Consider the following 133,104-nt stretch of genomic DNA (forward strand, 5'->3'; position numbering starts at 1 on the left):
CTGTACGTGGTGGGCTCATAGCCAAAAGATAAGTGACATAGGAAAACCCATATCAGTCTGTGGGGCTACAAATTTCAATAAATGCTTTACATTCATTGTGTATTTCTATAGGAACATCAAGCAAGAATAAATAGGAAGCAGATTGTACACTTTTGTTCTTTTTGAAGATGTATGCAACACAATTTCTACATTTGCTCACGAAAGGATGAACTACAGATGCTCTTATGCACCTAGAGAATATAAGGAATTTACAAAGCCAGATGTTAACATGTTGATAAAATGTAGCACAAACAGGAAGTCTTCCCAAAGGAAGGATGATCTGGAAACTAGAAGAGCTATGATCAGGGTAAAATAATGTATGCACATATACCATACCCAAGTTGAACCAAGTTCTAACTCAGCTGTACAAAAGCTGCCTGTGGTATATTAGGATATTAAGAAAGTTACACTGAAGTAGTATTTAACATTTGAGAAGATGGTCACACAGTTTGACATGGATCTGAGCCACAAAAGAAGCACCTCTAACTGAAATACCTAGAAGCACTCCAGTAAATTTGAATAACAAGTATTTTTTTATACTGCATCTGCTATCACTGATCAGATGCCAGAGAAGAAAAAGACAACAAGTATGTCACAGAGGAGTAGTTGGGGGAAATAAGCATTACAAAGACCTGGGAAGTTAAATCAAACCCCTTACCTCCAAGTCTTTGTGTCATTCCCAGCCTGTACATAGAAGCCTCCCTGGCCAGTGATTCTAGTTGTCTTCTGATAAAAGAAATACACAGATACCAAAGGCTGATAATACCACTTTTCTTTGAAATGCATAGATGCTGCATAAAACTCTCTACATCAGCAGAGCAGATACCATTGATGAAACCTTGACACAATGTCCTTGAAACCAGAGCAAGCACTGGCACTTGCTGGCAAGAGACAGAAAAGCTTAACTTCTTTATTTTCCTTTCACAGTGAGCAAAATTATTGAACTGTTACCATAAAGCACAAACATGCACCTGCAAATGAGAGCATTAATAATGACTGCGGAGAAACTTTCATTCTTCTGTGTAAAAAAATGCAAAGCAGAATCTCAAATAAGGATGGCTAGCCATCTCTAAACCCTTGTGACTAAAAATGTTTCTGATACTCACTAGCAGAAATAGAAGCAAAGAACACTCAGAGCTTCAAAAGATAGTCTTTAAACACTGAATCCAATCCTTTAGCACTTGTTGGGGCAGCTATCAAAAGATGCCCTCAGGTCATAGTACAGCCCTTCCATTTTATCTCCAGGACTCTATAAAAAAGGCCCCTGAAGTGTTTTTTTTGTTTTGTTTTGTTTTGTGAAGGGACTTCAGAAATGGAGGGGAAGGTCTCCCTTCATAAAAAGATCAGGACATTCAGACAAAAAAAACCAAAAAGTACTTTCACAATCATGAACCATTTATGCTCTTAAGAGCAAAATGTCCCAGCTTCACTTCTCAGGATCTGACAAGTTCAAAGTTCTGTGCTTAGGGAGATCTTTGATTTATCTTTCTCCTTCTAAGACAGTAGCACAGAATGGAGAGGGCTGCCAGTAGCTTTCAAAACCAATTAGTATTATAGTTCTGTACCTTAAATGCATGGAAGTAAGTACCTAAAAAAAAAAAGCATCAAAGAATACATGTTATGCTTGTATTAGTGAGGAAATAAAATTGCCTAAAAAATAAAGAAAGTAAATTGCCTAAAAGGTCTGCAAGGTTAGCTGCCTCTCTGGTGATGTACATCAGTTTGGGGGAAATCTCACCACAGCAGACAGCATCCAGGTAAGTAGGGAACAGTAGGGCTGCTGCTCCCTTCAGTGCTCAGAAATCACAGCTCTGTGGTCACCCCACCTTTCCATATCCCTCAAAAGGTTTAATTATTTTCCCTTTTATTTTTGAGACACAAGTTTAATGGCTTAAACAGGAAAATAAAAAGACAAACCAAAATAAAGAAACAAACCCAAGCTTTCCAAGTTTTCTTCCCTATGACAAAAGGTTCTTAAAAATCAAAGTGTAGATTCTCACTTCACTCTATGAACTGTGACTTCAGTACCACAGTACTTGTGCTAAAATGAAGTTGAAAAAGCAGAGAGATCCATACCACTGTCATCTAGACACAGAGTCCTTTGAGCTCCCAGTGCTGCAGAGGTGCTTTGCCTTAAATTTAGCCTCATCATTTGGGCAGAACTTATAATAACACATTGTTTTCAGCCTTTGCAGTTTGGGAACATCAGACAAACACTCATTGAAACACTGTTCAAGAGCCTTTTAACATCACTGTAATTTCCTAGCTATGAACTTTACCTGTTGTTTGAAGGGAAAACTTCCTACATCTTTTTTAGCAAAGGGATACAAGTAAAATCCACACATATTTGAAAGATCTCGTGGGCCCTTGCAGCACTGGCAATTTTAAAGCCTTGAGCAATTGGAAAGAGGATGACTTGTACTTGATAGATGCTGGCCACATTGCTTAATATACATTCTGGGAAAATACTCAAATACTCTGGCCATTAAACTGTCATAGCTGGGGATTATCACTAAATGCATAAAAAAAAAAAAAAAAAAAAAAAAAAGAACGAGCAGTTGTACATTTTTCTTTATGTACTCAGAAAACTTCAGAGCTTTTTTAAAAGCTTCTCTCACTTCCCCCTCGTTTTCTCCTCTCTTACTCAGAAGCAGTGATGACTACATGTGCCTCAGGAAGGCTCTGACCACAAACATCACCAGCAACAGTCTTATGGCAGCTGGGCCCTCTGAAGAGATGAAAGCACTAAAAAGCATTTTTCTATCAAACTGGACACCAAGATATCAACGTCTGGACTGTTAACACTCCGTGACTCCCAGGCATTCAGTTAATCCTCCTGCACATCTTGTTTCTAGCAGGTCTGATGTTTGCAAGGCTTTGCCATATGCAGATGGTTGTGTTGGGAGACAGAGCTCAGAATAGACAGCTTTAAGAAAAACCTCCAGGATGGCAATACAGCAAATTATTACTTTTCAGAACTTGTTGTCCTCAGCAAATTACTATAGCTCAGGCTGCAAACTCTGCAGTCCGTGGCCAAGGAACAGGGTGGACTCCCAGAACTAGCTGCCTTCCAACATATACTGCAGCAAAATGCAGCACTACAGCTTCAGGAAGTGCTACAGCCAGTTGCACCATCCCACTCAAACCCATGGATGCTAGAGACAATACTTGCAACTGGCACTTACTCACAGCTTCTGAAACTGTTGGAGTAGAATTTACATGGTTTAGATCAGATTTAAACATGCCTTGGAAGAGCTGTTTCTGCAGACCTCCTAAGACCTACATCACGCTTGTGGACTCAGGAGGCTTACTCATTCATTCCAAAAATAAATGGCACAAAGGTCCCAATGAGTCAACAAGGAACTTGATAGAAAAAGACCTAGAGTTTAGGAACTAATCAGGCAGACAACTGGGCTACTCCTAGGTGTTAAAAGATTTATTTCACTATGTCCTGCATTGAATTTTTATGAACAGCCTTTGAAGTCAACATCTTTTAGAAGATACTATTGTCAATGCTGATTTAAATTTGTGCAGAACACTGAATTCTGTATTAATAAAACCTAAATACTTAAAAACCAGCATTTAAATAAGAAAATATTCAGCTACGTGAGTTTTACTCATGCTTAAGTTAATAAAACTTTTTTCCCCCTTATTAGTCAGAATGACTTAAGCAAGTATTTTGCAATAAAAGGTTATGGCTGTTTTATGGAATTGAAAAAAAAAACTGTCCAAGTTATATAAGTGCAGCCTGGTATGTGGATTAAAGTCATGCAAAAGAAGGCATGTATAGTAGATATGACAAAAGAAATTGGGTGATCTTCTAGCAACTAGGGCACAGATACTTCTTCATGTTCATATTTGAAGATGCAATTGTTAAAAATGGTGAAAATACTTAAGGGCAGCTTTGGTATGACTCAGATACATAAAAGAAAAGATTATTAGGCAACTTGCCTCCAACTGGGGTAACAAGATGGTTTCCAAACTGTAAATTTGTACAATAATAGCTAAAGGTAAACCAAAAGCTTTGATACTTTAAAGCTTCACAATTTTACTCAATATATTCAAAAGACAATTGTATTGATACAGTACTTCATGTTCTTTCCAAACACTTATACCTAGTGGGAGTTACCCTGGACCATCTCTTCTTGGAAGAGTCACATTTCTGATGAGTTTAAAGCCACATTTGGAAATGTATTAAATGCTTGCCTATTTTCAGGAGGACTTTACTGGTTGTCAGATATTAAATGGACCTGCTTTCTAAATTTACAATTTTACTACTATAAACACCACAATCTCTGACTGAGGAAAAATCCCTGCTGTCAAAAAATCACATTTTTCAGAAGCTGAATGCCTAGAGAGTTAAAGCTTATTTTCAATTAACTATGAGTATCTATTTCAAGATATATTCCAGTTTAATATCCCAGTTTTTATACCTAATATTATGTAATTATGTTTTTCAATCTACCATAATTTTAAGAAGTCTTCAGAATCCAGAGTTCAAATATTTAAAATGTTTATTATGAATCACATTCACAGTGCAATACAAATTACATTAAAAGCTACACAAGAAATGTACAAAGAATACATTAAACACGTACCATTCTGTAATGCAAAGAATTCCTGACTCTTAAGCTAGAAGTGTTCTTAACACCTGTTAGCAAGAAATGGAAATCAAAAGATAGATAAATAATTGGATTGAGAAACTCCTTCATTATTTAGGGATATTTTATTAAAAATTCTTGATGTCGGTAAACAGACCATCATTGTTAAAAATAAAAAAGCAACACTGCTCTTTCCCAGCATGTAGAAAAGTTATTCTACTGTTTCAAGCCTAGAAGAATTTTCAATTAATCTTCCCGTCCTCCAGCAAAAGGAGTCACAAAAGTCCATTTAGCACTTTGTTTCCAGGACAGGTTAATGATACAAAAAATAAGCTATAAACATACACATAATCATGTGTCAGCATGTAACTTTGGAAATATTATATGTTAACGTTTAGAGACCAAAATAGTCTGGTATATGTACTGCTAATACAAATCACACAACACCAGCTCTGAAGTACATTATACAATTTCAATGTACTGTCCATACCAAAATAATCTTTACTGTACATATCTAGATTAATTCCTGTAAATGTTGGCTGATTAGTTGTGCTAGTACTTTGGAGAGCAAGATAAAATTTTTAGCTCTTTTTACAGACCTCACCTCACACTTACCAAAACAAAAAAGAAAACAATAAATTTCTGGCAACCTAAATGCAAGTAAGTGGTAATTTCTGCTACCAGTTTAATTGTGGCGGTGACTTGACTTTGTCAAATAAAAACATTTCAAAGAAGTGGCAATTTTCTTACCTCCAGTACACCAATGGTTTAGTTTATTCAGGACATATTCTTCCTTATTTAATCTATGGATAACTATAACAAGAAGTCCTAAGGACATATTCTTGAATTTAAACTAATGGCAAGCATTTGCCTGGTAGCAACAAAATAACAGTTCAGAACCTCTCTTGGGCATTACAAAATTATGAATTCCAGGAGAAGAGATTCTTTCATGTGCTAATTCAAAAAAATATTAGAGATGTTTTTAGCCACCCACTTTGGAGCTCCAGAGCTGTGAAACTGATGAGTCAAGACTCATCTTCAGTTAAAATTTGCAAGACCTTCCCTTTTGATGGATGACCATAATGAGGAAATGGCTTTAGCACCTCAACACAGCCCCAATCCTTTCAATGAATTGTAAAGGCTAAGCAAACTGGCAAGCCACGTTTTAATTATGAAATTTGGTTTTGTGTGCCTGCATGCACAATTGGTTCAAGTATTACAGAGAGCTTGTAAACCTGGACTGAAGCTTTAAGTTCATGTAGAAAAATCAGTAAGGATGTAATACGCAAAAACAGATCAATCATGTATTTAATACCCATATAGATTTGCATTCTAATATGCATTATTTAGCAATAAGCATTATTTCTGCACACTATTCAAATGCATCTCACAAAATGCTTGTGGTACCTCTTCAGTCTGTCTTTAGAATTAATACAAAATAAATCCTATGGCAGTGTATAGCATTTTACAGCACTTTCTATATTACTTCTGCAAGCAAAAGCCTTCTTCTGGGGTCTAGCAAGGAAGAAGGGGTTTTTAATGCCATCAGAATCCTTCTCTGACTACTGGCTATGTCCCTTCTAGCAAACAACAATATTCCAGAGGTTTATTGCTCAAGTGCAAAGAAACCTCAAATATACCCCACGTGTGAGCTGGCAATGCCAGAGGCAGGTGTATCACCAAAGAACCTGAGCAGACCTTAGAGCAGCTTCTGCAGGGCACTCATGCTCAGGATTCACCCTAAAGCAGAAAAGCCTGGCAAGTGCTCACTCACCAGAATGCTGTAGTGACAACTCTCACCACAAATGCTGCTGGCAAACAACTTTATTCAAAAAGTATGCTTGAAGGAGAGTTAGCCAAACTGCTTTCGAAAGCATGCTACAAGGACAATTAATTTCAGACTAAGTTTTCAGAAAAAGTAAATGACTACAGCTTCCTTCCTGGACCCCCAGTAAAGACAAATTTGCATGTGGGAAAATTTTGAAGGGCAAATTTCACATAAATACACTTTCTAAACAATGTGTCTGAGTGAGAGATAACAATTACTACTGCATCAAACTTGGATCCGCATTGCACTTTTAAAATATGTAAAATCATTAGATGTTGTCAAGAAACATTCAAGTGTCAATAAATGTTTAGAAATCACGGTAAAAAAGTTAGTAGAAAAGCTCAATTGTTTTTGAAGTTAAACTTAAGTTTCAAACACAATGCACATGGCTAGCTATGCAGTTTACTCCAGTTCAGATAATATTGTATTAAAAACCACCAGTGGCTTTATAAAAGGGATATACAAGAAATACAAAACTAAATGACAAAACTACTGCGATATTCAAGCCAAGTGACGTCCAAGTCTAAGACAAACCGTACATGAGCACCTTCATGCTAAACTTCACATTCCCATCTGCATGTCAGCAAAATTGTAGAAATTGTCTACATCTTGAGATGCTGATGCTTTGCTTTCTGATACAAAAACCTGTTTTGTTAAACAAGAAAATAGTTATACATCAGTAAAAGCAGTCATGCTCATTTGGAACCAGCAAGGCCTATTTTTAGTTTTGCATTTCATGAGAGACACAACTCTGCTGGTTCCCACTGTGTGATAGAACAAATCCTAGTATTCTCTCAGCCCTGATGCCTCCACCATTTGTTATTGTCACCCTTTCCTAGCACACATGCTGGCTGCATTAACTCTTGCCTTCAGGATCAGGAGCTTGGGGCTTCATTATTCAGGGGTCACAGCTTCAGTTAGTGTCTATTTAGATGTATTTTGATTGGTAAAGTCAGCTCTCTCCAGGAGAGAGGGGGAAAAATAAATACACAAAATCCTTAGACTACTACTTTCCTTTAACAGAAAGGGAGAGTTTGTAAGAAAGACTTCCTTGTGCTACATTACTCTCAAAAAATCTTCATTGCTTCTCCAGAAGATGACTATTTTTTAAAAAGTAACTTCAATTACTTTTTCATTTTTCAAAATTTATGAATGTATGTGAAAGTCCAAGCTCCAGCTACAAGATGACTGTTTTTCAGAAATTGGGCAGCCTAGTTCCAAGTAAGTCTTTTAAAAGGAACTGAAAGACAGCAAGGAGCTGCCTGGATGCTAGATGTCTAAAAGATATTCAAGTCTTCTTTGAACAACTGCCTGAAAGCAAAGGGTTTGTCACTCTCCTGTTATCAGGAGTGTTCTAAATGTTTCCATAAATTTTCTCAAAACCATCACCATTTAGAGAAAGGGAACAGCAAGGAAAGATGAGGCATGGTGTAAGGAAGCTAAAGTGAAAGAAGCTGACAGAAGAAAAAAGAACACTGTCTTTGAAGGAAGGCATTCTGTGGTATCCTACATAGCAAAAGTAAACATGGAAAAAAGTTGAAATCCCATCATATTATCTTTGTCAGGGTTTAATAGACAGGCCACCACAGTTAAGTGACTAAATCCAGGACTTAAGTGGAACTTTTTTGTACTACAATTATAGAACTTGATTTTGTGTTATGTTAAATAACAGTTCTAAGTGGAAATCTTGTATTCTTCAGTGGAAATGGGGATTCAGAACTTTCTTTCCTAGGACAATTTTCTTGTCAGCAAAAAGTAACTCATGTTTTGAGTACAAAAAACCAAAACAAAAACAAAAGGATATTCCAATTTTACTACCCATGAACTGAAAAAGATTGTGTAGTATGTAAACAGTCTCTCTTGACCATGAAATAGCTCAAACATTCTGTAATATTTTCTGTGAATAAAGCAATACACCAGCCTACCTTGGTGCCACTAAAAACTTCATTTACTGTGCTTCGACATTGTTCCACAGCACCATCTCCATTGAATTCCAAAGCAACCACTGGACCTAGAAAATAGGTTCATCTGAAATCAATAATACTTTTAAGCTTGGCATTAAACAGTAGATTTCTCAGCCCATAGTCTCAACCCATAGGGAATTGTGAAGCTTGCAAGAAGAATTTTATTTTTTTGCTTGAGCGGCCCCATAACAGAAGATAAAGAATTGAAAAGACTTAAACATGTTACAAAAAAAAGTACAGTGTTATCTGCAATTTCATGCCTTTTTCTTTTTTTCAGAGATTTGGACAGGATTCCAGTTTTACTTCTTGAAAGGCAGCAATAGCACAAAAATGCTAAGGAGTCAAGGCATCATGGAAGTGAGTCAGACTACACTGCTCAAATAGTGAGCCATTTCACAGACATCTGGAGTGGGACTGAGTCATTCAAGCATTTTTGCTTCAGTCCCAAGATATGAATTGCCTGATTTTTAGACTGGTTCTCACCCACAATTTGCAGATCTGCTTTCTCTGGTTTCATTCTGAACATGGTGTTTCTTCCCACATGACTGCAATATTGCCCATAAGCTGGACTACCATCTTACAAATGCAATGACTTTTGTCCTATTCTTACAATGAGCATCACAGAGCTCTCATGTCGCCATGAAAAAATCCGCAGATTGCTACCCAGTTTTGGAATGTGCAGTGAGCTTTTGCATGTAACACATAACAAGATGTCAGTACCTCTGAGAGAAGAGACTGCATTCTATTGAAATGCAGTCATATCAATAGAAAGGCTTTTGAAATACTCAGACAGCATGCCAGTTACAAACAAGAATTTTAAACACTTATCTGCTTTATGTACACCTATATTGATTTGCTTAAATAATTTATACAGAAACACTGAACAGCTCAGTGGTTGAGCAGCACTTGTCACAAGTCAGAAATAGTCTAAAAGCATGAGCTTTTTTTGACCACTCCAGGCAGATCTGCATGTGCCACTGCTCCTGAACTATGCAGTTGGACCACTAGAGGGGGAGCAGAAACACAAAATAAATGTGAAATAACTAATTTCTGATGCCTTCAGGAGTTTTGGCTGGTTTAGGGCCTCGCTGAGGCTTCCAAAACTCATCTCAACAGGTTTTTACAGTATGCCCTTGAAATACAAATTTGTCCTTCATTCCTCTTTCTTCTCCAGAACTGTCAAGTGACAAATTTCTATATCAAGAAGAGAAAGAAAACACAAACTCACCTTTTTCCAGCAGTGGAATGAATTCTGATGCACTCTGCTGGAAAACTCGGTGAGCATCCTCTGCCTTCATTAAAACTTCTTTAGTCTGTACCAGCTGAAAGCCTTTGCTAGTCATCTGTTAACAGAGGAAGAATTCATGTTAAAAATGCTTCTAAGACAGAGTTCAACTTGAGTATCCAGATTACACTGTAATAGACTCATTTTTCCCGTACACATTAGGTCTCAGAGCAAAGGGACCCTTTTTTCTCTTTTCAGAGATCATTTGCTTTTTCTACACTTCTGTTTATTTTCATTCCGTTCATCCAGATTTTCTCCTCTGCCCTAGTGCACCTAGAGGAATAAATGTGAATGTTTTTGTTTTATATATTAGGTCCCAGGGTTATGTGTTTTTCCCCACAATCCCCCACAAGCAGAAACTAATGGGATTTAAAGGCATTCAGCATCTGGAAACAAGCAGTCAGTTCTCTTCAGTCTGCAATAGTTCAGTCAAGCATTAGCTGAAACTCTCATCTATCCACTGCTAATTTTCAGTTTTGGAACAAGAGTTAACAACATTTGAAAACACATATACACGTCCCACCCCCTCATTTTTACTCCAAATCTAATATGAAACTAAAAGCACGTGAGAAAGGAGCAAATACATTTTTACTTCCAAAACATCCATTAATCTGCAGAGCAGTTAGATTTCCACAGAAACTCACTAACTAGTCCTTTAACATCTTCTTAACTCTAACTTCTAAATAACTACTAACAGAGGAGAACACATGTATTACCCTCCTCCTGTAGCTATTCCTTCGTCAGAAAAGAAACCACCCATAAGTATCATTTTCTCCCTTCACTCAAGTAACTCAGTAGCTCAGACCCACAAAAGTCCAGCTGAGCAGTGGGGAGGCAAGGAGACACCCTACAGCTTTCTTTCCTTGCAGACAAAAACCCAAGGGAAAGAGCTCCACCAGATGTTTAGTTGATCATACAACACTGTGATCAGCAGCTTTTGCAGATACCACTCTCAGATGTTGTAGCCCATGGTTACTGGCTCTGCTCTGTGACATCCTTGGCACTTGAGGCTGGTGAAAGCAGCCAGCCACTCCCAGGTTTTAGCCCCAGGAAAGTACAAACTCAGCCAAGATTGGAAGCTGCTGTCTCACAGGGGAAAAAAAAAACAAACAAAAAAAGAAAGAAAAATTTTAAAAAGCTATTTAAGTCATTGAAGACAGCTGACCAGCCTTGACAAACACCCACTGCCCCTTTCAGAAAAAAAGTTCCAGCACTTGACGACATGGGGGATACATTTTAACACTTTTTTTTTTTTTTTTCTTTTAAGACTCCCTGTTAGTACTGGAAAAACTTTCAGGACAGACTTTAGTTAGCTGAGACTTTCAGGACAATAAGCTAACAAGCTGATCAGTTACATCCCTTTCACAAGCATTGTCAATCACTTACTCTATATTTGACCAAATTCATCAAATCAACTACATATTTTCTTCAGAGCATTGCTTTGCTGTGCCATGATGGAAAAGTACACCAGAACTGTTAGAAGATAGATGTGCCACCCACAGGATGCCAACTGTAAAGCAACTGACTGATGAAATGAGATTCAGTCTCTTACCTTGCTTTGAAGTTTTAAACAATGCAATTGATCAGTATGGTCAGTAGACAAACAGAGCCTCTATAGTCCCCCTTCAGGGAGAATCAGAGGCTGGCCACAGGAATGCTGAATTAGGAATTGAAAAGCCTGAATGAAGACAAATGTTGCTCACCTCATCAATTAACTTCCTGGCATTTGCAGTTGTGTAGTCACCAGCAAAAAACACGGCCAAACACGATTCATCGCTGTTTTTCTGCCTCCGCCCTCGAGTTATGGGTATTATGCTCTTTGTGGCATCAGTAGAAACCCTGACAGCTTTCAGCTCCTCAGAGCTGGGCAGAGGAACGTAATCTTGGACTGCAGCAGTTTCAGGCAAAAGGCCCCAGTTATTTTCTCCAGACACAGGGGTAAAGTCATGGATGTTGCTCCACGTGTTATTGAAGATACTCAGACCAGCATCTTTAAATTGTAAAGCAAGCTCAGGATAATAGTACTGGAAACATCCAAATTTCATTCCTGTGGAGGACTCGATAATGGGCTGGGTGGCACAGCACAAGAACACCTCCAGCTTCCTGCAGTCCCGCGTGCGGAACTGCTGGCAGGCAACCACACACTTACAGTCTTTGCAGTCACGGAAAAACACGCTGCCTTTTATTGGTCCTAAAAAGATTTGGCAATTTACACAGTCGTCAATTGTGATTGTAGCAGAATGGTCAAATATGTAGATTTGACAGTTCTCACAGTCCTGAATGACAAACTGTTGCCCTGCTACTTTTCCAGGCAGTCTACCCACAGTTTCGTTCTTAAGTCCGGAAAAGGTGTACTCTTTGGGGTCAATCTGAAAGAGGAATAAAAAAAAAAAAAAAAAAGGGTTAAACTCTTCAAATGCAGAGAATATTAAAATGCTAAATGCCCATTGATCTGCACTGATTGAAGTACCCCTGAATAGTACAGGATATACTGCCACAAGGGTCTTCAATGAGTGATCAGAATGAAGGATCAGAAGCAACTCTTCCAGCTAAACTACTGGAATACACAGTATTGAGATACAATTAAGAACTGAAACTACACCTCTGAAGATCTCCAAAGGAATAAAAAAAAGCAACTCAGTTAGTCCTTTAATAAAGGAAGGGGTAAGGGGAGCTATTTTTAACTGTAGACTCTGAAATGTTTCAACAAGGATGATGGTTCTGTGTAGAGTAGTAACTGTAATAAATAAATTGTCCAACATAGTTACAGCTGGAGATACACAGTATTTTTTTTTTTAGTAATTTTCTTGGTCATATTTTACCTCAACACATTGCAAGGAAATCTTGTTGCTGCCAAACAGTATCTTCTCTATTATGTTTGCAAACTACAGAGAGCTCATTAATGCGTGCCACAGCATTATCTCGTGCTAACAATGACAAGACTTTTGTGCTAACAAAACACACAAGATTGTTTTAGCTGTGTCCAAGAAGCAAAAGCTGGCAGTGGTGGTACAGGGGGCATGTTTGCAGATCACCTCCACACTCCAGCACCCCTCTAGCTGGGGCAGAGCACTTGGGGGAGGCTGTGGCTTTCCCTGGCACTCTCCTTTAGAGAGCAGCAACTCACAAGCCACACAGCACCTAGGATGGATGCGCTACAGTTGGAAAGCATAAAAAATACAGCCCATGCTGTGCCAAAACCAAAGGAATCTGAGCTGGCTCATTTCTACTTATAAGTCTCAAGCCATCCACAGTTCCTGGAGCAAATTCTACTCTGCCCTCTTGTGAAAGCTCATTAAAATAGCACTTAGAAGTGTATAAGTGAACAACTAACACAAGACCTCTTCACCAACCTGCTCTCTGATTATCAGCCTTGAGGCTCCTAAAATTTGCTGCACCATAATCAGTTATCATATATTGCCACAGTTTTGGTGCAGATCAATTCCTAAAAATACCTCTTCTTAGCATGTCAAACATTGACACAATATTTGAGGCCAGCAAAAGGCATAAACCAGAATGGGCTAGCACCAGACATTCATTAAACCAGCCTTGGTAGCTTTTGACTGGAACAGCCAAAGAAAGCTAAAAATCTCTACCAGCTGATAAAATGTATTTTGTTCTGTGCAACATATATGACCTTCAGACAGGAAAGGAGTTTTGCAGCTGATGAATCTTCCAAATAAAATGCAAGCTGAGACAATGAAGATGGCTTCCTAGAATTCTCTCCTCAATCATACTTAATACCACTAGTACACATCCAGGAAAGCTAGCTGGAAGTGTTACAAATAAAACTGGGAGACTCCAAAGATAAGGGACACCTCATGGAGACACAGTCACACAGCATGCTTTGGATTCTAACTCTCCAAGATCCTTAGTCTCAAGTAGTGTTACATATTTGAATATACAAGTTACTTACCCTCATATTCCCCCTTACTTGAGAAAACAAACATTAAAATTGCTTTTGGACATATTCTTCCCAGGCATCTCCTAGAACATGTACGTATATTTGTGTATATCTGTATGTTGGTTTTTTTTTTTTTTTAATGGCCATGGGACACAGACTTACTGCTTTCAAAAGAGGCACAGAGGAACAGTTACTTATCTTAGGAATGAGAAGCTCAGTGTTTCCAGAACTCACAGCACTTTTGAAACTTGGAACACAAGCACATCTTTCTGATTTGCTCTGCTCTGCAAAGCCTGTGAAGCAGCACCAGCTCATCCTACCCAGTGGCCTTTGCAAGGACGTGTGAAACTTCACTTTGCAATTTTGTTTAGGCTTATGTGAAAAACACTGGTTAGTCAGCAAACTCACAGCTTATAGACAGTTTCAAATTAGAGTTTTTGAGTACCAACAGTAGTCAAGTTAAAGACAAAAGTTCAGCTTATTACCAGATTCAGGAGCTCCTCTTTATTTGCCTATTTTCCAGAACTAAGAGTTCCACCTTGACACAGCTTTTACCTCTCAGTTTGTTGACCATGCCAAGGAATTTGTACATTTCCTCTGATTTTGTTTGCAGTTATCCTTTTAAAGACTAAGAGTATTTCTTGATTAACACTGCAGTACAGACTGGAGGGACTGCATGGAATAGATTTGATATTCTCTCCCCCCACTGGGTTATTGCCCCTGAGAGGACAGGATATAAGACTATAGCAGATATAAATATTTCACTTCTCCTGGGTAAAAGAAACATGCTAGAGAAACAGGTCTGAAGGCAGAACCATGACTGTGAGGATGCATCCAACAGCACCTTATATGCCCATAGGATTATAGAATAGTTTTAATTGGAAAAGAGCTCTAAGTCCATCAAGCGCAACCATCAACCTGACACTGCCAAGTCCACCACTAAACCATGTCCCCAGCTGCCACATCTACACATATTTTACATACCTCCATGGATGGTGACTCACACACTTCTCTGGGATGCCTGTTCTAACTCTTGCTATGAAGAAATTTTTCCTAGTACCCCATCTAAGCCTCCACTGGAGCAACTTGGGGCCTTTTATCTTATCCTATCACTTGGTACTTGGGAGAAGAGAGCAACCCTGACCTCCTACAGCCTCCTTTCAGGTGGTTGTAGACAGCAATAAGGTCTTCCCTGAGCCTCCTTTTCTTCCAACCTCCACAGCTCCCTCATCTGCTTCTCATCAGATTTGTGCTCCAGAACCTTCACCAGCTCCATTGCCCTCCTCTGGACATGCTCCAGCACTTCTGTGTCTTTCTTGAAGTGAGGAATCCAGAATTGAACACAGGATTTGAGGTACAACCTCAACAGTGCAGAGCACAGGTCATGGTCCTAGTCCTGCAGGCCACACTCCTTTGGATACAAGCCAGGATGCCATCAGCCTTCTTGGTGCACATTCACCATCCCTGAACTCTTCAGGTACCACCAACAGATTAATATTAAATCACTGCAATCACCTTCCTTCCCCTGACAGTGAACACCAACTGCTTCTTAAGCTCTGTCTTGGCAACATAGAAAAAAAATAAAGCAGGCTAGGAAAGCCAAAAGAAACAGAAGTAAAATCTTCAGTCTCATACAACCATAACCAGGGCTATATACATTTCTCTGCCCATTCATTTGGTGCTCCACTGGCTATAAAATCTTAAGCATGTGTCAGGTCAGGAAAATTCAACTATTTGATAACTTATCTACTTGTCCTTTGTGTTTAGATTAAGTTTCAAAAATCTTTGTCCAAGTCCACCCATTTTACCCAGAGAGATGCTTTACTCTCCAGCCATTAACAGGTTTTTTAAACATCCTTTTCCCCCAGGCTGATATAAAATTCAAAAGGTGCCAGTATTCACAGCAGTAGCTTTTAATATTTTCAGCTCAATTGAAACAGTTCTTAGAGTAGATAGGAGTTGCACATTAATATATATTGGCACAGCTCAGGAGTTGAAGCCTTCTAACTGAAGTGTCTATGCACAGGTTTAGGAATTACTCCATGGAATGACCTAAAATAACCAGATGTGATGAAAAAGCCAGCCCTTTTTACAGGGCTAATATTTTTCCTTCTCATAACAGGCACAGAAGCCTAATTTTGGTTTCTTAGCAATTACACAATGGCGAGAAGTCTGTTACAAAGGGCTAGAGGATGAACTGTAAGGAGGAAGGATTTTAAAGAGCAAACAAAAGCAGAGAAGTGAAGGCAAACGAGTTTGTCACGGCTCCTTACAGCTCCAGGGCATCCTGTTACAAGCGCAAGGTGCATTAAGCAGCTTTGCTTCCTGCAGACACTTGTCTTACAAGAAGGTCAGAGGCTGTGTGAAAGCTGCACATGACATACATCTCTTCAGCCACCACCATCCAGTTTGCTGGCACCAAACTGGGCAGCTCCCATTTAGAAAAAGGCTTGCAAGCACTAGACCTTCACAGCTGTTAGTGGTGACTGTACCTAGAATCACAAAGGATCCCAACATCTTGAAGTGTTTCTGGTATGAGTTCATGTCTTAGCAAGACTTTTTCACAGGATCCATTTGGGAAGGAGTTTCAGTCAATAGTGATAGACCCCCACAAATATGAAAAAGTACAGCTGTTCTTAGCAGGTTACAGTTCTCCTCTAGTTACCCTTGTTCAGGCTGCTGAGCAAACAGTTTGTAAAGTATTTCTAAACCACTTCCACCAAGGTCTTCTCTTTTTAATATAATTCTCAAAAAATCATACCCTATCTCTCTAAGTCACTACAGATGGCAGTTCAAGAAAAGAACTTACAGCTGATGATATACAGAAGTTGGCTGCTGACCCAGTGACATTAAAAGCTGCACCTATAGGGTAGGCACATCAACTTAAGAAGCTTTAAGCACTATTTTTGTCAGCAGGGGAATTAACATTAGGGAAATAAGAAAAAAAATGTGCATTCCCAGGCCTAGACACTTCTGCATATTCATACTTGCATGGGTTTGGTGCCCTCAAGTAAGGAGTTGCAAAATCCTCTGGAGATTGTTTGTTAAAGTTACTCACCCACTGGCAGATTTCAAGATTCTTGCACAACAAGAAAAGGTGGAAAGTGTAATGAAGATTCCTGTCTCCAGCAAACAGTTTTTCATTTTGGAGCATCTCCTGCACACCCTGACTTTAGAAGTGGCCAATACAACAGTCTGAGTGCTCATTTCATTCTATTCCTGGGAATCTTCATGCTTTTCCCTAATGCCCATAAGAGCATAAAACAGTCATTCACATTCAGCAAACCACTGCTAACCACTGCATACTGAAAAAGTGAAAGAAGAAAAGAAGCTACCACGGGCCTGTATTTGATCTAACTGGAAATACTGCTTAATATGAACCTTCTGACTGTTTCTCAGTTGATCTGACCACATTTTGAGAAAAACAGCAATAGTTCTTCTGGTGCAGCAGGAAGAATTAGGGAGATACAATGACTTAGTTTGTCCTTTAATCCAATGTTTTGAGAAAAAAAGATATTTTATTAATATTCAAAACTAAAGTACAAAATGGCTACCTAAACAAGATCTAGACAATTCGAGATATTCAAGTCAGACCATTCATGAAGAATCCTCAAACTAACAAAAGACTATGATTTGGCAAAAAGTGAAAGGTCTTGAGGTTTTTTAACTGTTTAAATGCAGCTACATAGCACAGTAACAATGATAGCTGCATGTTTCCTATCAACTAAACCAGTCAAGTTGCAAGTCAGTTGACATAAAACAAAACTTTACTTGTTCCTCCTAAAATTTAAAAAGTCATCTGGAAAGGAAAGTTCCCCTAAGCTCTAAATGCTACTATGATCATAATTAATCTAATCCTACTTCTCTGAACATGAGACAACAGCAAAAAAGATGATGCAGCTGTTTGTGTCTCTCCTGTGGAGGTCATGAGTGTATCTTGTACCATCACAAGACACAAAAGCCCCAATTCCTGTCTGTGCATACCCACATTCAGCTGCTGCTGTTAGTCATGCAGTGGGAAACAAAACCAACCCAGGTGGAAAGCTAGCTGAAGGAAGGGCTGAGCACCACCAAGTTCCTCTCCCACCCTTGGTCAGAAAGAGACTCTCATGACAGCCCAAAGACATCAAGAGACATAATAAGTCCTCAGGATGCAATGCAGTACTAACAGACTCTGGAATAAACTGTGCTCTGCTTCCACTCAAGGACTGAGAATCCCAGAGCAGCAAGAAACTGAGTGGTCATAATTCTCCTTTCTGTTTCCAAAATAATCTGATCCTCTGGTTCTTCTACTGCACCATAAGTAATCTTCACCCATTTCTCTGAACCCAAGGCTCAGAAAGCATTACAGAGACCTCAGCAGATTTACAATGGAATCTGGATTTTATTAAATTTTGAATACCTTAAAACTTCTGCCCTCACTTAATACATAGAAATCTGAAAAGGCTCCTCAAACTCATATACTTTCCTTAATTTCAATTCAACTACCAGCATCTTATAATATTTTCTATTTAGAATTTCCTACCTCACGGTCCACTTTTGGGACTATTACACAAGAGTTATATAGTCACTGGGATCTCATCATGCTTCTCTTTGTCTAGGGCTACACTAGCAGCCAGACAGTGTCAATTCAATCAACCTTTGCCATTGAAACATCATTAAAATAGGCTCAACTAGCAATGATGCCCTTCAGAAGCAGAAGAAATAGTTTTGTTGGAGGAACCCCTCAGGTTCAGTCACCCCTCTACACATCCTAATCACACAAATATGCACAAGTGTGCCTACATTATTCTGCCATGTCAGGGTGGCATTAGTTTACAAGGAGACAGCTGGAGTGTCTGAGCAGCAAGACATGCTCACCTGTAAGAACATACAGAGCACAGTTTACAAAAACTACAGACAACTTCCAAACCTGCTTGTGAACTGGAACTATATAACCACAGCTGCACCGCTGAGTAGGAGAGCCTAAAATTAGAAACACATCCCCAACCCAAATGGAAATAAACATCAAAAGACAATTTAGCACATCTCTTGACAGAGTTGAGATTTTCAGGGTTTAGAATACTCAATGCACTGGATGGATAAAAAGGAGTTTTGGTGCCACAAGTTTTCCAACTCTCTTCAAGTTAACTTTGTGTACAAATTTGTGAAATAAATAAGTATATGTGAAGCATCACAAATGAGAAAGCAATAGACAACAAGACAAACTATCACAGACAACATTTAAAGCTACTACATTAACAATGACAGGTTTCACTTAATACAAACTGGGATCAACAAGTTTAGTGCAGCAAGTGCTCAGCACTCCTTCACCTAAGATAAGGTGACTCCAGATGCTTTCCTAGTTTAATGTATTAATCTTACACCCAAAAAGCCCAATGAAAAGTAAGGCTGCAAAGAGCAAGAGAAATGAACTTAGACATTAAATAGCCATTCTTAGGCTATACAGTATGAAATTAAGCACCTAACTTGAAGGCTTCCACAGTTCACTAGCATGGCCCAAACTCCCTGATTCTTCTGGTTTGTAAGAGTCTTTTACAGAAAAAGAGGAAGTTTTACACGCAATACATGATCACGTTTTTTTTTACTGCACAGAGAGAGATTGTTGGTGCTGTAACAGTTTCATGTTAGCCTGAGCCTACTTCCAGCAAGTTAACAACAATCATCTCCTTAGCAACAAGGCCAGCTATTCTCTGAATCAAGTCTTTCTGTATCCTGACTTTCTTTCTTGTAGTTTTCAAAGTTAGCTATATAAAAGTAGATGGGGTAAAAAATTTCATACCTATTGAGCTTTAGCTGGTGAATTTGCTTTAAAATTAAACAATATTATTCCAAAGGCTGATTTAGTAATTTACTTTTAGACCAAGTTTTGTTCTGTCACTAAAATACGGCTTCAGTGCAGCCCCTCTGGCTGTGAGAATAGTCTCCGTAAAAGTGACAGGCTGTTCTCCTCTCTTTCTCTGTCTGCTCCCTAAATATCTGCTGGCCAGTCAAAGCAATAAGCCCAACACAGACTGCTCATCTTTATCCGCAGGGAACCAATTCCTCCAGGCCACACGCACACACTCTCTAGCTCATCTCCATCTAAGCTTGCCTTAATCTACTTGGAAGACTTAAGGGACACCCTAGAGCACCTGGCCAAGTTTAAAAAACAAGCAAGCTAAACATTCAAATAAGTTCACACATTTTCTTTTCCATACTTGTAAAATATGGCCAGAAGGTTTGAGGATTTTTTTTGTTGAAACCACATTAATTAGGTTTTTCGCCTGCCCAGTTTCTGCTTCCCCCACCCGAAGGCAGCTGGAGAGGAGAGGAAGAGAGGCCTAGTAGGGCGAAATGTCATTACATGTTTAGGAAGTGATACTTGAAATGACGCTAGGAAGAAATACATTTTATCCAGCATTTAAATGCTTTCCCGCTTGAGTCTTCATGACTGCCTCCGGGAGCTCTGGAAACAGCACGGGAAAGGATTTGACTTCGTGTGTCTTTTTAGGGGCTAATAAGATAGTTCTACTTCCTCAAAAAAAAAAAAAAAAAAAAAAAAAAAAAAAAAAAAAAAAAACCCCAACCTCAAAACCTTAAAAAAAAAAAAAAAAAACAAAAACAAAAAAAAAAACAAAAAAAAACCAAACCCAAACACCCAACCAAATCAACAGTGCAAACACCCAAGCAGGAAGAATCAATACCGACAGTGGTGAGGACACACGGCACGAGTGTTGTGCCTCCGCTCCAATGCCAGTGCGGGGCTCGCCCGGGCACGAGCAGCTCCCCAGCCATTAATCCCGGTTTTCTGGATGGAAGCACCCACCCGGGGGACTCCGCGCTGTCTCAGGAATCCCGAGGGCAGGCAGACACCTTGGGGACTGTCACAGCCAAGCCGCCTGTCCCCAGGGCGCCGTCCCACCGGGAGGCAGCGCCAGCCCCTCGGGAGCAGCCCCGCACCGGGACCGATGCTGGCCCCGCCGGCAGCCGCGCATCCAGCGCGCCGCCCTCCCCGCTTGCACAATTTGAGACTGCCTGGCAAAATCCTTCGGCTAAACACTTTTTAATTGTTCAAATAAACGCATTGAACTGCGCGGACCGAGCCGCAACAGCGGGACCGGGGAAGGCGTGCTCCCTGCCGGAGCACACATCCGGACGGCAGGAGAGAGCGGGACGCTGCCCGCTGAGAGAGGGGATAGCCCTAGCACTAGCCCCAGTCCCAGCCCAAGCCCCAGCCCCATCCCGCAGCCGCCGGGGCGGTACCTTGGCTCGCAGGTCCCAGCTGTACTGCGGTGCCTTCTGCTCGCCGGCGGCCGCGTCCTGCCCGGCTCCCGCTGGCGGCTGCGGCGGCAGCTGGCCGCCCTGGGCCGGCTTCCTGCGGCGGGAGAAGAAGCAGCCCATGGCGCTGCTGCCGCCGCCGCCCGGCGGGGAGAGGCTGGCGGCGGGGAAGGGCTCGCCAGCGCCGCGCCGCCCCGCCCCGCCGGCTTCCGGTTTTCTCCCGTCTCCCGTAGCGACCGCGACATTTCCCCCCGCCTTTCCCTTCCCCTTGCCCGCCCCGGCCCGCTCCAGCCATCGCCTCGGGCCGGCGGGCGCGCCCGGCGGGGCGGTGCCTGACACGGGCCAGGGCCGCCGGAGGCAGCGCGCCCGCGGGGCCGGGGCGAGCGGGACAGCGCGGTTTGTCCGAGATCAGCATCGCTCCCCCGCCCCGGGGAGGGCTCCCTCCCGCCCGTCCCGCGGGAGCGGCTCGGAAGGGGCGGCGGTGGCTGCCCGTGAACGCAGCGCTCCACCGAGGCGAAACCGGTGTCCCGCCCGGAGCCGTGTGTGGGTTCAGCTGTGCATGTCGGAGGCAAACAGCCCGGTTCGGGGTGTAAATACAAACCGACTAATCCTGCATCACATCATTTTGTCATTTCCCTATGGATACACCGGCGCGGTCCCCTCGGGACAGCGCCACCGCCGCGCTCCCTCCCTGGAAGCGCTGCCCCAGACCCGGCTTCTTGCAACTGTTTCAGAGCAGCAGAAGCGGCCGGCGGCGGCATAAGAACCCCCAGCGTTCTGCTTTGTGCCTCCCTTTGCAAATAGTCGGGCTTCCTATGTTGGGTTGTGGTTTGCGAGTTTGTTGTTTGGCTTGCTTTTCTTTGGCTGTTTTTTTCCCCCAGAGTGAAAACTCACATTTTTTAAATCAGACTGACCAGTCAAAAACATTTTTCCCGAGATTTTAAAGAGGATTTTTTCTGTGGTTGAGGTGAAATACTTCAAAGTTGTCTCTGACGCTTTGTTCAATTCCTTCAGAAAGTGTCCACCTGCTCTATCGTGGGGTCCCTCATGGGCTGCACTGCGGATATTTGCACCCACTGTGGTCCTTTACATGGGCTACAGGGAACTCCTTGCTCCAGCACTGCAGCACCTCCACCCCCTCTTTCTTTTTTGACCTTTCTGTTCACAGTGGAATTCCCCACTTTTTTCTCCTCACTCCTCTTTCTCTTTCACTGGTATGTAGTGGTTTTGCCCTTCCTTAAATACGTTTTCCCAGGGGTGCCACTGGTGTTACTGGAGGGGCTCAGCCATTCCCCATGGTGGGTCTGTTGGAGCTGTCTGGAAGTGGCTGTGTCCAGCATGGGACAGCCCTGTTTCCTCACAGAGACCACCCGTGCTGCCAGCACCTGGCCACCTACACCCGGCCCATGCCCACCAACAAAACCTCTGAGACATTCTGAGTAAAACAAAGGATGGCATTCCTGCTGCCGGAGCAGAGATGAGAAGCCAGGAGATGTGGCAGAGCAGCTCTGCCAGCTGAGCAGGCTGAAAGGCTTGTCCAGCTCAGGGCCCCGAGGACAACAGAAAGGAGGAAGTGAAACCAATTGCTCATAAATGGTTGCTAAGGAGGAGGTGTGACTGACACTCCTTTTGGCGTCATCTTTACCTCAGAACCGTGTGCCTGGGCAGTAGTGAGGCCTGCTCTGAGCTTTTGAAGCTACAGTTCAGGTCAACAGCTACCCTCAACACCACCGAGCACAGCTTTACATCTCAGCAGAAAAGTGGATTTGCTCTGTGCCATTTTCTTGGGCACTAGTTTGCTGATCTTCATCTAATCCTCTGCGCACCAGCTTTTTCCTCCCAAATTTTGTCTCAACCCAGGACACAGAGTGTGTCCAGCTAGAACAGTTTGAGAGTGTTTGCTAATGCAGGAGTCTGATACACCTTCACCTCTTCTAGCTCACTCTCTGGAAGTCTAACAGCCCTCCCAGACATCCATATTTCATACAGATTAACAAAGTTCTGCAGCCTTTACGCAACCAGGCTCCTCTTTCTGCTCATCCATAAAAAAAAAATAGAGGGAATAAAAAGCAACATTTGATACCTTTTTGTTAAAAACTAAAATACCATTTAATTAGGCTAAAACCAACAAAACCTGAAACTATGTTACCAGAACATTGTCATCTCACATCAATTATTGGATTTCCTGTTGTAACAGAAAACTTCATAGTCTGTGTGTGTAGAGAGACTTCTTTCCCTGTTGAGATGCACTGAGCTCTCTAATGGAAATATCCCACCACTGCTGTAGTAATGTTTCTAAAAGGTATTCAAATGCAAGAAAAATAAAGTTACTTTACATCACTAAGGAGAAGATGCAAGGCAAATGCAAGTTTTGGAGTTGAGATTTTCCCATGTTGCTATGATCAATATACTTGTCCTGCAAAATTATCAGTCCCATAAAAATACAGGATTTTTTTTATGACAGCAGCTGATCAGGAAAGGCTGTAGGTTTTATTTCTCTGGCATAGCACAACCTATCAAGCTCTAGGGTGTTTCCTGACACCAAACTCCAGAGTACTTATTCCTGATCAAATTAATATGACTTGTGATTTATAAGCTTGTAACTTAAGAAATCCCAAGTGCGTAGCTCAGTTCTTCATTCTCTATTTATCTGCCAGCCAGACCCAGCCCTCTCAGCTTCTGAGATCTGATACAATCATAGCCTGAAGTGTAGTAATACAAGATTGCAATGGTATCATAGCCACTACCAACCATGACTACACTCACCTTAATTTCAACAAAGTGCTGTAATTAGTGATTTCCCTTATGGGGGTGTTGTGAAATATATCTAATTACTGTCTAATACAGAGTTTTGTGATCTCCACAAGCAGTATCTAGGTAAATGAAAAGTAAAACATTTTCTTTGTAAAGGTTATATTCTAAGGTGTTTGGTGAAAGAGACTTGCTGGATTGGTAACTTCTGGGCACATGCAGCTTGCAAGGAGCCTTTCAGATCTCTGCTGTCCTTCCCAGGGGGGCAGTGATGCCATTCTCAGGCAGATGGGCAAAGCACCTGCATGGGCTGTGTCTCTGTTTGGAGTGGCTCTCATGCCCACACTGCTTGGAAGTGCTTGCATGCCCACAGACAAGATTCTAACTCCCTTTCATTTGACAGTCTTCTGCATTGCCCCAAAAGCACAGAAAAGGAGTTCTCAGTAAACATCAGGACCTGGAAACCTGCCCAGGTCCTGAACAGGTATCTTAGGGAAGCAAGAGCTCACTGTGTGCTCATCTGCACTTCTCCTATCATGGGTTAGAATCTGTTTGTCTTGGTGGTGTTGGAAGCCTGACAAAATGCACAAAAGCCAACTCTCACAGCCTTCCCCTTCATGAGATTCATTGTATTCTCTGTGTGTCTCTTAAAGCTCTTGTAATCATACCTTTATGACAAAACTGAAGTGTGTTTTGTTTAAAGTGGGTTTTTAATCCTGTTGGTTATAGATAAGACCTTGAAAATATAATTTCTAAGACATGAAAATAAAGAAAACAAAAGAGCTTAAATACTTTCTAAAAGTTCCTTTCATGTTTTCTATCAGGAAAGATTATAAATCCTGTGTTTGTGATCCTAGCAACTTATCTAAAATTGATATAAATCTTTGGAAAGAATTCCTAGTTAACATTAGATTAACCTATACTCATACAAAATTGTGAATTACAGATGAATCCTTCCACAGTATTGAATTCATTACACAGTATTCGACAGAAAGGAAGGGAAGAATACTTTACTGCTGGGTTCACTCTCTGAGGTTATGTTTTCATGCATACTTAAGACACAACTGTCACAGTAAACATCCCTTGCCCAGCACAAATATTTGCACAGACTTGGTAAGTTGTGTTGGGAAACAGATGAATGTGTAAAACAACCATTTCAACAAGACATCTGTGCATTTCAGTCTCATATACTTTTTTCCCTTTTTTTTTTTTCTTTCTTTTTCTTTTCTTTTTCAGAAGCAGATGATGAATATACAGACTAGGATTTTCACACAGTCTTTACATACTTTAAGATCATATTAGCCTTTATTTTTCTCTTTAGCAGATTCTCTACTGATGGAGATTCTTGCCAGACTGAACACCAAGAGAAGCTACTCTGCAACTTGAGAACAAGTAGGGTAGAACAAATAAAATGGCTAATTTTGTGATAAGATGTACTAGAATCTTCTTTTTAGCATTACTAATGGTTATTTTGGACTAATGTCCTCATTTTCAAGCAATATATGGCTTTTCAGCATCTCCTTGCATACAGAAATTAGCCCTGGTCACCAGTAACTGTGCTAAATCACATTACTTCTGCTCAACAAGGAAATGCACTCTTTTTTTGGTAATTTTTTGGGTAGCTGTCCCTAGCATAGAATCTGTCATATGCAGCTTTAATGCTGGGGTTCTTTAAGTGGGAACAATGGATAGGTGTGCCTGTGCCCCAGGTTACTGTGAACTTACCTGATAGGACAAGGAACAAACAGCCAAACTGAATAGTTAATGTTTGCTAAGCTGCTTGTTCAAAAATTACCTTCCCTGTAAGAAATTACAGCTTGTCTACAGACCTTCTCCTGTCACTGGTGTTCAGAACCAAAGTGAGCAGTGTTCTACATGAGATGCAGAGAGACAGCACAGTATTTGAAATCATTATTAAAAGGCACCACAGAGTACTACAAATAATTTTAGAAGTGTTTTTTACTGGAGATCCAAATAGTCAATAATTTTTAAGAGGCATAAATTAAATATTGTTGTCTGAAGAAATGAAATACTATATCCTAATATTAGCACAAAGGACAGCATAATGCACAATACAAACCCCACGCTCATTCTGAATTTTGTTTCAAGCCATCTCTGAGACAGAAATTCTGCAGTTGGAAAGGTCACAATTGGCTTAAGGGCAGCTAACATACTGGGTGCAGTTACCCAACAGAGCACAATTAAGTTTTCAGCTATAAAGCATATTCTTATGTAACACTTTCAGGGTGATACATCTCACACAAGAGTCTATATCCGAGATCCAGTTTTGTGATACAAAGAGAGCTGCCTAAATGAGGGTATTACCCAAAATTCAGGTTGCCAGAAAGCCTTATGTTCCATCTGAGACTTTAGCTAAAGCAGACAGATTTTCAGTTTACTGTTAAATGAAAATACAATGTAGTTACATCAAAGTTTATGAATTATATGTCTTTAATTCATGCTTAATAGAGCAACAATTCAGAAAACAAGCTGCAGTGCTGATTCAGCAAGGCATGTGTTCACGTTCTAAAACCTACAGATTTCAATGGGATTTGAGGGAGCGCAAAGAGTTGGGCTCAGAGTTTAAATTAAGATATGTTTTAACAGCTTGCTGCATTATAGCCCAGTAGTCCTTAAATTTTTCCCAAGCTTAGAGTTATCTTTTTTTGTTGTTGCTGTTATAAAAGTGAGAGGTGCTCTGCTTCCCTATGTATCTGAGTTAAAATTGGCAAAATCTTCTGCCAGCATCTGTCTGCAGTTACTCTGTCCAGGTCTCTAGCATCTGACATTGGGGTTCTCAGTGGAGCATTGTTGCAAAGGTAGGCTCATAGAAAGTTTCCCTCTGTCATAGTCCTAATGTAGAAAAGTCCATAAAACACTTGGGTAAAAGTGGCTTGCTCTTATCACTTGGCATTTTAGAGCCTTTTTGACTGTACATTCCATTTCTTTGGGGGGTGTTTCTTGCTTAGTGTCTAACACAATACCAATCCTCTTTCACTGTTGGTTTCAGCTGCTGCTGTGGACAAAGGACTGCTGAGACCTGGGGTAGAAGCTGTCCTCCTAGTTCTGGTGCAGCAGACCATGAAAAATGGGTAATTGGAAGTGGCAATGTGTTAATTAGCTGTTGCACAATTCATCATAATTTGTCTATCTGAAGTTTCATTTACATTGTTGCACAGTTTATTGATGCTCTTCCAATCTGAAGCTCCTAACATTAGCTTTGTGGGGTGTCTTTATTTATGGCACAACCTGCCATGTGTATTGTTCTTGTGGGTGTGAACAGTGGCTGCCTGATGCTCCAGTGAGACTGGAAAAAAGTGGGATCCTCAACAAAAATGTAGACAAAAATCACTGATCTGAACCTTGTAATCCTGCCAAAATATACTGAAGGGCTGCAGTAAGGCAGTAGTCTGCCCACATTAACTTCAGGGAATTACACAGGAATCTATAAGCCTGAGCAGCTTGCACACAGGTTGAGGTTTTATAAAATTTCATCAGCATAGTAATGAGCCAGTGAATCAGATCTAAACTGCATATTTAAATATTCAGTGTTAACTGTGGAAAAAATCCTACTGTTAAAGTAAACAAACACACGATTCTATTTGTTTTCTATTCTATTTGCCTTTTCTTCCCTTTCTATCTTTCAGCAGAATGGGCAATTAACATTCTAGACACCCTTTTTGGAAATAGTGCAATATCACTGTAAGACTCTGAGGAATAAATTAGTTAAACTGTCAATAATACAAAATAGCAAGGGATACTGCAGAGACAGCAGATGGAAAGAAAATACTGAAGTAATTATTATTGGGAAGAGATTAAACTCTAGAGCTTGCTTGGCTATTAGGAAGACTCACACTAGGACTGGTTTTCAAATAATGTGGTTTACACTGAAGGAGTGAAAATGTTCAGTACAGAAATCAGTAAATAAAATGTACAGACACAGAGGAACAGGAGTGGAATGAAAGATATCTTCTCTTGTAAAAAAGACTTACTCACCAGAGAGAAGTATAAATTCTAATATTGTAATGTGAAATCCCAAAGGAGTCCTGTGATCACAAACAGGGTTAAGTACACTACACATGACCTGCATGTAGTTAGGCAAATTTGTCCAGAGTTAAAAGAATAAAGAGGGGAAGCACAGCCAAGTAATGAGAAACTGATGCAGAGCTGACCACTGAGCAATGTGAAAATGGTGAATATCTTTGATTTAAAGCAAATTAAGTAATTTCTCATTCAACTTTCTTCTGTTTTGATGATTTTCAATCCTTTTCTTTTTAGGAGCTCAGGGGTTATTCAAACTGCAGTAACCTCTCTAAAAACTTTCATCCAGAGAGGCATCAGGACAAAGCCAAATTTTAAAAAAAGAACCAAAATCCAATAATGACAGCTGAGTTCAGGACTCACACTTTACTCTGTTTCAGACCTATTAAGCAGGACCTGTGTACCCAGAAAAATAATCTAATAGTTGTCTCTGGTTTTAATTATACAAAGAAAAAATCTGTCTCTCCTGTACTTCTGTTAGTGGCTGAACATCTGCAGTACAGACAAGTGACCAAAAAGTTGGGGTTTTTTTCTTTTTCAGTTCACAGCTCACTGGAATCCATTGGTGCCAAACAAACTAGAGTCCTGGGTAGACTTCATCAGCCATAGTTTGGTAGGTCTACTAGTCAGATATGGAGCCCTAAGTTCATCATCCAAAGCAATCTTTTTTTGTAGGCTGTGGGAAAAAAATGTGGGGGAGGCAATTAATCTCTAATAAGCACTTTTGGATGGTAGCTAATCAGACCTATCTCAACCTCCTATTTTTTTTTTCTTAGTAAAGCAAACAAAGAATGATGAACACAGACATAGACACCCAAACTTTAGGCAAGGCTGGTTGAAGTTAATCACACTTCTTATGTTCAATTGTTTGTCATTGATTATTTCCAGGAGTTAATTTCATAAGTGAAACCACAGTCCATGCCAGAAATGGCTTACACCTGGAAAGCAGCTAAGTCAAATCAGCTCATACACACAATAAAAGGTCAAATCAATTCACACATTAAAGAGGTGCCTGCTATAACAACTCAGCTTCAAACAACTGGTTAGAGTCTACTCACTTATTTGTAAAGGTGACATATCTATTGAGATAAATATAGTAAGTAAATAACGCCGGATCATACCCTGAAACAAATCCATTTAAGATCTTTTTCAGGCATACAAAAAGATGTTAAAATTTAAATAACTTGTGGTAAACACAATATTAATTTTCTGGATTAAACTGGCTTGAGTTCAATAATTTAAAATTATTTCTTTAAAAAAAAAATTTACTTTGAAGTCCCTCTATTTACACACCAAAGTACTCAAGAGTAAATAATAGAAAGCAACAGAAATATAATTAGAAAACTGTCAGCAATGGAGAGAGACAGGGAGACTGACCTGGTGATCAGAATCTGATTTTATTGTGGATACAAACACTTATATACGATTTCAGGGAGACTAGTAATGTGTACTACAATGATTGGGTTAAAATCATATACACAAACTCATGCATATAACACCACCTCTTGCTTACAGAGTTTAATGGGATTTTCTTTTTCTGGTAAACCCATTTGATTTAACCTTCTTGTAATTTAGGTCTAATTTCCAATGTTCTCTTTGCTTTTGCCAAAGCATCCTGTTATCAAATCTCTTAAGTTAACCAGGTCCAAAGTCCATCATCTGTCTTGTGTCCTCCAACATTCCAACAGAAAACACCAAAATAGACTGGTGCCATGAATGTAAAAGAAGTGAACTAGACAAAACCCCAAATACCAGAATGGGAGCGAAACCAAATTTAAGAGCAAATGAAACAAAATATGCCTTCCATAATGAGCACTTTAGCAAAATGTGAGTGCATCTCTCTCAGTTGTAGCAGACCACTGAAATAATTTTGTTGGAGACTGTCTCATTGCACACTCTGCATGTCTCAGGGGCTGCAGGATATGATCTTTGAGAAGGGAAACCATGGGAACAGGCTCTATAGCTTTAAAGAACCTAACTTGCCTGTCTCAAGGTGCCCAGCAACCTCCTGTTTGCTGCACCCAGAGGCTGCATCAGCAACTCATGAGAGAAGGCTTCCCCAGTCAGTCCTGTGGGAAAGCCTGGCTTCCCAACCACACAGCTGATTAGGTGTTCAATGTCTTCTGCTGCCACACTTGTTGCCATTTCCACCTCATCTTTCTGTCAATAGCTTCTTTCTGGCACGCCTGGTCCTGCCTTTCCCTGCTGCCAAAGTTGATATCCCAGGCACAACAGCAGATCATTTCTAGCTTCTTTTCCAAGCTGTGGGGATTCCAGACCCTCCAAGAGGATGGCAGCAATGACAGCTGCACCTCTTCAATGAAATAGAACCCACAGAAACAGGGAACCAGAACATTATTCTTCTGCTGATGTTAACAGAAATCCTTACTCCTCTTTGACTTTCTGGGTCACTACAGACAAAGCACTGCCAGTTTTACCTTCAGATTCTCATTTTTGTTGTCATTATAGGGCAAGAGTTCTATTATCATTACATTGCAAGGGTTTCATATTGCTAGAACTTCATACCTACTTGATGTTTCTTGCAGACAGCTCCTCTAGGCACTGACTCTTCCTTGTTCTCACAGCATCCACTGACTCCAATTCCCCTCAACCAACCAACCCACTCTTTTATAGCACTCTTCTGATTGGCTACATCTGTGGCCTGTTAACATCAGGCCTGTTCCCAATCTCCAATAATTAACCCAGCTGCAACTCTTTAAGGAGTGAGATTACTTTCTATACTACCTATATTTTCTTATATCATATCCCCTTGCACATTGTCATTCCTTCTTGAACTGGTGCTTCCATGTTCCTTATTTCTCTACATGAAGATAATAGCAGGGGGCTGGTTTTGGCCAGGAAAGAGTTAATTTTCTTTATGGTAGCTCGTGTGGGGCTGTGTTTTGCATTTGTGCTGGAAACAGTGTTGATAGCTCAGGGATATTTTCCTTACTGCTCTGCAGTGCTTGCACAGTCAGGGCCTTTTCTGCTCCTTGCCCCAGCAGGGAGGAGGCTGGGGGTGCACAGGGAGTTGGGAGGGGTCACAGCTGGGACAGCTGACCCCAGCTGGCCACAGGGATGTGCTACACCATATGGTTGCATGCTTGGGATGTAAAGCTGGGCAGAACTAAAAAAAAGGGGGGGACACTCAGAGTGGGGGCATTTGTTGTCCAAAGACACTGTTATGTGTGATGAAGCCCAGCTTCCCTGGAAATGACTTAACACCTGTCTCTCCATGGGAAGCAGTGAATTAACTCCTTGTTTTGTTTTGCATAGCCTTTGCTTTCCCTATTAAACTGTACTTGTTTCAACCCAAGAGGTTTTTGACTTTTGCCCTTTTGATTTTCTTCTCCATCCCACTGTGGAAGGAGTGAGCAAGTGGCTGGGTCAGGCTGAGCTGCTGCCTGGGGTTAAGCCATGACACCAGGAAAGATTGATGACAACGTGTTATTAGCTGACAGTGAAAACATTGCTGCAAAACATTCGCTCTGCTGAGTGTTTGGAATTTTTCTGAATTAAAAACTTCTCTCATCCTTACCCTGGCAATGGGCCAAAACTGTGGCTGGCATAAGCCTGGCAGTAGGGTGGGGACAGCAGCACAGAGCTGTCTCACATGTGGTAGTGCCTCTGCAACCTTGGCTTTTCCCCAGCAGCATGAAACTGCTACGTGTGACTCTGACAGTGCCTCGGGCTTAATACCACTAGAGGTCATGAGATGTACTTATTATTAAGCTGCTTTTGGAAAATGCTCTAATACCCACATGTAGTAGATGTATTTGTACTCACAGTATCTGCAGACACTGCTGTGGCCTCTAGATATCCCAGTTTTGTATGCAGATAGCAACTACAGCACAATAGATCACCCCACCTACTCTACTGCCCAAACCTGGAATTTATCTTGACTAGCGCACAACAGGGGAAGCATGAGGAACTGGGAATATATACATAATATTAACATGAAAAACCTTCATTATAGAATGTACTACTCTATTTACTAAAATAAGGAATAAACAGGTAAAGACAGTGCAGTATAGCATCAAACTCTTCCTTACAATACTCTAGGTGGCATCTGTTCCTACAATACCAATTATGTCTGACCTGACTACTGTGATGCTGATTCCACCGACACATCTGTCTTGGATATTTCCTATCTTGGGGTTACAGCCTGCAATTGTATTGATTGCTCCTCAAAGCAGCTGACAACTACTCTGTCTTTTGATTTCAGTCCTTTGCATCTTTCTCCTCTTTGACTTTGGCCAGCAGCCTAGCAATCAAGCAAACAAAAAACACCCCTATCTGCAGCATCCACATGAAAGCTTCATGTCCAGTGTTTTAGGGAGCTGTTAGACATCTCATTCTGACACAACTTGGCCCAGACTTATTATCATAATTTTTCCAGTAGATGCAGATCTGTGGCAAGAGGGTTCTACTATTGGAGCCAGCATGTTTCCCTTTAGAGCTTCCCATTGGTATTAGCCAGAGCCCACCAGAAGCTAAAACTTGCCCAACAGCACTGCCTGACCAGCCCATATTTGATTATTCTTGGAAAGGAACAACCAGCTCTCAGTACTGGCATCACCTTGTCTTGTTTTGGACTAATCCTCATCTTTCAACTAGGCAGCCACCTCTGCTTCCCTGACTCAGGGCTCTCCCAAATGGTGTGAAACTCAAAATGAGCCAGTGTTGGTCAATTGTAAATAAAGTTTTTAGTTTCCACAGTAATAGAAATTTACAATTTAAGTTTGGTTTTGAAACACCACTATCAGACTTTTGCCAGTATGGAAAGCTCTAGAGATGAATATTGTTGCTAAAATAGATAATTACGTTCACAATGTCATAATTGATAACCTAATCTCATTTTATCATCTATTGATAATTTCATCAATTATAAATATCGTCTATAAATATCTGAAGGAAAATTGTGAAGAAGCTGGAGCCAGGCTATGCCCAGTAGAAAGACCAGAAGGTAAAACAGAGAAGGTTCCCTCTGACCAACCATTAGAGCATCTTTTACTCTGAAGGTGACTGACCACTGGCACAGGTTGCCCAGAGAGGTTGTGGAATCTCCATCCATGGAATTGTTTAGAGGCTGTATGGACATGGTCCTAGCCAACCAGCTCTAAGTGTCTCTACTTAAGCAGAGGGGTTGGGCAAAATGGACTACAGGGATCTCTTCCAACCTCAGCCATCCTATGCTTTCTGGCCAGTTATCTGATGGTCTTTCTCTCCCTTAGTAATTTCTAGTCTGTGCAGAAAATTGCTTTGATTATATGAATTGACTGTATTAGTACACTGCTAATAATTCAGCTCTTTCAGCAGAATTAGAGCCCATACTTCCTTACCTCTAGTTATTCCTCAAACCTCTAAGCTTCTTTTAAACTGTAGAGCAGCTGTTGTCCAGCACGATGGGAGTAATTTATCCATGGGTGTTTTAGGATCTTATATTTCTAGGAAAAATTGTTTTCCTGTAGGAGAAACCACAAGTTTCCTGTTTGATCACTTCTTTCCAGAACAAAAGCAAAAATAAGCACCATCAGACATAACTTCTCAGGACAGACCTAACCTTTTTCTGTCCAATGTCTCACCATGCCTCTGGGCTGCCTAATTCAGAGGAAGCCAGGATAGTTAGCATGACTTTAGTGACTGAGATTCATTTTCTAGCCTGTGCAATGCCTACAGGCATACATATTGAACGTAGCCAATGTTGTTAACATATTGTTGTTATCACATTTCTAGAGTCCCATACCTTCTGAGTGGTTTTCTCACAAACAGCTCTTCACAGCAGTGTTCCTGCTTCTCAGTCAGGGCTCACTCCAGGCTCTCCCTGACTGGCCAACCCACCCCCTTTTATCCCAGTTATCTTCATTAGCCACAGCTGCCACCCAGTTAAGGACATCACAGCTGCAGCCCATTTAGAACAACTAGGATCAGGGCAAGGCCACTTATACAACACATATATTTACTAGGACTCCTACTATATTCCCCCTTTTCTTTTACTTATAGATGTTCAAATACAATATAGATATTCAAGTACAGTACATACATTTCCCCATGACTCAAGGGCCATTTACAACACACACAGCTCCTTGCTCAAAGGCCATATTCTCACAGCTCCTGGCTGTCACAGCTCCTCGACTCAAAGGCCATGTTCTTCTACAGCTCTCAGCTGTCCTATCTTCTATCACATCTTGTTGTTGTTATATTTCTAGAGTCCCAGCTCTCAGGCTGCCACAGCTCTTGGCTGTCCTATCTTCTATCATGTCAGGGTCACCACTTGTTGTTATCATATTTCTAGCGTCCCATACCTTCAGGGTGGTTTTACTCACAAGCATCTCTTCACAGCAGCGTTGCTCCTGCTTCTTAGTCAGGGCTCCTTCCAGGCTCTCCCTGACTGGCCAAGCCCAGCCCCTTTTATCCCAGTTATCTTCATTAGCCACAGCTGCTGCCCAATTAAGGACATCACAGTTGCAGCCCATCAAGAACAACCGGGGCTTATCAGGGCAAGGCCTATATGCAGATATTCAAATACAATACAGATATTTTACTAGGACTCCTACTACAGCCAAAGTTTAATGAAGCATAATTTTGACTTTCTGTTTCTCTATCAAGAAGAGAACAGGGGGCTTTGGAGGGTTTTTTTGGTGGTGTTTTTTTTTTTTTTGTTTGGTTTTTTGTTTGGGGGTTTCTTTTGGTTTTTTTTTTTTTTTTTTTTTTTGGTCATAGGTTTTTGTATAATTGTGTAAATATGGAATAGAAATATTTTCAACAATTTGAATGCCCACACTGTACCCACCCAATCTCTCCTGCTGTATGCTTCTGAACTGCATTCAGGAAAACCTTTTGCAGACACTGTTTCTGGTAGTGGTCAACTGACAGCTGTCACTAATAGAGCATCCATGTGCACGTTTGCAGTTTCAAGTGATGTTCACACAGACCCTTCTTTTGTGCACAAGGTCATTTCATAAATCACAAGCCTCAACTGAAGCTCACTTACTCTTTTCCAGAATGTTTGTTTCAGAATCTTCTGGCACAGGTTGAGTTGTGGTACTTGTTGAGCTGTGATATTCACTTGTTTTAATATTTATGGGGAGCATGGTGGGAAGTGATGAGTGATGAGAAGAATGATTGTTTAGCTTCTTCTCTGAGTGATTACGACTTTGAAAGTCATAACCCTGATGTGCACCTGCAAAGGATAATGAACTGCCTTCTTCTGAGGAAAAAGAGACAACTTGCTGTGCCCCTAGTAGAATGACACTTGCTGATATCACAAACAGCTAGAAGGGGAAATAAATCTGTTTGGGTACAAGGGAGATGACAGAGCACTCTTACATAGATAAATTTTCTAGTCATATCCCTCTCAGACACCCTGAAAATTTATCATGACTCAAAAGCTGTGAGTTGTGGCTGCACGATGAGTGACTACTGTGTCTTGCAAATAGCACAAAACAGCTTTTATTCTAGCTAGACTTTGTCTACTGGAAAGGCTAATTATGATTTCTGCACCTGCGTTGATGGAAAATGGCAGTTCTGACATTTTCTCAGCTATATGACACCTCTGCAGAACTAGTACAAGCAGAAAAATGTGTCACAATTGTTAGCACTTCCAACAAGCTGGAGATTTGAAAAGAAATGGTTTTCAGTAAAAACGTGACATGTTCTTCAGAATTCAATTGCAGAACATTTAGTTGTCTTTAACCTCACATCTCAATAGGGATCCTAGGTTATATGGATATCTTACACAGACATGGGAGAGTTGCCCACAAGATGATCCCACTGGTGTCAGAAGTCAGCTGTAGGTTCAAAATGGGTTGGCATTTTAAAGCACAGTGATGGGAGGGTTTGGCTTAAAAGGGAAGAAAGGAAGAAAAAGGGGGAGAAAGGAATGTGGCTGACATGGCAGCTGCTGCTCTACAAGGCTGACCTGACAGCTAATCAACTTGCTACTGCATTCTGGATTAATGTGCTAGAAAATGTGAGTGTGCAAAGGCAGTTGCATAAACATGCCAGGAATTAAGATAAGGATTTGTTTGATTTTCCATTTTTATAAGCCCAAGCAACAGCAAGACCTTTCTCTACCAGAATCAGTCCTACAACAGCATGTTAGATCAGTGAAAATTTCAAAATTGCTGCTTCCAGCAGCACAAAGGGCCAGTCTCAACAGACTTGCATAATACAGAAAAGGTCTCAATAGAGCACCAGTTGTCCAGTGTGATTGACAAGGAGTGGATTATGTTGCCACCAACAGCTGGAAAGAAAGCAATTGAAAATAGGACCTTGCACTTGCCTTACGTGACATTATTCAGCTCTGGGAATAAGAATAAACACAAAGTGTGTATCAGTTCATGTGATAACAATGACTTCCTTGACAAACAAAGCTATAAGAATACTCAATGGACTCTTTGATGGTGCTTCTGGCAGAATGAACATTTTAATTAGACAAAACTGATAGGCTAAGGGTAGGCTGAACCATATTGGTCTCTGTGGTGTTCTGGCCAGACTCCTGTGACTCAATCCTGCCAGTCAATTACCAACTAGGTACAAATGTAAATATTTATTAGCATTTAATACAAAAATCCTCCTGCATCCATCCAAGTATGGCTGAACTCTGTTGAATGGCTATATTTTGTCCTCTGACCTATTTCACTGCCATCTTATAGTTTAGTTTGAAGGTTTTTATACCTCTGTTGTTATCCACTTGGCCTCCATCTCCCAAAACACACCTCATTGTTTCTGCCTCAAGATGGGCCTCTCCAACAGCAAGCAGATCAAAGACCTCTGCCTGACTCCAGATCAAAATTAACAAATGGATAGAAAGCAGGAATAGAATCAAATGACAGTTTTGCTCAGCAGGCAGGCTGACTTCTGCAACATATGTGGTGGCTGTCAGGCAGAGGTCCCACCTGTAGAGTACATGAAGTTTTAGTGCAAAACAGACTGGGAAGGCAGGTGGAGAACTGCCAAAAACAGTCTGGACCAAAAAGTGTAACTGCAGGGCTGTTACAGTGGTGGAGCTACCCCTTGATGCAAGATTACTGATGTTCCTAATGGACTGAAAAGAGCATGGAGACCTGGGAGTTACAGCACTGAGAGGAGCTGAGCTGTGTCAGCACAAGCCTCTGACAAGGAAGCAGCCTGGTTTACAGAAGTGGATAAAGAAGCTCAACCTGATACCTTTTTTCCTTAGCTGACAGCATACACTCTAGATGATGCTGTTTGAATCAGTTTAAGTATTTATGCACCATGATACCAATCCATGAGTGTAAAGAGACAGCAAGTTATGGCCTGTACAAATCAAATATGCTCTGCATATCAAGTTCCCTGGCAACAACTTATTAGATGGAACACTGGGTTGAAGAGAAGTCAATTACATCACTATTAAACTTTGATGCTCTGCACAGACAGAAACAATCATGCTCCCATCACCATTTTGCATACAGGATTTAGTTACACCCACAGAGTCCAGAGAAAGAATAAGCTGTACTCACTGTTGCACACAACATTAGTGAACATTAATTTTTTAATTTTATAAAAATAATTGAAGAAAGATTCCTAGGACAAGGTGATACCCGTACAAGGCTACAGGGGTAGGATAGCAGGGAAAAAGCCTGGTAAATGTGAATGTGGGAGTTCAAGGCTTGAGCTGATGATAGCACTGACACATTAAACTGATGAATGCTTTCCTCCATAAACAGCAGAGTTCAGCTAAAAAAAAAAATAAAAAGGAAAATTTGTCTACTATCCTTAAGTATTTAAAAAATGCCTGGATATTTCTCATTATTGCATGGAGAGCAAGAGGCATAGTATATAGTGAGCTGTAGAAGGATAAAACACAGGTTATTGGTAGAAGACTTGTCAGGAAGTAACTTAAGACCCTGGCTGCAGCTTAGCTGAGAGGTGGATAAAATTACAATATACATGGAAATTGTCTCCTTAAAAAAAGTCATCATGTAGTGACAGACTGCCCAGCACTGTGCAGCACGTAAAAACCAAACCCACAGAGGAGAGCCTGTTATTGCTATCCAGTTTTTTTATTTTACAATTTTATTAGCATTACACATACTTAGCACTGTAGTGCATAACTCTAGTCTGCTAGGAGGCCTGTAGGTGGTTATATCCTAAAGATATATGTTACATTGTATGTAGATTGTATATCCTAAAGATACACAGTAAAGATTCAGCGGTATAATGCTCTCATTATATCAGAAATGTTAATTTTGAATATGAGATTTAACATAAGTCAGCCTTGAGGCAGTAATTTTTAATGGTTCACATATGTTTAAGAGCGAGGTCTTCAAGGCAAATTACTTCTTTTCATCTCTAAGAGGTTTACAAATGATGGCACTATCAAAGAAAGCTTTCAGCCCTGCACAATCAAATATTTAAATATAATTGCAACTAATTACACTGGATTTTTAAGGTTGTTGAGGAGAGTTGGCATAAATACTGACTTTAAAAGGACTACATATAAATAAAAGTGTAGATTTACATAGCTGTCATCTTGAAATATTTATAAAAGAGAATTTCTAAAAAATAGCATATAACACAAAGACAATTCCAGATGCATTAGTAGGAGATTAAAGTTTCTTGTGAGTATAGCATCCCAATAAATACCCTCAGAAACATGGCAACAATGTTAGGAAAGAGCACAACACTAAAGGAGATAAGCTCTGGCATCTAACTAATTTAAAATATGACCAAAGTTATTTTGCTTCCTTTTTATGCAAAATAATGACTAAAAATACATGTTAGATGTTGTGATTGAAAATAGCTCTGGGAGAATGGCCCAGGAGCAGAAATGTCAGCACTGCTTACACCACCACTGGAAGCTGGGGGATTCCTCTGGTAGAAAAAGGCAGAGCGCTCTCCTGCCAAGGCTGGTAAAACAAAAAACCAAAACCAACCAACCAACAAAACCCCAAAAGAAAACACAAACATAGTTTTACAGCTGTTTGTATTTCTTTAAACCCTAACAATTTCATTGCTCAATGTTTCATCTGTTTCATCTTTCAAAGGGATTATGACTCATTTAAGAAAAAGGGGAAAAAAGCTAAAGGAGAAAGTGCTGATTTTGGGTTGCTTGCAAAAAGTGACTTCTCTTTCCTTCCCCTTTTCTTTCCTTCATCTCCCCAACTCGAGATGATTTTCAAACAGTGAACATATGCTCTTTTTCTTTTCAGAAAAAAAAATCAAATTAAAATTGCTGACTAACTCTCTATTCATTTCCTACAATTGTCCTGTTTCTTAGAAGCAAAAGTCCATTGGGATGTATCTGGATGAAAACCTCCAAGTCAGCAATTTACGTGTAGTAAGTAAGTTTTCCTACGAAGAAAGAGAGAGAGAAAGAGAGAAAGAGAGAAGAGAGAGAAAGAGAGAAAGAGAGAAAGAGAGAAAGAGAGAAAGAGAGAAAGAGAGAAAGAGAGAAAGAGAGAAAGAGAGACGAGAGCCTTTATTGCCTGCCAGATCTCACGGGGCCGTGCGCTCCCGGCCCAGTCCGAGCCGGCCGTGGGCAGGGCGGGCTCTGGGTGATGCTTTCCAGCACGGCCCGGGTGCGAGAGCCGCTCACAGCTTCGCTCTGCGCCGCGGGAGGGAGAGCGGCACCGGCCCCGGCCCCTCCGCTCTGCCCGCAGCACCGGGGCGGCTCCTGGAGCTCCCGGAGCAGGGCCAGCCCCGCGGAGCCGGGGGAAACCTCGCCCACCCCGACACCTCCGCCGGGCGGGGCTGGGCCGGGCCGGGCCGGGCTGGGCTGGGCTGGGCCGGGCCGGGCACGGCGGCAGCAGCGGCCCCCCGTCCTCCCGGCGGAGCGGCGTTGGCCCGGCGGGGCTGCGCCTTTAAGGGGCCGGGAGGCGGCGGCGGGCGGGCTCCTGCGCGCCGGGGCCGCTCCCTCCCGCCCTCCTTCTCCCTTCCCCGCTCCCTCCCCCGCCGGCCGGCCGGGCGGGCGGTGGGCAGTGCCCGAGGGCCGCCGCCGCGGGAGGGGCGCGGAGCCCCGCGGCATCGCGGCTCCCGCAGCCATGGCCGGGCCCCTGCGCCGCCGGCTCCCGCCGCTCCCGCTGCTCCTGCTGGCGGCCGCGGGGCTGCGAGCGGCGGAGCGGAGCGGCGGCAGCAGCAGCGCCATGGAGGAGCTCGCCACCGAGAAGGAGGCGGAGGAGAGCCACCGGCAGGACAGCGTGAGCCTGCTCACCTTCATCCTGCTCCTCACCCTCACCATCCTCACCATCTGGCTCTTCAAGCACCGGCGCGTCCGCTTTCTCCACGAGACCGGCCTGGCCATGATTTACGGTGAGTCCCGCCGGGGCCTCAGCGCCGGTGTCAGCCCCGGCAGGTGCCGGGAGGGGCAGGGGGCGGCGGAGGGCCCGGTACCGGCCGCGCCCCTCCGTGCAGCACCGAGCGCGGCGGGGGGGGCGGCAGCGCCCGGTAGGCCGAGCCCCGGGCAGGGCGAGCCCCTCGCCGCAGAGCCCGACCGTCTCCGCCGGTGCTCCTGGATCCCCTCCCCTACCAGCGCCTTTCCTGGGGCTGGGGACAGAAGGACACTGAGGGGGGATACACGGACCGCCGCCTCCCGTGCGGTGTCCTGCGGGAAGGTGGCCCCGCCGCCGCGGCCGTGCTGCCGGGGACAGCGCTCCGGTGACCCTCCCGCCGCAGAAAGGCAGCTCGCCGGCCGTGCTTCCAGCAGCGTGGAGTGCCGAGCCGTGCAGGTCATGGCAGAGATGACTTCGGAAAGCGCCATCGCGCTGCCCTCGCCGTGTGGCCGCTCCACGCGGAAAGGAGCGAGTGCAGCCGCCGGGTTTGCTGTCGGTGCGCTGCTGTCACCCGCGGTCCGCGTCTGCGGAGCCCGACCGACCGCAGTGACACTGACCAGACACCCTGACACTGGCTGCGGCTCATCCCGAGCCCTCCTGGTGGAACGGGGGCTCTACCGAGTTGTGTGCGCCCACTCCAGGCCCCTCTTCTCGGTGGATGTGAGTAAAGGGACGGTAAATCCCTCAGGAGAAGAAGCTGTGTCTCCCCTGCGTTTGTGGGGCTGATGGCCCGGAGGAGCTGGGCTCTGCAGGCTGGTGCTCATGGTGCTGGTCTGCTCTCCCTGGTGCTGCCAGTGGCTGGCACAGAGCAGAGAGGCGAGCCTGAGCTGGGCACGCAGAGCCCTCGCTCCGCGGGGATCTCCTCGGCTGCGCTCGGTGCGCGGTTCGCCACGCAGAGCACAGCGGGCTGCGGTGAAGAGCAGCCATCCACTTGAAAAATTATTTGTCTGCTGGTGATTGGCTACTGCCACAAGCGCCGGGGGCACTTCTTCTCCTTCGCCAGCGGAATCTGTTCCTGCTGAGCTCTGTGAAGCACCTGCCCGATGTTGGTCGGGATAAGCATATTGAGGGCAACCACACATGACAAATTCAGCACTCGAGGGGAGGGGGAAAGTGAAGCATTTCCTCCCCGATGAGTACTACTGCTCTTGAGAGCTATGTGATTGCTTGCAAAGCAGTGGAATTTTCCTCTGCTGATGCTTCCCTTAAACCATCCCAATTTGCTCTTAGTCACTGATCTCTTTGCTGCACTGCTCCGTACTTCACGTACGCTCATTGCTGAAAACTGACAAATTAACAACTGGGCACATAAGTAAGTTATGCACTGGCATGATAATGCTTAGCAGCTGAAAAGTGCCCAGGAGACAGTAGATTAACTGTGTGTATTGATCAGAAAAGAGACAGCGTAAGGTGGTATTGAAGATGTTTAGATATTACCCTAGTGTTGTCACCTTTGCAAAGTTCATTTAATATGTTTTTATGATCGCTTTAGTGGCTTAGTTTATGCTGAAAATGTCGTGTATGTGGGTGTGCTAATGCATGCAGTACAAGTGTCAGGGCATCAAGGGCATTTGGGTATGTGTTTTGATGAGCTGCGTGGGAAATGAGAAATTGTTCAGCTGGAGAGATTCTGCCTCTCATTAAACTCAAATTAGTTTGCTCTAACACGCAGTTCATGATCTGTGAAAGGGTTGTTAGGTTCCCAATTTGATGTGCAAATGATGAAATTTTGTCTTAGGAAAGGCACTATCTTTTTCAGCCCCACTGGCAGCATCCATAAAAGAATAATTGGCTCAAACTGTTACATTTTCTAGGTGTGCCCTCACTTAAATAATTTTACCTTTGTAGATTGTTCCCCAATATACTTGCCTTCTAAATGAGTCCCCTTGTTATATCAAAATACATGCTGTTCTCCCTCCGAAACAAACTGACTCTTGCCTTTTCATGGCAAACATCCTAGGAAACATGTTTAGTATGTTCAGTTCCTACCTAATGTGGTTAACCTCCATGCTGGTAAAGTTCTGCTGAGACCTGGCTTCACTTTAACATTTCATAGACTTTCCATGTGTGCTCTAGCACGCAGAACATTGCAGCAAGTGCCATAGTAACTTTCTGTTATACTTCTGCTAACTGGGCTTAGGTCTCCTCTTCCTTCCTTGTTGTTTAAAAGACAGCAGTTAAACTGATAGATGGTTTTCTATTTTGCTGATAACTTGCTATCTGAGAAATGCACTTTTTAAAAAGTTGTATATCTATTTAAAGTGCATACGTTTGATCACTCTGCCTTAAACACAAAATCATAAGGCAGTATGTCAAAGAAAGAGTTGGTAGTCCTAAAAGCACACATATCTATTAGTGCCAAATAGAATTGAATTCTAGCATTGAAACTGTAACAAGGGTGCTGCTCTGTGGAAATTAAATAATAGCAAGTGTCGGCTGCTCCACCAACTGTATTGCTAATATTGCTAAGGCGAGTTATTACAGAACAATTTAAAAAAGTCTGACACAACCCAAGCAAACACCAATCCACAATAGAGAAATAAGGGAATTGAAACTTTGCTGACACATAGTATTTCAGCTAGAGATAGTGATCATGGTGCTTGCTTTTCTTAGTGTTGGTCTGAGCTGGAGGATCAAGTATTCCAACAAGTTTTTCCTGAAGAGGTTCAGTGGCAGCTTTGTTTTCCAGGCTTCTTGGATCTTTACCAAGAAGCATCACCATGTAGTAGGAGCAACAGGACATGGACCATGGTCCTGGACAGCTCAGGGTGGGCTTAAGGGCGGGAGGTGATGGTGGGCCCTTGTTACTCTGCTCCTTAGGAGGCAGCCACCCGGAGAGGTAGATGTCTCCCAGCAGAAGCAGGGGCATCGCTGCCACTAGGCAATTACTTTGTCCCTTTTCAGGAGTGGTAATTCAGGCAACTGGCCACCCATGAATCAGCATAGGTGTCAGTCCTATCAGGAGCCTTCTTGTCTGTGGGCCACACGTGCTAGTGCTGCCGATGAAAGCAAAAGCAAGTTGGACTTGGGTACGGTGAAAGAAAAACAGTATATGAAGAGGAACATAATGCTTCTGTTACCTTTTGTGGAACACAAATGAGAGAGAAGCTGTAAATCTTCAGGATAAAAACATTATATCTGTTCCGCTATACTCTGTATCAGACTAAGTTTCTGTATCCACAGAGTAGATACAGAAAAGGTCTATTTTTAGCTCATCTGGCTGCAGTGCTCTCTGTTAGAATTCTAGTATCTATCTACACATACTAGAGATGACCTAACTCATCTCCACTGCCAGCAAAATAATGTCAGTCTTGGTTTTTAATAAGCCACTTTGACATAAGCCTCCTAATACTAGGTTTAGGATCATAACTGAGCAGCCAGTTTTGAGAACATTATCCTTTCTCTGGCAACCTGCTTGTTCTTCCTGAATATTATTTTAAATCACTTTGTTACAGGCTTTTAAAATTAGTCTTGCACAGCTTTTTGACTGCTCAGTATGTTTTAATTGTAACACAAATCTTTTCTCTAAGCTTGCTTTATGGTGTGTGTGGCTGGATAGAAAAATTATAAATTCTTCTTTTGAGAGAAATGTAGAAGAAATGCTATATAGCTTTTATTAACCTGCATGTATTTCAGATCTGCTCTTCAGGTAGGGGTAGTTGGATAGCTTATAATTGCTGGTATTTCTGAAATATCTTTGGAGTACAATCTACCTACAGTCCTCAGGGCAGTGATTTTGGTTTTTTTTCTTTGTTTCTGTGGGTTGAGGTGTTGCTGTTTCTTGTGGGTTTGGGGGTTTTGTTAATTTGTTTCTAAAAGGGTAGTGTATTTAATGAAGATAAATTAGTTCATTTTTATGTTTGTTAACTTCATCTTCATGAGAAGTTTTGTCAAATCAGCACCAGAATACCGTCTGATCATGACATAAGCCAAAGAAGAGAGAAATGGCAATTTGGATTTCTTTTGCTTGAGGAAGTCTTTGGTGACACACCTGGGTGTAGAAGTTGGCACTGCTCTGCAGCACTGTGTAATTGTAGGAACCACACAAAGGCTGAAGGGGAAGGTGGTCCTCTGCACGTCCTGTAATTCTCATCTAACTTAGCAAGCCATCACAGACAGATGCCAGGTCTGTAATACTGCAGAGCCCACAGACCTGCCTGCCTCCTGCTCCTGTGTGAGTGCTCTGGTGTGTTGGCTGGAGTGTGCTGAGCTGAGGGGAGGTGACCTGATGTCTGCTGCACCAGCTTGTTGTCAGAGTGAGGTGGTTCCGTGGCAGGTTAATGGTGCACATGTCTGGGCCCTGTAGGACCTGGAGGTTTTCCTTTGTCCACTTCAGAAATTTCTTTTGGAACCACTTCCAACTTTTCTTTGCTGCTTTGCAGTAGAAAGATGTCTCTGAACAGGTCTGCCAATGATTCTTCCTGAAAGAACACAAGGACTGAACTGGTCTGTAGATGAGAGCATCTGCAGCATTTCTAGTAATTTCTGTTCTTGGTGTAGATGAGAAAACAGAAAAGGAGATGGTGAGGGAGTCTATAAAAGCTATCAAATCCAACAGGATGCCCGGAATTACTTCTCAGGTGCTGATGGTGTCCCCATCTCAGTGTGTCTTTATTCAGTTTTTGGGGGTCTATGTTTCTGGCAAGAGGTTGATGGGAGAGAGACCTGGGTTCTCACCTGTCTCCTTTTTGTTTGGTAAAGTAGGCCTTTGTTTTAAAGATGGTGAGAGAGAGGTGAAAGGGAAAGTTTATTTGGCTGTGTTAACAGAAATCTGTGTGGCAACTAGTGTGTAATCTTATCTGTGGATTTCACAATACTGCATTCTAAATTTTATGTAATGAACTGTAATTGGTCATTCAAACAGAATGAGCAAATCAGATATTGTTCTTTTAGACATTTAATTTTAAAATGTTGTGCTGAGTAGAAGAGGTTATAGATGTGTATTCCTTTGCAGTGCATCTTTAATAACCCTTCTCAATTCCTGTGCTATAGAAAGATTAGAATACCTGAATAGTGAAATCGCCTTCACCCAAAGTAATTATCCCTGCATCAGGAAGTGCTTCTGGGTCACCTGTGCAGGGCACCATTGAGGAGTATCTGTGCAACCTGTGAAACACCTTTATAAATTACTGTGTGTCCTGGGCTCACTAACAGAGGGACTAGAGAGAACTCTAGACCTCTGCTCTGTGTGCTCCCAGCACAAGTGGAAGCAGATGTAAGCCTTGCCTCTGACTTAGCCAAACCCTCCCTTGTCAAGGGTTTGGCCTGGACTCCAAGCCAGGATGGTTTCCTGCAGTGCACGGAGATAGCTCTGGAAGCAGTGATGGGAAGGCTCGATTCCCTGTCACAGAAAATTGTCATGGTTCAGCTAGCCATGATCCTCTTATATCCTCAGTCCCTTTGTGGGTGCATAGCAGCCCTTTCCCCCACTCCTTCCTTCTGAAAGTTGGGCTCCCCTCACCTATTGGCTCTGCAGAGTAGTTGAAAACATCTTAGAGAGCTGGGTGAAACCTTTTCCTTCTTCTGCTAGGGAGCTGTTCCCATCCAACCATTATCTCCATTAGACAGAGGCAGCAGCTTCACCCTCAACTGATTTAGAAACCAGATATATCTGAAGCAGGAACCTCAGCTCCACAATTATTAAAGAAAAAAGAAGGTTAGAGGACACAGTTTGCATTCTAGAACTATCTATCTTGGCCTGTTAGGGGCCAGAAGTAAAAATATTTGGCAGTTCCTGTCTAAGTCTTTAACAGGTGTTGTGTACCATGGATGCTCTCTCCTTGCCTACGTGCTGAATGCTCTGAGTCCAGCACTGGGCTGTGAACTTTCCCTGTGTGTTTGACACAGCCCCAGTATTTAACTCGAGTCTGTTGTTTCCATGCTGACAGCCAGAAATACCAGCTTGTAGACTCTTTTTTTCCCCCCAACACAGAGTACTTATTTGTGACTCAGGATTAAAGCTTTATCCCCGTTAAATACTGAATATAGCCTTTCTTGCCCTGCTTTACACAAAGTGGTGTCTACATTGAAAGAATGTGATACATGCAATTTTTTTAGAGGTGTGTTTATGTTGAAGGGTTTTTTACTAGTGTTGTAAAGAACACAATCATTCTCAGCAGTTCAGATCTTTTTGTGTACCAGACATAGACAATTTAGCTAAAATGCACTGCTTTTTCTCCCCTATTAAAAAGCACTTCAGCCTGCAATTAACCAAGTGTGAAAGGAGAAAAGCAAAATTGTGGGAAACTTTTGGTTTGGGTTTTTTTTCCATGTCCTGAAATCAGACAAATCACTTTTCTTCAGAAGTACTTAAAGAGCTTATGATGGAAGAAACTGTTGGAGTTTTTTCTTTTACTGTGGAGAAAGAGTTGAAGGCTCCCTCTAAATTGAAGTTGAGGAGATGAGCTCTGCTCTCAGCCAGAGGAGGTGTGTGGTTTCTTGTGCTTTCTTTAGGCTTTGGTATTCTGTGTTGCTTTTCAAAGGAATACCAAAGAAGCTGACATGGCTGAAAGCTCTTCATTTCTCTTGATGCAGATGTGTGTGTGAGTGGTGCATGGAGAAAGCCCACATGGCAGAGCTCAGGTGGGTCAGCTCTGCTGCCAGGGCTGTCTGTGGGATGGCTACACCGCTGTCCCCAAAGCTCAGCAATGGGGTGGAGCTGCTGCCACGGAGGGTCCTGGCCCCAGTGCCACCCTGGTGGGACTTGTGGGTGTGCTGTAGCCTGGGCTACTCCTCCACAGCTGCCACTTTCTCTGTTCGTAGCTTTTTTCAAAATGTCTCTTCCTTGTTGAAACAGGTCTGTAGTAGATGGTTTTAAAGGCAGCTGAAACCACCAGAATACCCGTTGCATATTTTAAGTGTATTTGAGTGTGCTATTGATTCCTCTTCTGTTACCCTGTAAGCTCCTTGGAGAGGGGAGTTTGAACAGCAGACCTGTGGGTCTTGATGTGCTGGATTTGTAGAAATGTTTAGATAAAGTGGTCTGCTTATTCAGAATGCCATGCCTTTCCATAGCTGTCTTCAATTCTCACTTAGACTTAAAAAAATTAAGCTAGGATTGAGGAGATTATTTTTTTTAAGGTAAGTTTGATGTGTTCACCTGCTATCTTATTATAAAACTGGGGGACTATTCCTAACAATAAAAGGGATGGAAACAAAGGAGCATGCTACAAAAGGATTCTAAAATGCAATTAACTTGTCTGTGCATAAGATGACAGTTTTTAACGTGCTGGCTGTTTATGGAAGTGTGGTGTGTGCACCTGCACTTCTTGCCATCAGTAGCAAGGTGAAGAGAAGGCTGCTCATGTGGCTTGGTGTCACCTATGTGTGACAACCTTCCCTGTGTCAGCTCTGCAGCAGGGCACCCACGTCCATGAGCAGCGCCAGCACACTGGGAATGGAGTTATTGCTTCTGAGGCTCAGAGGCTGTCCCATCAATTCCAGAGCTGGATTCAATATGAAAACTGCTGTTAACCTCTGCCATTGCTTTCAATATGAGATACTAACAGAAAGATGTTGTAGCTGATGATAGTTTAAAAATAGCAAGTGACCCACATGGATATGACTGGCTTATGGTTTTTACTCAGAATCCATTAAAATGAATGCTATTGCTTCCACACTAATTCTAAGAAATTATTTCCCCCACACATGCACTTCTTAGCACCTGACATCATCCTTCAGTAGTGAAAGGGAACCTGCATTTTAAGTGTCGTGTGCCTCTCTGCTGTTGTTTTACTGCTGCACAATCCTTCCTATTTCTCATTCCTTTGTGACAGTCTTCATTGTACTTACTGATTGTGTAATGACCTTTCTCCTGAAAAGATTTTCCTCATCCATGAGAAAACTTGACTGTTCTTAAAGTGCCTTCTTGGTGAGTGAATACCAACTTATTTTAATTGGCTTTTAGCCTTGCTGTGTAATTGGTGCTTTAGAAGTTAGGCTCCCTAGAAGAGTGCAAAGTGGCAAACACAGAGTGCTCCCTGGCTAGCTGGAGGAAAGGGTATTCACAGGAGAATTGAAGCAGTGACTGCAGTTGGCATCACTGGCTACACTGCAGTTTTGCACTCTGGAAAATACAGGAAAAATATGGAAAAATAAAACTGGTGTAAAGGTTTATTTCTGTTGTGGAAGTGCCATCTCATTCTTTCTCCTGGGTTATCTTTGATATTTTAGTTGCTTATTATATAATGTTATATATTAAGAAAAGAGGAGGCTGACTGTAAGTGACCTTCCACAGACATGCCTGGCAGGTTTGGCTGTTGCATCCTCTCCTGGCTCACAAAATTCAAGTGGGCACTTCTGCTTGTTTGGTTTGTCTTGAAGATTTTCACTTTGAGAGGCATCTTTATGCTCTGCACAGCATAAAGGGTGTGGCTTTGTCATACCTATCTGCAGTACTAGTGTCTTTCAGGGAATGTATTCCCACCAGACATGGGTTACAGTGAATTATTATTGGAAGAAGACGAGTATTTTGAAGATGGGTGAAATAAATTTAATGCTGGAATAGACTTTTACATAAGCAAATGAGTGTCAGGACACTGTTTCAGGCTAACCTTTATTGCCTGTGATCTCTGCACAGCAGTATGTCTGACTTGGCAAAAATTTGCTTATGAAGTTGATTTTTATATCTAGAGACTCTTAACCTTCTTTCAGCTATGTTCACTCATGGTAAAGTAATATGTGTACACACACAAACACACACAATCTCTTTCTGATTATCTTTTACAGAGATACATAGATATAAAATTAATCTTTTCCTCAGCTCTACGTGACTGGAGAGTTAGTGAGTGATCTCCTAATGATGATCTGCTTGTTAAGCTGCAGTAACAAAACACAATTGCAGCATACTCTGATTATACGTGTGCCTGCATGAAAGAGAGAAATGTCAACATAGATATCTTGGTGATACTTAGTACTTGATTATGTCCCCCATTTCCTCAGGGAGCCATAAAAAGGGTTTATTGCTTTTGCTGGCAAATGCTTGAGTCTACTTGTTTCAACATTTTCATTTTTTGATCCTAATGGTTTTGGGATCTCTTCCAAAGTATAAAAGATGGGACAGTTACTTTTTTTTTTTTTTGTTCTCTGTACCTCAAACACAAATATCTAACCTCATTGTATCAGGTTCTTATGATGTTAGATAGTGTTTTGTCAATCCTAATCACATATAGGAGAACTTTTGCAGTATCTTTTCTTCATACACATGATATAGCCCCTCTTTTAAAGACTGAAAGGCTGGGGCAGGAGGTGTAGGCATGATCTACTCTGCATTTATGATCACTTTATCCTTAGCCTGTGAAAGCTAAAGGCCCCATCAGGGTCTCAATCTTCTAGGTACTGCATAAACTTATAGTTATGTTCTTAAAACAAAAACCAGACAACCCTAGAGATTGTCTTTACCTCTGTTACCAGGCCACGAGTTGTTTTTCTACATTCGGTGCTTCCTCTACTGCAGTTCTAAGAGAAGGTTGAAACTCCCACAATTTTTGAAACATGATGTTTTTACAATTTTTTAGCCTCCTTTTGCTCTTCTTCCTTCATTTGCATGATGATGACACATCAGCCTTGCTCTCCAATGGTTCCTGTGGGTATTGCAATTGTCATGTGTTTTAGCTCTCTGAGAAATTTTTTTATGCTGACTGCCTGTTTTTTGTGGGACTCTCCTAACACGCTTCCCTTGTTACTTCATTTCTCTCCATGGTGCATCCAACAGTTTATTTTAAAGCTGACAGCCTGGATTCCTTTCCATACATCAGACCTACTTTTTTTTTTTTCCTTTCTAAACTAAAAACCTTTGCTCACTTCTCTGCCTCATGGGAATGTGAGGATTGGCTCAATATTAGAATGGCTGAAATAGCTTGTCATTTTTATCTTCCTCCTGCTACCACAGTCTCCATCACTGAGACTGGTTCCCCTGACCACTAATGGAACTATCTGTGCCTTGTCTTCACCTGTAAGCTGCTGCTTAGGCTGTGGAAGATATTTCTAGGTAACATGTGAGTAAGGCATGAATTCCTGTCTCTCTACATATCTGCAGTCCATTCTACAGGCTTTCACTTCAACATTGGCTCTTTTGAGATTCTGTTTTTCAAGGCACAGGAGAATTTTGTTCTGATTAAACTTTTGCTGCCTGTGTTATAAGAAATTTTTTTCCCTGACCCTCTCTTGCTTTGTTTCTGTGTTCTCAGTTGTCCTCAGCAAAATGAAAGATAAAGATGCCAGTATCTCTAGGACCATTTAACCATAACAAGAATCAAACTAATGTTTTTTAACTTGCTAAGAGACTGTGTCAAGACCAAAACCGACTTTTTAGCCCTTATATACTTTAAAAAAAGGCCTGAAGTTTGACTCATGAGCAATGTATGGATTTCACAGCTATGAGAAGAAAGCTTGGACCATTGAGACTATTTACCACCAGGGTTATGATATAGAATTTTCCTTGAACAGTAAGCAAGGAAATTTGAGTTAATTTGTAACAGTTATAATAAGTAACATGTTTATAACAAGTTTGTAAAAAAAGCAGTCTTTCAGTAAGTTAAACCTTCCAAGATCCCCAGAAGAGTTAAAGGCAGGAAAGGGCAATGCATAAGAAGAATAACTGGAGCTTTTGTAATTATGTTAACGTGCCAGAATCCCAGTGATGCAACATGTGCATGGCATTTTTGATCCTTGAACAGATCGCATTTGACCCATGTGTGTGCACCCACACACAAACATGCACACCTCTGAGCTGAATTGCTCACTTTCCAGAATAGCCTGTTCTTGTGTAATACCCTGTCTGAGCACACAGACAGACTTCTGATGTTTCTCTTGGTTGGAAACACTATTTCTTTGCATTTGACTTTGTATAGGAAATATTCCATTTTACATGTGGATATGGTATTTTTTTTTAATAACACCAGAAAAACATTTCAACTGAAACTTAGATTCTTAATTCTGTTGTCCTGATATGAGCATATGTTGTGTGGAGAATATAAAAAGTCTGTGAATCATATGCTGAGATAAATATATGCCTGTGGAAAGGGGGTACACCTGAAGTTAATAGTTAGGTACTCTCCAAAATTTACCTGCTCTTACTGTAGGTGGTTTTCCTGTTACATTCTATTTGCCTTACTGGTTGAGAGGATTGGGACAGCAGCTTGTTGACAAATGCAGATTTATGGGAAGTTCCTGTTGAAACAGGGGCTTTCTGAGGCTTGGAGGCAGTGAACTGGTGAAAGCAGGAAGGTGTTCTAAAGCTCTTTTAAAGGTTTGGGAGGACATTACTGATTTCTGTTAGCAGCTGTTTGCCAGAGATCCTTTCCATACTGCTGGGCTTCAAAGCTAAGGAAAATAAATTTGAAAACAGTATTGTATGTTTAAAATGTCTGATATGTCTGGAACAAAGCTGGTTTTCATACTGTAACTTGAACTGACCAAGTTTCTTGGACCAGGAGTTACTACTACTGGGATGTCCCATTTGCAGGACATCTTCTGTTAGGCAAGTGGTTGTATTGGCCAGGAAAGTTTATCTATGACCTAGGATTTGATGGGCTTGAGAATCAAGCAGCCTTGTTGTAAGCTTCAGTGAGCAGGGGGTCAGTCAGAACTGATGTGACCTAACCTGGCCAGAAGGAGTTGCACAACAGATTCCTGCAGCAAAAGGTACCCCAAGGAGAAATGCTTGTCTGAATTGTGTCTGCAGAGAGAGATGAAGGCAGAGGACTCAGTCAGGCTTATTGCAATGGCCTGAGATGCTGACTGTGGGAAGACAGAAATATCGGGGGTGATAAGAATTTCTTTTAGTGGTGGCAAATCAATGGCTGAAAAACTAGAAGCTTTCTGCAAAGAAGAAAAATATTCTGATTTATTAGTCTAGTTTTCCTTGCTCTATTCCTGTGCTATTTGCTTGACCTTTCTATTTAGTCTGTGGGTCACAGTCCAGTAACCTCAAATCTTTGAGATAATAAATAGGAAATCCTGAAAAAGAACACTTTCTCTTAGGAACTTAACAAAGGAGGGGAGTCTTGGCTGTGACTGGCATTAGGCTGTTGAGGTAAATAGTGACGAAGGCTTTCAGAAGCCAATGTCAGTTGCACCATCTCTGAACCACCACAAGTAAATGGCTCAGCCCTTAAAAAATATTTTTAGTCACCCATTTATGCAGCTGTTTTTTTCTTTGTATTCCTCCTTGCTTAGTACACCTACAGGAACAGTATGATAGCAGGGAGTAGGGGAATAGTTGGGCTAATGCTGCTCATCAGCCTGAAGCTGGAACCCAGGTTTTATCACTGCCTGTTTATATGAGTTGGAGAAAAAAGAAGTGTGTGTATTTACAGCTCCATGAGAAGTATCCAAGCGCTGTAAAACATTTCATTTTAATTTTTGCCTCTTAAAGATGGAAAATAATACTCGGTCTGAAGTGCAACAGGGAAGGTTTGCTCAAGACAGCTTGGGAAACTCACTGCTGAATCAGATCATGAGCTGTGATTCTGTCCTTGCTCAGAGATTTCCGTCAGTGCTGCCTTTACAGTTCCAGGAAAAGCGGAACCTCTGCTCTGAAGCAGGTGATGCTGTGCATGCTCTTTGCTCTTGCAATGATCACACAGGCCCAGCTAAGCATGATCTGACTCTGCATATCTACCTGTGCCTGCCACACATCCATGTTCCTCCTGTGTTATAGCCAAGCAAAGTAGGCAGGCTGCCACCTCTCTCACAGGACAAGTGTGAGTTAGAGACTGGGGGGTGCTGGAGTGCCCATGGATCTTAACCCAGCACAGAGGAGTGCAGTGGCTTCTTTCTTTCTAGTCAACTACTATAAAAACAGGTGACTAATTTTTTTTTTTTTTTCAAGGGTATCTTAGTATTGGTAAAACAACCAATGGGGGGTTTCCTGCCTTGTGGGGTTTTGGTGTTTGCCACAAGTGTCTTCATATTGGCCATTGTGTGCATTGCTCATGTTGCAAGATCCTCTCAGTCCTTTATTTCCATTTGATTTGGTGCAATTTTTAGTTACTGTTGCGTCACAGACATATTTTATGAAAAATACTTTTGCCAGGATTTTTCCTCCTGAGAAGCTGGGAGGCCTCAGAAACGAAATGTAAACAATTATTATCTGCTGCTGTGGAATGCAACAGGGGGATCTGTGATTGGTCCCATGTGGTTGTTTCTAATTAGTGGCCCATCACAGTCCAGCTGTCTGGGACTCTCTGGTCAGTCCCAAGATTTTATTATTCCATTCCTTTCCTTCCCTTGCTAGCCTTCTGATGAAATCCTTTCTTCTATTCTTTTAGTATAATTATAATATATAATTTTCTTTTAATATAATATATATAATAAAATAATAAATCAGCCTTCTGAAACACTGAGTCAAGATTCTCATCTCTTCCCTTGTCCTGGGACCACTGCAAACACCACCACACTGTTGTGGCAGAAGGATTGTGGCACACCTTGTTAACTTTGAGCTGAATTTAATGGTAAGTTTTCCACTTAGACTGCTGGAAAATATGATCTTTTACTCAGAGAGTAATTAAAACTAAATCCAGTCCTCAAAGCAAGTACTTTAGTAGTGACCAGTCCTTATGCAGGATAATGAATATGTGAATTTTATATCTGTAGTGATATTGTCTGCCAATTTTTTTTTAAATTGTTATGTTTGTGGCCTACAACTTGGCAGCCTGACACTGAGTATTTTCCCAATGATCTGGCAGTTCAGTCTGTCAGCATTTAGCACGAGCAATTGGGCACACCTTTTGTCAGTGCTTTGCTATTTTAACAAATATGACAGTTTCTCCTGCACCCATCTGGATCTCATAGCCTGAAACATTTTGGTAACAGTGATAATGCTGTGCTCATCCCCAAAGTCCTGTTGTTCCTTTTGAAATATTACAGCTATTTATTCCAGAAGAATATGGTAGGCTGAAGAGTCTTACTTGCTTTCTCAGGATAATTAGCTCTAATCCCAAAACTGGTTCTCTATGCCTGAATCTAACAGCCAGGTAAAACTTCACTGTAAGGAGCAGTTATTCAATTTGATTTCCCATTTATTGTTACTTTACCTGCTCACATTTCATAATAATTCCTCTTAAACTGATACAGCTTGTAAAAAGAAAAAAAATCTTTTTACTGGGTTTCATTTGCAACTGCGTAATTTATTTTTAGAATTTGGGAGAGATTTTTTCTTTTTATTTCCATTGGGCTCTAGCAAAAGCAGTGTGAAGCTGGTTTGCCTGCTGCTGAGGAAAGGCTCACTGAAGCAGTAATTCTCTTGAGGTCCTTGAAATGAATAGGCATTGCAGCAATAATTTTTCTTCTCTCAATAACTATTTTAACTGCTGCAGCTTCAGAACACATCAGGACCTGACATGGACATACTTTTGTACAGAAGCAGCAGAAAGCCTTACAATACCTTTTACAATTGCAACAATGTTTCAGCCTATTTGTAGCCTCTTTTTATTTTTGTCCTTCCTTCTTTCTGTGAGTTACTGATCCCTAAATAAAAAGGAATGGGGAAAGGTAGCCCTTCTGCATATTTGAGAGGGAAGGTACTGTGAAAAAACTTATTTATACAGAAGCACATCTGATTTCTGAACTAGAACATTTAAATGATACAGTGCTTCATAAACCATTTTTACTCAATTCCCACCTTTCCTGTTTTGTTTGTAGTGTGTATGTTTTCTAGCTGACCGTTGTACAGATCAGCAAATCTTCAGTGCATGCTCTGAAAACTTGAATTTTCTTTGGATTGATTTTCATTATGGCCCTATTGCCATTCTTTACAATCTGAAGAAAGCCTGCATTCATAGGGATTACTGCATCTGCAAAGGATGAAGAATAAGTAGGAATGATGAACTCCAGCAGTCATGAATGGGCAGATTGTCCTGGGCATTTATTCAGTTGTCAGTATGTTGTGGAGTATTTGGGCTGAAAAAAATGTTAGCATTGGGTAACATACTCTTTTTATTAAAAGCACAGTAGAGTACTCAGAGATGGTGTATAGTCCAAGACACACTAGTACAGCACATGCTGTCTTTCTTCCTAAGTGTGATTGATTTGTTTATTTCTCACTGAAAGCTTGTAATTTTGTTTTTTAATTCTCCTTTCCATTGCTAGCTCTGCTTATCTTATCAGACAAGTCTTATCAAAAGGTGCTTACAATTCTGAGTGGGATGCTGCACTGTGTTATGCCAGGAGCACTGAGCAGGGAACACTCTGCTGTGCTGGCTGAAGATCAGAGTTGATTCTGGAGGCTGAAATGTTCCCTGTGTTTCTCAAATATAAATAGTACTGTGACCAAGAGTTGTGTGCCTGCATATTCCAATTTGCCCTTGGTGGGGTAGGTGTTGGTAAATGCAGGTTTTTTTTTTTTCCCCATGATGTTTGGATAAAGCACTTTAGCAGTTCTATCCTCAGTGATAACAATTTCTCCTGCAAAAGATGTTAATCAGGAGTAAATGACCACTGGGCAGCTGCTGTACCTTCAGGTGGCATACAGCACTTCCCAGTGCTCCATTAGTGGAGCAGTTTAGGAATATCTCATGTTGACAGCCTGGTTCAACTACAACCGACACTTCAAATAGATAAAACATGGGAAGCTAGTACAATGTAATTTAAAATAGAGAATTACATTGAAATTGTTTTGTAAGTGTTTTGGAGGGTATGTGTGAGTAGGGTGTCTGGTACAGACATGTCTTGACCGCCTGGGGCTTCTGATTCCATTGGCAGTAGCTGGTTTAGCAGCTGCACAAACAAAAATATGAAATAAAAATACAGCATTTCAGTGAGTGTCATTTATTGCAAACAGTGTTAATATTCTGGTCTGAAAAAGGTTTTCTTGCCTTTGAGATTTCACTATAGAATCCCTTCTGTTTGAGTCAACAAGCAAGTATAGCCAGACTTTGATAGAGCTACTGAAGTGATGAATGTTAGTGGTGCTTTTTTGAAGACAATTTTCTCTGGACAGTGTTTTGCTACTGGTAATTTGCTACTGACAACTCTTGCATGAAGGCCTTTAAACAGCAAACGAAGAGCTTGGAAATAGCAGCTATTTCAGAGAGATGGAGAGAGAGGACAAGGCAGCAACAATGGGGAAAGGTTTTCCCTTGATGAAGACACAGTGCTATAGAAGCCACTTAGGGGCATATTTTGAACACTGCTTTTTTAGCTTTTAAATGAAACTATTTTGCCATTTTTAGGATCTTTGCTAGTGCTAGACTTGAGCACACAGTGGTGTGCTTTTTTGCACTTCTCTGCTGATGTATGTGTGTTCCCTGGTTTGACAGGTAATGGTGTGACTGCATTTCCTGACATCAGGACACCTGTGATTATTGCTCAGAGATGTTGTTAATTGAATATTTGCACTTCTGTAGACATCAGTTGCCCAGCTGTTAGCTGTCAGGCTGGATTTGTATTACTACAGCCATGTCACTGAGAAAATTTTTTTCATGTTCCTACTTGAAGATTTTGACAGGTCACACTGAAGGACTGTACAGTATGTTTGTGTGAACCAGCTTCCATGCTACTTCTGGCACAGAAAATTGAATAACAATGTCCAATATTACTACACCCCATGTTCATGTGGACTCCTAGGATATTTCACCAGGTGTCTGGATACTTCAAAAATGATGACTGTCATATTCATACTCAGAAAGTGTACCAGATCCATCTGTGCACTGCCTCTGCCCATTCTAAGGAAATGCACCATTGTGTTTGTTCCAGTGTGCTTTGGCTGCATTAGTGCAACTAGTTCTTTATCTTAGACTGAAGGATATTGTGTTTCCAGCAGCAGTGAGGGACAGCTCCTAGATACTGTTGGAGATAGTGTATCCAAAATAGCAAATCACCTCCAGCAGTTGGCTTGAAAGGCCTACTTCACTCATGGTGCCTCCGTTAGCTTCTAGCAGAGAACTTCCATGTGGTATATCAGGCTATTATCATGGAACATATTTCTGTAAAGTTTTCTTCCTTCCTTCTATTCCATTCAGACAGAACAAGAGGACACAGCCTCAAGCTGTGCTAAGGGAGATACAGGCTAGAATTAAGGAGGAAGTTTTTCACAGAAAGAGTGGTCAAATACTGGAATCATCTCCCCAGGGAGGTGGTGGAGTCACCATCCCTCGATGTGTTTAAACAAAGACTGGATGTGGCACTTGGTGCCATGATCTAGTTGAGGTGTTAGAACATGGGTTGGACTCGTTGATCTTAAAGGTCTCTTCCAACCTAGAAATTCTTTGATTCTGTGCTTCGTTGTGAATGTGATGTCTACTCCCGAGGTTCCCATGATCATCAAACCCTGAGATGCATTTGCAGAGCAGTGCTATGGCTTCATCTTGCAGGTGAGGAGCTGTGGCAAGGAACATAAACCTAAAGCATTCACTGCAGCTTTCAGCTGCTCCTTCCTGATGCCTGCAATTGGGATTTTCTTTTCTTATGCTCCCACATATGGTCTTGTGTATCAGTGAAACTTGGAAAGCCCACTGCTCTTCTCAACCAAACCCATAAATACTTATTTGTTCAAGAATGCCAGGTCATGCCCCTGGTAAAAAGAGTCTGTGGTTGTTGGCATCACCTGGTAGCTCTTAGAGGCTCAAGCCTGGAATCTAACTCAGCAGACAGCATGGCTTTGCTGTAAGGCTTTGTCACTCTTGGAAGAGACCCACCCTGCTGATATCCTGAACAAATTTCAACAAACTGGACGTGATCCTAGGGCTCAGCAACCTTCTGTGAGGTGTGGCAAGGCTAATCTTAGAGTAAATCCAAGGCATGTGTTGGAATGAGGCTGGGTTTTGTTTTTTGAGCCCTCTAACCCAGCACAGCGTTCTCATGTTCTGCCTGCTGATTTCTGGGAGTGGAGAGCAATTTTCTAGAGCAAACTGAAATTAAGTTTATTGTACTGCTTGTGCAGAGTGGAACATTTCAGTTTGCTTTAGAAAATTGTGTTCTGCACAGAAACATGGTGTTGGAGTTAAGATGAAGCAATGACACCAGTGACAGAGGGAAAAGAAAAGCCAGGGGAGGCAGCTCCATGCAGTTTTGGTTACAGCTTCTTTGCACTTTGCTTCTTGGGAAGTGTTTTTGTCTTTGCTTTGTTGTCAGTTTGCCATCACCCAGCCCTTTTCCTTGCTCTCTGAGCCATGTCACAATGCCCTCCCTGCCCCAGCATCCGTGGCTCTTCTGGTGTCCTGTGAATCAGGGCTGTAGTTTTGATCAAGGTAGGTGTGGAAGCCTAGCTAAAAGTACAGCTAAATATAACTGTTTCTAATATTTCATAACTAATGGCACAATTGTTATGGAATCCTCTTTGGAAATATTCATACCTTTATTTGTATTTTTTTCTTCCTAGTGTAGTAAGTGATTCTTTTAACAGCTAAAATAGCTGTTCTTACTATTGCCACTTTTTTGTTTGTTTTTTATTTAAGAAGTCTTGACTTTTTTTTTTTAAATCCCTCTTAAAAATCTTTCATGGAGGTCTCAAGTTTACTCTTTTACAGTAAATTTATTTTAAAGCACAGGCATCAATGAGGATAGGGCTTAAGTCTAGCAAGATATGATTATACAAATTTTATTTGATAGAACTTGCCTTGCTTTTATGAGATATTTCCTCAGAAACTGGAACTGTTGTTCTGACAGAAATATTGTCTACTCCTTGTCTGGAAAAAACATCAAATTACTTTTTATGTAATTATGCCTTTTGCAAAATCTCCAGCAATATTAGATGAGGTTACCACAGTGACTGCTCAGCCTGTCAGTATTGGATTGCAAAGTCTCGAGTCTTGTTGACATCTCTGCAATTTGTCTGGTCTTAATATTTAATAAGCCTCATACTCTGCTACCTCAGAGTGAGAGCAGTTCTTTTAAAAAACCACCTTTTACTTTTGTCAGAGTTCTTACCAGACTCTTTAAAGATAGAGGTGTGCTTGCAACACAATGTCTGATGGTAGAGCAGCCATCAATTTTATGCCTCCATGCTCCTGTTGTATGAAACTTTAAAGGAGTTTGCAGAATGAATACTTTATATAGCACATCAGGACCTTGGGTTTGCCCCTGGTCAGTGGGGACTGTGGCAAGGCTCAAGCTGCTTTTTTAGGACTATAAATAAGTATTAGGAGTGTCCAGGTGGTGCTGCAGCCTGCATGTTCTGGTTGTCCACTTGTTGTTGAATGGTTCATTGGGACCTGGATTTTCCACAGGGAACAGAGGAGATGAATGAGAAGGGCAACTCATATCTGCCAGTGGAATGGCAACAGTGAAAGCAGCAGATGTGCTAGAGGTCTGCTGATGTGCTAGGGAAAAGCAGCTGAGCCTTCTCCATAAAGACAAATTTCTGTGTTTGTCTCGAGAAAAAGTCATGGTGAATCTTAGAGAAATATAGTCTGAATAAACTCTCATTCCAAACTTCTGATTTGAACTCTGTTTTTATCTTTATATACACAGGAGTCAATTTTTAGGATTGCTAATGCTAAAATCCTGCAAGTTGGACTTGTCATAGTGGAAACTGTTCAACCTTTTCATTGTGCACTCCAAATTTGCTAGCTCGAGTTGGAGGCTGTCTTTGAAACCACTGCCTCCCCCCGTTTTTGGACAGTCTAAGTGAAGAATCTGACTTCCTCCATTCTGCAAACCATTAGCCATGACAAAGTAATGCATAAATTTAAAAGTATTTGTCAATAAATAGGTGTATTTCACCAAGGCAATCCATGCTATAGGTGACCACATTTTGAATTAGTTTTGTGTAAGAAGCTGTGTAGCTGAAATTGAAAAGCTCTATTATGTGATTTGGGAGTTTTCTAAAACTCTTCCAAAACATTTCAGTCTTTAAATCCAGGAAGTGGCTTTTTTTAGGACTCAAAAGTGGTTTTAGCAAGTAACATTCAGCTGACATCTAAGGAAAAAAAAGCAATTTTTCTTTTTTTTTTTTTCTTTTTTCCCTGGAGGCTTGAGCAAATATTTGGTCATTTCTTTTTCTCTGTAGTTATGACAGTTTCAAGTTGCAATGTTTCGTCCTAGTAGGTCTTTAAACTGTGAATCTGAGCTTGAACTTTTAGATTTGTTTGTCAGACTTAAGTCAGTCCTAACTCTTCAACAATTTAATTTGTTTTGTTTGCAGCTGTGTACTCTCCTTTTTTCCCCACCCATTGTGATGAACAGCATGGAAGATAAATGTGTGGGAGCTGCTGCAAACTGCTAATGGCTTTTAAAAGGCAAATCATTAAATCAGAACTCTCTTCAAGTGCACCAGGGACTTTGTGTCTGAAAAAAATGAACTTCATTTAAAGCACATCTGTAGCTTTTTAAACATGAATTGCACAGAAGACATTCAGTTTCTGCCTATCAGGTGTATATGAACTCAACTCTAATACTTTGAGACATTAAAATGTTTCTTCTGAGGTGTAAAAAGTACCATGTTGTGCTGAAAATGCTGTGTTGGACTGGAAGCCTCAAGCAGTGGATTGAAAGGAAAAGTTATTTGTTTCTGACTTGGTGCTTTGAGCAGCAGTGGGAGATATGGGAAATCCTGGGCTGGTTTCTCTTTGTTTTAATGTTTGGAAGAGGAAGAGATGAGAGCTGTGTTTCCTGCTGGCTCTGGGCAAGTGCCATTCACCAGTTGTAGTGTTTTCCCTAAATGTCAAGGTATACAGAGGGCTGGTACCAAACCAGAGCTTGGTGCAGGCAAAACAGGAGTAGCAATGAGCTGCCCTAGATACTTTACCTCCAATGGAGTAAATCTGAGGTCTTTGTGTTAGCTACTGGTCAAGCTTTTGTGCTGTGAGGACATTAATGATGCCATACCCTGCCATTTAACCAGCAAATTCACATGGTAGAAAATCTTGGAATAAGTACTTTTTAAAGTTTCAAGAGGAGTTTCTCCAAGTACCTAATTAGTCATCTGTCTCTTAACCATGCAGTCCAAAAGCAGCAGTACTAGCACATAATTTTTAAAAACAAAAATCCAGTTGCATGCTCCCCGAGGTAGGTCTCTCCACGAGCAGTGTTGATGGATATATATTGTCTCAGCACTTAGGCCAGGGTGGAGTAACCTTTTATCCATACATACCATTGTTCTTTGGGGGTTTTTGGTTTTTTTTCTGTTAGTTTCAGCTACTTATCTGATACCAGGGCTCTAGCAGGCACATTGCTATTAAATGAGGTGCTTTTTCTGTGGTTTGGGATGGCTGTTGTAAGCTGGACAAAATGCATTATAAAATGTTACATGTTGCTGTCATTGGCACTTGCATTACTTTGTCCTGCATCTTTCTTAGTCTTTGGAGAAGTGAAATTGAATAGAAACCAGAATTAGCTGGTACTGTATTTGACTTGAAAAATCTAAAAGGAAAAGTGGAAAGAGAAGGCTGTGCAGGTTGCATCTGAGCAGTGATGCGGCAGGCTCTTTAAACTCATGTACACAAAAAGGGTAAAGGATGTGCATGGTGAGCAGCAGTCTTGGTTTCATGGCCTGCTGCTCTCTGTCCATCATTGTGAGCATGGCTGTGGGTCCATCCCATCCTCTAGTTTTATGTCAAGGGGGAGTTGTTCATACTTCTGGTGGCAAATGTATAAATTCCTGGGGTTTTATTAAATTAATGGGTTTTTATAAGTATCATGTGCAGATAATTATCTAAAGAGCAAGCTGACTTAAGCAATTTTTCAACTGAACTGGTTAGACACAGTTTTATTGATGAAAATGGATATTTTTAAATTCATATAAATCATGTCATGAGAAAAAAGGGAATTTTGAAGGGTATTCTGGTGATGCTTAACTGAAACAGCTCTGAAAGCACCATGGTGTGAAAAAGTGAAGTGATGATCCTTCTTCTGGCTTGGTATTTTCCTGAGAGGGTACTCCTCTACCTTGGGATGCAAGAATTGCTTTATAGTGATTGCTTTGCAAATGTCCAAACCCACAATTTTACTGTAGGGCTGAAAGCTGTTGTGTTAACTGTGTGGGAAAACCTGCTGTCTTAACAGCAGAATTTCTGAGAATTTGTTTGTTCTTGAGATTGTTCAAGAAAATATGCAGGGGAGAGGAATGAATGGCCAAAAGACAACATAAATAAAAAGTATGGTTTACACACTTATAATGGGTTGTTTGAGAGGAAGCTCATGGGGTACATGATGGTTCTGCTTATGTAGGTGGGATCAGCCTTTGGAAGGGAGTTTTACTCCTTACCTTTTTCTGTCCTGCCACAGGGTCTTGCACCAAAACCCTGTGGTGTCAGTAGCTGCCCTGGATGTCATGGGTCAGATTATTCCATGTAGCAGCAATTGGCTGCTCTTCATCTCTGGTAAATCTGATTTTATTAGCCCTCATCTGACACCTTTTGCCTAGGAGGAAATGTGAAATCATAGGTTCCCATCCACTTGTGTGCCACCAATGAGACGTGCTGGGGTTGGAGCTGAGGTGGCATGCAGAGAGAAGATGAAATGGATGTGATTGCTCAGGCACCTCGTTGGTACCACTGGGCTGAAAAAGATTGAAGGGATGGCAGAAATGCCAGGCTGCAGCAGCACCTGAGGTCTGTGGGGAGCAGGCAAGGAGGCATCAGTGTGTAGTGGGAGCAGAGCTAGAAGTCAGTGGCTAGGAACTGCAGGGTGAGCTCAGCTGGAAAAAGGTAAAGCTTGTGCCAATTTAGGAGGAAAGAAGAGTGGTAATGAGCTGTGTAGGAGGTTGGGAGCTGCAGCTGTGGGACCTCTGGACAATGTGCTTTTTGTAAGCAGGCTGAGCTTTTGGATGGCTTTTTTTGGTTACAGCTCAAAGCGCATTCTTTCTTCTTCTCCAGCTCATGGGAATCAGTCAGGAAGGCAGAAGTGCTGTGAAACTGTTCGTGCACTGCAGGCTGTGGCAAAAGTAATTTGCTGACTTCTGCAGTTGGTACTAAAAAAGTGCTTCAATTATGAGCTACATATGAAAAGAAGTAATAATAGATTCCTTTGCTCCTCTGGACACTGTCCTGAAGGTCCTAGAAGAGCATTTGCCAGCTTTTTTCAGTTCAAAGCAGATATAGTGGGATGGATGTTAGAGCAGCTGCCCAGTGGGATTGACAGCTGTGGTTGTGAGAAGGCCATGGTCACTGAAGTGCCTGTGCTCACAGCAGTCACCCAGAAAGGAGAAACAGGAAACATGTGGCTTCTTGGTCTGCTTTGGGACATATCTGTAAGGGGCAGGTTGCTTCTATGAGATAGGGTAGATCTTCTGTTGGACTGTGTGTGTTTGGATGCTGTAATAACAAGGCTTCTATGGTCAGACATAATGATCACAGAAAGCCAGAGTCATCATATTGCTGCTATTTCTGTCTTCTGGGTCAGTACATTTCTCTGTAAGCCACAAACCATTTTATCTCCACGTGCTGGTTGCTTTTCTGCCCACAGCTACAGAACATGGGGCTTGCCTCAGCAAAAAATAGTTTTCTTGAAAATTCAGTCAACTTGAAACCTTTGTCCCCTCTCCATGTAGAAGGTGGTGCTGTTAGTAACTGGAAAGGGCTTGGTGAAAATGATCTTTGGGAAGAGAAGTACTGGAATGTTTTCAGTTGTCTCAAGGAGAACTTTTCTGGTAAACATTTTATTTCATTCACCTTGCTCAAATTTCTTCTTGTCCTTTTCCTCCTAAGACTTTGTTTTGGCCCCTGTCCTAATCAGAAGTTCCCAGAAATGGTTTTTAGGATGAAGGCCTCCACACACATCAGTTACCTTCTACAAATGAGCAAAGGCCTGAGGAGGCAATGTCAAAATGTTCCTAGTAAAAATCCAGACCTATCTACACTCCTTGTAGCTACTGTGGGATCTCTGAACCCAAAACTGTACCAAGAGGGATGCAGTTCCTGCCCCTTCCCCCTTCCTGCTCGCCTTCAGTCAAACCTTCAAAATTAAATGACAGTGTCAGGAAAGAGATTGTTGCTGCTTAATGAGTTTCAATTGGGTTACAGATTGAAGCCTGACTCCTTGCAATGACAGATTAATAACTCCTTCTGCTGAAGCTTTAGGAGGGGGGATAATTATTTTCTGGGGCTTTTTTTTTTTTTTTTAACTGGAAAGCTCATTTCTTGCTAGTGCCTGAGCCAGGTGCTATTACTGTAAATCTTTTTGTAACAAAAGACTTGACAGTATTATTTTTCAGACTCTGATGAACTTGTGGCCTCCTATTTGAGATATGCTGAGTGTTCTAACATGCAAATGGGAGAAAAAGCAGTCACTGAACACAAGGATTAAATAGAAAGCTTTCTGTTATACATAATAAAAACTGCTGCTGGTCCTGCTGCTCTTCTTGGTGTCTGCCAGCATGGTCACTGATGTGCCTGGGGGAAAGAATCTTGGTGTTTGGGGTTTTACTCATCTGGCTTAGAAGTCTGCATTGAAAGAAATGCTTCAGCTGTGCTGCTGCTGCTGCAGGGGACTGGGACCAGTTGCAGCTGGCACTCTGTTAGGGAGTCACTCCCGTGTGAAGGGAGGAAAGGGAGACACAGTGAGGCAGAGGTTGGTGCTTTTGTGATGGCCCATTGCTGCTCACACCTCTAGGAACATATGTGGTATTGGTACATGTATGGCTTTCACTATTTGGATTTTATAAAAAAGGAGGGAAACTTAAATTTTGAAAAGTATAAAGGAGCTTTTAGGATGTTATTTATAAAATATTTAACAGAAAATGCTTTAAATGTTTTAATCTGTGTTGCATGAAACAATGGTCATGCAGTAACTAAACTTGAAAAAGCCTGAGTTGAAAGCAGATGCAGACTGTAATCTCTGACAATTGCCCGTGCCCTTTATAACTGTGGTATTTTATTTCTAAGTTGAGATTCTCTTTAAATTGGCTTCTGTGGCTTGTCCAAGGTCCTTCACTGAGCCATTGCTATGGCTGGCTCAGGAGCCTTCACTCACAGTCCCATGCCTGGACCAGAGGCCACATGTGATTAGCACAGGACAGCAGCTCCTTCCAGGGCTGCCTGTCAGTTCAGGCAGTTTGACAGATGCTGTCGGGTTGCTGCTGTGTGCATTTTGTGGGTTTAGGGGTTTTTTTAAATGCTTCTAAACATTTTTTGGTCTTTTCTGAATTTTAGATTCTAAGGGAGAATAAAACTAGCATTTTTTTCTTACTGGCTGTCATTTTGCCACATATTTATTGTCATCTTTCTGTGGCTGCCCTCTTGCTAATAGGGTCTACTCATCCCTCCAAATTATTTGGAACAAACTAATTATTTTGGGGCTATAGCTCTCCTGTGCACATGTAAAGCTGTATGTGAAACTTAATAGTTCTTCAGAAACTAACTTTTGAAATTCCAAAGCAACCTTCTGTTTAAATCTCTTGATGCTTGTGTTTTAAATCAGTCTTCTTCTACTTTGAACCTGTTCTTTAACCTCACCATCAGTAAGAATGTGCATTACAGAATAAAGAATACCTGCCTGCCCCTGTAGTTCATAATTTTTTTTAGCCATTTTGCTATACCTGTAAGTATGTAAATCACACAACATAACACAAAATGAAAAAGAACTAGATCCCTACACTCCTGTGAGTTTTTGGAACCAAAGGCTTGTGAGGAGGCCCAAGTGCACAGTGCACATATGCCTGGCAGCACAATGCCAGCAAGTTAATTTGATATTTGGTTCTGCACAGTGTGCCAATAAATTTTTGTGTAATCTGTTTATTTAAATTCAAAACTATGCTTAGTTTGGCTTATTTTAAAAGTGAATCAAATGCTTATTACAAAGATGCCCTTGATAGCATAGTGCAATGTCTGCCTACAAGGAGGAAGAACTACCCGCTTGTTTATTGTCTTTTAACTTCCTTATCTAAAATAGCCCTGAGGCAATGACACAGCATGACCTTGAACTTGTTATTCAGAATTTTAGAGTTTGGATATCCTCAAAATTTCTTCCAGACTTCAAGAATTGGCATCCTCTGCCTTCCTTTCCTGTTGAAAAAGGCTGGGTTTAAATTTTTTTAAATTGAAATGTAGTGAGGATTTAATAATTGGTCACACTGCTGAACATAAACTGCTTCCCATTTTTCAAAGCTTGCATCTTCTGCCGCGGTGTGACAAGCTGGTGAGTGCCACACAGGCAACATTGCATCACTGAGAAAGTAGTTGATGATTAGCCATGCTGAGTGCAAGACAGAATCACAGAATCAGTTGGGTTGGGAAAGACCTCTGAGGTCAAATCCAATTTGGGACCAAATGCTACCCTATCAATGGACCATGGCACTGGGTGGCACCTGCAGCTGTTTCTTAAACACCTCCAGGGATGGTGACTCCCCCAACTCCCTGGGCAGTCTGTTCCAATGTCCAATCACCCCATCTGTGAAGAAATTCCTCCTAATGTCCAGCCTCAACCTTCCCTGGCACAGCTTTAGGCCATTTCCTCTTGTCCTGTTGCTGGTTGCCCGGGAGAAGAGGCCGACCCGCCTGGCTACAGCCTCCTTTCAGGGGGTTCCAGGGCGTGATAAAGTCCCCCCTGAGCCTCCTTTTCTCCAGGCTGAACAACTCCAGCTCCTTCAGCTGCTCCTCACAGGATTTGTGCTCCAGACCCTTTCCCAGCTCCACTGCCTTCTCTGGCCTTGCTCCAGCCCCTCAATGCCCTTCTTGAAGTGAGGTGCCCACAGCTTGACACAGCACTCAAAGTGTGGCCTCACCAGTGCTGAGTATATGGAAAATGCAGATGCTGTCAGGGGCCTGGGGCTCTGCAGACACTGGTTTAGCCCTTCCTCTGCCTTCCTGTGCAGGGTAGTGCAGTCAATGGCAAGCAAATACAGGTATAGAGAGTGAGTTGCTAGTGCTTCTGGAGATGGTATGTAACATCTGATCTGATTTTTTTTTTATTATACAGTGTTACTGGCTCAGTTCTGGATCAAAAAAATGCTTGAATTATTTTGTACAAGTGTTGTAACTTTGTCAAAAATCACTGTGAAATTTGATGTTCAAAGGATGACACTGTGATAGGAAAAATACTTTATTTGTTGGTGTTTAGGCTATTTAAAGTAGAACTTTGCAAGTGTGATGTCTTGATGCATGCAAACACCCAGAAGAAAAATGATCTATGTGATAAACACTGTGTATTATTATTAGTCTTTCACCTTGAAAATACATACAGGACATTCTTTCACCCTTCTTGCCAAATTTTTTTCAGCTTTGTTTCTTTGCCCTCAAGCTGGTAGAAAGTCCAGTTTGGATGTAGGGAAGAAAAATCTAGACTTTTAAACATAAGAAATCCTCCCCCCCCATATTCTTTGTGTGTATTTTCAAAAGCTAACAGTATTTTATTCTCTGTCACTGAAGAAACTGATGTCCAGGTACATAAAAGTGCTATTCTGCCTCTGTGTGGGCTGCACTAAGGGATGACAGACTCTGCCAAGCCAGGACTGCCTCTCACCACTGACAGTGTTGCCCAGCTTCACAACAAACCTGTCAGTGGTTTGCTGTAGTGTCACTTCCAAAAGATACAACTATTGTATTAAAAAAAAAAAAAATAAAAAAACCCCAAGAGAAGTGCTAGTAACAAGTGCTTTATGTGATGTATCACAGTACCTGTTTTCCTGTATTTATGTGGAATTCACTGGATATCTCCTTTGGTTACTCTTTTGGCTGCTTTTGATAGGCTCAGTTGAGGCCCACGGCAGGTGGCAAGTGAGGGTGGACTGAGGCAGGAAAAGCAGCCCCCTCCTATCCTGCTGGATCTCTTTGGCTTTTATGAGGAGACTCATTGCTACTTCTTTTGCTCTGACTTACTGAGTTGGGAGATCAGCCTGTCATTTAAGCAAAATAAAAACCCAGCTCCAAAGCAAGATAGCCCCCAGACCAGATCCAGAAAGCAATTAAGGTGATTTAGAAGAAATGTTTGCAGTATGAGGTGTCTGTCTGAGGGGTCCAAATGTTCATGGGAAAGACCTTAGGAGGTAATCTTGTCCAGCCCTTTGCTCACAGCAGGCCCCCTCAGCTTGGGTTGCTCATGGCCTTACTCAAGGGAGATTTGGCTATAGGCAAGGAAGGAGATGATACAGCCTTTGTGACAGCCTGTTCTGGTGCTTAGCCACATCATTGTTTTAAAAAACAAGCCTTGCCTAATTTTTTTCACCTACCTTGCAACAAGTTTGTCGCCTTTAGTCTTAATCACTGTGTGCTTTCCAGAAGATTCTGTCCCTCTCTGTCTCCCCAGCAGTAAAATCTGTACCAAGTCTCCCTCAGTTTGGAGGCTGGAGGGGAAGGACCCTCGGCGTTCAGCACCTGGCTCTCTACCAGAAGTGTGTGAAAGAAACTGTATCTAAACAGGTTTGAGCTCAGGGATTGATCCACTCCACTGATTGTCAGATCAAGTTGAATTCACTGATTAAACTGTGTGATGTGGAGTGTGAATGTCTCTGGTTCCTGCAGTCAGTGCCAGCTGGCTCTCCCTGGAACCTCAGGGCAGCTTCAGCAGAGAACTGGGCTGGAAATCACACAGACCACAGCTCTTACCAGATAAAGGCACTCGTGGTTGTGTGCGTCGTTCTGAATTCATGTTCTCACTTCAGTGACTTCTGCACTCAAACAAAACCAAAAGTAAAGATGACATTTTAAATGGTCTATTGTTAGATTGGTGCTGACCAATCCATTTGCATCAAAGGAGGTTTAGATTGGATATTAGGATTATTTTTTCACTGACAGGGCAGTCAAAGATTGGAATTACCCAGGAAGCTGGATGAGTAACCATCCTGGAGGTGTTTAAAAGTTGTGTAGGTGTGGTTTAGTGGTGGACTTGACAGTGCCAGGTTAACAGTTGGGCTCTGGGATCTTAGGTGTTTTCCAACCTAAATGATTCTATGACTATGTCTGAAATCTAATATTTTTCATTATCAATAGTGATTTATTTCAGAAGGGACAAAATATTCCCAGGATTTAATGCTTCACTTTTAGGAAGATTTTCTTTGTGTACAACCTGCATGATCAGCATTGTATAGGCAAGATGCTGGCACGGATGCTCTCTATTAAATCTGAGAATGCAAGTCATGCATACAAGTTATTAGGTATCAGTTTTTGAGATAATCCTTCATAAGAGTCTTTGAGCAATGAAGTAAACTTACCCTTGCAATAGCTACCACAACACAAAACTTTGAAAATAAGGCCCTTCTCAAATTTTGAAGTATTGTACCCATTTATAGCTTTTTCTGTCTTGTTTCAGTCTTGCAATAAAAGGCAGTGCTGGATTTATTTGGCCTGGAGGTTCTCTTTTAGAAGAGGTAGACTGTTCTTAAGCAGTCAGAAAAATATTTGCTTTTATTCCAGGTTCTCCATAAGCTCTTCAGCAGTAACCCCTCGGGTAGGAGTGACATAGAGTTTATATGCTGATTGCTCTGTATCTGTTCCTAGCTTCCAGCAGCCATTCCTTGCTTCCAAATAAACAACAGAGCTATACTGAATTTATGCTTATGTTAACAGTAAGATTTAGTCTAGGCTTGTCCATTGAAAAATTCTGGTTATCTCTCTATTCTACTTTTGTCCTTCAGTTGCAAAACTCTGATGTTTCAGGAATGGTTGAAATCAAGCATCCAGAGAGAATTATGGAGGATGTCCTGGTCTCTGTATAACACCTAATGGCAGACAGCTTAGGAGGGCATCCTTCCTGAGGCTATAAATCAGGCAGTTTCTTCTGCCTGAAAAACATTTGGGGCTTTAGTGTTTTGTGATCTTGGGGAGCTGACTGAACTCTCTGAACTTTGTTAATGTTGTATTATCAAGTGAGATGTGATGTAGAAATCACATAACAAGTCCTGTAACTTTTTAGTATGTAAAAGACGCAATGTTCATTGGAAAACAGAAAATTCTTCCAAATAGTTTTCTGTGAAGACTTCAAATATTTTTAGGAAAAGAACTAATGACTTTTGTCAAATGTGTGCTTTAATGTTTCACTTCAATATTGAAAACCTGTTGGTTTGGGACAACATTATGTATATGGCAGTATGCCTGTATCTTTGTAAAGTCAGGGAGCTTTCCATTCTTCTAATTCATCTTTTGAGCTAACAAATGTCTAGTATTGTGCTGATGAAGCTGGCTGTGGAATTTGTGTGTCTTCCTAGGGCCCCTTTTGTTTTCATATGTGTTTCCTTTAATGACTGAGCTGTGGGTGGCTTTACCCACTTGGCTGCTTCTGACAGCCTTTTGCCTCAGCAAAGGTCCAGGTGCATCCTGCTGCAAGACAGCACCCTGACAGCAGAGACCACGTGTTCCTAAAGTGCATGGTGCTCAGCGTAAAAATCTCATCCATTTTGCTGTTCTATCAATAGGAGGTGAATGAAAATTCCCTGTAGCTGTGCTGCTGGGCCATGGGAGAGTGAGGATATGGGATAGAATGTTTCACTTCAAACGAGAAGTACTAGTTATGAATATAATTGTCATGTAACTGGTATATCTCATTATGGAGGAGAATGTACAAGTGGGTTATAGCTATGTGGGTTATAGTTATATAGTGCAATCACCTCCTGCTCTCAGGTTTCTCTTCCTAATGCAATAGTAATGGGGTTTCCCATCTGCTTTTGCAATGCACTCAGTAAGGACAGTCTCTGACCCTAAGAAGCCACTCTAAGAAGTGTCCCTCTCTCTATTCTCAGCTGAGTAGCAATATTGAATTGGCTTTATGCCACAGCTATGTATAAGCTCATCTGTACAGTTTTCTTTTTGCAGTCTGATTTACTGCAGGATTTCTGGCTGATGCTGGTTTGATTGATTTTTACCACAGTCAGTCTTCCTGATGTCTTCTGCGAGTGCAGCCCTTCCTAGCTGTGAGTAGGGTGAGAGCAGCAGAAATCTTAGGCTGCTTGCCTGGCTGGGTTGGTGAAGGGGTCTGTAGCCATAACTGGTGTAGTGAAAGTGGCTTGGAGGTGACTGGCTGTAAACTCACTTTGTGCAGAGCTGTGTTTCTGCCTCATCCATCATACATAGCTGCAAAATGCTCTGGTGGTGTTAGGAGATGCTGCTCTAAATCTGTGTATTTAAATTATTAGCATTGAAATTTCAGTAAGCAGATTTATCTTGTTTAGGAGATCTCTTCCTGTGCTCTCTCTGAGTATGTACTTCCCTTTTCTAAATAAAATGTCTCTTAATATTCCAGTTCCTTTGGACTGATCATGTTGCTGCTCTGTTCTTAGAGAAGGAAGGCTGGAGATGAGCCTCCCACTAGTGTCACAGCTGCTGCCTGCCGTGTCTTTTTGCATTAGAACAGTTTTGTTACTATGGACTTCAGGAGAAAGAGGTGTGCTCCTTTGGTTGGCTTTTTGGGGGCACAGCTTGGTTACTCTTTGCACTATGTCAAAACAATAAGTCTTTTTGGGGTTTTTGTTATGTGTGGTAGATTTTTTTGTTTGTTTTACCTCATTTAATTTTTGGTTACTACCTGTCAGCTTCATTTACTCTCTGGGGAAGCTATGGGTGCAGAGGGAGGGTCACAGGGAGCAAACCCAACGCTGGCTATTGACTCATCAACGAAAGCACCAAACATCCATCTTCATCTTGCAGTTGTCTGGAATAAGGATTAAATTGCAGATCATCCTAAGGCAACAGGGAGCCTTTAGTAAGTGGGTATCAATTTGTTTACTTACCAGACCAAAACCACTTTGTTCTTATTTGTTTTCTCTGCGGATGCTCTTTTCTTAGTACATTGTAACAGGAATGGTGCTCAGTTAGAACTTGGTGCATCTCCAGCCCCCTGGCATTAAGTCTGAAGCATTTGTTATTGATAGGATTTTCTGGTTGGATTTTCTCTGCTGCCGAAGTGATTTGTCCTATATTTCTGAATCCTGGATCTCTTATGATTGATCATTTACACCTTATTTTATTTTTGTTTCTATGAAATGTGGAAAATGCTTGCAAATGACATATGGTGGCTTCATTGTGCAGGTCATGTCTTAGTTTTAAAGTTTGCGGAGTACACAGAAGATTGTGCAACAGACATTGTTTACTTGCCTAGAATTATAAGACTAAAAACTGTGTTCTTGCTGAAGCCATCAAATAATGTGGCAAACATCACCATTCCAGATCAGTTACGGTCATGTGTTTCCAGCAGTCACTGTTTTCTGGCAATAGTGTTTGCTTGGTTCTGTCCTAAGGCAGGTGAGATGTATTTGATGTGTCCTAATGTTCAGCCTCTCATGTGACTGGGGGTTTATGCTTTCAAGGTGTGAATGAGGGTGAGGAAGACAAAAACTGAAATGGAGCTGTTTGTTTGTCACTTCAGTCAGGTACCAGATACTTCAGATTCACTGGTAGTTTTGATGTGCTCAGGGCCTCTCTTCCCCTGCAGAAAACTGATAGTAAGAATTGACTTCAATGTGTTTTTGATGCCCATATGGTTGTAAAGTTCATGCACTATCCCTTGGATGATGTTTGAAACTTGTTATAGTGCAGGAGTATCAAATCAGCCTCATGGATTTTTACCTCTCTTGCAGGACTGATCGTTGGGGTGATCCTGAGGTACGGGACCCCCTCCACGAGTGGCCATGACAAACCCTTCAGCTGCTCCCAGGAGGACAGGCCCTTCACCACCCTGCTGGTCAACGTCAGCGGCAAGTTCTTCGAGTACACGCTCAAAGGGGAAATTAGCCCTGGCAAGATCCACAACGTGGAGCAAAATGACATGCTGAGAAAGGTGAGGCTGTACCAGTTCACATGCTAGCTAAGTTCCTCCTTCATCCATGCTTCCCTCCCTCCTCCATCCTGTTTGCACCTCAGGCAGTGTCAAGTGTCAGTATTCCTGATAGTTACAGCACTTTATTGCTTAATTCAAAAGCACCTTCTGTATTATATCACTGCTGGAGAAACTGTGCTCTGCTACATGTATGTGGTGCTTTCCTAAAGGCCTTGGTTGGAAGACTTAATGTATGTTTCTAACATATGTAGAATTTACAGAGACCAATTTGCTGCCTTGTATAAATGGAAAGTAAGGAAAATTATAATTTCTTAATGAGAAGTGATTGTTCCTTGTTGTTTTGGTCTTTTTTCCCTAGGGTTTTAAAATCTGTTTATTGTCAGGAAATAGTTACCTCTTCCACCCTATAAACGACCAAATGAGTCAGTCTGGTGTTGGAAGTAAAATTCACCTATCAGCAGTTTTTCAGCTGTCTTCTTTGCCTTTTTATTCAGTGTCAGGAATTAATCACCTTTTGTGTGTATCAAAGCTAGACTTTGAAGCGTAGGATTGCGATCTAAAGGTACTTCTTTCTGCAGAATATGAAGAGAGCTTAGCTGCCCATGTGTATCTGTCTGCTGTAGGTATCTCCAGTTATCTGAAATGAGTCCTACCCTGGGAGGGCACAGCTGTAGTGCTCAGGCAGCAGGTGAAGAGAGTCTAGTTAGTCCCATAATTGTGAAGGTCTTCTGATTGCATTTTAACTGTTGTTTTTTGTTCTTAGTGTAGTGTAGTCCTTCATGGATATCTAAAACTCCTACTGGAATACATGGAAAAGGTGTATGATCCAAATTTCTGAAAACTGGTCTTGTATCTGATTTGATTGCCTTACAATAATTATTCATTGGCTAAATTTGCAGAAAAAAAGTAAGCTAAAATAGGATTTCATCTGCAGCTATACCAATATCAGGTATCACAACAGGAGAAATCTTCTCTAGCATAATTTCTGCTAGAAATTTTTATTTTAAAATTGGGGAATGTGTTTGGGACTGCTGCCAGATCACGAGTAACCAATGTAATGCCTGTTCTTTCTAGATGCTATTTACCAACAGGAGCTGCAGCTTTTTGCTGCCATGTACAAATAGAGCTGGCCAATATTTTAGAGGCTCAGCTTATCTATTTCATCAACCAAAAATAGTGGTTGTCAGCAAATAAATGAGGAAAAAGCCCTAACAATTTGTATATGTCCGTTTCTAATTGAAATTATTTTATTTTTTAGGTTACATTTGACCCAGAAGTTTTCTTCAACATTCTATTGCCTCCTATTATTTTTCATGCTGGTTATAGCCTGAAGAAAGTAAGTGCAATAACTTCCGAGGAGAAGAGATCCTTTTTTTTTTTTACTGAGAGATTGCTGATTTGTTCAGGATTGTAGTCTCCTTTCAGGCATTTACTTACAGTAAGAAAAAATCTAATTTCCTCCAGAGATGGTTAGGTCATATTGTTTTAAGAGAAAATGCATGTATTTTTGAGTATAAATGTATTAAACCTTACTTAATTTTGCTGATTTGTTTTCCTTTGAACTTAGCCAGACATTGATGTCAGTTTCATTTAAAGTAAATGATGTTCTGTTATGAATTGTTTTGGTCCTTCTCAAATGTCCAAAATGCAGTAAATTATGCTGAGAGGCTGACCTAACCCTGAATCCCAGAGGAGATGTGCCAGACCCTTAATGGCAGAAGGGTTCAGATTCTGATCTTGCTTGAGGACACCATGAATTGGTGCAGGTTTCTGTCAATTTGCCTTCTGTCAGTAAGCTACATGTAGGGTCTAATGCATGGCACAGATCTGGTTTATTCAATTTATTGAAGTTAAATTGAATTTACTTAGCAGTAATTGAAATGTTTCTCTGAAATAGAAGTGTGCTTCTGTGTATTGATACAAGTGAAGCAGTGTGCTACATGGTTCTGAATGTGCAATATAACTTTGGTAAAGTAAGTATATAAACCTCTTTTTCTTGTGCAGAGACACTTTTTCAGGAATTTGGGGTCCATTTTGGCTTATGCCTTTTTAGGAACAGCAGTGTCTTGTTTCATTATTGGGTAAGTGAACTCTGATATCAGTTTCTCTCTACACTAAAGCTTAAGCTGATAAAGCACACTCTCTATCTTTGCCTGCATATGTATATTTTATGTATGTATATACAAACACATTTAATTTAAGCTAGCTGGTCACATTGGTTTGCTTGCCTACAATCTCTTATCCTGCTCATATTAGTGTGTCTTGTATATGGATATTCTGGATAATAGAAATCCTGAATTATATTGGTGATCTTGACTTGTGTCTCAAAGAATTTCACTAGAGAAATAATCTATTATTATAGATTGTTCTTACCTCAGAGTTTTGGCCTATGTATTGTGTTGGGAGAAATAATACTGAGGAAAATGCTGAGCAGAGAAAACTTGGGGGGAAATGGAAGAAACATGTAGACTCTGTGCTAATTGTGTGAAGATTTCAGACTTTACTTATTGGTTTTATATGATGCCTTCTAGATCATATATTGCTTGAATTGCATCATAGGGAAAAGAGGAAAGTTCACTTTGAGAGCTTTCTGCTACACTGAGCTGCAGCATAAACAAGCCTGTCTGAGATATTGTTGCTTGTGCTTTCCCTTGGTCTGCCTGAAATCCACCAGATTGTTTGACTTGGAATGTTTCATCTTCTCTCTCTTCAGGAATCTCATGTATGGGGTTGTGAAGCTAATGAAGTTGGTGGGTCAGCTGTCTGATAAATTCTACTATACAGACTGCCTCCTGTTTGGAGCCATAATATCTGCCACTGATCCAGGTACCTTGATGAACATTTTTAATACCCTTCCAAAATAACCTAATTGTTAGGATTTTCAGCTGCATATTAACAGGACTCTATTTTCAGTTATCTCATATTAATATTTCTGAACCTCTTCTCTGAAATACATGAAATTCTGAGCATTTTGAGAGCTGTTCTCTGCTGATTTGTGACTGAACTGGCATGACACTATGGTATATTTGGAGAAAATTCTAACTCTCCTGTTCAAATGCTTAAATGTTTTTTGTTAAGTGTGCGTCAAGTTTAGGATGGCAAATAGGTGAAATTATTGCTTTTTCTGGATAGCAGGGCTTCCTTCTTCAGCTACATTGCTTGGGGCTGGGTAGTTTAAGAGCAGTGTTTGAAACTTTTAGCTTCTTTAGGTGGGGATTTTCTGTTCCTCTTTCAAGTAAACTTCATGTTTTATACGTTAAGGCAGAAGAATGCTTTTCTGGCCACATAATTTCAGCTTTTCCCCAAATAATGCAGACATCCTTCAGAGTCAAGCGGGCTCACATTGAAGTCTTCACTTGACAGATCATTTTTTAGGGCTTGCAAAGGTCAGGGGCCAGGGTGGGGAGTGCTGAAAATGCAGCCTGACATTTAAAGCAGTTTATTTGAGGTGCTTAGTGGTGATTAGTGTGAAAATGGGAAGTAGCTCCTGTGATTGAGCTGAGCTCTGAACAGCTGGTGGTTGCATACAAATTATGCAAAAAACCACCATGTGATTTTTGAAGTATGTACATGGGAACAACTTCAAGATCATGGTCTTTCATCTTGGAATTTTCTTGAAAGAATGATTATAAATATTTAGCACTCTTGTCCTTTTAAAATTATGTGGAAATTCACACCTGTGGCATAATGGATACTTAGAGGAACACTTAGGATCATTTGTGCTATTTTACAATGGCTGAAATAATAAACCTGTGTCAACAATCTATACAGCTTTTAAAAGCAGGAAGAGCTGTGCAACATTTAGCTTACTGCTTTATATGGAATATATTCTAAAATAATATCAGGGCTTTTGTAGAAGGGCTTTGTCTGCCCCATGCCCCTTGATCATGGGAGCCTTGCAATGAACACTGTGCAGATGGGAGGACAAAAGAGCCACCTCTTAATGGAGCTGTCCTAAAACTGGTAGAGGAATTGCTTACTTGTAGGTAAACATGACTATGGTTTCCCATTTTAGTTTTGATCCTGGGTTTTCTTGCTCAAACTGGAAAGTCTGTTCCACAGCTGATGCAGTCATTGCAGTGTTGTTTTCCTCTTCCCTGTCTGTAGTTACCGTGCTGGCAATATTTAATGAGCTGCATGCTGATGTGGATCTCTATGCCCTTCTGTTTGGAGAGAGCGTGTTGAATGATGCTGTTGCCATTGTATTATCCTCGTAAGTAACTATGGGAATTTCTGCCCTGAAAACACTAAATTGCTTTTGGCATTTGTCTAAAATAAATGCTTTTTCTGAGAAACATTATTTTAAGCTTAAATGGATTGCCTTTTACTGGATTGATAGCCATTGCAAACATTTTCCAAGGCCCCTAAGGCATACACAGGCCAGAATGACACACATGCCTTCAGCATGGGATTGTCTCCCTGTAGCTCAGGTAGAGCTGTTACAGAAAAAAATCTTTCCTGATACCACTTCTAAATTGCCATTGTGTTCTCTCTTTCTAGATCTATAGTTGCCTACCAGCCAACAGGTGAAAATACCCATGCTTTTGATGCTGCAGCATTTTTCAAGTCTGTTGGTGTTTTCCTGGGAATATTCAGTGGTTCTTTCATGATGGGAGCAGTGACAGGGGTTGTGACAGCTCTGATATCCTTTTTCATATTTGGTATTCCAGCTGAGATGGCACATGTGGATATTATCAAGGCTTTCCTGTTTCCCATTATAGCAGAATTGACTCTAGCTTGTTTAATTCTGAGTGTGAAGACGTGATCAGTATTCATTTGACTTCTTTTCTATAGAAAGACATTACAGGTACCCACAGAAATCAACCCTTTCCAATAAAACTGAGGCATTGTAGAAGTTTTAGTGATGTTGCTGCAGTAAACCAAAGCTAATAATGTCTGGTTTCTTTTTATGGAGTTTCCCTAGGCATCCATAAATGTCCCTTGAGCCAGGCACTGGGATTATCTGAGTACTCTGTGGAGAAATGGGTTCCAATTTTTGTTTTGGTGGATGTTGCTGCTTCAGAAGCATGATCTTACAAAATAGATCTGTTTGGGGGAAGTGGTGGGGAGGAATTCAGCTGAGCTCAGAAGTTTTAGAGGTGGTTTCTGTGCAGAATTAACATCTGTTTAAAAAGTATGCTGTGTTTTACATTTGGTGTAATGCCAACATGGAGATTAATTGGTGTTTTATAATGATGCTCTGGGCTTTTTGTTTGAGAGCAAACTTCTGACAAAGCAAGGTCATGGCTGAAGGTGTGTCTGGAGTATATGTTTGCCCTAGTCCAAGTCAGCAGAGAATGTCAGCAAGAAGTGGGTGTGAGTGGAGAGTTGGCACTGATTGCCTTCATATGAGCTGTGCATAGCTGTTTGCACCTCAGATACAGTGTGTTCAGCATGTACCTGCTGCCAGAGTAGTGCTCAGGAAAAAAAACAACACCAAAAAGGTTCTATAAATAGGTGAAGTGTTTTTTTTGTAGTGTGTGAAGAGCTAAATTTAACACTACTGAAGTCTGTTCCGCTTTTTCAGTAGCTGTATGAATTGTTAATTCAGGGTGTGCTTTGATGCTCCTCAGGTTTTACTCTCTGCTGCAAGATGAACTTGTTTTTCCTTTCCTTTGAAAGACTGAGCTGCTCTGAGTTGGCCTTTTCTCTAAAACACATCAGCATAAGGAGAGGAAATACATTTTGTAGGCAGCAATTGTTTTGCCCTAAAAGTACTGAAGCAGCCACGCTTGCTGGAAAAGACTTATTAACAAATCTGAGAAGAAAAATTCTTGTTGATCTTAGGGTTGCTGTAGTCAAGAACAGCTCTGTAAATTCAATGCTTTTGAATGCATTTTATGCTTTATTTAGAGGTGGGAGTGGGACTCATAATTGAGGTTGGCAGGGTGAACAAAACATCATTCCCCCACCAATCCCCTGGAAAGCCAAGGCACATACAGTCTAAAAGGAACAGCAGGTCTATATCCCTTCCTTGCTGGCACTTCAAAGGGAACCATGGAATAAGATAATATTGCTTCTAAGAGGTGGAGCCACACTTTATGCTATGGATATGCAACAAAAATAACCAAAACTGATTGTTCCAAGTTGAGTCTGAAGTTTGCCTTGATGTGTTGGAATTTGCATTTTTCAGCATCAAAAGCGTTTTGTTTTCCAGCAAGCATGGGCTGTTAGTACATAAAAGTGTTTTTCAGAAGTACTGGGAGCAGAGAAGCGAAAGGATTTCCTTTTGATCCCTTAACAAGTGACTTAACGTGACAAAGTTTACCAAGTTGCACTGCTTCCCCCTGCTGGAAACGGCTCTCTTCTTCTTGATGTCCTGGAGCACTTTCTTGCTTGCAGAAGCCTGTGGATTTACCGGTGAGTTGCTTGGATTTAAGCACAGAAGTCCATCCCAGCAGCCATTTATCCTCTTTCTCACTAAAGCTTTTCAATGAGAAATATGTTTGTGCCTAAATTTGGGTTGTTGGGTTTTTTTGCCTTCTGTTGAGTGTTGAAGCTGCAGCTCACTGTGTAGCAAAGGCAATGATTTGGTTCAGACACCATGTCCCTAACCTGGTATCTCATTCACTTGAATCATAAGAGTCGAGACAAGAAGAGTCATAAATCTCAAGGTTAAGAATGATGTATGAATTAAATGGAGCTGTGAAGTGAAAGTGTTGTGAGTTGGCAGTAAACAGGCCGATTTTCACATGTGGTTCTGTTCACAGGTGTGGTGGCTGTCCTCTTCTGTGGAATTACCCAGGCACATTATACATACAATAACTTGTCAGTCGAATCAAGAAGTCGCACTAAGCAGGCAAGGATGTCTTTTACCTTTCTTACAGTGCATTGCTGTAGTAATCCAAGTACTTTTGTTTTTACAGCATCTTTTTTACTTGCCTTTTAACATATGATGGTTTTCTCTCTAGCTCTTTGAGGTGTTGCACTTCCTGGCTGAGAACTTCATATTTTCTTATATGGGCTTGGCACTGTTTACTTTCCAGAAGCACATATTCAGCCCAGTTTTCATTATTGGAGCTTTTGTATCCTTTTTCACATTGTGTGAGGTTTCTCTGTTTTCTTATGTGCCCAAAAACTTGTGATGTCTGTTGGTTTTACCAAACAGAGAATGGTGGCTGGTCTAAGTGTTCCTAATGTCTGGCAGGTGCAATAATTTGGAGAAAACTCTTTGGTTACACCTTATATCAAAGCCCTAACCTCTGTGCCACATAGTTGTTGGCTCTGTACCTGAATGTTAGAAGCCATATAATTTCACTAGATAAAAAAATGAATATGTTTTACTGGGTGCTTTGGCTATTCCTAACCAACACTGCTTGTGTTGTTCTTGTATTTGAACTTTGGAGACCTAAAAAAGGATTAATTCATCACTTCCAGTGGCTCCTTGAGAAGGTAAGGGGCAAACTTCAAATACATAAAAAGGAATGTGGGTGAATAGATAATCTTAGAGCAATTCCCCAGAGGTCAGCATCTCAGGTGATGGGAGGAGAAAGGAACTCAACTGGGGTGCAGACCATTACATGAAAGGTACACAATTAAAGGTTCTGCCATTGTGTCTGGTTCACTTGGCACCTGACTCTCAAACTCTCCAGAACTGAACACTTTGTAGTAGTCACACTCATGTAAGCTCTGCATCTTGCCCCTGTTTAAATGGATTGTGTAACTCTCTCCTCACTACATTTCTGGCTGCTTGAAAATTCAGCAGAATTATAAGTGTGCATGAAGAAATGGGAACCAGTCTTCATTTCTCTCTGCCTGCTGTAGGAGTAGGGCTGATGGCAATGGAGGTAAAACCCTGTGAAAGGACACACAAGGATGGCCATGTATGAGATGTACTTATTTTCTCTTCTTTCTACTGTTTTCTGTATTACTCCTCAGGATTTACCACATTTGTATTTATTTTCCTTTGGCCATTTACTTTTTTCTGGAACAGTGATAAATTTTCTCCTGTGTTGCCTCATGTCCACTTTTCCGACCTAAGAAATGCTCCAGAGCCCTGCAGATATTGGATAAATATATGAACAGAATAGTTACACTTGGTATACTAAACAATGCAACTTTTCAAGCTTACTGTGGCCTTCCATCTTCTCTCAAGTTGTGCTGTCTGCCCTGGGTTTGTTTTCAGGAGATGTTTCTCTACCTATTTGCCCTTTAATGCATTTTCCACATCTTTTTCTACCACTGCACTTAACCTCTGTTGTCTCTTGAGTGCTTTTCTACCTTTGTGAGGAGGGCAACTAGTACTAGCACCCGTGTTTTACTCAACACTTGTGGTCCCCATCGAGTTAACAACTTGCAGGGGTGAAATGTAGAGACATCACAGAGTTCTCTAAAGTGACAGGCTGGACTGTAAAGACAGAGCTAGAGCCTCAGCATCCTTGGCAAAATCTTAGCTATTCTTCCTACATACATTAGTCTTGATGGCTTCTGATGTCTGATTTCCTCAAAAGGACTGGTATAAAAGTTCCTTGGAATAGTTATGTGAGGGTTATTGAAAAAAGTAATAACGAAAATCTGATTTTTCTAGATAAACTCCCTACTGACAGTATTGCTTTACTTTAGTTATGGCAACAACCCAGTGGTGTCTAGAGCTCTTGCATTATCTTTATTTCTTTTCCATGGGAGATGTATTATCCTTCTAATGTTCCCATCCCAGCAGCAAATGAGCAGTGTTTCTTTGGCTTCTGGCCTGTTGGCACTTTATAGGATTTCAGCCCATTACTCTAGTTTTCCCCAAAATGTTCCTTATACAGTGGAGAGTGTTTTCAGCTTTTTGCTGCTTCCCTGGATGTTTTGCACCACAGTGGGGATGCTTACCACCTACTGTCATGAATTTCTGCAATACTCTTTCATTATTCTTTTTCAGCATCATTCTAGTGCTGACAAATGGCTTTTGGATTTATATTCTTAGTAACTCTGTACTGGTGTTTGCTAGCCATTAGGATATTTTGCCTCTGCAGGAATCATAATGGGGTGGCCACTTGCTGGTCTTAAATTGGTTTCCCCTCTGTATACAGGGCTGCATTTCTGTTGTTCCAAAACTCAAAATTGCATGGTGCTGGTGATAATTGTTTAAAGTGTGAAAATTTTCAAAGTAAAGTCTTCATTTGTACAATTGGTCATTTTAATACTAGCTATAATTTTACTCCTCATCTAAAAACTTAGTTATATTAGTAAAAGCTGTGCATTTAGTGCAATCACTTCTGAATGCACAAGTTGCATAAAATTGGGGAAAGTCTGCTTTAGATACACAGCTATAGGAAGATCACTTGACATAATGATGTAAATCTCTCACTGAAACAAAAGCTTCATGTTAAAGCCAGGTACCAAAAACAGCATACCTCAGGAAAAAGAAATCCTTAACCCTCAGCTGCAAACAGGTTGCAATCTTTTTGGGCAGAGCTGCACATATCTACCCTCTCTCCTTCTTGTTGAATTTGGGCAGAAGGCATAAGATCAGCTGGAGCTTTCAGCACATGATGATGTTTTCAGGTAAGAGCAAAAATTCTGGGCAATGCAAAAAGTCTTCATTTTAACTGATAAGCAGCTGACTCTGCTACCTTCTCTTTTTGTAATCCACATTCATACATCCTGAAGGGAAGGGTTGCTGATTGATTGTTGCAGCATGCCATCCTGTGTCTTTCAGCCTTTACAGAAAGTGTGCCATGCCTGGGGTGGGTGAAATGCCCCTGCTCACAGCAGGCAGCACCTGATGTTGGGAATGGAACATTTTCATTTGAAGTGTTTGTGAAGGACACGGGAGAATTGGGATGTATCTCTTCCAAAAGGTTATTTCTAGCTGAGAGGATGTTCACATTGTGCAGAAGCAGATACCTGCAGAGAAAATTGAGGTGTATTTATGGGCACCCTTTCTCATTTAATTGGACAAAGGTATTTGACTTAAATTGCCTTATAATTTCTGTCACACAGATAACTGTTCAAGTTTGTAATTTAAGGCAAATTATGCATTGTGTGTCTAAACATGTGCATCCTCAAGAAGCTCCAGGGAGTCCTCTGTGCAAAAGAGGATATAAAGAGGATAGAGCCAGGCTATTTTCAGTGGTGCCCTGTGCCAGGCCCAGAGGTAATAATGGGCACAAGCTGGAACATATGAGGTTTTACTTGAACATCAGGAAACCTTTTTCACTATGTCCAAGCACTGTACAAATTGTCCAGAGAGGTTGTGGCATCTCCATCCATGGAGATATTCAAAAGCCACGTGGATGTGGTCCTGTGGAGCAGGGGTTGTTCAAACAGGGGAATTGGACTAGATGAACTCCAGGGGTTCCTTAAAACCTTAACCATCCTGGGATTCCTCTGCATAAGAAGTCTGCAGGTGGTCCAGTGCCATGGCTTGTTCTTGCTAGTGAAGTTTCACAACTGGGAGCAGAGGAGAGGAGGAAAGATATAGTTTGCCTGTGACCGTGTAATTAATTAGACTATTTTTATAGCTGATAGAAATGTCAGGTCAAGAACTCATATTTCAATTATGGATTCAACTGGAAAATTCTGAACTTTTATCTGATTCAGGGAGTTGCTTAACTTACATAATGCTTTGCTGTTGTTCACAACTTGCTTGTTTCTGTCTTCCTTTCCTGTTAGTTTCTGGAAGCATTTACACCTTTTCACAGCACCTGTGGATTCTATAAGTTATAGGAGACGAGGAGAATTACAACATTCTGTTGTAAATTGTCCCAGGGCATAATTTATCAGGGAATCTAAGGAAATTAAAAGCTGCTGGAGCCCAGTGCTTTCTGCCTGACACTTTGTGTGAAGGAGCAAGGAAAGGTGCTGTGCTATCCACAGTCACGCTTGCACTTCTAAAGCTGTGCTGTTTCATTCTTTCTGATAGGTCTCAGGGGAGCCATGGCATTTGCCCTGGCTATACGAGATACTGCCACCTACTCCCACCAAATGATGTTCTCAACAACGCTGCTCATCGTGTTTTTCACTGTGTGGATTGTTGGTGGAGGCACAACCCCCATGCTGTCCTGGCTGAACATCAGGTTGGTATGCAGCTGTGTGCTGGGGTGACTTCACTTTTCAACAGGCAGCTGTGCTAATTTGGCATAGCTCTACAGAGCTTGTTTGATGCTTGCTAGAAGAATTTAGAACATGGTATTTATACATATATATAAATATGTAGGTATTTAGGACATGGTATTTTATAGAGGAAGGTGCTAGTGCAGTCTGGTGAAGAAAATGTTCTGGTGCTGCTGGGATTCAGCCTGAAGGTGCCCTGGTGCTCTGCAAGAAGGTATCTAGGTCTATGTCAGTCCAGTAGGATATAGAATAATGTTGCCTGATAAAGCAGCTCCAAATTGAAAAGAAAGAATCAATCTAGTCCCATATAAACTTCATATTATACTAAGACTGCTCCCTTTCTTTTGGCTCTTCATAATGGGCCTGTTAAGGTTTTTAAGTTCAGTGGATTCTTTACTGGGTGGTGCTAAGGTGAATGTACATTAAACAAAACCTGATGTTATCTAAGCAACTGGGACAAATGGGATCCTGCTGGTCTTTGGGGTGTGTTTCATCCTGTTCTGAGGAGATCTGTGAAAATGGTAAGCTGCATGATTATGGACGTCTGGCTATAAATCCTGGCTAATACTTAGTACTTTTGACCGCATGTACTTTCATATTTGAGACTATTTATCAAGAGATGTGCTAGAGAACCCCAAATCAATCATTGTTAAAGACATACATATTATAATTTTGGAAGTTTTGGCAGTTTGGGAGACAAAGATAAACAGAGGGGAATGACAACAATACAAGCTGTACAAGCCCTGAGTGCAACCAGCCATTACCTGTGCCACAGGGCTCAGCAGTAGGACAGGACTGAATTCCTGCATGTGGCCCAGCCCTTGGCCAGCTGCAGAGTCATTCTGAGGTAGCAGCTTTTTTTCCTCCCACCCTCCTCCATCAAAACCAGGAAGCATCCCAGATTATGCACGTCCTCTTTTGGCTAATCTAGCTCCATAGTGAGACTCCATAGGCCTGGATGATGAGCTGGTCCTGCAGGCAGAGAGCACAAGCCCCATATCCATTCCAGGCTTATCCCTCGAGGTGGCTAGGCTTGCAAAAGTCATTAGTGTGACCAACAAGGCAGAACAGCTGTAAAGGCTATGGTGGTATTCCTAGAGAAGTAACTACCAAAAGGTAGCTGACTGAAGCATAGTTTTGAGTGTTTTGCCGGAATTTTTGGGGGAAGTTTACCCATGCTTGCAAGTAAGCAGTAATTTTAGCTGTCACTTTTTTTGCATGGTTGACAGAAAATAAAGGCAACTTTCCTGTCAAAGGAAGGATAACACCTTTAACAAGGGAGCTCTACATAGGAAGCATTTTTACAGCTGGCTCGGTAGGCACTGGCCTGCCAGAGAGGCAGCCTGCACCTTCTGGGACCGCAATAAATCAGATTTGTGCCAGGAGGTGGCGGCCGTGTGCAGCTGATCGAGAAAGAAACTCGGTGCCGGTGAGGTACCCTCAGTGGTTAGAACAATTTCTGCTGGGGAAAAAAAAAAGAAGTAATCCTGATTTTACAGATTTTTTTATAAGTGGGATAAATTGTTTTCCAGCTGAGTTTTTAAATTATGCCAGTTATCTCTTTTCCTTCCCCTTCTACTCAGTGGAAGGGGTAATCAGGAGGAGATGAAGCTGTCCCAGTGCTGTCCCAGGGCTGTCCCAGTGCCTCACTCAGCAGCAGTGCACAGTGCTGATGCAGTCCCAAGGCTGAGCAATAGGTAACTTGTCCCTAGGGTGCCTGCTGAGCCTTGGTACTTGCCCATTAAATTCAATTGCCAGAGGGTGGAAATAAGTAGTGAGAACATGCAGGATTATTTAGCAGAAAAGAGGTTATAAGATAAAAGGTGGTTTGCTTCCTAGATGAAGTGAAGGGATGTAGAAAATTAATGCCATGTGTATGTTGGACTTAAATGTCAGGATTTTGGGGGGCTCCTAAGAGTCCAGTTCTGATGTGAAGTCATACCCATTGTACCAGGAGGGAAGGAAGGCAGGCCGGCTAATCAGCCATTACCAAATCCTCATGAAGTAGTTGGCCTTTCCTCAGTGTGGAGGCAAATAAAAGGCCATGTCTGGGCAAGTCAGGGGAGCCAGGACAGACATGAAAACCAAAGGGGATTATTTAAGGTGGTGCCTGTATTATTTAAGCAGAGCTGCACCAGGGCACTGACTCCAGCCAGGAGTGTCAGCCTGGCCTGGAGCTCTGAGCTCATGGGGAAGCAGCTGTGAGAAGCAAGGGGAAATGCCTGCACAGGCATCCAGAATTGCTGGGCTGTGGCTTGGAGGAAGAGGCACATGCCTTCTGGCCACACCATTAGCTGTGTAGTGTTTGGGATGTGTGCTTGGTTCTTTACTTGCTGTTGGTCCCCTCCCTCCCATGATACCAAATATTAAAAGCAGGTAAAGGGTAGAGAGGTGAACATGAAAATTAAGCTTTGGTACAGTAAAAAGCAGTATAAGGAGGAAAATAGGCAAAAAATACTCTCTCCTTCCTCTTGGTGTTCTGAAAATTTCAGATATTTGATGAGCAGCATTCTTAGTAGTAGATTTTTTTTCATATAGGGTAGATTACCAGGGACCACTGACCAGGCTTTTATATATAGCTAAGCAAAGAACCTATGGTTTGTAGCAGAGGCTTAACTTCAGTTTACTGCTTAACTGGTTGGAAAAGTGAGGTCACAACTACAAAATCTGAGTAGAAAAATAAGAGGATCTTGAGATGCTTTTGATTTCTGCTACTTGATGCTGAGAAAATTAAAAACCATCACCAGAAACTGGAGTTAAAGCCATGATATCATGTGTTAGAGTTCCTTGGCTGACTATCAGTGAGGCACATCCAACATTTGAGTGGTAAACAGTTACATTTTCTTAGTAGTAGATTTTTTTTTCTTAGAAACTAAAGCATGACCTAGATATTAAAAATATAGTCTCATCCTTTAAGACCTAAACAAAGAAACAATTTCCTGGCTGAAGCTTTAACAGTTTCAGCAAAGTTGAAAGCTGTGTAAATCAAAACCACTGGCAAAATTCCTCTTTCCAAAAAAATAGCTGACTTCTTGTTTCATTTGTCTGTCACAGGAAAAAAAGGGAACTCCTAGCATTTGTATTGCAAAACAATGTGTTTTCCACTTTTGATTAGGGGTTAGTGACCTGGTTCTTTTCATGTTCAATGAAGCAACACATGGAATAGTGCCTTCCTCTTCTTCATAACCTGCTGCAAATGCAGAAGTTATTGCTTATTTTAATGAAGTAATTTCAGTTATACTTAGAAATATTTTATAAATCTCAAAGCATTGTACCTCACACTTTAATTTAAATTTCTTTTTACCATAAAAGCTACAGCCTGCGCAGACAATGCCAACGTAGCTATTTAGTGCCTTATGTCTCTGACTTTGCTTATACAATCTTTAATGAACTTTCTATTTAGTGATTTTTATTTTTTTTAATTTTTTTTTGTGAAAGAGGAAACTTAAAAAGAAATATGGAAACATTAACTCTCATCCAGCAAACTGGGATGGTGGTAAAAGTGCTGGCTTGGTGGTGATTCTCCATTCTATCCTTCACTGCCTTCAGCCACTCTCTGCTGCCCTGAGGGCAGATGCACAGACACAGGGGCTGTCCCCTGCCCTCTGTCATGAGTTTTTCCTTGCCCATCTCTTTCTGTACTGTTTCTTCCACCTGCCTTTCCCTAGTTTTTCTGTTCTTCCTCCTTTCCCAGTCTCTAGTTTTTCATCATCAGTCTTGAATCTCCCTTAACAGTGGGGCAGTGCAGCCTAGAGCCTCACCCCCTGGGCTTTTCCCTTAGCAGGAAAGAGATCACCTGTTCCTCTGGAAGTGAGCATGGGAGATGTTTCCTTTTCTCTCTTCTCATTCTCTGAAACACAGCAATTCAGATCACAGAGGAAAAGTGTGGGGAAGACGCTGTGGGAGTTGGGTGAGACACATCTAGAGCACATAGATGTCATGAGTTGAACTGCCAAGCTCTGGCAAACCTTGGCCAGACAATGACTTTGTCTTGGTTAGGTGAAGTAAACAAATACCCAAAGGCATCCTATGAACAACCTGAGACAACTTCTCCTAATTCCAGAGTTTTTTTGGAATTGGATTTTATTTTTTTTTTTAAACATGGTGGTGGGAGTTCTCTTCTTTCTCAGCCATCTTCTGAGAAACTGTTGAACTCTTCAAAAATAGCTAAAATTTTCCAAAAATGCTGTACTCATTACAGACATCTGGGAAAACTTTAGTATACTAACTTGGCAAAGATACAGGAAAGATAAAGAAGTCATAGAAGGGAAGTTATTGGGCAGTTTTTAATTTTAGTTTTTGCTGTACATGCAGAACCATCTCTGTGATGGCCTTGGGGAACAGAGTACTCTGACCTGGAGTGTATGTTGGCCTGGGAAAAGAGCTATTGAACCTGGAATCCAAATCAAAGCTGTCTCAAGTCTGGTATTTGCCTCAATATTCAAGGATTAGATGAGTACATGCTTTTTGTATCACAAGCTATGGCCTTAAATATTTGGTTAGTCAAGATGTCAGCCTGCAACCAGGGTGTGTACACCTGCTTTTTCTGAAGTGAGGTCTCTGTGGATTTCTGATCATCTGGGCTTTTATTTCACATAAGCAATATATAGTTCATGACACATGCCTTCATGGGAAAATATGGGCGGGGAAAAACCCCACAGGCTGCTAAGGAATGTGTGTGAAAAATACTGGAAACCAAACCTGCTTTCATTTGCACCTAAAAGAACCCCCAGAAACAGAACTGAAAAAGGCAAAGCAATGAGTAAAACCAGACTCTGCTATGACTGGAGATTAAATCAAAAACTGATAGTCAATTTTTAGTTGAAGCAGTGGAGTGATTTAGGGCTTATTACCAGTTGATTTGGAGTGCTCTGGAACTAGGCAGTACTGGTGACCCCTCTCACACACGTACAGCTTCCCATGATCACTTCTGTGATGTCTCTCTCTTTCAGACCATGTGCAGGTCTGAAGTGGTAGGAATTGTCTTAGGTTGGCTCTGTCTGTGTGCAGCACCAAAGAGAGCTACTGAATCTGGTTTTCTGGGAGATGTAGTCTGTCATTAACACAGATTATTGCAGTTGCCAGCTGGGATCTGAATGTATGAAGAATATTACTGGATATGTCAATCACAAGTTACTGCTATTGCTAATTTTTGGTTTTTGGTCACTTTGTCATTGCTCTGCCATTGTTTTTCATGTATGTTTTGTCTTTTTTGATTGGGTATGGAATTTTTTTTTTTGTTGGTTTGCTTTGTTTTGCTAAGAGCTCTGTAGAGCCCCCATCTCATGAGCATTTTGTTACTCACATTGCATTCTTGTACTGTACCAGAGTTGGTGACCATGTTCCATCGGTGGAAGAGATGAGTGAAAGCCACTGGCTGTATTTCAGGTGACACTGTGCTTTCCTTGATACCACATTAACCTGGTGCTTGGCTCTTTTCATCTTTGTAACATTGAGTGTTTGCTCTTTTTCTATACTGGGGCATGCTGCTGCTGCTTCTTTTCTGAGAGTACTAGAGATGTTCCTCAACTCTGAGTCTATTCACTTATTCTGAGCTGTGAGAATGTGGATCACACATCATGTCTAAAAAATGAAACTATAAAACACATTCTTTCACTCTGTATAGATATTTAATAAAGCAAAACTCGAATCTCTGACCTTGGAAAACTTGAGAGCTGAAAAAGATTATAAGATCAAATAATGGATTTGATCTTATGATCTTCAATCACAAAGGCATTCTTAAGCATTGCTTGAGATTATTTTGTGTAACTCTTTAGGTTGGAAGGAACTTCAAAAGTGATTTAGCCCAGCCTTTTTGGGGATATATTTTTAAAAACAGAGAGATATCAGCAAGAGAAAACTAGGATTCTGGTATGGTGTTTTTAGAACAGATAAATGGTTAGAGAGAGAATTTAAAATAAGATAAATCTCCAACTGACATCTATAGGCAATGTATATGTGTGTGTGTGCATATAAAAACATACAAAATATTTATGCAAAGAAAGTCCTTTGGGATGGGGCAATGAAAGGTTTTCATGTACCTTGTCTCACTTGACTGCAGCAAACCACTAGATGTGCCAGAGATGCAATGTGTTAGTTTGTACAGACAATCTGAGAACTATTATCTATTACAGTCACTCTTGGCTGTAGTAACTACACATGCTAAATCTCATAATGCCTGCTATTTCAGTAACTTGTCATCCATGTGTTGTAGGGCCCTGGAAAAGTTTCTGAAGTATCAGAAGAAATCATTCCACCCATTTAAAGATGATGCAGCAGAAACTTGATGTAGTTCTGTATGCCTTTTTACCATTCATTTCCATCCACTTAGCTCAGTTTTGTGTGTGAACCACTTTCTCCCACACTGTTTAAATTACTGAATTATACATGAGCTTAATGCTTTGAGAGATCAAATCTGAGTAGCTCCTCTCCTACATGTGGTGCTGGAGTTGTAGCTGTAGGATAAAGACCAAGAAGTCCAGGAGTCAGTTAAGGGCAGAAATGCTATGTTTGGTGCTGGCATTAGGAGCTCAAGACTAGTCCCTTTGCTGTTACAGAGATCTTAAGGCATGAAAAGCCTCTTTTGCCTTAAAAAGACGTTTTCATTAGGGAGGAGTGAAGAAATACCTTTAAATTGGAATAATTTTACTATAGCATACTCTTGTCTACAGATTCTAATGGCCTTCCCAAGCCTGAAATAAAGGTGTCTGAATTTTACTTACTAGTAATTTCTGTACTGAAGGAACAAGGTGTCTCTCAGATACCAAAGTTATTCCAATGGGGGAAATAAATGGATTTTTCACCGATTTTGAAACATATATTCATTGTTACAGCTGAAAGACTGCTCATATTCTTCATCTGAAACCTCCTTTTTAAGAGTTACTATCTGTACAGCCTTGGGAATCCCCATAAGCCTTGAGCAAGGCTGCCCTCCCTGTGCCTCTGACCTCTGGGAGGGGATCTGTGTAAATCCATCCAATAACAGTTTAATTTATAAAGCAGGTTCAATAAATGAGAGCTGATACTGACCTTGCAGCACATGTAATTGACAGGAAGCTTTTAAAATACATTAAGCAGATGAAATGGATTTTTTTTCTTCAGCATAAGAAGAAAATCAATGTTGAAGACATACATGCATCAGCCTAACTTGTACTTTTAATTATTGAAGTAGTTAAGCAAAGATGAAGTAACTGAGTGCTTTCTGTGCTTCTTTTCACTGTAAAGGAGGTTGGGACAGACTCGACTGGTTTTTGGTATTGTTTTGTTTCATGTGATAAAAGTGATACTTCCTTAGAATTCTAGTTGCAGGCTGGGCCTGCAAAAAAAAAATAATGCTTGTCATGAGATAAGAGTATTTATCCTTAAAACTTAAAAAGGCAGGCTTGCTACCAAAAAGTTAAGCTTCCTATACAGTTGATGCTAGAATAGAGGATAAAAGCATATTGTTTGAAAGACACAAAAAGTAATTGTGAGAATTCAAAATGGAAATGTATTTCGTGTTAATCTCTGAACTGAAGAACAGACTTTGAGAGTAATTTTTTCTTTTTAAAATGTGATTTATGGAAAATAATTATGTATAAATATTCAAAATATACATTCATTTCAAGAATAAGTTTGGAAAAAGGTTAAATGGACAAGTCTGTGTGGATATACTATTTCAATATTGAAAGGAACATTTGTGGTGTGATTTTTTTCCCTAAAATTTGAACCATTTTACTATAGAAAAGGTTTTTTTGCCTCTTCAGCACAACAGTGAACCCAAATTTCTGATCTGTGATATACTATGACTTTTCACTGAACATTGTTTTTATCCTGTTTTGGTCTTCCATTAAGCCCCATTCCCCTGCCTAAGGGCAGTTAAAATTCTCAAAACAAGTGCACAACCTTGTAAGTCAAGTAAAAGCTGAGACACTGAATTGTTTGGTTTTCTTCTGTACTGTGAAGTGAATAGGTGGCCCAGGGAGTAAAAACTATTTGGGGAGTGCGAGCTATGTTCATCTTTTGGAACAAAACTCTTGAACTCCCCATTCACAGTGTCAGCTATGCAGCCAACCTGAGCCTGGTTGCTTTGCACAGCACATTGAACCTTCCCCCATGTGCAGTTTGGAAAGCCACAAGTATTTTTCTTTTATTTTCATGTGTGCTTATGAAGGAATGCATACTCTTGTGTATATACATATATTTCTTTACTGAGTTGGTTTCCTGATGTTGTTTGTCAGCTTTCTGCATTAGAACCCAGTTTCCCTGCCAAAACCTGTTCTTGTGCAGTGATAGCCAAGGCAGTAACACCTCAGTCCTTGTGAGCTCTCAGAGCTCTTGTGTGTGGTGTTTTATTTTAGCATGTGTTACAATCCAGTACTCAATCTGTCTATCCAGTGTTCTCCTAAACTGGTGAAGTTTTCAGTTCTGGTTTTCAGAGGCTGGTCAGTGCCAAGGAATTTGCAGGCCAAATGTGCCTAAAGTTTGAGATGTCTCTATATATGGAAAAAGGAAGTAATGAGGGAAGAACAAGATGCTTAGAAAAAAAGAAAGAAATCCAAGCAAAGGACTGTGTCAGCACTAGTTTTATATGAGGCTGCTGCAGAGCAGCCTTCTGGATTTTCTCTGAACTACATTAATTCATGTGAGGCCTTGAGATGGCTGTGAGTCCACAAGGATGACTTAAAACTTTTCTTCCATTGTTCTATCAAGGATGCTGCCCTGGAAGCTATTTGAAAGTGTTCTCTTTTTATTTGATCTAAGCATGATCTCCCTGGGACCAACCAATGATATGGAACCAGCAAGGTTCTCTTGGCTTCTGGTGATTCTTGGGCTGCTGCATAAACACCATGGCTATAAAATGATTAGCTGACAAAAAGTCTAAGTAACAAGGACATTGCACCAAACCAGCTCAGTCCCTTCCAAAAGAGTAGAGGTGACAATGTTAACAAAATCTTATTGTCTGAAATTGCTGTCACATGTGTTTCCCCACACTTACTATGTGGCATGGTGGGAATAAAACACAACACATTTGAGACTGAGAATCTTATCTGGCTTTTAAGATTGGAGGTTTAGGTTCTACAGGAAATGACAGAGATCAGGACATGAATAGGGTATAAAATAGACAAGTCCAGTGTACCCCCAAACCAGACCAGAAAAACTGATCATAATTAAAAGGATTAAATGCCAATCTTGGATAGGAGCCCTATTTGCAAGGATGATTCAACAATAAGATGCTTTCTAACTATTCAAAAGTGAGTAGACAGTTTCTTCTTAACATATTATCTGTCAACCCCCTCATTACACAAACTCTTCCTCACTCAGATGGGAGGCTGGACTACAGGCCACATGCTAGTCCACTGTGGCTGTGTTAAGTGAATGAAACTTGCAGCAAATTAATGTTGTGACCTTTCAGAATTTTTTTTTTTTTTTGCTTCCCATAGTGCTTTAAAACATGGAGTGTGTGTGTCTTTTTAAAATCTTGTATTACAGTCATTCACAGATTTATCTGGCAGCTATTGCTGGGGAAATATTTAGGCTGGGCTTAATCCTTAGTTTCTGTTTTCTTCCTGCTGGATATAAGGGATACTCTCCACTGAAGAGGATGCCATCCACTTTTTAAGGCAAAAATAGTATTTTCTATTGTTCTAAAAAAATTGGCAACAAAGGTAAGCAGTAGAAGTTAATGCTGAGTTAAAGCAGTTTCTTGAGTGCAAACATATCTCATTTATAACTGTGTAACTGCAGATGAGTAATGGACAGCTCTTCCTCAATCTATTCTTATAACTTCTCTGATGCAGCTTTGCTGGATGCTTAAAGTGCTTTTAAAATGCATTCTGCCAAACTTACAGCATTTGCAACCCTCAGTAACACCACTTGCTTTGTTTTCCTAATGTTTCTGTAGGGTTGGAGTTGACCCAGATCAGGATCCTCCACCTACTAATGACAGCTTTCAAGTCTTACAAGGAGTAAGTAATTACATAACTTCTCTATTAGGCTGATCTTATTTTATAACTAAGAAAATAGAAAACTGCAGAAGTTGTATGCATGGGTAAAACCTTTCTGTCCTAGCTGGCAAGTCAGTAGGGGATTTTGCTTTGTAACATTCAAGTAATGCCCGCTGAAAAACATTCAGTGATTTTGGGTGTAACGCTGTCATGGTCACATTTTTGTGTATATGTGGGGCATCACAAACCTCCCCAAATCTACTAATACACTGTATAACAATGCACTTTCCTCTTCCCCCACCTACCCAACATGCTTGCTCTTAGCATGCTACTGCACAAATAGTTCTTCTCAGTTCAGAGGTAATACTCTTGGCTCCTCTTCCTTAACTGATACCAAGTTTTAGCCCTTGGGCTTGGTTAGGATCCAAGATTAAGTTTGCTAATCTGATTTTGACTCTTGTATACCAAACCACATGCCAGCTGGATCCTGCCTGGACTACCCATCACCTGGGTGAAGCAGAAGGGGCACGGGCAAATTGCCATTTGTATTCAGCAAACTGTGGCTGTGAATCTTCAGGGAAGCTTTCCATGCATCAGTACCAACCCAAGAGTTGACCTTTTTTTCCCCTGAAATATGCTATTGGCATAGATCATTGGAAGAATGTTGCTCATAGCAGAATTTGCAGTTTTGCTCATCTATAAACTAGAGTTGATTCAACGGAGGAACGAAAGGTCTGGAAAAAACCAAAACAACTCAAAAATTCCTCAGGCTTAACTGAGGGAGTTTCCTCTGTCCAGATCTTAGTTTCCACTCTTCCAGAGTTCTGCTTGACACTGATAGATCAGCAGCACAGCTGTTTGCTTTTGTAGGAACCTACTTGAGCAAGGCAACTTTGGATCTGGAGGATGCTTAGGGAACAAGTGTTGTATGATGATGCTGGTGTTCGCACTTGTCAGAGATAGATGAATGTATTTGGGATTAGCTTTTTTCATAGTGGCTTCTCCTGCCTTGGGTTTTGTTTGGGTTTTTTGGTGGTTTTGTTTTGTTTTGTTTTGGTTTTTTGGTTGGTTTTTTGGTGGATTTTTGTTGTTGGCATTTGGGGTTTTTTTGGCAGTTTTTTGTGGGCTCTTTGTTTTGTTTTTGGTGGGGTTTTGTTGTTGTTTGTTTGGATTTGGGGTTTTTTCTGTGGGCTTTTTTTGTTTGTTTTGGTTTTTTTCTTGTTGGTTGGTTGTGGGGGTTTTGGTGGTTGTTGTTTTTTTTTTTTTTCCCCAATCCTTTCATTTCTTTTCCTGGTGCATGTTGTACAGGTAAGAGATACTTGCTCAGGAAGCACCTCTCTCATTTCAGACACTTTACTTGACATCTTTATGTTCTTTGTGAAAGTCTGCATCCAGCACACAAAATAGATGCTGAAATAGTGGAGCTGGCTACAAGTAAGGGCGAACTTTGATTTGTAACCATCTGGAAGTAACCAGAAGCCCAGGCCTCAAAAGAGCTTTTACAGTGAAGGCCACAGTTATTGCACATAACCAAGGTTAGGAAGTGGTACCGTGGAAAGATGGCTTTGGCCAGTTCAGACTGAGCTTGTCCTCAGTAACTGAGGAATTGCTGTAATGGGAACAGAACATGGGTATTCTGTTCTCATTCAGTGTCTGCTGTGGAAATATCATGTTTGCTTTTTCCCATGCAAACATAAAGAACTTACCCATTTGTTTCCCTCTTTAGCTGTGCATTGCGTTGCTAATGTAGTTCATTAGTCAGTTCCCTTTGGATTCATCTTTCTCTCACCAAGCCAAGATTAGCAGTATGTCACAGTTAAAGAAAATATATCATTTGGGAAGGGGAGGGAGTGAAAATGTTTTAGGTTTAACTCTTGGTGGATCGTGGCTTTTTGCAGGTCAGAAGTACACAGTGTAATCCTGTCTTGTTCTTTTCCAGTAGTTTGGAAGATGATTCATACAAGGCATTCATTTGTTTTCCTGTGTTTAACTCTGGCCTCTGGCCACAAACAACCCCCTCCCCCCCATCCAAACAACAAACAACAAAACAAAAACACAAAGCAAAACACTCAAACTCTAAACAGTAACAAAAGTAAAAACAAATGCAGCTGCAGAGCAGCTGGTGTGATGATTTGCAGCACTGTTAGTTAAGAGATTATATTTAACTCTGTTAGCCCTTTCAAGGTTGATCCAGCATTTCTGAGATTTGCATGACCTCCCTCAATTGTAATCTTTATATGGATTCTCTGTTAAGAACATTTCTTTTAAATGTGATATATTTCATCAGGTTTCTGAGAATTTATCAGATACTGTAATTTCCCTTGTTTTTCCAAAGAAGCAACATGCTTAAGAAAAAACCATCAAACCTAGAGTTAGATTTAGACCTAGAATTAAGGAAGCCAAGCAAGCAACGAATAGGAATCAGTCTTGGACTATCACAAGGCTTATTTGTCAGTTTGGAAGTTAATTCTCTATCTGTTACTAGACTAACAGTGAGATAAGGTTTTGGGCTCCAGGGAACTTGGTGGCAGAGGAGTTGTTAAAGTAACATGAGTGCAGTGAAGACAGGCTGGTTCTCTGCAGTCGTTTCTGGTCTTTCTAGGGAAAGTAAACTCAGTACAAGCAAGTCTCTAAACAGCTTTCTTGTGCATTTCAAGTACATATTGAATTTGGCCTCTTTTTTTGACAGAACGTTACATTATGAATTATTGGAGTGTATAGTTCTGCGTTTTTCTGCCTGAAGTAATTGAAAATGTTTTTATCTTACTTTTAGGATGGCCAAGATTCTGCACGAAGGAACAGGACGAAGCAGGAAAGCGCTTGGCTCTTCAGGCTGTGGTACAGCTTTGATCATAAGTATCCTTTTGAAAACACAGCTTAGTTTCCAGGCATGAAATGATCACTTTTTCACTTTCCATGTACCCATATGTAGCCCTAAGCACTTGATCTTTCTCCTGTTTGACTCTCTCAAGTATTTGACAGGCTCAAGACACAGAACTGAAGCTTGAATTCACTGGCTCAGCAGTCAGACCTTTCATTTCCCTAATGCAGCGTGTGTGACACTTGCTGGAGGACAGAAACCAGCCAGAGAGGAAGTACCTACCTAAACAATGAGACAGACAATTAACTATTTCAGGTCTTCTGATTTGTTCTAATTATCTGTGCTTATTTTCAATGATGCTAATAGTACAAAGTAGGTTTCCAGTTCATTGTACATATCTAAGCCTCAACTCTTTGCTCTGCAGAGCCATCTGCTTTTGTGATGAAGTCCCAAAATCTGTGGTTGATTCCTAAAGAGCAAGTTCTGGAACTAAAAATCTGCATGAGATCCAGCTGATCTCCTTAAGTATATCCAGAAGGTACTATGGGTATTAAAGCAGAGTATCTCTGAGTGTATACAGTACTGTACAACCTTTCTGAAGCTATTATTATACTGTTTAGATCATCTTGTTTAAGATTCTGAGAAACTTTTGTGTAGCTGTCCTGTATTTCATGCTTATGGTTTTGGGGTTTTTTTAATCTACTTAACTTAATCAGTATAATATTAATTATGACACAATAAGTATGTCACAGCTGCTCCTCCTTAACAGCTTAGAGTCACTTAACAGAAAATGCAAAGATAATCTTGTGGCCATGGCAAGTCACACCTAGAAACCCAGAGAAATTTCAATACTTAGTAATTTCTGGGGCAGCTAAATATACACAGTGACCAGAGATAGGGCCTTAATGTTTTTGTAGCTTCCATGTGAGTCTTTTCCCTGGTGTCAATGCCTTTGACTGATGAGAGATTGCTGGGCTGGTTGGAGCATGGTAGTTTCCTTCCATGCCTTGTGCAGAAGGCTTTCACACCCAGGCAAACCTAGCTAACAGGTTGAAAATGTTTGGGTCTAATAGCACTTGCATCTTTGGGATAAAATCTGTTTGTGACCAATGCTTTCAGATGCAGTAGTACTGACCCAAGGCACAGAAGGGAGTGTATGTGCTATTTTAAATATTCATAAATGTTTGTAATTCCAAGTTAACTCTTCAAAATCTGGTGACTGGCCTCAAAGTGCCGCAAGGTCAATTTTTATTATATAAAAAAAAAAGCAAACCAAAAAAACCAACAGAGAGACTTTGGTGTTAAAATCATGAACGGATCTGGCTGTGGCTGACTGCTTCTTTTTTGTCTTTTTAAGAAGGAAGCAGAGCTCTCCTCTTCCCCTGCCTTTACAAAAGGGATGTGCCTGATGAAAGGAGTAGCTGGCACTGCTGACTTCCCTCAGCTGATGCTTGCAGAGAGAACAGTCCCTCCCTAGCAGCTGCAGCAAAGGCGGGGGGAGTGCCTGGAGAAGATTACAGCATAACTACCTGCTTCACAGAAACTTAAAGGGTCCTGACAGTGCATTCCCTTTCTTTTTTCAATAGTGACTAGCAATACTTAGGAAAAGTTAAAAGTTTCTGTGAAGTTTGTGCCAAGGAAACTGACATTGAGAGGCAGAACTGTCTTACTGTATGTAGAAGTAAAAGTCTGCTCCTTCTGTTGGAAGGAGGCATTCAGACAAGCATTGGTACAGATGGGATGATCTTTAGAATTGCCACCTCTATATCCATGGCTAAATGTTTGGGGTTTTTTTTGCTGGTGCATTCACTTTGTTTCTGGATAGAAAGGCATATTGTCTCACAATTCACTCTTTGCAAGAGAGCTTAACTTGAAAAATATGTAAGTGACAGAAAAGTGTGCTCCAGAGCTCACTATTGCCTGCAGAGCTCTGTACACATGGGTGAGTGGGAACTTCACTCCTGTGGAATGCAGAGTTCACTTCATGTTGTGGGCTGTTCCCTGGGTTCACCCACAACTGTTAAACATGGAGAAAAGTGCAACTTTGATGAAGCAGCAGATGTCTTCAACGGGGCTTGTTTTTTCATGGCTGAGTTGCTGCCTGTCTGGCACAGGGCAGGATGGAGCCTGGGTTAGAGCAAGGGCAGGGCTTGCTTCTTTCCAGGAATGGGTGTAACCACACTCTTAGGGAAAGAGGAAAGGAGGAAACATTACTCTGCTGGAGTAAACAGCTATGCCAGGTTCTGCTAAAGGGAAGGGATAGCTCTCTCCTAAAACAGCCCCCTTTTAACCCCCTCTTTACCCTAAGCATCTTAATGGGTTGTGAGGAAAACGGTTGTATTTCCAAATGGACTTGATCCTCTTTGTGCTGAGAGGCCTAAGAAAGTAACTAGAATACCTGCAACTTATATATTTGAATTTAAAAAAAAATTGATTGATTCATGTGCTAGTCAAGATCAACATTCTGCTTTTTAACAGAAACGCATATTTTGACTCTTGGGTATTTTTTTCAGGCAAATCATCAGTGTGGAGTATTCATGTGAAAAGTGTGGAATTATCAGGGCACAGACCATAAAATAGGGGTAAAGACACTTTCCTGTCCCATGCCCATGTCGCCTCAGTGTCATCTAGGTAGCACTGCTTTCCTTTGACACTGTGGTAGATGGTTCATACAGTTTTCCCTTTGCCTGTCTCGCTCCACGTGGTAAATATTCGTGCACTGCAGAAATGTCTGTGAGCATTGCCAGGGTAAAACCTCTGGCTGCACCTCTGGCTCAGTAACCAGCAGATCAAGTGGCTATATTGCTTTGAGGATGTTGAATGAACAGAATTTCTGTATCTACCTATATTGCACCATGCAGGAATGTCAACTTGCTGCCTATAGCTTGCAACCTTGACACCATGCTCCCATCTTCAGAGCAGAAATACCCTTGGACCTTTCAACACTAAAGCACCTTTGGTTTCTCCTTTTTACTTGAGAGCACAGAACCTAGAAACTCTTTGAAATTTGTAAAAAGAAAGTTAGCTAGTGGTCCTTGCAGAAGATTAGTGAGTAAAGAAACTGCCCTTGAAACAACCAAGGGGAAAATGTTGGGAGGGTGTTTTACGTAGAATTATTGCATATCACAGTTGAAAGGCAGAACCACATTTATGCACAATTGTCTCTTTATTTTCAGTAGTGGTTTTTGAGCACTGGTGTGTTTTCCTTAACTACTGAAGTTATTTAAAGCCAATTCTCACTCACAGTGGCCCTCCACTGACCACAACGCTGCCCAGCTGGTGTGGCCTGATCGCCCGCTGTCTGACAAGTCCCCAGGTCTATGATGTAAGTAGAACAATTCAATGCCTCCTGTTTTGGTTTTTTAATGTATTAAACTTGAGGAAATAGATGTTTTTTTCTTTTTAGGTAATGTCCTGGTTTCAGCTGGTCTGATAGACATACTGTAAGAAGGTCCTGGTTTTCCTAGGCAGAAAAGATTTAAGATTGTCTCCCCTGAGGCAAAAGCTTCTGGTGTTTGAGATCAGGAATTATCTTACTGTTTAAACACTACATTAGAAAAATAACATTTAAGGATATGGGGAAATTACATGTCTAGTCAATAACCCAGTTCAGTGAATCACTTCAAAATATTCAGTCCCTTCTCAAGGCTTTTGGACGAGATTCTTTGCCTGTTACTGCTAAACTTCAAGGTCTCCTTAGAGGTGTCACTGACACATTTACCCAGCTGGAAAAAACCTGGTAGTGCTTCCCTTCATTGTTTCCACTGCAAAATTTGAGATCAGATTTCAGAAACTGTTAATCAGTTACTTATCTCAGTCTAGAAGGTCACCATGATGCCTTTACAGCTGTGTCTTGCAATAATTAGTGCTCTGTTCTCATATTACTCTTGTAGGATCCTAATACTTCTTATCTGTACAGTGCTTCTGAAATCGACAACCTTTCATGAGCTCTTGTAAATAAAGCCATATTACTGTGTGGGACATGTCAAATTTGCAGGTTCTCTGGGATATTAATATCTCTATGCTCAAATAGTCTTGGACCAGTTGTCTATTCATCATTTCCTAAAAATTACGAATTCTAATTGCAACTTTGAAATCTTCCCCACATTTCTTTCTGTATATCATTAGCATCTTACTCGTACCTGATAGAAAAATTTCCAAGAACTTTGAGGTACCTGTTGCCCATTTGGAACTACAGTAATGCAAGAAATTGGCCTAGTTCCCATCTTTGCAATGGCACTGGAGATCTTGAAGGCACTGGAAGGATTGGAAGGCATCCATCAGACCAATTAGCCCTTGTGCACTGCCCATATGTCTGCCTTTTTAGGATCTTATGGGAGTAATTGTCCAGTAACTGAGGATCTAACCAGAATGAACATGCAAGTTTGATTCTCATTTTCTCTTATAGTTGGCTCTTTTTCTTCTTTTTTTTTTTCCTCATTACTCATCATTGTTGGCTACCACCAGATGTGGAAACTTGGTATGATACACACAGGCTCTGTGATACACACAGGACATTAACTTCATTAAAAATGCTTGTTAGGTTGTATACTTTGTTAAGGTGTACAATATGGAACTTTCCTATTGTATTCTCTTTCCTGTTCCTATTTCAGTGCAGTGCTGCAATTGTCTTAGGAAAGAATATGATTTTGAAGTTTTATTTCTAGCTTCTTTTCAAGATTTCTGAGCCATGTAGTTGCTTTTTGTTTCTTTACATGGCTGACTTTGTCACAGCACTTGGCTTTGGCATTCATTACTGGTTAATAAGCTGTGGAATCTTTTTGCCTTTCTATTAAATGCAGGTGAAGCAACAGAGACAGACATGTCTTTGTGGGGACAGAAACTACTTGGAATAGTGCATTTGTGAGGTATTTCCAAGAAGATTAAATGGCACACCTGTGAGAATTAAAGACTGAAGATTGTCAGTTAAACAAGAAAAATAAAAAGTCTGTAAATGCTTAATAAAGTATAGCATAGCTGTAAAATATTTTTCCCAAACAAGTGTTACATCCTGGATCTCATAACATGTGCATGACTGAGTTATGATATCTATATAGAGAAGAAAGCAGTAAGTATGTGGCTACGCTGACTGTATATTTGTAGATTGTTTTTAGCTTTTGTTGTTTCAGGTTTTTTTTTTCTTCTCTGACTTCGTCACAACCTTACTTAGAATTCACTCTCACTTCCACAAGTGGGAGTAGGTCTTTTTAATTAAATGCCAAAGGAGGGTTCAAATGTCTGAAAGTCAAATAATCCTCCAGTGCAGCCCACCCACAACTTATTCCTCAGCATGAGATCGTGTCCTCTAAGCCTCAATTTGCATGGAGAATGTGCAGGGCTCTGAGTCAGCCCACAGGGGTGAGGTACAGTGGATTTTTTCCAGAGATGATGTTACTGTTCCTTGCTGACATTCTCCCACTGCCTTAAGGCTGTGCCACTGGGCTGTTTCCAACCCAGACAGACAAGCTGGAACTTAAAGCACGAAAAGGTGCTGCCGTTAGCAGTTTAAATTTTGGAAATTATAATTTTAATCACTTTTTTTTTTCTTCTGGTGTTATCTTCAGTGCATGACCAAACTGATGTAGGTCAGTTATTTTGCTTTTCTTTTGAAATGTCCTTTGAAACTTTTAGTAATTTTCTGTTCTATCAGTCATTTATTCCAAGTGAAATAAGCCTTCCTGGGGATACTTTGTTATTCCAGTTTGTTTGTTTTGGGGCTCTTGCACAGTTTAAAAAAAGTATTTCTTGCACATACACAGTATGACAACTTGATATGAAACTAGAAAGAATGGAAGTAATTTATAAATATGGAAGCCCAGTGAAGAAACTTGATTGCAATCTTTGGAGGAGATAACTCAAAATGGAGAGGAAAACTGTTCAGCCAGGCTTCCCCCTTCCCCCTCCTTAGTGGTTCTAGCTTCACAGCAAAAATTACTTCGTTTCCTTGGTGAATTTAAATTCAGCCGAGAAAGAGAGAAATTAAACGGACCATCAGGTTTAAGTTTGAATATATTTTGCATGCATGCTTTCATTTTGGAGCCACAGGATAAGTAACTTCTAAGGCAAGTTTTGTTATCTGTGGTGCCTGTGTTTTGTTCAGCACCAGCATTTGTGATGCCAGCGTTTTGCACATGCATCGTACTTTGCTTGTGCTTTTTTTTACATTGTCTTAGGAGGCAATAAAGACTGGCTTTGTGAGCAGTAACTCAATTTAAATAAGCTTTTATAACAAAAAACATCTCCAGCATGTATTCTTAGGAGCAGGGACAGCTTCTACCACAAAGAGGACAGTCTGCAGAGAGGTCCCTCAAGGTTATGGTCAGCACATCAAAGCAGAATTCAGGCTTCTGCAGACTTGGATTCAGGTCTTTAGCCATTCTAGTGTGTCCGTTTCAGTAGTGTTGTTCAGACCTGTGTTTTCTGAGTGAATTGAAGCTTTTCCTACAGAACCTTAGTGGATTGCAGAGGCCTGTTCAGGGTTATTCTTGGGAGTATTTCAAGTCTTTGTGGATCTATTTGGATACATTTCCTGTCTTTCTTGAACGAATTGTTCATGCTGCATGAAACACGATAAGTTTATTCACCCATCCTCTTTGTTTGCAAACATAGTAAAACTGTATAGTACATGAGATTTTTTGTGGGTGTTCTCAATATAGGAAATAAAATCCATGCTGCTTGCACTACTATTCAGAATGGGAACAAATAAGAGGACCTTGGCTCGTACAAGGCGATGTTTGTTCACTACCTTGAGAGAAAGCTCAGTGTTTTCTCTGGAACTGATCAGGTTTAGGTACATGTAAGTGCAGCCTGGGACAAACCAAGAAAGACTGAGTCAGGACTTGCCGTACAGTATAAAGCCTGTGACCCTCTCTTTCAGTATCACATATCCAGGAGCTCCTCAGCCCTTTGGAGGAGCTCAAGTGTAGTGTGGTCTTACAATTTCTTATCTGCATCGTGGAGACAGGAGGTGCTTTGGGAGCTTGCTGCAGCCACTTCACATGTGGGCTGGTACAGCAGTACCTTCTGGTGCTCTGCTAGCTCTGCCTTCCCCTCCTTGGTGCCTCTCCAAGGGCAAAAACCATGAAGGGGAACGTGTGACAGACCTTAGCAGCTTCTTTGACTTTTTAAAACATAATCAGTCAACAGTAACAGATTTCCTTCTTCTTACTAATTTTTCTGATTTTTCATCCTTATTTTAATGCTTCTTCTTCAAAACAATAAATCTACAGATACCAGATTTTCTTAAACTGATTGTTTTGTGACCCTTTTAATAATTTTGGTCTTGTTCCTCAGACTTTTTTTTCTACAACTAAAAGATTGCAAAGGCTATTTATGCCAATTATAGCTGAACCCCTTCATTTCTCCCTTTTTTTCCTATTTAAGATGGTGCCAGTAGGTCAGTGTTTTCTCTGTGATCAAAAAGCAAGTCTCCTAACCCATATTTGCTCTTTGAGAGCAGTGTGCTCTCTATCAGACTAACCCTGTCACCAAAAAGCAATGATAAATTTGGATGCCATAAAGGTTCTAAGAAATTAGCATTCCTTCGAAGTAGAGCTTGTCTTGCACCCAACACTGAACTGCACCATTTCTTTTGTTGATTTTGGCAAACTCCTGACACCTCTTCTAGTCCTTGTTAGTTATATATTCTGTATCATCTAGAGGCTTCTGCTGCTTCATTTTGTCTGATTATCTTTCTGATATAATGACAGGAAGCTTTCCCGGGAAGTTTTATTTAGCCAGGAGCTGCATTTTTCATCACGGACAGGTTAATCAGCATTTTCCATCTCCAGTGCCCTGAACTCCTGTTCTGCAGTGGAGGCAGAGCTTTCTGTTCACGTTGATCCCAGACATCCCATCTCACACGGCCTGTGCCCCCGTTCCTTTGCCGCAGTGCAAGGAAATAATCATTTTGAGAACGCAGCCCGATCCGTGTCCAGCCTACTGAGGGACAGCAGTACACATTGCAGCTCCTGCTAAGCACTGCAGAGCCATTCATGTGGGGAAATAATTGCTTTCTGTTGCAACAAAGCAAGCTTATAGCGCTGATCAGAATTTTCTTCAAATATGAAGAAAGCCCATTTTCTGACCAATTCAGCTATTTTGCCTTTCACCACGTTAAACAGGAGTGGAACACGGTACAGTTGTTGCTGTATTATGCTGTGATAGAGAAATGAAGTGCTTTATTGCACTCTGGCAATTTCTATTCTCTGACTAAATATTTCAGTCCATCTCTGCCAAAATAAATTCACAGGGTTTTGTGAGCCACTTAAATGATTTTGAGAAGAAAACCCATCAGAACTAGTTACAAAACTATGAAGCAAGCATTTTGTTGTATCCATCCTTTATGGCTCAGGAGCATGCCGAAGAACTAGGTCAAGTAATTCTTTATTTAGGAATAGGTAAAAGTAAGGCGATAGTTTGAAAAAAATATTAGCTAGTTATTGATGTGTAACAAAAAAGTGTTGAAGAATTCTTGAATACAGGGGTTTGGGGCTTTCTGAGTTCTTATTGACTTGCATGAAAAGTTTACTAATGAATTTGACTAATTAACAACAGATGCAACTCTGTATCTGGAGTGGCTCGACTGTGCTTGGTCTCCTGTACTGCCCTCTAAATTGTCATGCAAACCCCAATATGTACCACTCATCTCTTGCACTTCTGGTGTACTTCCAGTGCTACTAAATCCTGGGTTACCCGTTCCATAACCTAGTTCTTGGCTTCAGCTCCCTCTCATCTCTCCCCAGCAGCAGTAGTTATACAGGGAACAGTAAGCTGATTTGCAAACACTGAGTTCAAGGTTATTTTTAACATTTCTTAAGGTGGAACCTTATCTCTTCTGTATTGACATGTAAGAGAATTCTTCAATTATGTTCTGGGCAAAGAAAGGTGCTGTGCACTGTATAAAGATTTTTCTTTTTTCTTCCTCTTTTCAGAACCAGGAACAGCTTCGAGAAGAGGATTCTGATTTTATTCTGAACGATGGTGACCTTACTGTGACATATGGTGATACAACAATAACTGCAAATGGTTCTTCTGGCCCCCATACAGCTACCACTAACCTTGACAGCAGGAGAACAAAAAGTAGTTCAGAGGAAGCACTGGAACGTGATTTGGGAGCAGCAGATCATGAAGTGACAAGCAGGGGTACCCGGCTAGTATTTCCTCTGGAATACAATGCATGATTACTGACTCAGTAAAAATAACTCTTGCTCTGTGAATGGATCAAGGAAGACTGCAGGCCACTGTGTCACTTGAGGTGGGGGTGTTTATTTAAACAAGTTAACACACAGAAGTGGTTTTGCTAGGGTCTGAAGATGTCACCTATTTTTTACTCAAGATGCTGACAGTGGGGTTTTCTATATGTCTGAAAATAGACAAATAAGAAAACTGGTTATTCTCCTCTTTCCAACTGCATATCAAATCTAAGTATAACTAGCATGCTGCAATTGTCTTGTTCAGCTGCAGCAGCTCTCTCTCTGAAGAGAGGTACATGAAAATGTTGTCATAGAACTGAGCTTGTCTTGGCTTAGCTTGAGAATGTGAAAGGACAACTATAAACTTGAAAATTATTAAGAGATAAAAAAGATTGTGTGTGTATCTGAATGTGAAGAGATCCATTGTTAACGTCTCTCTTGAGGTTGAGGAAACTCAAGTGAAATGGGACAGTAAACATTAGAGTTACAGATGTGTGAATGAAAGACTGGGGAATCTGTTACTGCAAAATGTACTTAATCTATTTCAGGGAAAAAAAGGGAAAATAAGATTTCTTTGCTGGCCAGCTGTTTAAATAGAAAGGCCATGAAAGCTACTTGTCCCTTTAGTTTTGGGCAACTTGACTATTACTCTTAGCCTAACTTCTAGTGCCTCAAAGGAAAAACATCCAGCTTCCTGTGGTCTAAGATGTACCTGAAGCCAACATGAGCCTGGAGCCAGGCTCTCTTGGGTAGCTGTCACAAAGTAAAACTTTCTTTCATATGAAGACAGTTGGAAACTTGGCCTGGGGAAAACAGCAGATAGGAGGAGGAGAGAAATAAAGAGAGAGGGGGGGGGGCAGTATTGAACTTGCATGGAACCAGGAGGTTTCATATTGCTCAGAAGACTTCATGGACTCTGCTTACAGTTCTTGTGTGTGATAAACAGCAAACATCTAATTAAACAGACAAACAAATAGTACTGTTTTTACCATTTGTGACTATCCTAAAAGAAAGCTGTTTACCCTTGTTCTCTCTCGCAGAGTAGAGGTGAAACTTCAGTGGGGCATTGCACAACAGCATATAAGCTACAGAAGTGATGAACTGTAGTATCATCTTAAATGTGAAAAGGGAAGAATCTCTGACTAGTATTTAGCCCACTTACATGTAGGCTAGCTTTAACTTATTGCTAAATGCTTTTTAATTTCCAGATGAGGAGATAATCATTGTCCTTGCCAATAGCTGAAAATGTATGCTTTGAAGAGCCTTTCAGCTATTTAAAGCATGCTAAAATGTGATTTCATTCTCATGTCTCAAAAGATTTATTTTTTTAAAGAGTTTGTGGCCCACTAACGTGATGTAATATCAGTTTGTCCAAAAAGTGTGTTTTTCTTGCTGCCATTTCAGTTGTTCCTCTCATAAAACTGTGTGTGAGTAAATACCCACTCTGTTTTTCCTTAACTATTAAACTTATTGGGCTAACCTCAGTACATGAACTTCCTGCTGCAGAGGAACTTTGCAGTTGTGTTGTCTAGTCTGCTTTCTTTCAAATGTGTCCTCTAATGAGTGATCTACCTCCCTGTCTGTCCCTGCAAGGCAAATTTATGAAGGGTATTGATCTGTAAAGACCATCTCACATTATTAAGAAAAGAGATGAGGAAACCAGGGGTCTTTTTGTAGAAAAATTGTAAGACCAATATAGAATCACAGAATATTCCCAGTTGGGAGGGATCCACAAGGACCATCAAGTCCAACTCCTGGCCCTGCACAGCACCATCCCCAAGGGTGACACCTTGTGCCTGAGAGTGTTGTCCAAATGCTCTTGAGCTCTGTCAGGCTGGTGCTGTGACCACTGCCTTGGGGAGCTGTTCCAGTGCCCAACACCCTCTGGCAGAAGAACCTTTTTCTTATATCCTGCCTAAATCTTCCCTGACACAGCTTCAGGCCATTCCCTTGGCCCTGTCACTGGTCAGCACAGAGAAAGATCAGTGCCTGCCCCTCCTCTTCCCCTCCTGAGGAAGTTGTAGGCCGCAGTGAGGGAGCTTTGCTCTTAAATGGTGCAGGGTAACAAACCCTGATGAAGATGGCTGAGCAGAACAACTCCTTTGCAGGCCCACATGTGTTTTGCAAAAAAACCCCTAATTCCCTTCATTTCCCTGGGAGCACAGGCAGTTTATCAGTTAAAGCTGAGGAGCCATGAGCAATCCTGTGACTGCCAGGAGCCCTGCTACACCCAGGGGCCCAGCACTGGAATTTCCAGGGTGCTTTCTGTGAGAGGTGTTCCAAGCGCTGCTGGCTCCAGGAGCAGCTCTGATCCTCGATCTCCAGTTATCAGAAAGGAGGAGCACTATGACAAGAGTGTTTACACACTCTGCTGCATGTCTGCTATGCAATGTAAACTGGCTTTTCTGATAAGCCTGAACAAGGCTGAAGTATCACATACTTGGTTCTTGACCAAGCCTAGCCCTATTCCAAGGATGCATGTTTTCTGGCCTATGAAAAGACCAAAAAAAAAAAATTATTTGCTTTGACAATGAAGGAATTGCCTTTGGGGAAAGGATTGCAGAAATTTTAACTGGAGGAGAGAAAAGAATTCTTTTTTTGGCTGACCTTCCAAAGAGCTGATCTGAAGCAAGTAAATAGCAAAGGTTAAAATGACGTCCATTATTTATGAAATGATGGCTACTATGTTTTACTCCTGGGGGGAGGGAAATCTCTCATAGTAGGAATTCTAGCAACCTTAACAGATATTGTGAGCTGCTCATGCTACTTAGGAGGCCAGATTCTGTGATTTTTGTCCTTATTATAAGATTGGCATGGTCCTTCATGGATAATATCAATTTAACTCCAATTGCAGTCTCTCTTTAGACAGTGTTGGTCAGCAGAATGTCTTTTAGTCTTATTCTGGACAATAAAACCCTAAGAACTAATATGCCTAATATGCCTTTCAAAGAAAGGTTCAGTGTTTCTTTTAACTCTGAAGCAGCTCCCTGGAATAACATGCTTGACCTCAGCCTTGGCAGACATGGTGCCTGCTTCTGCACAAGTGTGGGAATGGAATTTGGATACTCTCAAGCCTAAACTTCATATGCTTTTCTTTAACATTTGGGGGAGGACCTTTATGGGGCAGAAACCAGAGAAGTTACAGATGCATCAGCAGGGAGTATTCCTCTCCAAAATTACTGAACTCATGACCCACTGAAACTTAAGAAGAAAGGGAAGACAACCCATGACTAGGAGACACAGAGCATCCAGCAGAAAAGCAGCCAGTAAATGCCCTGGACTGACTATGAACAACCTTGGTCATAATCAGACTTGCAGAAAGTAGGGTAAAGCTGCTGAATAGGTTAAACACATCTACATCATGTAGATTAACAAATTCAAATATCCCTGTATTGGAAAATACTCTTTGTGAGAAGCAGCCCATGCAAACCTCATTTTCAATGGAGAAGCAGGGTCCCAGGGTTTAGGGGAGAGCTTAATATGGCACAGTGAGAAACCACAGATACTTCTTGGTCTGGAATTTTTGGGAGTGCCATTCTGAAAAATAACTTCCAGTAGAAATAAGCCTGCAAAGTGAAAGAGGAGGAAAGTGTGGAGGAAACAGTGAATTACAAAGCCAGGAAATGATTTAAACAGGCAGCTCTACTGTGGGAACAGCACTGTAAACAATTGCTATTCTTAATCTTGCAATCCTAAATGCTGAGAAGTTATGTTGGCTTCTGCATACCTTATCTAAAACAAGGGTGTGGGATAATGCAAAAGTTATAAAACCACCCCATTCTAACTGATCACAAAATGAAAGGCTTTTACAGGGTAGCACTGACTTTCTTCTACTCCAGAGGAAGGAAAGTAACTTTGAACAATTTTTTTTAAGTAACCTCACATCGTTACTATGTTTTCCTGATTCTAAACTGCCTATAGTAACGTTGAGAGCAGTTTTTAGGGTAATATTAGTGTGGTAAATATGGAGGAGCCTTATGAAACCTGCACACTTACAAACAGCATGCAAATGCTTATCTAATATTTGAATCTGTGTTACAGACTCAAAATAACATTTCATATCTTCATCTGATACTTGCAATTTATATAAGTTTTTGTCATGGAAATTAAACAGTTGCAACAAAGCAATTGAATATTAGAATCAGTTCAGATTTTCAGGTAATAAAATTATCTATCTCATTTGGCTGCTTTATTCACTCTCCCTCTGGTACTTTCTTGATAATAATCTATTTTGCACTGCCCCACACGGACTTGCTGACATCCAAAATGCCAGTGAGTTTGAAGATTTATCTAGGGACTAAATGTTAAATGGGTGAGACAGCTCATTATAATTTATTCTGGAATAAAAGACTTTATTAGTTGCCTGCACTGTCTCTATCAGGGAGCTTGCTGGTGGAGGAAGGTATGTGCAGGAGGGAGAGCAGCCCTGGCTTATTGAACACCTGCTAATCTGCCAAGGGCAAAGCCAGTGCTCCCCTCAGGTTCTTGTGCAATAGTACACAGCCAGAAAGGATTTCTATTGGTGCATGCAAGGGAGCAGCAATCTTTGTCCTAGGAAAACTAAAAATATTTGGGTTAGTTCTAGCTTTTATTAACATAATAATTTTTAGTTTAAGTTTCTGAAGCCCCATTTCCTGCAGTTTTTTAACCTTTTGGAGCTTGAAAATGTCACATATAAACACATTAGATAAAGATTTTTAAAAAGGAGAGAGGGAGGCAGAATAGTCAAACTTCACTTTGGTGCCTGAGTACAATTTCAAAGCTATGCTACACTGCTAACTTATGCAAATTTGATTAATTAAATGGCAATAATTTGAAATGCTGCAATTAAAGGTCGCTTTCCTGCTTCTAATTGAAAAAAAAGCCTCCAGATTTGCATTCCCTCAGAGAAAGTGAATGCCCAACTTAAAAGGTTTTTGCTGCAATGTTAAAATACTTAACTTTAGGCTATGAGAAATGAATTGGATTTATTTTTTAACTAGTAAAATCTCTGAAGTTGTTATTACTGAGGCGGGGAGAAGTAGGTCACGCAGTTCCGTGTTGTAATATATTTATGACTTTTGTTTCCAGACTTTAGTTTAATCAGGGAGGTTATCCTCCACTGCCTGATTTTGAATTTCAGTCCCAAATTGCTTGGCTTGAATGTCTTGATGTTGACACAGATTAATACCAGAGAGCAGAACACCAGAAGGCATTCTTCTGGATCGCATCAGCCGATTAGTAATAGCGGTTGTGAAATAACAACTTCCAGCACGCGGGGTCACTTGAGGTAAGTTTGTCTGATTTGGGTTTGGGATATCAGAAGTAAAGAAAGGGAGGTAAAATCACACAACCCACAGCTGGTTCTGGTGGAGCAAGGAGAATGTAAGCCATCTAAGGACATCCCAAATTTGCTTCCTTCCTTTAAGGGAGACAGGATGCCAAGACTTGCCTTTGCACTTACAGGCTGGCTGCTACAGGTTGCCTGTTTATTAGTTTTGGTCTGTTCATAATGCTCAAAATCAGAAGCAGCATTTAGCCTGAATTTTCAGTTTGCCATTCTTGTCACTTATGATATAAACATATCAGTAAGGATTCAGGAGGTGTCTTAGGGTTACTTCAAACATAAAAATGCACCAAGTATCCAAAGCATATAATGCTATCCTGACTGTGGTAGATGGTCTGTCCAAAACCTTTGGTGCTTCTGTTCCCTTGAGGCACCTAAACCCTGCATGGTATGGAAGGTTCAAGCTGGGAGTGGTCCAACTGCTGTTAGGGAGGACTGTAATAAATCTTTAGTCCTATCCTTCCAAGAGATACACATGGTTTCTTGTGTGCAAGAAACTGAGTGCTACTGCACCAAATATCTTTAATAATGCTGCAGTAATTGCTGTAAGCAGAGGTTAGTAGAACTGGAATATAGTCCTGTATCCTCTGACAGATCCTCTTCACTGTGTTAACAGCTCCATGACAGCTGTCCTTTCAATATTTGCCCTTGAACAGTGAGGATGTAAGGAGAACAGCAACTCTGCAGTACCAGGGCTTGGTTTCTTGGTCTTCAGCACACCAACAGTGTGTAGGTCTCCGAGGCCTAGTTTGGGAGCTCAGTATCCTAAAGAGGTTAAATGGCAAGGAACTATCCTTTAAATGTAACAGTGGGTGGGGAGGAGAGAGAAAGCAGAATGTAGTGAAAGCTCTCCATGTTGTGGGAATAGTAGCAGTGGAGGATGGGGAATAAACACCTGCTGGGCTTTCTGCCAGTGGCTGGCTTGTGTACAAGCTTGGCTAAACTTTCATTCATGTGGACAAGTTACTGCAGTAAATTCAGCTCGGAGTCTCTTGATTGAGGCTTCATCCAAGCCTTCTGTTCTCAAGAGAGGAAATGTTAGTGCTGCTTGGAACTCCTGCTCTGCCAACAACCTTCAGGTCAGGTACGAAGATGGTGTTACTGCAGTAGATCAGCATCACCTTTCCATTTCTTATTACTTCCTTATTTTAAATAGACCTTGGAGTCACTGGGAAGTAGCAGGTAGCTTTTGTGGAGTTCATTGTATCACACTGAGTCACACCACTGGCTGCACTAATCATAGCTGTCATTTGTAGTCATCAGAAATATATCTTCTTATTTGGCTGATAGTAATACAAAACTTACTGTGGCTTGACACATTTGTGATACACACGAACTTTGTATTTTATCTTGGAAGTGAAAAAGGCTGGTACTGTCAGGTCTTTCCTCAAGGCAAAGCCAGCAACTCAGCTCTCTTCTCACAGCACGGATTTGATTTAGAGTTCCCTTCCTTAAAATCTAATTAATCGTTTCCACTTTGGAGCTTCTCCACCCTAGGAAGGATTGCAAGGTGCAACAAAAAGTAAACATTATGTAGAGAAATAAAATACAGATTTACATCAACCTGGATGGGATAGAGAGGTGTTATAACTTCTAAATCTGTTGTTATAAAGAGTGAATGATGATGCAGACAAAGGAAGTCTTGATGATATACTTAATTTTATGAGATATTTGGAAAGTCCTTTCTCAGAAAGCCTTGGCTCATGCTCTCTTAGTCACTGTAGGAAGATGAATCTATGAGGATTAATAATTGACCATTAATTCTCTGTTCTGTTTTTTATCTTTTCACAATGCAGAGAAGTAACTAGCACTGTCATCTAGAGATTTGTAGGGCTGGATCTGGAGAAGAGAATCACAGGAAATTGAAGAATGTGGGGGATATGCAGTTCATTTTGGAACTCAAGGTTGATTGTAAAATGGGGTGTTGCAGTTAGTGAAAAGCATTTCCAGTGTGTGTGCCTACAAGTGCAACAGCCTATAAAATAGCTGCTTGTCTGTCAGAAAGAGCTTGGAATCACCCTGGTCAGTGCTGAGAAGACAGCAGGAGTGATTACAAAGGCAATGCTGAGAGCTGACGCCAAACTCACAACCCATCTGTTGCACTGTAAATGCAGAGCAGGAGCTGCTGGCCCGTGCTGTCCACAGCAGCCATGTGTGGGTGGCCCTGCCAGTCCTCTGAGGATGTGACGTGGAGCTTGGGCAGACGTACCAGAGGAGAGGAGAGCCTGCTTTGTCCTGCATTATCCCACCAAATACAGACAGGAATTTTTCAGTATGTTAACACCAGCTGAATATTTGAACTGGATCAAGCAAAGGAGGAGTGGAAATAATGAAAAGAGTTGGTGATAAGAATTTAACTGCTTGAAGAGCTACAGATGTTCTGCAAACTGACTTTCCTTCCCCAGCCATTCTTTATTTTCATAAACATACTTAATAAAGGATATTTGTCAATCTAACATTGCTTTTGTTCCAAGACCAGGGCACCTCTGCCACAACTGAGTTCAATAATCTCAAAGAAACTGAATTTCGTTAATTCAGGTGTCTATTATTTTTCCTAAACAAGAGTGAGTTCACAAAGTAAAAACTATTCCTGCTAAACTGATCCACAGTCCAAGACAAAGTGATTTCTGAGAAGCAATTAAAGTAAAATAAGCCAGGTGTGTTTTGCAGTTAGGAGCTGTTTTCCTTTTAAGAATAAAAAGTGACAGCTTACATTCAGTTTTTGTGTAGGGTAACACTTGAAAATGTGACTGTTTCTATATACACTATGTGTCCCGAGACATTTGATCAATGAAATAAAATTATCAAATCCATCCCTATTACAAATCTTAAACAAAACCACAACTGCTCTCTTGCTATGGGACAAGAAATCAAATTTAAATATTAAATGATTACATACAATCTGAAAAGGGAATTATAACCTGAGGTAAATGTACAGGTATCTTGAAAGCGCCTTTTGTTCGAGCAAGGATGAGTAATTAAACAAATGCCACAGCTGTAGAGAGGAACTTGGTTTATGGCATGAAATTTTCTATAACAATTGCAGTACTGAAATGCACCTGTCTTTTGCTAGAACTGCCAGCCTCATTTGCTCAGCAGTGCTTTTAGTTTTTACACTACAATGAGGTTCTCCATGGTTTGCTATGCCCCATTTCTCTCTCTACACTGGTTATCCTGTGCAGAAAATTCTTTCTGTGCTATTCAAGCAGTGAGTTTGTCTTGTGTGGTAGGTTTTGAAAGAGCAAACAGAAGTTGCACTCAGTAGGGAGCAGAGCTTTGCTGGTGCCCTCCATGGTGTGGGAGGCAGTGAGCTCCCAGACCAGATGCTGTGGGGTTGGATGTGGCTGTGGAGCTCCAGCCACCTGCTCCCACCCAGCTCCCTGGTACTCAGCCCTTGACAGAGCAAGAGCCAGCTGGGTTAGCTGAAGAGTGGGGTTTGAACTGTGTGCATCCATGGTCACTGATGTGGTTTAACCCCAGCCACCAGCTGAGGCCCCACAGGCACCTGCTCACTCACCACCAGTGGGGTGGGGGAGGGAATCACAAGGACAAAAGGGAGAAAACTTGTGGGTGAGATAAAGACAGTTTAATAGGGAAAGCAGAAGCTGTGCACACAAGCAAAGCAGAACAAGTAATTAATTCACTGTTTCCCACAGGCAGGCAGTGTTCAGCCATCTTCAGGAGAGCAGGGCCCATCTCACACAACAGTAACTTGGGAAGACAAAGAGCATCACCCCAAACACCTCCTGCTTCCTTCCTCTGCCCCCAGCTTTACATGCCAAGCATGAGGCCGCATCATCTGGGACACCTCTGTGGCCAGCTGGGGTCAGCTGTCCTGGCTGTGTCACCTCCCCACTCCTTGTTCACCCCCAGTCTCCTCACTGGTGGGTGAGGAGCAGAGAAGGCCTGGACTCTGTGCAAGCTCTGCTCAGCAATAAGGAAAATGTGCCTGTGTTACTGACACTGTCTGCAGCACAAACCCAAAACACAGTCCCACACTAGCTGCTCTGAAAAAACTGAACTTCCCCAGCCAAAACCAGCTCAGCTGGGCTTTTCAGGAAATTGGGGTTAGACCCCAGAGAGGCAGCGGTGTCGAGCAGCTTCAGGCAGTGAAAGAGAGGGGACCCAAGGTGCATAGTGCACTTTCATCTAATGGATCAGGGGAGGAAGTCTCTTCAAGCACAAGAAACACACATGTTGGTAGAATCCTACTGGAAAAATAAACAGGGTAAGATGTGATTTACCCTGGACATTGGTATTTAGAAAGGGAGGAGAAGGGAATGCCAGCAAATTTCCACAGATTTTTCTTTACTAGGACGGAATTAACTGTTACAACACTGTGGTCAAATGTAAACAGAACCACCCTCAGGTTACTATAAGCTATCCATAGCTGCATGCTTCAGTACAGATGCTATATCTGTGTGGGGCAGGTCAGCAGTAATTTGAAAATAAATCCAAAAAGCTTCTAAAAAGGAAGGTGGTCCATACTGGGCCTTTAGCCAACAAAAATCTGCAAAGATGGATGTGCAATTTGTCTTGTAGAATTTCACACTTTATTTGGAGAATAACACTATGCTTGTATGAAAGCACTTGGTTACAAAAATCAACCTGATTTTACCTTTTAGCAGTTATTGCAGAACTTGACTCTCAAGTCAGGATGTAAAGGATTTCAAAGGATGCAAACTTCACTCTGTATTAATTGTCCTTATGATAGTACAGGTATTCAAATTACTGCTTACAGTTAGATACGTCTAATACTCCACTTGGTTTAGATTAAGGAGCAACTATCATCTTCCCTGGGTGCTTTTTACCTTCACTACTTTAAAACCCCTCAATATTGGAATGAACTTCTCCTGGGTAGAGCAGTGATGAAGCCCTGCAGGCATTCAGAAATAAGTCCCAGGAATTATTCTGTAGGGCCCTAGACTACTTGTGCATTCCCCAGATCAAAGCATCGTTAGAAGATGAAAAATTTTACTAATTAAATGTCTAGCTCAAAATTATTCTAGTTATTCTGTGACAGATCACAAGAGACTTCTCTCCTACTTATCCCTGGACCTTTTCTTTCATGCACTAGTAGAGAATTTTAAAGTAATGTTTATTAAAGGCACAGTCTAACTCTTCTGAAGGACGGGAGTTTTGCTGTGAGGGCTGGGGCATCACTCACCTGCTCAGCAGAGGAGTTTTACTCTCTGCATGCTGAGGAGTGCTCCAAGGTCAGCCCTCAGGAGCTCAGAGTCTCAGCACTGGAATCCCTCCTGTCAGGAATCTGTGAAGCTGTAAGCTCAGGCATGACCAGACACACTTTGACAGCTCCAAGCAACCTGAAACTCAGTTTAGAAATAAGCCAAGTTTCTGGAGTCTTAAAATTGCTGACTAGCTGCTTCCTTCAGGGGTAGCATTGCCAATTTACAAGCAACATGTTAACCTCTGGTAGAGAGCTAAAAGCAGCAGGAGGGCCACTTTCCAGGGCAGAGCTATCAAAGCAGCTACACATAGCCTATATTGGTTGTCAAGATTTTAACTCCCTTCCTAGCAAGGAACAAAATTTTAGAAATATCAGCTAGTTATTATTATTATTATCATCCAATCTAAATGCAACTGCTTTGATTATAAGTTACTGGAATAGTCAACTAGCAAATATTTTAATAAGAATTTACAGTGAAGAGCATATGGTTTCCAATGTACAATTTAAGGATGCAAAATGAAATTCATGCTACAGCAACTCCTCATTTGCTGCAGCAGCTTGAGGCTGGGTCCTGGTTTGTAGCAGTTTTCACATTTTAGACATTAAAAATATTGTGAACAGGCAAAACTGATTTTCAGGTAAGAAACAGCACCTCTTTCCATGCAAGAAATTGATGTCATACAAATGATTTAAATATTTATCTGGTTGTCTGATTTGGGGGCATGAAGGCAGAACTGGGACTTCAGTATGGAAGCTGATCAATATGCAAGGACAAACAAACCAAAGTGCTTTATTGAAACAAAACCTGTAAAATGGAGACCTAAATTGGAAATGAATAAACTTGAAAGTTGAGTGTTTGTGACAAGAGCAAGTTAGCACAGAGCAATGGTAGCAGGCTGTTTTCTGCATCCAGTAAGAGAAGTACCAGGCCTAAACTGAATCAAGAGTGATTCAAACAGATGATTGAGAGCAGTTTTTAGCAGTGGACATACAGACATAATGGTGTAAATTAATGCTAGATGAAATCTTTGTCCTTAATGATTTTAAAACCAGCTTGAAACAGGTGACAAATTTTCTAGCCTCTCATCTCTAAATCCATTTGAGAAAGAGCTAAGTATCACTCAATGTTCTTAAACCAGTTTTATAAAAAGGGGAAAAAATAAGAGAGGGGGGTGAACACACACCAATTCAGTCAAGTCACCCCTGCTCAAGGGGTGTGAAAAGGACTGTGAAAAGCCAAGGAAAGGTTTTCAAATCTTCCATCAGAGAGGCCTCTGCTGTACTTGGATTGATCTCCCACAGCCCTTTCCCATTATTTTAACAAGTGCTGCACTTCAGATCACAGCCAGAGCCCACCTGAAACTAGTTTCATGCCTGTGCATAAATAAACAAGGGACTAATCATTTTACAGCTGCATGGCAAAGCATTAAAGGCTGCTCAGTCACAGCCAGGGCAGTGCTAGGGCTGGGTGGTCCCACATCCTGCACTTGCTGGCACAGCTGGGATTTCTACCCATGGCAAATAAGCAACCACGCAGCCTTTGCTTACACAAACACACCCCACCTTTCCTTTCCCTTCAGGTCCTCTCATCTCAAGGAAAAAAGGGGCAAAAGCTACTGGGTTAATGGTGTGGGCTTTGTGCTCCTCTTGATTTATTGTACAACTCCAATATATTTTATTCAAATACTGGCAGAGGCACAATTGCCAGATTTCCTCATAGGAAATGTTATGAGACACTAACCTATTGCAGAGTACTCCAGAACAAACTGGAGTCTGGAGTTAACATTGCTATGAAAGTCAGCATTCCCTCCTTTTCACAGAGCACAAACAAAATGTACAAAGCATCTTTTAACTAGGGCTCTGGTCTTTCTGTACATTAGAGCTGATTTTTCAGAAGACTTCAGCACTCTGTATAGCATTTCCTATGGGTCACAGGGCTTCTGGACCATCAGCTTCATATCTAGTTATAACATGGTAATCTACTGTATCAGTTCCTTTCTATTTCTGAATTACAGGAATTGTCTTTTAAAATGAGTTGTCTCTTCCATCCCTTCCTGCTGTGCTGTTCTTATGGTTAAAAAAACCCCACCTTCTTCCAACTTCCAGGCTGAAATGATTCAGTGCTGATGTGTAAAAATCTGTTCTTATGCCAGTATTGTTCAGAGCTTGATTACCTCTCTTCCACACTGCTGTTCATGCTGCTGTGCACTGCTGTCCTCTTTCAACCTTGACTTTGAGACTAAATAAATCACACAGCTTGGTCCTCTCCAAGAAGTTATTTCACCTGACATTTCTCTGTACCTATTAAAAATATCACTTCACACCCTTGGGGCTTGAGTGCCTGTGACAAAGAACATGTTAATGCCACCATACATTTGCCCTTTTCACCACTAGCTCACTCTGGGGTTCAGAGTCACCCCTTGAGCCCTGGTCAGGCACACCTGAACCCTGACTGCTGCTACAGCAGTTCTGCAAAGCCAGATCCAGCATACCAAAGGTGGTACTCAACTTCTGCTTGATTTGGCCTTGGCCTCTTCAGAAAATCTAACTTACTTGTCTAACACCTCACAGACTCTGTGGCACCAGGGACTGAGTCCAGCTCCTCTGAGAGCTTTTACATACCTCAGCCTTGAGATACTGCCTCCATCCTTTTCAGCTCCTTCAGTCTCCCAGCAGATTCCTGAACACTTCCTAACCTCTGGCACAGACCAGGTGCCCGGTGCTCGCGGTGCCAGTCGTGCTGCACGATCCATTTCTGCCCCAGGTGTGCCCAACCCTGAGTGCTGATCAAGTGCTGCACGGGAGGAAAAACAAACACTTGTGATCCATGGCTGAGAAGGAGCAAGAAAGGAGAGAGAGGCAGCAGACACTGAGCCTGGCTCCTTCAGAGCTTGACTGTGCAGCACAGACATTGAACGCCTCTGTAAGAGCGTGCATAGACAAGAGGTTTCCTGGCATTTTTAAAAAAGCTTATACTGAGAACAATAGATGTCAGTGATATGCACATGAGTCACTGCCAGAACTGGGACTTTTAAATCCAGTCTACAAACATCTGTCACTTGAACCAAGGACACGTACAAGGGCCTCCCCCAGACTCCTCTGTTTGGTGGCTGGTGGTAATGCCCATTGCAGAAGGGACTGCAAGGGCACTCCCAAATGGAGCTCAGGCAAAGGCAGCTGGGTGAGACAGCTCTCACATCATCCCTTTTACTCACAGACTGAGCCAAACAGTAGCAGAAGGTGGGAAAAGACTTCATTTTTACAAATTTGAGCTTTAAAACTTCAGTTTTGCAGGAGAGCACTTCTTCCCATTCATCCCACCCCAATGCTGCTAGGAGAGCAGGGGGGCAGGTAATAAATTCCTTATACAGAGGGAAAGAGGGGAGTCTGGTTTGCAGGAGAAATGTGTTTATGTGGGCTGGGAAAGGAATGGGGAGGGCAAGGCACCAGTGCCCTGTGGACCAGCTCTCCACCCAGGGGCTGCTCCACGCCAGCTGTCTGCACAGCCATTTGAGCTGAAGCATGGCAAGAGCTGCTGTTGAAGAGTTACCAGTTCCCCCCTGCAATTTGGACTCAGACTCACTCTGCTCTCCATCTTCCCCCTCTTCCTGCCCTGAGCTGTCTTCCTCTATCTCCTCCAAATAATACACTTGGGGCAATTCCCAGTTCTTGGTCCCTATTTCTCCTGCCTTGCTCCCTCCATGTTCCTTCCTTTCCTCACACACTCCTAGCCAACCTTTCCAATTAAAGCAGTCACAACTTCCTGCCTCCCCTCATCAAATCCCAGTCCTTCATTCATCTCACACCCAAGTCCTTGGCCCAACAAATCCCACTATCCTCAAACAAAAGTGAATTCCTTTCCCCATTCCCTCATGTTAACCCCATCTGTCATCAATGTCTCCTCCCTCTCCCCTATAGAATTTCCCATTATTAAGCACTGGAAAGCTGAACACTGGATTTGGGGGTCTTTGGGTGTTTTTGGGGGTCTTCCTTAGGAACAACTACAACAGGGAAAGAGGGGATAGGGAAGAAGGCATCAGTGGGAACCAGGAATGGCAGAATCCTCCCTGCTAAGCCCAGTGATGCAGCCCCTCCCATGATTACATGGTTTTGATTCCCTCTGTACCACACTGAGTTTTCTATGGGAAAGAAAGAGGTTTGCACATGCTCACTGGAGATAAGACCAATGCAGATTTTATTTGGTATAAAATAAAGATACACACACATACCAAAACCACTTTTACTGAGCACGTGCTATCCATTTTATACAAATATTAATATTTTTGGCCAAATCAGAATAGAAAGCAGAGGTAAAAATAAAAACACAGGGGACATCCTCTACAAAGAGGTCAATTCCCCTACCCAAAATGGAGTTCCTGTCCCAAAACACTGAAGTGACAAATGATTTCAAAGAAATATCTTTGAGAATATTTGAACACAGGCAAAAGACCACCACATCCTAAATTAAAAAGAATATGCAACTGCTTTGACTGAAATTCCAAAAGACTTAAACCTTATGCCCATGACAAAAAGCTTCAGTCTACATACAGTTGAAGTTTGGCAAAGTTAGACCTTCAGGGCAACAAGTTTGGAAGTTCCAGAGAAGGGCTGGCTTCCCACTTAACAGAACAAGAAATGGCACTGCAGGTGCCCCAGGTTAGCAGCAGAGCTGAACATCTCAGTGCTGGAAGCAAGAATTTCACAGTACTCAATACCCAGACTGCAAGTGCTGTAACATTCATCAGCTTGCAGCCTGTTGTCCAGAGCTGAGGCTGCCAGATCTACACCTCACCAACAAACAAAGGCCCCTCAATCACTGAAATCCATCACCTCAATGTGTTTGCATCCAGCTTTCATCTCTTCGAAACACAGCCAAGGGGACAGTGTGGACCTGGCCCCTCATTCCTCATTCACACACACACACACACACACACACACACACACACACACTGCCAGAGGAGTGTTGAAAACTGCTAGTGCAAGGCCTGACAAAACGTATTTCTCCCATGTCATCCTCCATGGTGGTAGGTGTCACATTAGGTGTCACGTTAGGAAAGACAAAACATCTCAGGTAGTCCCAGTGCTGCAGGGATTGCATGGTGACTCTCAAAAATGACAGGCACCATCAGAGAGTCTCAGTGACAGCTCTCTGTGCTGAAGAAAGGAACAGAACATGCTGTTGGGCTTGTTGGCTCTCGGGGTTTAATTCAGTGCTTTAACTGCATTACCATAACAAACCCAAAACTCTGCAGCATTGTTATCACCAAGCTTTACTGAAAGTGGTGATACTGAGAACTTAATGCAGAAACTCCGGGCTTTTCTTGATGCCCAGACTGATGGGGGAGGAGGGGGCTAAAATGACTCATGCAATACTGAAGTTGTTAAATAAGTAACCTCACTTTTGTTAGATACTGCAACTGATACCAAACTATTTCTACTGTACCTGCAGTATGCAATTACATACTGTGGCTATCTACAAGGACTCCATATCCTAAGGAGTAGAAATAAGGCAGGGCCCAAGTATTTCCTGGCCCTGGACTTTCATCATTTCCCACAAGCAATTATGGCGTGGAAGTATCCCAGCCTTTTATGAATAACTACAGTACTCAAGTTTCTAATTCCCTTAACTTGGATGTGTGACAACCAGAAGTTAAGTAAAAACAGACAACAGAGTTGTCTTGTGAGCATTTGTCAGTTCTGCACCCATTTCCCACTATGACTTTTTAATGAGTTAGTTGTTAATTCATTGTATGTGATGTAGCACAAGTAGGTAATTTTCACTAATCTCAGTCTGAAATACTAATACTTCATAGCTGAGTCCTGCACTGTGATTCTAAGCCTTCCAAGTTCAAGTTGGATATAAAAATGTGTTTACTGTTCTCTTGCTTATCATGCCATGTTCTGCTCCAAATGAGCAGTACAATTTTCTACATCATCCAGTAGAACTGTGACTTCACCTCAAACTGCCCAAGTCATAAATGTCCAGCTGCTCTCAAAATGCAGTCTAACTATGGGTGTCCTGCTTTCAGCAAGTTCTGGTTGGTTCCAAAGATCTCTGCCACTGAAACTCCATGCTGGTTGTCCTAATCAGGCCTGTTTCTGCCTTTTCAGATAAAAACCAACACTGACATTTGACAGTACATTTGCTTTGTCTTCAAGGCCTGAGTTTCAAGACCAAGTACATGCTGTAAGCACCCTGAATGATGCTGTCCAATGGCACCAAAACAGACATGAAGAGAAAAATGGGATGCATTTGTTGGTGAGCCTTAGCTGTCCTCCTTGGGCAGAGGGATTTTAGAAAACCTTCCAGTGACTGAAGCACACATGTCACACCACCAGGCACCAAGCAACTGTCATCCACACACTGCTCTAAGATGTCTCTCTGGCCTGCTTGCTCCTTTCTCAGCTTTAGATATTCCCTATGGATTTTTTAGATGAGTTTTCTGATGAATTCAGGTGCACAGAATACAAACCAAAAATTGCACTTGCTATATTTTGTACGCTTTGCCCAATGGAGCCTTTTTCACACTATACAAAAATTAAAAAATTAAAAGAATCACTCACAGAGAGCAACCAGGCTAATGAACAGCTTGTGCTGACAGAAATAATTATTGATACAGAAAATGCATCCATCACAGAATATCCTGAGTTGGAAGAGACCCACAAGGATCAGAAAGTTCCATTCCAGGCCCTGCAAAGGACAACCCCAATAGTCACATAATGTGCCTGGAGCATAGTCCAAAAATTTACTGAGCTCTGTCAGGGTTGGTGCTGTCACCACTTCCCTGGGGAGCTGTACCAGTGCCCAAACAACCCCTGGGTAAAGAACATTTTCCTAATACCCAACCTAAACCTCCCCTGACACAATGTCAGGCCATTCCCTGCATCCTGTCACTGATCACCAGAGAGAAGAGATCAGTGCCTGTCCCTCCACTGCCCCTCATGAGGCAGCTGTAACTGCAGTGAGGTCTCCTCTCAGTCTCCTCCAGGCTGAACAGACCCAGTGACCTCAGATGTTCCTCACACGGCTTCCCCTCAAGGCCCTTCACCACCTCTGCAGCTCAAACATGGAAACAGTTTCAGAAAATACCAAATAATTTCCAGGAAGTGAATTTCCTCCCAGCTGTAAGAATCAAGCTGAGCTAGATGATAACACTTCTTCGCTCATCATGATGAACCATTTTAAGTGAAATTAAGTGTGAATTTTGAAAGACTTACAAAAGATATCTACCACCTAAAAGAGCATGATGAGATTCTCTGCCAAGGTGAGGAGAATGCTTAACTGTTGCATCACACAATTCTGTGACTGCAACTTGCTAAGAACATATCAGCAGGATATACTGGATTTTAATCTCCCATCCAATTTAAGAAAATAAGTACCATATCATCTTTTGGTATGCACAAAAATCTTACTTTTCAAACCAGTACAAGCCAGGCTGGGTATAGTCTCAGAAAAGCCTTCCAAAATAGGCTACCTGACACAGGTTATCAAGGCATTGTACAGGTACTAGCTATACAAATACCATCATTAAATGCCACTGGAACACTCAGAGACAAATTCTGGTGTCACAGGCACAGTGAGAGAATGCAGAAACATCCCTTAGATAATACAGAAGTTTTTCCAGCACAAAACATGACCCTGTAATTCTTACTTCAAGCAGAAGCCCAAGGTTGCAAAACTGAATGAAGTACGCTACAGAGAAATGGATATATTTGTTCAAAAATATTATTTTGACTACATTTTCCTGTCAGATAATGAAAGAAACCTGCTTCTTATGCCAACATACTCTCAGATGGGAAGATCAAGGGGAAAAAGAGCCAAAATAAATGAAGGTTCATCCTAACTTAGTGACATGCTGTACAGCATAACACTCAGAGCACAAAAATGTACAGTGCAATTCAAACACCTCCTCCATGATAACATAACATCTTTGAACTGCTTTTATTTTCAGCACTTTATCTAAACACTGCTTTCTTCCTGATCCTGGATTATCCTCAATTTGAAACTCATATTCTGGGTTTGTAGTTGAGGACTGCATGTAAACATCCCTATAATCCTGTACACTCTCATGGAGCCATTTAAAGACTACCAGACTGTAACAGATTCAAAAGCAGTCTCTATGAAATTATGAAACTGCATCCCTAAATTACAACTGAACCTTCTATCCCCACATCAAGAAATTATTAAATAAAATTACTTGCAGATACACACACACACACCCTTTTCTCACAGAAGTTGCAGGATATCTGCAGGAACATGTCATTTTAAAATCCAAAATAAAACTTCAGGGGTTTTTTGTTTGTTGTTTGCTTTTTTAATGTATGATTTTATTTGGAAACTTCATGATTAATTGGTCTTAGCCTCTTAGGAAACACTTGTTTTTGTCCAGGAGTTGCCAGCTGAGAGGATGTTATTGTTTGGAAGGATGTGATCAGGAGGACCCTGTGCACGGCACAATGTGTCAGCGCGGAAGCAAGGGAAGAAAAGTGATTCTCTCATCTGAGAGAGAAAACAAAACGGAAATATTTGTCAAGCATTTGCCTTCCAGTTTCATTCACCCCTACACGTGTTCCAAAGAAACATGTCAGTCACCTGTGTCTCACATGAGTATCACCAAACTATATCAATGTATGTATATTTTAAAAAATCCTACATCCAAAACAGTTACAGATTTCTTTAGAAAAGCAAAGATTTCTGCCACAGACATCCTCAAAACACATAAGCAGGCAAATGCTTACCCTCCCTGCACTGCTTACCCTGCTGCTCAGAACGAGGGACAGAGCTGGCCAAGGTTCCCCTCCCCTACAGCACCAGCACTGAGCAGGGGCAGAGCCCATCCCTGCAGAGCAGGTTTGGGGCAGGAGAGCTGAGTCCCGCCCTGCAGCAGGCACCCTCCTCCTGCTGTCCAGGCCCCCCTGACCCCTGCAGCGACTTCACAGAAGCCTCTTGTTTCAGTAGCAGCAGGACAGAGGTCAGTGTGATCCAGAAGGGCAATGCTCCCACAGGAGCACCTTCCAGGCCCTCTAGTTCCTTGCTGAGAGTCTTCACCTGGGGGATTTTTAAATTTTCATGCAGTTTGTTTGTAGCATACCTGTTCTTTGTACACGATCACAATTTCAAGCTAAAAGGCTCCAAGAGTGATGCCGTACTCGGAGGACACCCCTCACCAAACCCTGCTCGTAAATGTAACATCCCCCGCCCTCTCCAGAAGGGAAACAGCCACAATGAGGCCACGGCGGCACGGGGGCCCGCACCCTGCAGCGCTGCCCGTACCCGAGGCGAGGCAGGTGTCCCTCAGCCGGGGCTGCCCTCAGGGAGCTCCCCGCCTACCATGCCAGCGGTGACCCCCGCGCTCAGCTCTGCCCGACGGCGCCCGTCAGTCCGTCCGTCCGTCCGCCCTCGGGCCCGTCCGGGGCGTGCCGCTCGGGCGCTACCGGGCATCGCCGGCGCTGAGGGGGTACGCGAGGATGCTCATGGCCTCCCCGCACGCCGCCTCCACCTGCCGCACCTGCTGGCGGCTGAGGCGCTCCCGCCAGGCGTGCACGGCCTCCCGCGCGTCGCGGGCGGAGATGAGGAAGGGCCGGTCGGAGGAGTAGGCGGCGCCGCGGGTCATGTTGACCACGAAGTCCTCCAGGGCCGGCGGCACGGACAGCCCGGCGAAGCGCAGCAGGCGGCGCAGCTCGGCGCGGGGCTCCCGCACCAGGTCCTCGTAGCGGAGCTGCGTGTAGCGGCGGCGGAGCCAGTCCGGGGCGCGCCGGGCCAGCAGGAGATCGCGGAGCCACGACTGGCAGATCACCTCCAGCGCGCCGCCGAGGAAGAACTCGGCGCGGTGCTGCGGCTGCGGCGGCCGCCCTCCGCCCAGCAGCCCGGGCGGCAGCAGGAGATGCTGCTGCTGGTGGCGGGCCGGGCCCCGCGGCTCGGCGCGGTGGCGGCTGCGCAGCACCTGGACGCTCTCCCGCAGCAGCGCCTGCCGCGCCTTCAGGCGGGAGTTGTGGACGGCGCGGGGGTCGCGGAAGAGCTGCACCACCCGCAGGTTGAGGCCGGGCTCCCGCAGCAGCGGCAGCAGCGCGCCCAGCTCCAGCAGCCGCACGTCCTTGATGACCACCACCGGGTACTTGCGGCACTCGGCCTCCAGCTCCCGCAGCGCCCGCGGCGGACACGTCTCCTCGCAGGTGGCGCCGTCGACGAGGCCGATCTCCCCGCGGGGCCGCGGGGCGGCGGGGCAGAGCGGCGGCGAGCAGATCACCTTGTTGGTCCGCCAGCCGAAGATGCTGGCCGTAGTGAGGTTGTCGGCGGCTGGCGGGGCGGGGGCCAGCGGGTCGCGGGGGCCGGACGGGGCGGTGTAGAGGCGCAGGACGGAGAAGTCGCATCGGAAGAGGGCGCGCAGCATGTCGCGGAGGGCTCCCTGCAGGCTCAGCGCGTCCCCCGGGTAGAGCGCCTGCCAAAGGTGCCACATGGGCTCGTACAGGTAGAAGACGTCGGGGTGCTGGTTGAAGAGCTCCCCGAGGAAAGAGGAGCCCGTTCGCCAGGTAGCGTGCAGGTAGATGTGCCGCTTCCCCGCCGTCCCCGCGCTGCCGTTACCCGCCGCCCCGGCCGTGCCCGCCTCATCCTCCTCCTCTTCCTCGTCCAGCGGCGGCCGCTGCTCCCAGCCCCACTCACTCAGCGCCTCCTCCAGGCTCGGGCAGCGCCGCAGCAGCGGCTCCTCGTCCGTTCGCCCGCGCCTGGCCCCGAAGTCCAGCGCGTAGGGCACCAACAGGAGCAGCAGCAGCGTGTACAGCACCAGCACCGCGGCGAAACGGCGATGTTCGCCTCGCCACCGTCGCCGGCCCTTCATCGCTGGGGCCGGCTCGGACCCCGGCTCCGCCGACCCTCTGTGTGCCGGAGGGCGGCTCTTTGCGGAGAAGCAAAGTTAGCGGCGGCGGCGGGGATGTGGGCGGCGGGCGGTGCTCCCCGCCGGGGATCACGCCCACGGGCACTCCGGGCCTCTGGCCGCGCTCTCCGCCGCCTCCTCCTCGCGTCCTGCTCCTCCTCGCAGCGCGACGCGGAAGCGCCCGCACCTGCCCCCGCTGCGCCTGAGGAGCCACTGCCGCCGCCGCTGCTGCTCCCGGGGCCGCTGCGCCCGGCTCCGGGCCGCCCCTCGCCCGGCCTCCCTCCCTCCTTCCCTCCCTCCCCCGGGCAGGGCCGGAGGGGCGGGCTCGGCACGGCGGGACTCACCCCCGCCCGGGAAGGGGCGCACCGAAAAGGAGATGTGCTAGCCAGGACAGGTACCGAGCGGCCGAGGGTGTCCCGAGGAGGAGTGGCTGGTCCTGCTATTCACAAGAGCTCCGGAGAAAGAACGAGCAAGACGCTACAGTAAGGAGAAGAGGTGCAAATGTATTTTTAGGGTAGACGACAGCTATTAAAATCTGCAGTGAGTTTCAGAAATGCTGCAGTTCTGCGCTGTAGAGAGCTGCGGGGTTTCTCAGCCACACTTTTGTCTACGTGTGTGTGCTGATGGGATGCGGACATCTCGATCATGACTCATTGCTCCAGTTTTTACACCTATGAGTTCCATAGCTGTCTGAGCAGGTCACCCTTTGCAGCTGGAAGGAAGAAATGAGACTCCACAGAGGGACATTCAACCTATTGTGGATGTCTTCCTGATAGTCCTCTTTATTAACTACAGTAGGAGCATAAAGTTACCAGTTCCAATGTAGACTTCTAGTTTTTTTGTTATCTAAGATTATTTGTAATCTCCTGGGAAATGGAAAGTCAATAAGATGGTGACTTCGGGTGTGTAAATTAAAAGATACAGTCTCAGAATTTCCAGCCCAGCCCCTGCCTGACCTTGAAAGATACTCACCTAAGGAGATAGACCATGATCCCATGTTCCTGGTCCAAGCATCCAGCTGTCAGGAGAGTGAGGTCCCTGTCCTGCTGATGGTGTAGTGGGAGCTGCAGACAGTCCTGACCATTAGGCAATAGGTGGCATCCTCTGTAAAACACTACTAATATGTAAGTATGGTGTGCAGGGCGAAATTCAGAGAGGATAACACAATTCTTGCCCTTGGTGTATGATGCTTTGACTCCCAGAAGAGTCTTTGTGGTATTTAAGCACCTGTGTTTAGACACATGACACCACATGCAACAGAGAACAGAAACAACCCATTAGTTTCATGGGTTCTAAAAATGCTCCATCCATACAGATATACAGATACACAGCCTGAAGATGCTGGACATAGTTTGAATGTCCAGTTATTAAATAATAATCTAATTTTGAATTTCTCAGGCAAAGCACAAGCATCACAAATCAAGGTGAGAGAGAAAAAGCATGCTTCTCTTCTGTCCAGGTGGTGAGCCAGTTGTCTGCCTGCTAATGCTTTACTTACCCCATGTTAATAAGTGTTAAAGACTGGGCTTCCTGCCCTTTATAGCGTGCTGAGTGAGTAGATGGTGCCAAACAAGATTTGTGAGCTCCTTAGCAGAATGTCGAAATTATAGCATTGGAAAGGAAATTCTGCCTCGACATACATTTCACTGCTTATGTCTTTAAACACCAAGATACACCAGTATCCCACAATTAGCAGTGTAAGTTTCACCTCTGACTCAATAATACCAGGATTTCATCCAGACTCTCAAACAACTAAAGGAGGACAACAGAATAAAAACACACTTGCCAAAATCAGGTTGCAGTCTTGCCAAAAAAATCTCTTCCCCATCCAAAAACCATTTATACTTAGTATTTTGAGAATCTTAAGTGTAGCTGACTTGTGTGGCATCATGCAAAATAGTAATTTAGATAGATTTACCAAGATGGGATCCTGAGAAGTGCCAGTGAGAATGGATGACTCTGAGATGCTGGGATTTCCCCTTTGTAAGACAAAATACTGGGTTGGCAGTAGCATGAGCACCAGTGATGGCCAATGAGCCATGCTGCAGAACATGTTACTTTAAACTAATTTTGTGTGGGTTTCTGTGGCACATACTTAGGCCTAAGAACTAAAATCAAAGTCTTAAACCTGCCTAACTGAAGTGAAGCTATCTTGTAAAGAATCAAACATCTCACAGAGTAAGACAACCCATCAGAAAAATGCAAAACCATAGAAATAAAACTATGTACATCTTACGCTGATTTTTTTTCAGAGAGTGGAGCTACAAACTTCTGTGGCAATTGTTCTAGAAAAAATGAAAGATGCAAATAGCTTTATCACAAGTTACATATTTTAGTAAAGATAAAACCACAGTTGTTAAAAGATTATCAGATCAAAAAAGAATGACAGTAAATGTTTTGTTCCGCACCTTCACAACGGGTTCCTCTGCTGCAAGAGGATTAGGCTGTAAGTGTTTACTTCAGTTGTTTTGGGTTACAGCTGTTTGTGGCACAGGGAGATTCCAGCAAAGCCAGTATTTATTTTGTCACCCAGCAGGTGTCTGAGCTAGACTTGTAATCGTTGAGCTCCAGCCTTCCTGAAGAAAGTGCCTGCTTCTCAAGAAGTACCTAATTTGAGCATTAGAGAGTGGACTGCTGCTCTGCATAGAGTGGGAAGAGGTCAGCTTTCTCTTTTCTCCATTTTCAGTTCCATACTGCATTGTCTCTTCAGCACAGACAAGAGAGATGATTTTTCACTATTTAGGCTTTTTCTATAAACCACGAAGACACCATTTAAATATACAAATGATCTGCATCTCCTTCTAAGATCAGGAGAATTCTGCACCCAAGGGAGACAGCCAGGTTCTTCTTCACTGATCTGTGAAGCAGTCTGCCCATTTGACATGTAGCTCTTGCCATTTTTTTGTGATAATTCTATGCTTAATATTATTTTGTAAAGAGTGAGGGAAAGAATATAGGCATAACATGTTCTGCATACTTTAGTATTGCAGTATTTCCTTTCTAGTTTCCAAGCTTGTCACTGTAAGTACTGGCTGTTTTTAATATAACATAACATTGGCTTCCTGTGTATTATCTTTCCAACTTAATTTTTGCTCTTCTGTCTCCCACGGTGCTTCTACTGTCAAGAGAGACAGTAAATGCTGGAATGCAGCATTTCAGCCTCAATAATTTTTATCTTCTCAGCAGAGGCTTCAAAATAGAAATAGTTGCCTCTATATCTTGCAATCTTTCAGCTCTCCCATGTTCTTGTCATTTTCACAGAGTACTTTGTGAGTAAAAATAGCTTGATTTGCTGATAAAATTAAACATGCTTTGCACATGGAGCACCGCCCTCAAACATCCTGACTGTTAATGAGCTCTCTGCTTGCACATGTTGTCACTCACAGGCTTCAGCCAAGAGGAAGTCCGTGGTTAGTAGCAGCTTAAAAACCTTCCAGAAGCCAACAAGCTAGGACAAATGTCCTTATTTTGGAAGTTCCTTTGTCATCAGATGTTCCAACATGTGCAATACCACATGTTTCGCATATGGGACTAGACCTAGTAGCTCACATTTTAGAAAGGGCATGTTGAGAATAATGGGAAGGACAAGCTGGTCCAGGTGAGATGGCTGGTGCAGAAGGGACTTTTTGCAGTATAGTTTTCCCCAAAAGTGGAACAGAGATTGAGGACCTGAAAAAGGTCAAAAATGTCACGGAAATTCTGAGATATTCAATGGAAATTTAGAGGATCTGAAGAAAGTGGAAAGTAAGAGTAAACAGACTTCTAATCTGGGGCTGGTAAGCAGTTGGGTGAAAGTGGCTTCAAACACAAAGCCACGTTCAGAAGGTAGCAATTCAGCTTTCTGCATGTACACCTGATGTGACTCTTGAGCATCTACAAGGAAGACAAGGAAATGATGCAGGAAAGTGTAGCATTCTAAACCACCTCGGTCGATCATTACACTGGCACAAGTCCAAACTCTGAGTTTCTCTGTGGGCTGATTTGAGAGAAGTCAGGTGTACAGTTACTGGTCACAGCTAGCACAGCTTTGTGAGAGGAAAGTCCTGCTTATCAAACCTGATTTCCTTTTATGATTTCTTTTTATGACAAGGTAACCCACCCAGGTGATCAAGAATTTGGATTTCAGTAATCAAAGGGTATCTCACAGTATCCTTCTGGACAAAATGTCCAGCACACAGCTGGATAAACACATGGGTGAGGAACTGGCTTACAGGTCAGGCATTACAGTGAACACAGACATCAGACTGGTGACCTGTCACTTGTGGGGCTCTGCAGGGCTCTATCATAGGTCTTGTGCTCTTCCACATCTTCATAAAGGTCTTGGATGCAGGACTGGAAGGGATACTAAGCAGGTTTACAGACAATACAAAACTGGAAGGAGCTGTTGCCTCCCTCCAAGGCTGGAAGGCCCTGCAGAGAGACATCCAACAAATCAGGGGGCTGGGCAATCACCAACACTATGAAGTTCAACAAGACAGTCCTGGATCTGCACCTGGGATGGGGCAGAATGTATGGACAGATTGGGGAATGGGATGCTGGAAAGCAGCACCATGGAAAGGGACATGGGGGTCCTCATCAAGTTGAACATGAGTCACCAGTGTGCCCTTCAGACTGAGGGAAGAGGGCAGTTGAGTTTGGGGACCAACAGCATGTGTGGAGTGAGAAGGGAGGGGATGCATTGCTCCTGCCTCCCAAATTTCTCCAGTTATTCCTAAGAACTGGTGAAGTTGTAAAGTTAGGCCTGCTGCTGCTCTCTGCTTCCTGACATAGGGGCTGGGTACAGGGAGTGAGCTGAGAAGGGGTTCAGATGAAGCCAAATTCAGCACTGCAGCCTGTGTTTGGGCTAAGGGATCTTGGTAGCCCAGTGCAGCATCGCTGAACCAGCTGCAGCAGCCTGATGTCTACCTACCTAGGGGAGCTCTTCTATGCCCAAGAGAAGCACAGCCATTTTGTTTCTGCTTTCGATTTATTTAAAAATTAAAATATAACAAATATACTACACTGTAAATGTCAAAGTAGAGATTGTCTGTGGCTTTCCAAGAATGTGAAATCTGAGTATTGAAATGGCAAAAAACAAAAAAAAAAAAAAAAAAAAAAGGAAGCAGGAAGGTTTGGGATTTTTAAATTTAAAACATGGTTATATCATCAGTGATCTTGTGAGTTCCTCTGACTTCCTCTAAGAAAGAAGCTAATGCCATCATTGAAGATGATAGAAAATGCTACTAGGAAATGTAACAAGAAAATGCAGGAGGTGGAAGGCAGAGCAAAGTAAGCTTATGTATTTGTTGAGGTTCAAGAGGAAACTCAGAAGCAAGTCTGTTAGTATTTATAAGAGTGTAAATTCAGACAAATCAGCAACAATGAAAGAAAAAGCCATCTATTCTGTAATCCAACTCAGTGCTAATGTAACTTGAGTTTTCCTAAATTCTGCCAAGGATGACTGTAATCTGAAGACTTTAAACCTCTCCCCTGCAGAGTGGGCTCTGTTGTCCCATTAGCAGAAAGGCACTTCTCTCACAGCCCAGAAACACTTACACCACACCAGTAGCCAGCACCTCCATCACACTGCCTGGCCATTAACAGTAGCTGCCACAGTAAAATTATTCCTGTGGGTAATGTGTTTGGGGTCTCACAGCTTTGAGTACTAGAACAACCGCTATACTAAAATGTGTGGGAAATAATAGTTTTTAATGGCAAAAACTGTGAATCTTTCTCTGCTTTCTCTCATTGTCACAGGCTTACTATTAGTGAATTGGAGATGCTGATTAACAGCAAGCTTTCGACACTCAACAAGTTAAGCCATTGTGTTGGCATAATTAGGGAACTGATTCTTTCACAGTTCACTCAAGCGAAGAAAAGAACTAGAAAATTTAAGACCTATTTTTAAAGGGAGATTTTTCCCCCCAAAGTAACCCCTCTGATAGCTATTGTAACAAAATACTTGCAATTCTCCTGCACTTCCTAAGACAACACTTTCATGCACAGAATATAGTTTTTGGACTGAGCATCTATCTGCCTTTTTATTCACTTCAGTCATATGTGCAAATCTGTACTGACATATGCAAATGAAAATGCTGAGTGCTCAATCACTGCACCTACTTTATAAATATGTCCCACCAAGTTTTCTAAAGATAATTTTGCAAATTCAGAATTTCAGAATAATTTCTGCAAATTATTCCCAAGAGA

The 133,104-nt window shown here is 41.9% G+C and overlaps 3 protein-coding genes across 4 annotated transcripts; 1 reads left to right on the forward strand and 2 right to left on the reverse strand.

The window, feature by feature from the left end:
• Window positions 1-4,535: 4,535 nt before the first annotated feature.
• On the reverse strand, window positions 4,536-21,011 carry RP2 (RP2 activator of ARL3 GTPase). Its single transcript, XM_063149712.1, has 5 exons — window positions 20,867-21,011; window positions 11,421-12,086; window positions 9,661-9,775; window positions 8,394-8,479; window positions 4,536-7,113 (listed from the first exon to the last, which is right to left on the reverse strand). The coding sequence occupies exons 1-5, from the start codon at window positions 21,002-21,004 to the stop codon at window positions 7,030-7,032; spliced, it is 1,089 nt and encodes a 362-aa protein (XP_063005782.1). The 5' UTR covers window positions 21,005-21,011; the 3' UTR covers window positions 4,536-7,029.
• An 18,670-nt stretch (window positions 21,012-39,681) lies between these two features.
• Window positions 39,682-107,026, forward strand: SLC9A7 (solute carrier family 9 member A7). Of its 2 annotated transcripts, XM_063149714.1 has the most exons (17): window positions 39,682-39,949; window positions 72,350-72,549; window positions 73,808-73,885; window positions 74,554-74,630; window positions 75,263-75,375; window positions 76,657-76,762; window positions 77,050-77,191; window positions 78,804-78,909; window positions 79,260-79,348; window positions 79,461-79,574; window positions 81,930-82,041; window positions 83,402-83,555; window positions 88,921-88,980; window positions 93,476-93,539; window positions 96,292-96,374; window positions 99,559-99,664; window positions 105,273-107,026. In XM_063149714.1, exons 1-17 carry the CDS (start codon window positions 39,682-39,684, stop codon window positions 105,519-105,521), a joined length of 2,121 nt encoding a protein of 706 aa, XP_063005784.1. In that variant the 3' UTR covers window positions 105,522-107,026. The 2 variants fall into 2 exon arrangements, with proteins under 2 accessions (XP_063005784.1, XP_063005785.1); XM_063149715.1 differs by lacking the exon at window positions 88,921-88,980.
• A 13,189-nt stretch (window positions 107,027-120,215) lies between these two features.
• On the reverse strand, window positions 120,216-127,111 carry CHST7 (carbohydrate sulfotransferase 7). The gene has a single exon (XM_063149713.1). It carries the CDS (start codon window positions 126,880-126,882, stop codon window positions 125,479-125,481), a length of 1,404 nt encoding a protein of 467 aa, XP_063005783.1. The 5' UTR covers window positions 126,883-127,111; the 3' UTR covers window positions 120,216-125,478.
• Between the last annotated feature and the right edge of the window lie 5,993 nt (window positions 127,112-133,104).

This window comes from Melospiza melodia, chromosome 2 (genome assembly GCF_035770615.1).
Source record: "Melospiza melodia melodia isolate bMelMel2 chromosome 2, bMelMel2.pri, whole genome shotgun sequence".
Taxonomy (NCBI): Eukaryota; Metazoa; Chordata; class Aves; order Passeriformes; family Passerellidae; genus Melospiza; species Melospiza melodia.

Excerpts from the sequence above, each read along its gene's own strand:
- RP2 (XM_063149712.1), bottom strand. The coding sequence starts at position 21,004 with ATGGGCTGCTTCTTCTCCCGCCGCAGGAAGCCGGCCCAGGGCGGCCAG. Across the intron at positions 12,087-20,866 it reads GCTGGGACCTGCGAGCCAAG|ATTGACCCCAAAGAGTACAC; the intron begins GTACCGCCCCGG and ends TTCCTCTTTCAG. Across the intron at positions 7,114-8,393 it reads AAGTTTTTAGTGGCACCAAG|GTTTTTGTATCAGAAAGCAA; the intron begins GTAGGCTGGTGT and ends TTAACAAAACAG.
- SLC9A7 (XM_063149714.1), top strand. The coding sequence starts at position 39,682 with ATGGCCGGGCCCCTGCGCCGCCGGCTCCCGCCGCTCCCGCTGCTCCTG. Across the intron at positions 74,631-75,262 it reads GTGTCTTGTTTCATTATTGG|GAATCTCATGTATGGGGTTG; the intron begins GTAAGTGAACTC and ends CTCTCTCTTCAG. Across the intron at positions 88,981-93,475 it reads AGCCACTGGCTGTATTTCAG|GGTTGGAGTTGACCCAGATC; the intron begins GTGACACTGTGC and ends ATGTTTCTGTAG.
- CHST7 (XM_063149713.1), bottom strand. The coding sequence starts at position 126,882 with ATGAAGGGCCGGCGACGGTGGCGAGGCGAACATCGCCGTTTCGCCGCG.